The sequence below is a fragment of the Larus michahellis genome, chromosome 1 (genome assembly GCF_964199755.1).
Source record: "Larus michahellis chromosome 1, bLarMic1.1, whole genome shotgun sequence".
NCBI classification, from domain to species: domain Eukaryota; kingdom Metazoa; phylum Chordata; class Aves; order Charadriiformes; family Laridae; genus Larus; species Larus michahellis.
Window position 1 is genome coordinate 100,073,877 of NC_133896.1, and position 144,179 is coordinate 100,218,055.

The following is a 144,179-nucleotide window of genomic DNA, read 5'->3' on the forward strand; positions in this document are numbered from 1 at the left end:
TGCCCTACTGGGAAATTCCATGTCCAGTGCAGGACCACTTGTTTCCTTACTAAGTAAACTAAAAAATATCTAAAGGTTCACTGATTTCATGCATGGAAGCCAGTGTATATATTGGGTCAGAGAAAGTGTATTTTTATAGATGTGTGTAGAGTAGGTCTAGAAGGTCTTCAGAAGAGTTTGCTATCTGGCTCAGTACACGTAGGTGGCTGATATGGCTGACACACACAGCATGCTTTCTTCCCACTATGATTAAAAAAAAAAATTCCAGCTTTGACCAAACAGTTACCAACATCTCTTTTCTTTTTTCTTTTTCCTGACCAAGTCAGCACTTCTGCTTCCTCCTTTGCTGTCCACAAGGAGCAGGCCTTTCTGAAAGTCCTAAAATCACAGAATGGTTTGGGCTGGAAGGGACCTTAAAGATCATCTAGTTCCAACCCCCCTGCCATGGGCAGGGACACCTCCCGCTAGACCACGTTGCTCAAAGCCCCATCCAGCCTGGCCTTGGACACTTCCAGGGATGGGGCCTCCACCACCTCTCTGGGCAACTTGTTCCAGTGTCTCACCACCCTCACAGTAAAGAACTTCTTCCTAACATCTAATCTAAATCTACCCTCTTTCAGCTTAAAACTGTTACCCCTTATCTTATTGCTACACTCCCTGATAGAGTCACTCCCCATCTTTCCTTTAGGCCCTTTTTTATGTACTGGAAGGCCGCTATAAGGTCTCCCCAGAGCCTTCTCTTCTCCAGGATGAAGAATCCCAACTCTCAGCCTGCCTTCATAAGGGAGGTACTCCAGCCCTCTGATCATCTTTGTGGCCCTCCTTTGGACCTGCTTGAGCGGGTCCATGTCTGTCTTATGTTGGGGGCCCCAGACCCGGATGCAGTATTCCAGGTGGAGTCTCATGAAAGCAGAGCAGAGGGGCAGAATTGCCTCCCTCGACCTGCTGGCCATGCTGCTTTTGATACAGCCTAGGACGTGGTTGGCTTTCTGGGCTGCGAGTGCACATTGTTGTCTCATGTCCAGTTTTTCATCCACCTGGTGGTGTGCTGTGTAGCTGCCTGCTCATTAGGTGCTTAGTTGGGGGCTCTTGGGACTTTGCTGTTCCAAGAGGCACTAACTAACTTTTTAACAAAATGTTCATTAATGATGGTTTGGACACCCTCCTGACAGTTAAAATATTGTAGGCTTATCCATGGCCACATTCTTCAGAGACAGATCATAGTTCATTAATTGCTGTGTAATACAACTAATGCAGGACAAGGCTTGCCTAGTTACAGGCACAATAGGGCTATGTGTGCAGAGATATCTTGGCTGGCTTTGCATGAGTTGGTGCTGGCCCTGGAGGCACTGCTGGGGTGTGGGTCTACACACATGAGGCTGGATGGCTTTCACATCCCAGCCAGGCATGAGATATGTGGACGCCTGGGGCTTTCTTGGCTCAGGGGTCTCTTCATGCTGCTCCTAACCAAGTAGTGACACGGCTGTTTCTAGAAACAAGAAATGCTTTGTGCCCACATAAAATGGTTACAGCTTGATGTGTCATTCTTGCTATGTCACTTGGGCTACTGCACTGCCATTGACTATGAACAAAGTCCTTCTTGGCTGTCTCAGTTTCTGAGGCTGGCAAACTTGCCTGCTGCCTGGCTCGTTGGTAGGAGGGTATATGAGTAAGTGGTGTGCATGTATGATGCTGTGGCAGTATGGCCCCAGGGTATCTTGCTCCTTTTTGGGGCACTTGGGACTGCATGGCCACTGCAGCCATCGCAGCCACAGAAATGGTGGAGATACATCTTGTAAATGATAGAAACAAATTCTGTCTGAGACTGAAATAACTGGGTCATGCTTCAGGGTTCTCAAGTCATGATTTGAAACTGATTGGATTTACTGCCAGTCACAAGAATTGATTCTGGCAGGAATAATCAATACTTCCTCTTAATTGTCTTGAACAGTGTCAATACATTCATGCCTGAACAGACACATTCCCTGTGTTAATGCATTAACATGCAAAATGCTTCAGTGCTGGATGAAGATGCTGAGGGACCTAAGAAGGCAAATAAATGTGTGCTTGCTCAACCATGGTTAGAATATGATCTGATTTTAGTTCTGGAGTGAAAAAACACCCTTCTCAGTGGCAGATGGACTTGTCAGTCCAGATAGCTCCAGGCAGAGCAGGAGATGTGCTGTGTGCATGGTTGTGCTACCTAGCACATGGTGGGGGGGAGAAACTGTGGTGGTGCGTTGTGGCCTGGATATGTCTGTGACAGATGGAGCCCTCTTAAACGTGAAGCCTCATGTTACTGTACTCATATCTGTTTAATCCTGCCCTGCCCTGTCCTGTATTGTATGCAAGTTGATCATAGGGTCAGGACTGGAAACTCTTCTGGGCAAGTATCTCCATTAATGCCATGGTGAGCATACCTGAACAGCTATATGGGTTTGTCTGGGCCTTGTCCTGTCCCCAAGAGTGGCAATATAAATGGGCATCTTGGTGGGAGGAAGAGCGAGGCAAATGTGCGTGTTTCTGCTCCCCAGTATTTTGTAAGGGGTTGTCCACAATAACCTGACTTCCTGAAAGTCATCCAGGAATTCCTGTCGCACAGCTATTAAGGGTTTTTATGATCTTATGGTCCATGTGGTTTTACTGTCTTCTCTGCATTCACAGGGAACTCCCCATGAGTCAAGGCTTTAAACAGCAAATAACCTCTATGAACAATGCCATGTTTTCTACTTCCCTTCTCCCTCAAATTGTGATCCCCAAACCTTAGAACTGGGCTGGCTGCGACAGAGGAGGCTCAGCTCCTGGCTTTGATACAGGGTGGCCACTGACTGCGCAAGCAGCTCAGTCGAGCCCACTGTTGCTTTGCAGATGGTGCACAGTGGCTCCCAGATGGGCTTTGGGCAGGATGAAGTGGAATCCTCTGCTCTTAGACATTGCTACTGCTCTGCACTATGGATCTGGGAACTCACTGTGATCAGGGATGTACAAACAGAACATGGTCCCAGCTCCTGGCACACTGTAAACTAAATGAATGCTGATATGAACTCATAGGAATCCAAACAGATACATCTACATTCCTCTGCCCTTACTAGCAAAGATTTGCCAAGTTGCTTATGAAAGCAAAGTAGTTCCCAGAGACTCTGCAAAGCTGCTTTGGCAGATGATATTTTAACAGGCATCTTTGCCAGGAAACTGAAGCAATACCATGATATGGTAAGGGACACTTAGCTCTCTTCCAGTGCCAATGTAGCCATGTTTTATGAACGAATAACCAGCTGACACGTAGCTGTATGAAAACATACACATTTAATAAATGCTTGTGTGATGACAGATACTTGTCATAACCTTAAGCATAACAATATGTAGTTATCTGGACCACAGTAATTGTTAGAAAAACATTTCAATTCCATTTCAAGTGTTCTCCATTTCAATGCTGTGGAAAGCAATAGTGTAGCCAAGATATGAATATTTGAAATAAGTTCTATAGATGAGAAAAATATCAGTTGTAAACTGGAACTTTTGTTATTTTTCCCAGTCTCCCCTTGAAGTAAGAGTTGAACCCCTTAGTACTGAAGATCAGCATTTCTTCAGCTTGTGGAATTTTATCAAGCATCCAGTGAAGACTGGAAATTCTGCATTTAGCTCCTTTTTCAGGGAGAAGATGGGTGAATTAAAAAAAAAAAACAACCCAGAAGTGCAGAGCTATATCTGCTTTTAACAGTTGAGGTTAGTAAGTATGATGAACCAAAAAATTACCTGAAATTTCTTGCACTACTTACTTTGCATTTCTGGGATTTCTAGAATAACCAAAGATTCATATCATAAGGTGTAACTGAATTTCAGTTCCTGCAAAGAAAGGGAGTGTTATGACATTTTGTGTTGTGACTTTTAATCAATTTTTTTTTCTGACAAAAACTTTTCATAGACATTCATATTAAGATAAGCTCTCTGCTGTCATTACCTGAATAAGAGGCAGATGCTGACACCTGTGTATTATGATCTATACGCTGGATGCAACTTCCGATGCAAAACCCCTTTATTTCCCTACTGAAAAGGCAACTTCCTTTATATGGTACTGAGTGCTAGACAATGAGCTCCAAGTGATTGTAATACTCTTCAGACACTTCAATTATGTCCCTTTTACAGGTTTCTTATGTGGAACAGGAATATCTAGCCTGCTTGAATACCCGTCCTCCTCCTTCTGACAACATTTAAAGAGTTTTCTTAGAAGATGAAGTTGTTTCAAACACTCTAAATCTTGAACCAAGAATGTTTGTGTAAATCAAATAGCAGAGATGCTTTATTTGATGCGAATAAAGTTGTGATGGATTCTTGTATTGTGAAAAACTGATGCTCTTCCCATCATCTCCTGGAAGTGCTCTGATTTCACAGCATACACCTCTGGCTGAGGCAGAAGGTATTTAGCATATTAAAGTTGAGTGGTAATTGTGTTTTTAACTTTAAAAAAATGTATGAGGAAGAGCTGATGGGTGTACTCTGGTATGAAGGAATGATGAGCAGCAGCCAAGGAACACAGAGGTCCTTAGGCTTTGCCTGATTTTTCTGGCATAATTGTATATCAGGACTCTCCAGGAGATGTGGGATCTGCCTCCAGGGCAGATGCAACTCATCTATAGGCTGGAGGTAAATTAAGAGGCTTCCCAAAACACTGGGTGAAGTGTGGCTGATAGAAGTAGAAGCAGCTGTGCTGCCATACCCCACCAATGCCAGTGGGATGGCTAGGGAAGGGCCCTGGTGGTGAGCAGTACCCAGGCTTGGCCCCCTCCTGCCTCATGTCACTTAACCCAGCTCTTCCACCTTGTTGTATGCTCAACTTGTGGAATAGACTCTGCTCAAAGAGGTCTGAGCATCTGTAAAGGTCCTATCTGAATTCATATTGATCGTGTTGTCCTCATATGGGTTTATCCCACTGTGTAGAAAGAATAGTTTAATTGAAGAAATTGAAAATAATGGTGTGTTTGCATTTTCAAAGGGGTATCAAATGTGTTGTGGTATTATGGCAACTGGTGTTGCAGATAGTCATTATTGGTGGCAACACTGAATGAGAACCAGCTGGGTTGTTGATCTGTCTCCTCCACAGGGCAGTTGCCTTTTGCACTTGCATGATGAGCTAACAGATCGGGAGTGCTGGAGACTGCTGTTGGCCAGCTCTCTCTAGCATCTTCCTCTTTGAAACAGCCTCTTCTATTATGGCACCAGGGCACATACTGAGGAAATGCAAGGTAAATACACCTCACGTAGCTGTATGCTTGCCCTCCTGATGGCATGATAGGAATTTGAATGCACATTTGCGATCTACGTTGACACCAGAGTTTGGGGCCACAGGGTTGTGCCAGGCTGTGGGGCTTGAGATCAGCATGGCTGTGAGCAGTTGAAAATATTTTACTTGGTATGAGGAGAGATGAATACCAGGATTATATGGCAGGTCCAACTGAGTAAGGACTCCAATTAGTCTTTGAAGTTTTTGAGGGAAATATTTCTCTTTGAGCAAGATCGCTGGTACTTGATATGTCAGACTTGGTTGTTGTGTATTTATCCTCAAAAAAATGTGACATTTGCATGCTGCTGTTCTTTGATTACTGACTTGCTAGCGCTTGTTCCTGGAAGGAGGAGGAGTGGATGTACTTCTGCTCTGTTTCAGTATGCCACACTGAGAAGTAAAGGCAAAGCAAGGCTGTGTTAGGGGATGAGGGAGGGCAGACAACTGTAGTTCTGTCTGGAGTTCAAGTGACAGCTCAGACCCTGGAGGGAGTTTTTATTTGGGTAGGGCAAGCTGGTCTGCCAATCAAAGGGTATCTCAAATGCACTTACACAAAAATGTAAGATAGAACTTTTCTGCCTAGAAATTGTATGTATAGAAGTGTGGGCATATGCACATAGAAATAAAATGCTTTTAGGGGGGGAAAAAAAAATCTTAACTGCTGGATATCACTGTGAAAGACAGGTAAGTGTTTGGTCTTTTTTTTTTTTTATATAAAAGAAAAAAGACCTTAAGTCCACTGATCATAAGGGTAGCAATACCTCCTGAGTTCTTCAGGTCATGGTCTCAGAGCAGGGAGACCAAATTGCTGGTGCTGAAAGATTGAGCTTTGCTAGAAGCTGAAGCTGCTGTGGCCCAGCCAGTGGGCGGGTGAAGCACAACGCTGGGCTGGTTGTTACACAAAGCAGCTCACTGATCCCTGAAAAAAATCATACTGCATATGCAATTGCATCTGCTGAGTTGTAAATTGAAGGCCTGCAGATCACTTTTTTATAAAAGCTTTGAGCATGGCTGGAGGTTTTCCTGATATTCCTTTGTCACTACTTCTCTCTTGCTCTCTCTGAAGGTTTTCAACCCTGAAGGGAAAACTATGGAAGTCGCATATTCATCTCACAGATTAATGTAAGATCTCATGAAAGGCGCAAGATTATATTTTAGATGTCCTTGCAAAGATAGTTTTCAAGTGAGAAATACAGTGGTGGGAAGGGACTCTATATTTTGGAGGAATAAACATCCTTACTCTCCCTTTTCCTGTGATCTGGATCAAAATTTGTAATGGCCTGCAGTAACATACTGAACATTCAATAAGACTTACACTAAAAGCAAACTTGAGCAATGAGGTGGCAATCCCACCACTCTGTGGGATTTCCTTCTATGAAAAAGCAGAAAGGTTGAGTTGATGCTTGTTACATAAAGGAGAAAGGGGAAACAAGCTGTGGAGTGTGTGGGAGCTGCAGTATGACTAAGCATAGGCTCACTGGCAGGGACTCTATAGTATTTGAAATGTAAAAAGGGGGGGCTTCATACTCTTCAGCCTTTACTGAGCAGGCTGTAAAAAAGCTGGATGAAAAGGTCTCAGCAAAATGAGAAGTGGGAGGGTGGATGTGTGCACACTAAAGAAAATAAAAAAGAAACCACCTGATCAGAATGAAAAAGAAACTAATCCACACACACTTTGATTGTGTCTGGAGTCTTCTCCCATTTCCCAGACAATGCTGGCATCATGTGGCCACTTTATTTAGCTTGCCTTGTACTAAAATATTTGTGAAGTCTTTGCTCTTTCTCAGCGTCTTTCTGATTGTAATCCCCAACAAAGCTCACAAACACCGGTAACTCAGGTGCTTCACTTGCCTGGGTGCCCTGGGATGCTATCTCCATTTTATAGGAGATGTAAGGAGTCTTAATCGGTGGTTTGTGATCTCTTACTTTCTGACCAAACATCACTGATCATATTTCTCAAATGATAAAACTGTGTATTCTAACATGCAGAAGAGTTTTTAGTTGTGCTTTGCTTTTGAATCTGAATGAGAGGAGGAAATCACTACCTGTGTGGCAGGCTGTGGTGGGAGTATTTTCCCACTGTGGGGACATGCCTTTAAGGAAGGGGGAGCAATGTTAGGGGAAAGTAGGTTTGCAGGGAGAGAAAAGAAACTCCAAGGCAGCAATTCTTCCTAGAGAGGAAGAGTGGGGGCTACAAGAGGAGAGGCGAAGTGCATCTTGGAAAGAGCTGGAGAGGGAGAGATCTCGCACTGGCCAGGAGATAGCCACACAAAGAATGGGAGTAGGAACAAGGAGGAATGGGAGCTGTAGCAGTGCCTTTCATGGGTACTCTGTGAAGGAGAAGCACCCTGTGGAAAATAGTAATAAAACAGACTTCAGTGACTGCTAGGCTATGGAGAAGAAAACTGCATATTGCATTCTGTATTTAGCTGATTGGTTTAATAAACCAGGCTATAGGAAATAAGGGTAAACTTAAAGCAATGCTGCTGGTGCTCTGGGAGAAGGGAAACCTGGGTAGAGGTAGCATCTGATACTAGTTGAAGTGGGATCCTGTTACACAGATTTAAAGAATTTTTGCAGAAATGCCCCTGAAGCTCAAGTAAATAAAGCCTAGGTAGTGTAGCTTTAATCAATGATACTAATAGCTTATTAACCTCCATCTGAAATAACCTGCCAAAACCAGAATCTGTTCCTCTTTGGGGAGTTCCTCTTTGAAGTTCTGTACATCCAGATAAAATGGAAAACTTGGCAAGAAACATAAAACAGTAAAAAAAAAAAAAAGAGGGTATTCCTCCCAGGTATGTTTCAAATTGTGAAAGAGATGACACAGCATTCTTCAATATTAAGACAGAGCATGTGTATAATTGCACACTTGCATAAACGTAGAGAGGAGCCGTGCGTACTTCAATATATATTTATATATGTATAAACACTTGTGTGTATGAACAGATGCAGGCGTTTCTGCAAAGACCGTCTATGTTTTCAGAAAATATGTCATACAGGTGCAAAAAGGGTCAAAGTATAAAATGTAAAATGAACGACAAAACTGTTATACCTTCTTCAAACCTTGTAAAGCCAAATGAGTCTCAGGTTTCCAGATATCCAGTATTAGCAAGTAGGAAGTCAATTACTAGGAAACACATGCGTCATTCTAAAGTATGCAGTACTAGCTGGATAAATGCAGGCATGCATTTAAATAGATATTGATAATAACTATAGCTCTGATTTTATAGCTCTTATGACCTTTTTATTATGTGTTTAGGTGAAAGGGAACCCTTAATCCAACTCAGTGTCTTGTTCAGATTGGTTGCTCTTGGTTAAAACGTCTAGCTTGGATCATGTCAAAGCTTTGTCAGTAGATAAGGTACAAAATTCCATAATAATAGAAATACTTAAGCATCTGCATTACATAGTAGGAAATAGATATTTCAATGATTTTTCCATCTAGGTGAAAATCCAAAGCAGATCACTAAATTCCTTCTCCATTATCGCTCAGATTCCAAGTGCGGTTTCCTGGGAAAGCTTTCTACCTCTAGAGCAGACCCAGCAAAATCAGACTGATAGAAGTTAGTACTACAGACACATGAATGCAGGCCCTTTGCCTTTCTATGGTAGAGTCTTCCTTACAGCTTCTATCCAAAAAGGAGATACTTTTATTTCTTTGGCTATATATGATTAAATATAAAGATTAACATATGCACGTACCTACTGTGTGAGGTCTCCTATAACATTTGTTCCAAAAGACTGCTTTTTTCACACTGGTTATTAGAGATGTATTGGTAAGAAGGAAGCAAAAGTTCTGTGTGTGCTGTTTTATGTGTTTTTCCAGTGTGGTTTTAAACAGGAGGCTGCCTGCATCACTAAAAGTTGTTGGGCTGGATACACATTGAACTTGCATCGCCTTTACCTAGACAGTTCACTGTTGGAATAGGACTTGATAAAAGCTATTAAATAGATATTTCTTTTCCAGAGTGTTTTGGAAGGGGATGAATGGGTGAAAAAGGAAAATGGGAGAGTAGATAATGTGACTGAGGGGAAGAGAACAGGTTCTTCTGCTTAACTGTGGAGCTAGGGAAAAGGTGAGACTTTTGGTAGGTTACTCTAATTGTAGCTCTGCCTTCTCATTTCTCCTGGCTGGAAGAATAAGAAGTTTTTTCTTTAATACATGTTTTTAGAGGCTTTTGCATAGATTTATGTGGTGAAGGATGGGACCTGTCATTAGTGATGATTTTAATAGTTTTGGGCCATGACGGCAGATAATCTTCCTGATGTCTGAGAACCTTTACCAGAGCCACAGAGAACAAGCATTGACAGATAGATGTGAAGCGCATCTTTACAAGACAAACAGGGCCTACATCGCTTGCTGCTACAGGACAAAGCTTACTTGCGGTATGAAAGAAAGATGACAAACTGTGTTTGTTTTGTTTTTTTTTTTTTTTAACTGTTACTTCATCCTTTCACTCCACTCTGGTTTCTAAATGGAGTTAGTTACAGCAAATAACAGCTAGTTACCACTAAATATGCTGCCAAGGCATACTTTACACTCTCTAGAATATTGTCTAGGAATCTGGTGCATTGCAGAGAGGACTGGGATATAAATTGCAGTATAAGACATTTAAAATGTGAGGAAATATGCATATGCTGGAAATTGAAGATACTTTGTGTTTACTGTGGTCAAGCTCAGACTTATATCTATTTTTAGGGAAGGGAGAAAGCATGTTAAATATCTCTTTTTTTTTTTTTTTTTCAGGGGGAGGAAGGAGAAGAGGTGGCCTCCTTAGACAATTCAGATCTTGGTTTCCTACCTAGTTTATTAAAGATTAAAAGTTTTAGATTGTGTGTCTTCAAGTATTTTTGGTGACAGAACTCATGCATAGGGAAGTTTCAGCCCTGCTTTTGGGGATGATAAATGGAAGTAGAGTACAGACTGAGTAATTAGCTCAAATACCCCAGGGAAAACTTGTGACTTAACTGGAAATAACATCAAATTCCCCTGTTAACACTAAACTGGTCTTTCCTTAAACTTTTAAAGAGGTCAGCACTCTGGTAAGGGTAAGAGAGTGAAGTTGCTCTTGCTACAAAAAAAAAAAAAACCAAACCAAAAAACAACCCCCCAAAAAACCCAACAAAGAAACCCCAAAGAAATCAGGACTGGCAAGAGTGCATTGCTGCAGGAATTTGTGTGCTTGACTTTTTTTGGGAAGAATGGTTAAAGTATTAAAACTTCAAGATCAAAGCATTCTTTCGAAATATCTTTACAGCTATTAAATTCAAGCTGAATATCCCTACTTTCCTCGGTTGTACCAGCTACAACTCATTCTGGGATAGGCAGGGCAGAATGCAGTGCTTAGCTAAGTGTGATGAGAATATAACAGCCCTGATCCAATATAGGAGGATCAACAGGAAGGAGGAGGATTGCACTTGACTCAGGTGGCACTACGCTGGCAGAATGGTATTGTCTGGGAAGGAGACAGGGTATAGTGGGATACTACCTCAGGTCTTGAAGGTGGGGAAGGAAAGGAACATTGAGGAAACTGTGATCTTCAGCAGCCACTTAGACAGGCTCTGCGTTTTACATCTTGTATGGAAGGTAGAGACTAGCAGAGCCATTGTGCCTGTCTGTTCATTGCATGGGTCCAGAGCAAAAAAGTGAACAGGTGTTGGGGCCTGGGCCAGGTGCTTTCTGGTAGTCCTTCTGGCTGCCTTGCTACAGGCACAACTCTGGTCTTACCAGGCAGATCTTGTCAGTGGGACTGGAGACCGAAGGAAAAGCTTGCAGAGCCACTCTGTAGAACGTAAAATATGTACCTACCTGAGAGCAAGAGTGTGGGAACTATGCCTTAGTGGTAAGGCTTGAGGAAAAAGTGCAAACAGGTAATACCACAAAGGGCAAGAGGTGTCCTATGGATCCCAGCAATAAACTGACTTAGTGCTGTTGGAAAGCAATTGGAGGAAGAGTTTAGTATAAAAAAAAACCAAAAAACACAACCTCAAACTGGTTTGGTGGTGGAGGCATACAGAATTCTGTCTGCTTAAGGTATCCTTTCTGCTCTTTCCCCAGACACTAGCTGTGTTCCTATTTCATTCCCACCTGGTAATACATATATTTTTTTTTTACTTTCTTTTTGTGTCCTTGCCATGTTAGATGAGAGACTGTTTTCATGGCAGGTGCTCTTTTGAGAAAGTCACCATGATCTTTGTAGGCAGTGTTCCTTGTTCCCATCACAATTGCTTTGCTGCAGTCTGGCCTGTGAAACTGAATTTGAGTTTGCTGATGCTGTTCCCTTCCCCGAAATATTTATCATAAGGTATATCAAGTCTGTCTTGGGCTTTTTAAACTTGCAAGTTGAAGTGGGTAATTGCATTAAATGAAGGCATGATACATGGAACTCTCTCAGCTTCCCTAAAAAAAAAAAAAATCTGGAAATTTTGCATCTAACATTTTCCTTGGTGTGCTTGAGTTCTCTGTAATTTATAGATTAATCAATTCAACACTTCCAACATTTTTAATGAGAAAACTACCCATAATCTATAGCAATAGCTTCAATATAGTGTATTTTACCCTGGTAATAAAAACATGCTACAAGATTTTAATCTAATATTGTGCAATACTCTTGGGTATTTTTTTAAATTAACATAAGGGCTGACTGCTGGAAGATACTCCATGAAAACAAATTATATTATTAATCAAACCAAAGCACAGAATTCTCCACATAGTGGTTTTAAAATGCCCAAGATGGTCTTTAATTGAAATGTTACAGAGAATACCAGAATGAGAAACTGTGTATTTGGTGCTTAATTAACTTTACAATGTATGTTCAGCAGTTTATATTAGATGGTAGGACCAAAATGCAACTGTGTGATGTAAGATGTTGCCAACACACTGAGTCCCTTTATCTATTGTCTAATAATAAATTTCAATTTAGATTAATAAGCACCTTCTTAATTAAAGTGTCATTCCTTGTTGCATACTGAAATGGCTGATGCTTAATGCCATTTCCATGCCTTGTCTTCCATTAATTCAGTACTAGCCTTTTCCTATGAGGATTATCTGTCACGCAAAGAAACCAGGTCTTAACAATGCTTTTTCTCTCAGCACCTGACATGTAGTTGATCGTTGTGGGGTTATTTTATTCTTTTATCTAAATCCAGGCTATGTTTCAGCCTTCTGTGGCTATGAAAAGGATGCTGGAGATATAAAGAATTTTATATTTTGTACAGAAGAACTAGGCTGGTGGTCCTTTATGTGGTTTCTGTTTGCTCCCTGGGCCAGGCATAGAGACGACTGTCTCCCTGGAGGTAGGCACCTGCATGGGCCTTGTCCACATCATGTTTTTACCCTAGGCCTTGTTCAAAATAACTAGAAGAGGACATCTAGATTTTTGACAACAGATCTGGCTAGTCTTGCAGCAGTGACAGATGGTGGATGACTGGGGAGGAGTACAAGGACAGGACAAACATATGATGGTGCTTTTCTGTTATGCTCTGCCCGAGCCACATTGTTGTGACTCCATTCAAGCCATAGATCTTCATGCTACCAGAAGCTACTTCAATAACTGGTCAGTGCTTGGGCCCTCAGCCACCTGACCCAGGTGAGCGTCAGCGATAACTTGTAATATACAGAGCCACCTGTGCTTTGTATCTTCTACAAATCAATATCCTGCCTCTAACGGGAAGGGTCCTGTGTCTCTCAGTTGGGGCAAAGGTACCAAGTGAGCTGAGTGTGGCCTCTAGTGGCCTGTTAATATCAGATACTGGGAGTCAGGGCTTGCTGGGCTGCTCATCTGTTGGGATAGTCGATGCTCCTTGTTAATTAAGACCTGCAAAACCATGAAAGAAAAGAAAATTACCTGGGAGCTGGGATAACTAGGTTGCTTGCTATCAAGCACCTGCTCAGGTGATCAGAGATCAAGCAGCACTGTGGGCATCTGTATTGCACTAGAAAAGCTGCTGCTATAAGGTGTGTGCAAACTCTTTTAAATGGTGCTATCATTGGACCTCACTGCCAAAGCATTGGTACTTTCATTGAATATACACTAGAAGCTTTCAGTAAACTAGAAGCTCTAATAGATGAGATCTTTCAAACAAGGACAAAGTAAATATTAGATCACAGTAGCTTTAATTTATTAATGTTTACATCTCTCATTTGCAAAGCTCTCTTGTGTAGGGTCTTTGACCCACCCGTGCATCTGAGATGTTCCCCTATAATGGGAGTTGTAGTTTCCCAGCAGCAGGCACCCAGGTTGGGTGTCAGGACGTAGTTTTGAAATCTCCAGCCAATCTCACTTGAGTTATAGCAGGATCTACTGCCCTCCACAAGAGAACTACAGAAGCAAAACCACTCATTCTGAGTGTGTTTGGTATGAAAGTAAGCCCAAGCCCAACACAGCCTGTGTACCCTGAAGGGTGTCCATCCCTGAAGTACAGACTTCAGTGACAAGCAATAACAGTGCTAACAATCAGCTTATCCATTTATCTGCATCTTTCACTTTAATCACAAGCAGTATAAGCACCTAGCAGCTAAGGTGGAGCAAGTGGCTCTTTTTGTCTTGCTTTTAATTTCTGGGGGACGTGTGCGTGGGGAATATTGCTTCTCATCTTTCATAGCATACTTATGTAGATGTGTTTACATCTGTGCTTGCCTGCAACTCTGAGATGCTTATATACCATGATATCATTGAAGAAAGTTATTACTAGTGCTCACTAAGTGCAAAACATTCTTTGCAATAAGAAACTTTCATAATTCTATACTTCTGATCTGTGGTGCTGATTCACAAACATGACTAAACTGTAAAATTGTGCTGGAACAAGAGGGAATGGCTTCAAGCTGCAACAGGGTAGGTTTAGACTGGACATTAGGAAAAAATTCTTCAAGCTGCAACAGGGTAGGTTTAGACTGGACATTAGGAAAAAAATCTTCACAGAAAGAGTGGTCAGACACTGGAATGGGCTGCCCAGGGAGGTGGTGGAGTCACCATCCCTGAATGTGTTTAAGAGTCATTTAGATGTGGTGTTGGGGGATATGGTGTAGGGGAGAACTTTGTAGAGTGGGGTTGATGGTTGGACTCAATGATCCCAAGGGTTTTTTCCAACCTAAATGATTCTATGGTGCAGACCATGCCTTCCATGGCCATCCATTGTGCCCCTGACTTGGAGGTTATTTCCCGCTGAGGCATCTGGCCCTGCTTCAGCAGTGACTCAACCGTTCGTTCTGCTGAACACCACAAATGACAGCCTGGCATAGTGAGGAAAGCTGAAACTGGCACTGATTACATATAAATATGCTGCAGCTAAGCAGCTACTTTGTGAGCATCTGAGTCATGCCTGCAGCTGGCCCAGAAAAGTCTGAGGTAATTGTGAATAAGGCCTGCTGCAACTCATGCTCTTCCTTTCTCCAGCCGGAGCCCTGTGTCATTTCAGTACCTCAGCAGCTGGGGAGAGCCTTCCTTACCCTGGAAAAGAGAGAAACCTGGGAAATAAAACACAGCTTAACTCCCCTTCTGTCTGTCTGGTGTCTGCCATGGAGACTTAGCCTTGAGCATGAGCGAAGCTTCTGGTTTTCTCCTTGCAGTAGTTTTTCTTGTGTAATTATGCTCAACAACACGTGCCTGCAGGAGCATTGTGAGGATCAGTTAGGGCATTTGGGTTTTCAGAAGTGTATAAAGCACACTCCATAACACTCGGTGTTTCTAAAAACTGCCTCTTGAGTATCTGTCTCCCAAGGCTTTTTCCCAGGTCAATTGACTTTTTTTTCTGCATAAAACAAATGCTTGAATTTTTAATCAACTTTTTGTCCTTGTCTAATATGGACATGGATGCTCTCTGTGGTGAGGTTAGTCACCCTTGGAGAAAAGTGACGTGAGAATGCTCTGAGATGGTAGAGAAGATGAAAAAGCATACTTGTTGCTTTTTTGTTCTTCCTTGCTGTTTAAGGGTGCAGGAGAGACTTCATCAGCTGCTTTCTCTTTAGACTGAAGCACCCTCATCCTTGCTTTTAAAGTTGTGCTGGGATGTGTGCTGAAAAAAAGGAGAATGTTTTTGGATTTTGCCTGCACAGTACAGTAGAAACTATTTTAATGTTAACATCTGCAGACCATTATTTTTTTTTGTAATGAGACTGGGAAATGGTGATGTCTCAAATACCTCTAAAAAGCTACAGGTGGAAAGAGCTGGCTTGGGTGAAATTACTCAATTGTATTTTAGCCACAGAAATATTCCCCAGCTGATTCCTAGAGAGCTTAGGATGTTGCCTGGAAAGAGGCAGGTTGTCTTAATATGTAGGAAAAGCAATAGCTTTTGGAACAAAAAAAGTATTCAAATGGCAGACTGAAAAGTGATGGTAACTGGCAAAGAGGGAAAGCTGACTCCCTGTCTGGGCTTCTTGATGGAGCTGTGTTTTCTGGTGAATGGACAATGTGCTCTCACCGCCTTTTGTGTGCAGGCGGATGCTCAGGAGAGGCAGGATGGAGTCAGCTTTGCTGGTGTATGTCCATGATAACGTCTATCAGTCTGGGGCTAGGAACAGGATCTGTGCAAGGGAAAGGATAGGGAAACAGGATAGAAGATATGAAAGCAGACCCTTGTCTGAGCAGTGTTTTCTAGCATATCTGTTCTTCACAGGCATAAACTCAATATCCAATTTATTTTATAGCAAGAAACTAGTACCTTTGAAGTCCTTTAACTGAACGAAGATTTGTTACATTTGCCTTTTGTCTCCTAGCTCTGATCTTTTTTTTTTTGTTTGTTTGTTCTCATCTGGTATTCTGATTTCTGTATTAGTTGATGCTTCAGGGAAAGGCAAAGAAACAAAATGAACACCTTCAAATGTAGTACATCTGTATAAAGTGTGGAGAGCTATGCGTGAGAAACGCTTCCTTGTCTGCAAGGGTGATCTGCCTGTGCAGTGAAGCACAAAATTTATTATCTTATTCCAACCTTTATTGTAGCTTGTGGAGCTGAAAACATTATGAATGTAAATAGAATGATTCAACCTTTCCTAGGTAACATAGTCCTCCTTTAATTTTCAGAGGCAGTGTGTCCCACGGGTTGGTTCTGTGTGGTCCAAGCTGGCGCTTGATCTTTGCCCCCACAACTTGCTCTCACTGTAGCGGTGGGATGAGGGGCCTGCCAAAAGGCTTTGCTTTCTGACCCAATGCAATGTAAAACTTGAATGCTTTTCAGATTTGTGTGCTGGTGTTTTTTAAAAACGAAATCCCCTGTGTGTCATGGCAGAAGCACCCCTGTTTACCAGGGCGGGTCAGGAGCACATGGTGTGACTCTCGGCGTATTTTGGCATATGCCTCACATCCAAGCTAGCCTTTAGCCTGGGCTGGCTCTGCTTGGAGCAGAGAGGAATGAGTGAAACCGGAGAGCTGCAGCCGAACCAGGCCCTGCAGATGGCAGCAGAACAGCACCGAAGGCAGAGCCCGGTCCTCCTGGCGCAGCAGCATCCCCAGCTCTGCCCCAGCTGGAAAGCTTCGGGCATCTTTCACTGAATCCCTCTGCCAGGTTAAAAGGCGAGGGCCGTGAATTCGGATATTCAAACTGTGTGCGAAGGCCCCATGTTGGAGTTTTAACGCTTTGCCTTCAGGCACGGCCAAAAATAACGCTTTGGGAGAAAGTGAACTGTAAAGGTGTGTGTGTGGGGGAAATAGCCTCAAACACAGAGTACATTCTAATAATGTATTATAAGGTGATGTCCTTTCAGTGTGTCCTGTTATTGCCCTATTGTGTGAATGCTGGTGAAGGAACTAAAACTGGGGTGTTGTTTCCCACGAAGGGGGTCTTAACTATGGTTATGACGAATGCTCCTGTTCTCAGCCTGGGCTGAGGGATGCTTTCTGCAAAGCAAAACCAGTTCGGTGATACAGGCTGGAAGAAACCTACTCCCAAAGTAGCTCTAACCTCACAGCGTTTTCTACCTTGAGATGCAAGTTCAGAAACCTTCAGACAGGAAAAAGAGTTGAAGTAACATCACGAGTGGTCCTTTGACTGTTGAGTAGCGGGGGCTGTTGCTGCCGGGGCTAAAGGATGAACTGCAGGAGCTGTAGGGCTCTCAGCATACCTTGTCCTGATCACTGTCCTCCCACACATGCTCTAAGGTGGGAGGCAGGCATCAGCACTGAATTTCCATCACTTCCAGCATACTTGGTGTGTTCTGGGAAAAGCTTTAGCCAGCTGCTGAAGCTAGTTATGTGCCTGTTTTGCACAGTTAGTTTATGTGCCAGGATCTAGCTCTGGGTGTCTGTTATGATTATTTATTATTGTGGGTGAATGTAATCATTATAGCAGGCTGAAGAGGCCATTTACTCTATATAATAAGTGCTGATTTTATTTGTTGGTACATTTCACTGTTAGTAAGAGCCCCCACAGCAATGGATGTGGTGTTCTGATATCAATCAAAATAAGACTGCTATGAGAAAAGGCTATTGCCCGTGCAAAACAACTCCTCTTCAGCAGCATTTTTATTATGTATTTTTAATACACATGCAGGTGGTAGTACATAACCTCTGGAAGATGTGCAATTAAACAGTGTACTTGCACTCTTTTCAGAAATCATGCCAGTATACCAATTTTATGTCTGCAGTCATGTTTCTGCTAGTGGTTTCTCACAATCGCCGTAAAAATTAAACAAAAGGCAGTGTTCTATATAATGTGGTTTATTAGGCAGTATTGAGCAGTAATACACAGATCAATGAACCTGTATGTAGCCAAATACCTCTAAGTCACGGCTGTAGTACTTGCTGGCTTGAAAATGAGCTCAGCATTGAGTTTGCTTTTAACATGAGTGTCAGCAGGACGAGGGCTTTGCTTTATACTTACCAACCCCCCCACCTCACCCCCCCTTAGCCGTTAGAGCACTAAATGGTCAGCTGGGGGGGTTGTTTCCCCCATTTATTTGCCTTAAATAGCAAAAAGCTTCATCTGGCTCCTAATATTTTGCAGTACTGTCAAGACAAAATAGTCAAGTACTTCTAGCCAAATGGGAAATGGTGAATCTCAGAAGTGCCATCATGTTACCCATTTCCTGACCCGACCCAAGCTGGTTTGATACTTAAGGCTGCCACAGTACTAGGGTGTAGGAGTAAAAGGAGTGGATCCCAGTCCAAAACTTCAGCTGCTATATGAGAAACGTAGAGTTTAAACTTCTAGGTTTGACTTGGGTAGAGACCGGAAAAAACTCAGAAGAGTACCTGTTGGTTAAAGGATATTGCAAATGTTGCCTGCAGTCTTGTATGGTTTATCTTGTATGTCTTGATCTGTTTTACTTAAAATACTTACAAATTTGGGGGAGTGACCATCTTCAGTGGTGACACCACTTGTTGGCACAAGAAATATCTGGATTTTAGTCTTACTTCTGATAAAGGATTCCAAAATTTTGTACTTGAGGAAACGGGTCATCAGAAAAGACAGAAGGGAGGTCCCACTTAGCACTGTGTGCTCCTTGGATGCTTCCAGAAGTTTAGATAGTTTTCATATCGGAGCCTCGATGCTCATGGAGACTGCTTGGGTTCTGCCCATGTGGTCAGCTGTCTGTCTGTGTTGCTCATGTACTGCGTTAGCTTGAGTCAAGCTACTTCCCATCCAGAAACCATTTTCTATGTTAGCTAATATGGCACCTTGAAAAGATGCAGGTGATGTCAGGTGTGCCATAGTACACACATGACACGTACACGAAATACCCATGGCCTGGTACACAGTGAAAGAATCCTGGCTTATGTAGGGTTTTGTTTGCGTAGTACCCTGCTATATACATTTGTAGGTTCAGGCACGGGCAACTGGCAAGAACAGTATTGACAATTTCTAACACAGTATGGACCACTAGGAGAGGTTGGCAGTGAGGCAAGAAGCAAGGAATAGGAGCATTGGTGTTATTGCCATCATTGCTTTTAAGACAATGGGACTTGCCTGAGTATTCACCATTTCCAGAAGACCTCATGATAACTCCCTTGTATCGAGTCTCCCTGAACAGGATTTATCTACAGGACCATCACACAACTGTAGACTATGCAGGGTGGAGAAGGACCTCAAGAGATCGTGTAGGCCATCTCTGAGTCAAGACAATCAACTCCGTGAGCCAGAGAAGTGTCTTAGATGAAGACAGCAATGCAATGGGTGCAGAGATAGACAGAAAGGGAATTCAGAATATTTGTTAGTGGTTTGCCACCAAAATGGGAGGACTTCTGGAGGGTGTGTTCTGGAGCCTGTACTACTAAGAAGATAGGGAAGATTGTTGTTAAATCCACTGCTGCTGGATGTTAAATTTCCTGAGCTCAAAAGAATTGGAGCTAGGTTAGAAATGAAAAATAGCTTAAGAAATCAGGAAAATCGCATGTGTAATAGAGAGAAATAGTATAGGATGGCAGGAAAGAAGCAAAATACAACTCAGCAGAACAAGTACTTCACTTGACCAGGAACAATGAATTGCACAGAAGTGGAATGGTGGAGTAACTCAATGGGTGTAACTCAGGGATGGCAATAACTCCAGTCTCTACTACAAAAGGGGATGTAGGGGATGGTAATGTATCACAAGCAGCATACAAGTCAGTAGTGCCATGCCACTAGGAAAAGAGGCAAATATGTTACTAGAGTGTATAGTAGAAGGGATTACAGTTCAACATGCATGTGAAACAGTATTCCTGCTCAACACTGCTGTGTCCTGGTGCTGCCAGGGTGCTTTAAGCTGTTCTGCATGGGGTGCTCCTGGAAAGATGTGTTCTTCGGGGGAGAGCTCAGCAGAGAGCACCAAGGAAGGCTCAGACACCTGGAAAACACAACCTGTGACAGCACAAAGTGAACTGATGGTGTTTAGCTCAGAAAACAGCATTCCTCTGTTGGGGCATGTCTTTAAATCTGCAAGAGGCTGTTGTAGATGAGGGAAATGATCTGTTCTCTGTCTCTGTGGTGGGTAAGATGAGACCTGATGGGCCTGAATTGCTGCAGCAGAAATTTAGGTAAGCGTCAGGAGAAATCTGCAGTGATTAAGATGGAAAGGAAGGGAAGAGGGACTCTGTGCGCTCTCTGAGCAATTGCACTCTCTGCAATTGGAGATCTTCAATAGACTAAACACCTGTCAAGGGTGTCACCAGAAACCCATCATCCTCCTGTTACAGTGTTTCTGTGGGCTGCCTCCATCATTTTTTATTTGAGTGCTATCTCCATCCTTCCTCATTTTTAAACCTTGTGGGATTTCCCACCTCTCCCCCCCCACTTGCAAGTACACCTTCGCACTAGTGCAATCCATCCCTGCTTGCCAGAGTTTCCCCGCACAGCTGCCTAGTGCTGCTTGCTGAATTCCCTCAGCCTGTGAATGCTTCTCCCAGGGGCTCCTTAGTTTCTCTAGTAATGAGGGTGACTTGCAGCCCTCCTCCCTGCAGTTAATCGTATTGAGAATAATCTTGGGGGTGTCTAGACCTCGCTGCGGGCCGATGGGTGTCGGAGGGCCCGTAGAGCCGACGTTTCCCGGCGCGCGTTTGTCGGCCCGTCGCGGGGGCGCCGCCGGGCCGCGGCTGTGAGGGGTGAGGAGGGCGGGGCGGCGGCCAACCGAAACCAACGGTTTCGGCGCGGCGGGAAAACGGGGGAGGCGGCTGCGGCGGTGCGGGGCGCCCGCCAGGGGGCGCTGCCCGACAAGGCAGGCGGCGGTGCCAGCCCGGCGCCGGTGCGAGCGGAGCGGCGGTGGGCCCCGGCCTCCCGCAGAATCGTAGAACCGTCTAGGTTGGAAGGAGTCTTTCAGATCTTAGAGTCCAGCCATCAACCTAACGCTGACAAAAACGCCGCGAAACCATGTCCCTCAGCACCACGTCTACCTGTCTCTTAAATACCTCCAGGGATGGGGATTCCACCACTTCCTTGGGCAGTCTGTTTTCAATGTTTGATCAGTCTGTGAAGAAATTTTTCTTAATATCAATCCTAAACTTCCTCTGGTGCAACTTGAGGCCATTTGCTCTTTTCCTATTGCTTGTTACTCGGGAAAAGAGACAGACAGCAGCCTCACTACAACCTCTCTTCAGGTAGTTGTAGAGAGCCATAAGGTCTCCCCTCAGCCATCCGTTCCCCAGGCTAAACAACCCTGGCTCCTTCAGCCACTCCTCGTAAGGCTTGTGCTCCAGACCCCTCACCAGCTTTGTTTGTCAGAACCCACTCGGGGCAGCAGAGGGAGATTGGGTTGGGGGACATCAAAAGAGGCAGCAGGAGCAGCAGCCTTCCCACTGGTGTTGGTTGGAATCAAGGTGTCGGGCAGTGAGGCCCATGGCTGTGCCTGGGGACGCCTCCACGCTTGGCAAGGCTGTGCTCCCGCCTCTCTGTGGCCAGTCAAGGCTAGCAGCAGTCTTGCCTTGCTTTGATGTTAGAGCAGGGGGACAGAGCGAGCCAGGGCCCTTCAGTCTGGAGAAGAGAAAGCTGGGGTGGGGGAAGATGAGTTTGTGAGAAGCCTCTGGAGAAGGGGAAGGGAGTCGCCTGCTGTCTGCTGTGGCGGTCAGGCAAGAAGCAGTTGCTTAAGCTACAGCAGAGGGTGTGTGGGTGATGTCTGGGGAAATGGTTTTGGTGCCCAAGGAGAGCAAAGTACTGAATGTTTCACAAGGCGGGGGGTGTGGAGACTGTATCAACAGGCCTCTTTAATAGGAGAAGAGTTGCTAATTTGGTCAGGATGTGCCCAGTTACTGCTTACTTTCCAAACCTTGTAAAGGGCATGCACTAAATGATCTCCTGGTGTCCCTTCTAGCCCTATTATTTTTTTTTCCTTCTCTTGAATATCCGAAGTTCCTTATGAACTCTAGTCCCATTTTTCTAATTGTCTGTCTAGGCTTCTGAGGAGCTCATTACATAGCTGTCACTCTAGGTACTTGAGTACCTTTTCATGCCTTTAGGTTTTAGACACTTTCTGTCCTCTTTGGAACGAGACTTAGAGCATCCCTTAGGTGAATTGGAAAACTTGGTTGTTGACAGGGTAAACCTGCCGTGTTTACTTACCACCTCTGCTCCAAATTCTTACTATTGAGCCCTTGAGTAGCTTAGCATGTGACCATCTCAAATGCAATGTGACATGACTAAGTCTGTTGTTTGATATTAAGAGAAGATGTAATCTTTTCTCGTATGAGCCCTTCCAAGTAATGTCACCTACTCAGGGTCTGGGAACAAAACCTCAAGGTTTTTGTGGTTTTGCTTTGTTAGGTTGTTTTGTCTTGGGGAAAAATATTTAGGATGTACTGCATATCTCTTCAAGCAGGATTCTGCAGGGCTGGAAGACCTTTAGATTTGTCTGCAAACTGGTCCCAAACTGCAAACTTATCTGCAAACTGTGTCTTGCCTCTTGTTCCCTGGAAATGAAAGGAAGTATTTTGCTATTAATGCATTTTCAACTATACTTAATATGAATAATAACAATCTCATTAAGGGCTGACAAACCTGTCCTTTTTAGAAAGTTTATTTTAACATGGGATGATTTGAATTTCCATAGATAAATTAAGCGCTAGCCTTGAGTAAGTACAAATTTGTAGATAATTAAAATCAGGATTAGTGAGAAGAGGTGAAGAATGGGGGTCAGATGCAAACCACCATGGGTCAGGCACCATCAGTTTTGCTCTTGCATTTTTCTGCTATTCAGAACAAAGTTTTTGATTCTGCTGGTTAGAACAACGTTTCTAATAGTTTGGTGCAGTGAGCCACTCATTTTTAAGCACAGCCTTATCTCAGCGACAGTGATAAATTCTCTTACTTAACTAAAAGGTTTAAATATATACTTACTGTCCTGCTACTTTTATGGGAACATTCTACAGACACCTAAAATAGGTTCAAGAGGTTAAACTTAGTTTAGAAAATTTATTCTTTGTGTCTTGTTGTAAGGGAATATATATATTCTTCTAAATTTATTTGGGATTTCCTTATAGGTGGTGATTTAAGTATTATTTTTATGTCTGTTTTCTCTCTCCTGCTCATTACCTATCTAATCTTCTGGCACCCATTTTGTATGGGTGATAAAAAGGGTATTCAGCTTAACGTGGTTTGAAATGGAACTGTTATTCTTGGAAGAAAGTAAAATGCTTGAGGAAACATGCAAAATTCATGCACTGTCATTGTTCAAGGAATGAGATGATCATTTATGAGAAGTCCAGGACTTGAAAGTTGTTTCAACCTCTGGCAGATTGCGGTGGTCCCTAGCTTGAGACCTTTCTGTGATAAAGTCAAGGGTAAATGCTAGAAAATGTAAGCTTGCGTACTTCTGGTTCAGGCAATAAAGAGTTTTACTTCTCACTGCTGGGGTGGAACACTGTTCAGGCAAGTTTTTCCCTTTTTAATGTGCCAGTATAGTGCTACTGCCAGCCTAATGGCTTTGAAATTCTGAACAGACCTAATTCTTCTTACGGATATTTTTCTGCTTAAATCAAAAACTACACAACTTGTGTTTCAACAGGAGTTACTTAGTACTGTGCAGAAGTGGTAGGATTTGCACACTGAGATCTGGTGTAGGGACTTTCTTGGTGTTTAAGCAAGGGGCTTTTGGGGCTTAGACATCAGAACTTAGAAGAAACTATGTCTTGTGCTTTGGGAAAAATAACTTCTAAGCATTGCCGAAATTGTGCCTAATGTATCACTCTTATCTGCTGGATCAACAACAGTGTAACCTGGCAGGTAGCCTTATAAGACACAGAAATGAGAAAGCCTAAGGCCAGATATCAAGGTTTCCCAGAAGGTGAAATAGGTGGTCTGATGACAAGAGGTTTATTTGTGTTCTCTGAGTATAAGTGAGGAATGCCTTTGTTCCTTGGTGATTCCTATGGACTAATACAGACTTCAGCTTTTATGGTCAGAGTATGTGTACAACTTCGAGACCTTGGCTCTTGACCAACTTGGAACTCATAAACATCCCCATATAATTATGGTCTACATAATTACAGCATCCATATGCTGCCAGTGACTCTTCTGTTAACAGAAGATCAGTGAACTGAAGAGCGATCTTGGCTGTTTCTCTTTACTTTAGCTGTCTCAGAGGTGCAGGAAGGTGTGTACAGTAAAAGCGTTGACTTGTGCCACTGAAGAGCTCAGGAATGCTGCTGGCATCTGGGTATTGTGTGAGGTTTCTTTGCTCACTTTTAGAAAAAGGACATTCATCTCCTGAGGTACTAAGGCTTCACCCTATAGCTTGAAGGGAGGAGGAGGGCCGTTAGGCTCCAGCAGGGTTCATAAACCCCTGGGAGACTGAAAAAATGAAATCGCTCTCTTTCTTGCCATTTCAATTCCTTTTGAAGAAGCTGAACCTTTCCTTTAATTAACAGTTAAAAAATAATATGAATAAATGGAAGTGCATTTTATCACTCTGGTAACTTACAGTAGGTTGAAGATAATTGGAGTAGAGAGGAAAAAAACCTGCAGAGCTTCTTTCCAACTACTTGCAATTCCTTGACTTTTGTAGTACAAAGTGAAAAGTCTCTCAGACAAGGTATACAGGAGGTAAGCAACAGTTGGCGCTCCACTGAACACTTCCCAGATGTCAGTGGACTGGTTCCCATCTCCTGCAGTATTTCAAGGCCTCGTAGTGGGAATCTTCTCTGCATCTCCTTCAGTTCCCAGTCCATCAGGGTAACATCTACTGTAGTTGCCAAGTTTCTGCCCTGATCTGTCATCATTATTTGTGTGTTCAGAAGGGAAGGACTCTTGAGTATTACGGGGTGGTGGCTGTGCAGACATGAGCTGAATTCCCCTCCTTCTCCAAAAGTCAGGAGCAGAAGCTGGCAAGCAGTGGGCATATACTGGGGGACCTGAAGCTTGTGAGAAGCCCTTGTGAGAGGCGTCTTGTGAGGGTAGAGCAAGACAAGCATTTGAACGTGGGCAGTTGCCATTATTGTAGTGCTGTGTTTGTGAGCGTAACCAGTTTCCTCATCTTGCCTCCCTGAGAATAAGAAGGCTGCAGGGATGTCAGGAAAGAGTGGAAGAACTGCTCTTGCGGGAGTGGTGCTTCAAAGAGGAAAGGCTTTTTAGGAGGTATACCAATTCCCTCTGGTTTGGCAGGTTTTTAAGACTGCCTCCTACTGATGCTTTGTACAGATATTCTGCAGAAGCTGGATTCCTTTTGCATTAGCTGTGCATTTATGCCCTTGTGATGACTTCCATATTTATATCTTTGGTGGAAAGTAACTAATTATGATTAGCTGCTTTGTGTATTTGGAGTTATTGGACATCATGTGTGGATATTAGCCTTTTAAGATGTAGCTGAAAGGAAGCCAGGGCATAAAACCAGTAAAGTAGGACACTTTTCATAGTTTGTCTGGAGTTTCCATGTATTGTGCTGTTTACAGCAGTATGTGCCTACGACTTACGAGAAAATGAGAGTTAGAAACTAAAGATATTTCCCTGTGGTGATATAGTTTGCAATAATTCTAGCACAGCCAAAGTTCCCTGCACATAAAGAAGAGGTTGAGTCCTATGAATTTATTTCTTTTATTATAAAATTGCTACAGCAATTGTTGTAAGTGCTTGGAAAGCAAGATTAGAACATTATTAGAAATTTGTCCCTTGGGGCATGTTTTTTTTAGTATTACCAGTGGGAAAGAGGTGGTTGGGGAGGGAAGCATTTATACTGAAACAGCAAGGTCGGAAAATTATTAATGTTTTTTTTTTTTTAAAGTAATACGCTACCGAATGTATGACCTGGTGCCCCTGCACTGTCACAGGAAATGAATGGCACTCTGCCTATTGAAAGATTTCTTTAAGTGCCCTCTCACCTCCCTTATTTGTGTACTGGCAGTATTTTTTTTGCCTCTAATAATTATTAAGGCATTAGGCATAATAGTCTCCAGCTGCACCTATTCAAACATGGCAAATATGTATGGATATTTCTGGTGAACTGGGATGTATTTTTTTGGCTTTTCAGCATTCTCTCCCCTGGCAGTTTATTGTCACATGGCACCTACAGAGAACTTTCTTCATCTCACTGACAGTCCGTATAAAACAAACTTCTCTTTGTTTTTAGCTGCCACAAAGTGAGTTCCCAGCAGCGCTTCAGCTGTGAAAGTCTCTAATAGGCTGTAGGATTGAAGAGGAAAGCAGGGAAAGATTAGGCTGGGGTGAGGAAAGGAGGAAGAAGGTGGTGAGACCTGTCCTGTGGTCTCTATGGTTCTTTCTTAACTGAGTTTGCTCTTGTAACTGTTTTTGACTGTTAACATGATGTTGAAGATAAGCAAGAGGAAGCTGCAGTCCTGCAGAGCTAGTGTCATTTCCTGCCCATGGACATGGGGATGAGGATCTGCCTTCTGGCCCCAAGCAGCTTCTGTTACGTGCTTAAGTAAAACCTTTTAAGGGTGATGTGCTGGCTTGTGATGGGCAGTGTGATCCTCTGTTCCTTGTTTTCCAGTAAAGCAATGCTTTCCAAGATGAAAACCTTTCCTGCCACACTGTTTTGGTTTAAATCTATTTCCATGTATTCTCTATAGTTTTATTTCATGATGTCTGGAAATTCTATTTAAAAAAAATGTTTGATTACTTTGCTTATTTAGTTTACTGAATCTATAGACCTGGTCTAGGTGCTGCACAGAAAGAGGTATGTTCTCATCAGGTTCTTTCAAATCTTCGATCTGTGAGGAAGTGTTTTGCATGCCCTTTCCTTTGAAAAGGTGACCTTTCTGATACTGAGATGGTAGAACAGGCCAGCACCCGAGAAACCTCAAAACAGATGCAGACTGACTGGGCTGTCTCTGGGCTTTCTTTTTCCTCCCTCTCTTCAGTAAAAATGTTTGCCAGTTTTAATTATGAGCTCTGGATGTGCATCTTGAGATTTGCAGCATCTGGAGCACAGTGCAATGATTTCTGTTCTGTGTGAGGCATGCAAATAAGTAGCAGCTTGAACTTGTTCCCTATTCCTAATGGTATCTGTGTCTATTCTGCATGTACACTGCTTCATCAGCCCACACAAATATGTGCCTCCTTGTCTCAATGTGATGTGACAGACACGTTTTCAGACTCCCTTAGCTCTTAAGGCAGAGGGATGTATTCTCTTAGGGGCAAACTTTACATGGCTTCAATGGCTGACTTCTTGAATTAAATCAATGTTCTAACTGGATGAACCCAAAGAAGTCAAGCAGCAACAAATGATAGGGGAGAGAAGATTGGAGCTGAAATGGTTTGCTTATTGCTAATATCCATGGATGATGATCTTCATAGGACCAAGTTTTCACTCCCTCTTCCCCATCCCGTCCATCACTTCATATATTGCTGTGGATAGCTCTCTAAATGGAACAGCTGTGCCATCTGCCTCCAATATTATTTCAGTCCTCACTGTTTTGGGATAAATTTCATAAAGTGTATTGCACATACAAACATTTAATTGAACAAATGGGAAGCCTCTCCAGTTAAGAAAGCTTTGCAAATGACAAGCAGTGTCCAATTTCCATTCTAATGGTTACTCCGGGGCTTTAAAATATGTGTGTATTCATCTAGCAGGGGTTGATGGTATATTTGAGGCAGATGGCTTGGTTCTGCAGAGAAGAAGTGTAAGTGGCTTTTACTATAAATCTTGGGTTTTTTTGGCAAAGGGTTGACATAATAAAGATGTGAGTATTACTGAGAGTGCTCTTTAATAATTATGCTACCTTATGTTTTCCCTCAAGAATATGGTTAACTGACTAGAAAAATCTATTCTGAATTTTTATGCGTATCTATAACAAACAGTTTAGAAACACCCCTTTCTCCCTCTAGTAAAAAGACTGAAGAGTGGGCAGATTATTAAGCAAAAAGGCAAACACCAGTCCTTAGAGACACATTGCAACTTCTGGAAGGGTGTTGGACTTGAGAAATGCAGCTCAGCTGCACACAATGTCCTTGCCTATCAGAGTACCTTAAGACTAAGTGTAGACCAAAGTCCCCCTGTGGATTCTCAAGTTTTTAAGGCAGTTAGGGAGTGGGCAATTGGAAGAGATTGAAAATGTTTCTCCTAAAGCTGTGTTGGTGACTTTTGCTCAAAGCTTTAATGCCTTATACATCTTAATGCTCATGAAAGCGCAGCTGTGAAGCAGAGTTATTTTTCAGTCATTTGACTGAGAGCCATTAACACAAACACTGGGCAAAGAGGCAAGTGTTAGGGAATGCACCAGAGATGAATGTGCCTATGGGACAAGTAAGCTGGGAAAGTCTTAATTTTGATAGTGATTTTCTGAATTTGCATTCAACCAGTGCATGGAAGTAGGATGTCTAATGTAGGTTTAGCTGTTGTCTATGGCTTTGAGACGCTTAGGATATCTTACTAATGGAATAAAACATGAGTACATATAAACTTGTCAGTGTGCTTTATCTGACAAATTTTGCTGTCAGAAGCAGTAAGGATGGACAGCCCACATCTGCAAACTGAGAATGTCTGCTTGTTTGCCACAAATTTGGTCAAAGCTGCATGCTCATCACACCTTTCTTCTCAAGGTTTACTGAGCTATGCTCCTTCCCTGATGCTTTCTCTCCGCAATATACTTCCTATTTTGTTTCCTCCTACCTCAGGATTTGGATGTACGTATGGATTTTGGATGGACTTTTGTGGATTCTGGTGTTCCTAGGACTCTAAAGATGTTACCTTGATAGCCTTCTGACCTCTCTAATTGGAAACCTGTGAACAGCTGAGCTCTGGAGCTCAGTTTTTAGTTTATCATCAAAATAAAGGTAAGTGGGAACAGAGGACTAAATGTACTGCATGCCTTGGGGACTCACTCTTGACATTAAATACAAGGAGACTTGAATTAAATCCTAAAAGTTGCAGTAACTATTAAAAACCCCACAATAATTCCTTCCCCTCCCCTAAAAAATAAAAAAGAGTAATCTGATATAAAGTCTGGGCTTATGCACTTGATTTTATATGCTTCTGAATACTTGCATATGTCTTAAGTTTTAAAATATGCTTGTCAGAAGTCGTTTATAAGAACAGGCTTGATTATTGAGCCTTCAAATGGCATTTTGTTGTTGTTCCTTGGGACAAGTTTTACTAGAAAAAAGACATGATGGAAACCTTGACAGACTCCTTAACTATGGTAGTGTTGGCAGGCACCAATCTGGTGTTCATATCCCTTCTCAGTAATTCTTACCCTAACTGTAATAAGCAAGTATCGACTTCTGTTGTATTCAGCATTAAGATTCATTGACCTGAGAGGTAAATATTGGTGAGAGCAAAACCAGGGTCAATATAATCCTCAAGGGACTGTTAATCTTCTGTAGACTGAAAAGGAAGTCAATATTGGTATTATTACATGATTCCAGTGTAAAGACTTCTATTATGCACACACAAAGGAAAAGAGAAAAAAGCTACCAAAAATGTAATGTGGCTATTTTGTTGGGCCCTGTGTGTAGCATTTAAGTCATAAAAGTTGATTATTTTTATAAAAATATCCTGAAAGTAATTTTCTCTTGTGATGCTGTCTGGGTTTAGACCAAAAGCAAAGGAAGATGAGATCTGGTGAGAGGGAAATGGCACTACCCAAGTATTGTCTTTTCCAGCCGGTGGGCATAACCCTGTCAAGTGCTAAATATTGTCAGCTTAATGCAGCAGACTGTCGGAGTTGCTGTTGTTGCTCACATCAGAATAACTAAGTGCTTGTTGCTTCCCAGGCTCAAGGGCCATAGTGCTCAAAGCAAGGCAGGATCCTACCTTATATGTAGCTGGTAAACTGGTCTGTGCAGTGTCTTTCAGTCTTCCTGAACAGTTGCCTGAATTTTAATTGAATCCCAGTTTAGAACAACGCATGTTCTTTGTGTCACCTTGATCCCTGCTTGTCCCTCCTGAGACCTCTACTCAATTCTACTCTGATCGCTCTCTATCTCAGCTTGGGTAGAAATCTTAGAAACTAACTTACTTTATGAATATAGCATAGTTCTGAATGCAATGCCTTTTGAAAACAGTGGTGAGCTTTTGGAAAGTGTGATGCACTTATTTTGGATGGGTTCTTCTGATTCATGATTTGTACAGTAAAGCTGCAATATAGCACAAAATAACCGTGGGGTGTCAGTGATGCCAAATAACTGCTTAATGAATGTATGCAAAATATGTAATCTCGCCATTGCCATAGAGAAGTTGGTGGTCTGGAAGGTGCTTCTGGGCTTCAGAAACGAAAGAAAAGCCATTTTGAGAGCCTCATGTAGCATTGTACCTGCTGTATGTGTTTGAAATGGGATTTGCCTTTTGATAAAGCATGCTGCTAGCCCCGCTGCTGTGCTTAGTGAGTTTGGTCACACTCCTTGATGTGCTTTCTAAGGGAATATTGTTAGCTCCTAAACAGCTAGGCGAAGATCGCTTTTCACTAGGAAACAAAATTGGCTGTTCATGATTTGTTATTCCTTTTGTATGGATATAGCAGCTTAAAATTTCACTCGTTCACGTAGGGAGTAGAAATAATGTTGTGAGACTTGGGAACCTGCTCAAACACATTGGATAATAGGTAGGGAACAGTAAAAGCAAACAAGCTTGCAGACAAACCCTAAGGGTGAATTTCCTTCATATAAATTATTCAGTGAATAATTTGCAAACAGCAAATATATGGGGAAAGAATGGGTTTGGTTTGTGAATGACTCACAAAGAAAAAATAGATTTGAAATCACCAGACCATTTACTCACAAAAAATAATTGGACTGACTCTTGTTCTCCCTTAGGATAATCTGTAACTCTAAAAATTCTTGTGTTTTTTAGAGATACATAAAAACTCCACTTTTTACAGTTGGTAACATCTACTTATCTACCCATCAGCCTACACACACACACTCTATGATTGCTATTTGTATAAGAATTTTTACTTCAACTCTTAAAATAAGAATATAATACTTAAAGATGTGGATATCAATATTTTACAGGCGCTGGTATTCAGAAATATGCATACATACAGGACAAAATATTGACATCATTGTATAGAATACATTTTTAAAAGTGCCTGTTGATAACAAAAAAGGGAATAATCCCTTTTCCACTGTTAATTGTCTTTCCACTGTTAATTGAAAAGTCAAATTAGCTTCAAGTTTGGATCTTATTTGGTAATATTTCAGGTTTATCATGGTATAGGAATGGAATTAAATCAATATAAAACTATTTTAATATGGTGGTGCTGTGGTTCTAGCCATTGTAAGCTTTGGCAGCCCCTCCTGCCCCTTTTATCCCACCCCATTCTGTGTCTCTAGCTATCTGATTTTTCAAAAGATAACTTTTACCTAGGAAAACTTGTTTTATTTGCTCTTTAAACATTAAACCAATATTTTTGTGCAGTACCTTGCAAACCTATGCTAGATACATTCCACAAAATGTGAATCAGACTATGAAGAGATAGTTTTCCATGATTGTCTACAAATAAATTTCCTTATCTGAAAGTTCAGCTCTGGACTTCAAGGTAGTTTTCCTGTATGGGAGATTATTTTCAACCCACCCTTCTTATCAGAACTTGGTTAGAGCTCAGAAAGACAAACAAGCCTGTTTTGCCTCTTTAATGCCTTCCCAACCCAGAGAGCTTCCTAGAATGAAACGTTGCATTCGACATTGAGGAGTGCAAAGAGGGTGCTACTCTTTATCTAGATGTATGTTAGAAACAACTATAGATGGTCAGAAAACAAGAAACACTTGAATGTTTTCTGTCTGGAATTACTAGAACTGAAAAATAGAAATTACGTAATTGTGACTAACTTTATTAAACCTCGAGTTTCAACAAGACAGTGTTTTGTGGAAATCTTGGAGAAGGAATGATACTTCTGTAAAATATTCTTGTGTTGAATGTTTTTTTTAAGTGGGAGGGGATTGCTTGTTTTCATCTGTCTCTTTCAAGTAGTTTCCTGACACTCTGTAGTCATGGGATTATGTCCTAAAATGCAAAAAACGTGGGTATGCATTGTTTCTACTGTCTGACATCCCTATTTAACAGCAATAATGATAAACTCTGTTACAATTTTTACAGGATTGGGGCAATTGCTCTTTTCGGAGTTAAAATTACTTGTATTTTAGGCAAGGAAAGCTTGAGCATAATGGTGATCTGCTGAAACATCCACTTTTAGATCAATCCTACATTAAAGGGGTAGACATATTTTAGTGACAAGAAAATATTTAAAAAGGCTTTTGTACAAAAGCTTCCCAGGCAGGAAACTCTAGCCCAAGTGTTTATTGCGAAGTATGCATTTGCATGTGTCTTTCAGCGCTATAAATTGTGAAATGTATGCCCTGTTAATCTGTCATGAGAACATCAGTTTGTCAAAAATTGATCAGCAGCCCATTACGGATTCATGCATTTACTTTTCACTGTGGAATGGTAGCACAGTTTTGTATGACAGATTATTGCACAATCCAGGTTTCTTTCTTCTTAAATACAAATGAGACTGAGATACGAATAACCTGGTAAAAGGGAACAAGTGCTTTTTCTAAAAGCCCAATATTTCAGTGCAAAGTGTTCGTTTGTCCCAGGAGCTTCTTGCTGGAAATGTTGTGGCTGTTAGCGCTAAATGGATGTTCAATTTACAGACTGACAGCAATGGAGCTAAAGAATGTTGCACCAGTATGACAGTGCGAGTCAGACATGTGGCACTGGACTGACAAATTCATGTGCTGAGCTCAGTGTTAATCAGCTTCTACCCTGTGGATTTCTCAAATTTGCTTTTAAAGTACATACTATCCATTTTGTGTAAAGAGCAGATGTGCATTTCCAACATATGGTATAATCAGAAAAGTCCAGAAGATAGTAGAGTAGGCATTGCCCATATTTTATTAGGGCTTGCAGCATATTGATAGCACATACAGCAACTCTTTCTGCTTTTCTGTCTGTTGCTTTGGAATGCCCCATCTCTTTTCTTGCACATTAGTGAGCAATCTGTAGCAGTTTCATTTTGCTTCCATTTGTCAGAGACTCTGTTCCTTTCAGTTTTCACCTTCTCGTGTTCTTTGTGACACTAATTCAGAAGCTGTAGATATCTCTGTGCCTGTCTCTTGTCCCTTGTTTTAACTTTTGAAACAACATAAGTTCTTTTTCTTTTCTTGAGTGAAAGCCAGAAATAGCTTTGTTCTGTTAAGGTCACTTGGAAGGATGGACTTTCCTCACTGTTGAGTTTTCTTTATGGACTGGGGGCAGGCTGAGGGTATTGTCAGTCTCATAAATGCCCTGTTGTGTGAATTCAGTTTACCCGTACTTTGGTGACAGCAGTCAGTACCAAAGTTGGTAAGACATGTTGCCCACATGGTAATGTGTGTTAAATCTAGGTCTGGATCCATTGGTGATATAAAGCCTCCTCTTCTGCCTACAGAAGCTGCAACCTCAGGCCAAAATGTTATCCAAGTCTTTATGTTTTTTAGGTTATCCACATCAGAGGCTGTTTGGGCTTTTGCCCCTTGGTATGCTGTCTTTGTGGCTTCCTCCTGTGCACCATCTGCCCTGGGCATGGAGAAAAGCAGCATAAGTTTGTGTGTCCTGAGACAACATTCACCTGGATACCCCTTCTCCTGATCCAAGATCTTGGAATTGTTCCAGGATCTTGGAATAAGGCTTAAGAAGTCCTCATCCTCCTTGGAGTTGGAGGTTTTAATTGCAGAACTCCCTCATTGTTCAATAAAATGAAATGTCGTGAAGTCAGAAAAAGCTTAATTAAGGTTGAAAAGTAATCCTTATTTCTGTAGCATTTTGATTATACCTTTTATCTGTTCTTCACAGATACTGAGCACTCCAAATACTGTTGGCAAATGATGTAACTTCTAATGCTGTCTGACCAGAAAGCTTCTGAATAATAAGCCAGTAACACATGGAAAGACTGAGTGAAAAGATTAATTCCACAGCCTCACATGTGGGCATTGCCAAATGGTGGGGCTAAATGGAAATCACTGGCAGCTGCAAGCAGAGCTGTTTCTTTGTCATAAAGCTACGGACAGAGTTCCCATAGGAGAGTAGAATTTGGTAGGGCTCAAGATCATCTTGCTGACTTCCACTTGGAAAGTGGATCTGGTTGGGCTTCTCTGCCCCTCTTCTACTTTTTTCCCCACTTGCTTCTGTGTATTAAGCTGAGGGGACCAGAAAATTGAAGTATCATGACTTGTTGCTCTCTTGGTGTGACTGTAGGAGATACAGGAGATAAGACCTTCTGCAATGTCTGTGCACTTCTGTCATGCTCTGTGTGCTTCTGCAGTCAAATCTTGAAAGCAGCTAACTAGTTGTGGCAGACTCATGAACAACTAGAAGAGTAACTTACGGGCAAATGCTGGTAACCAAACTCCTACTCCTGGGGCTTCTGCTCATACAAGGTTGGAAACAGAGGAGTAAGGGCAGAGATTCCAGGCTCTTGTGCCTCCTACCCCCATGCGTGTGCATTGTCTCTGAAACACTGAAAAGGGAATTCTGGGGCCTTGTCCGAAACATGTTTTCCTTCCTGTCCATTACCAAGGTACTGCTATTACATGTGTATCAACTTTCACCTCTTTCTTTTTTGTAAACACCCTTTTATCATAGGACACTTCTTCCTGTCTCATCATGTTATAGATGTGTGGTGGGAACAAACTGGCCTTTTGTTCTCTGCAGATGGAAGGAACATGACACCAATGTACTTCTCTGGTTTGTTACCAAAATTAACATATTTCCTTCTCTGTGTCTGTCCCACAGTGTTAGCGGAGTGATGGGAGTGATTTGCCTTGGGTCTTTAAGTCTGCGGCAGGAGGCATCAGGGAGAACTATATAACTAGATGTTCTGCAGTGGCACAAAGCTGAGAGAAAAGCTTCAAGGGTAATGTTCTGTCCTTAATCTAATAATGTTCCTTGTTCAGTATTAGTAGAAAATGACTCTTTCTGCATTCCTTCATATTGCTACATAATAAACAACAGCATAATAGTGAAAATATGAAGTAATTTAATAAGTTCAGGCTTTGTTACAGATAATGGATAACGATGCACAGGAGTATAGTAAATCTTCAATGACAGTTTTATTTGATTACCAAGCCTGAATGCAATGTTCCACAGCACTGCATTACCGTAACGCTGTGTCATGCTGTAGGAAGTCTGATTACCCTCAGATCTGATTGAGCAGTTCTACTTCTGTGGTCTCCTGTCTTATCAAATCTGACAGTGCCTGGGTGGAAGACTCCTGGAGAAGATTTATGTTTGGTAGGAAGAAGTCCTGGTGACTCAAACACGTAATTTCCCACGTAGGTTCCAAACTGAACCGAAGTGTCTAAGGTAGTGTTAAGTATGTTAAAGTTTGATGGAGTTTCCATTTTCAGATGTGATGTACTGCTGAGACTCTGGGCAAATATTGGGTCTTTAAAACAGATTCCATGGCTTCACTTCATTATTATTTTTTTTTTGCTAAAGTCAGGTTTTCATCAGGTATTATCATGTTGTCCCATGGTTGCATTTTAATGATCAGTGAAATGTTTTCTAATGGAGTATAAAGATGACAGAGAGCTTTGCTGTATTACATGTATTATTTCTTTCTGTTAGAGAATCACAATGATTAGAGGAAATAGGAGGAGATCAGTTTTTATCAGACACTTCCAGGCAGATAGAATATGGTTCTTCCTTCCCCTGTGCCCATTTTTCCATTCAGCCTCTTACCACTGTACTACTTTGGCCGGGTGACTTTGAGCAAAACAAGAAAAGACATTTGGCATTTTTCTAACGAAGCACTGACACTGTCCTTTAATACTGCCCTGAGAGAAGTTATGGTATTTTGCTCTTGCTTGATAGGAGGCAGCCAAATGTTGTGACATTTTGTGATGTGCAGGAGCTGGGAATGAGGTTTTGTCCTTAGGCACTGAATTAGTTAACTGTTACATTTGTTTCGTACCGAATAAAGTTCACTTCTGATTTACTGAACACCCAAGTCTCATGCTTCTAGTTTGTTTTATTCCTCACAGGCACACCCTAGGGTATGGAAGGGATTATGCTTCAGGCAGTTTGCAGTTTTCTTTGTGACAAAGGTGGAGACTGCCAATTTTAACGAAGATTGTGTTGCACTGTGTTACTTTGTCAGGTTTGTGCACAATTTGCTAGTTTCAATTTTACAGGTTTTGGTAAAGTTTTTTTTTTCAATTCCTATATTTCCATGTAACTGGAAGTATAATATTAAGGGGGTTTTGAATTATGTTTTTTTTTTCCTTGTCGTACCTCTTTGACAGAGATACTGGGACAGGAGCTAATTCTCGGTTAATAGATAAATTGCTGATATGTATTAAGCTAAAGACTAGAGAGAGATCTAGCTACATATTGCTCCTGTGCTGGGACACCACAAGGACAAAGAGCTTGCTCTTTACTAGATATAGATTTGAGACTAGAGCTCACTTGGATACACTTCTAATATGACCGTTAAGTCATAAGACTGCAGTAAGCAGCATTGCATCAGCACCAAGACTTTCAAAGTGTGCTGTAAGTGGTCAATATAGGAGCCTTCTCTATATTCCAACCAGTAGCAATAATTTATTTTGACTTTCAAAAGGATTTTGTTATACACATTCATAAAAGACCACTGAGGATTCTTGGGTAAAGAGTGAAAGGAGGAGCCCTTTGAGAGAGGGAACAAAGGCTGATAATAAATAGCTAATTCCCAGTGTGGAGGGAGGTTAATAGTGGGGCAGGCCAGAGAAGAACTTGAAAGGAGTGCTGGTAGAGTGAGGGAGATTAGAGAAGCTGTTTTAAAGAGTCCGTCACCTACTCTTTAATATCTTATTCACCACTGAAGCTAACTTAAACATCTAAGGAAACTTCTTTTGTGTCCCTAATTAAGACTGAACGTTAAAAGCAGCTAAACCTTCTGCAGCTAAACTGAGGTGAAGTAGATGAGCAATGAAATGTCAGGGTCCTATGAAGGCAGGATAGAGACATATTGCGAAGAGGGCACTTGTAAGACAGACCTCCCATCTTCTTTTAATGCTTGCAAAGAGAATGCAAGTTGGCAGGATTTGATTTCATGTTTTATAATCCCAGATAAAGCACCTAAAAAGTTTGGCTGATTTTTTCCTATTTATTTCTCTTTAAAGTAGGTATTTCTGTATTGTTAGGCCTAATAACATCTCTTGACAGAGGCTAGCAGAACTTCAGACAGCCACTGTTCACTGCCATGTCATGATGTGTTTTACTAGCTGGTTTATTTTGATTGTACCGGTGCATGGAGCAGCCAGTAAGGGGACCTGTAATATGCAGTCTGCAGATACAGAACTCAAATGTGGTTGTTGCTCTAAGGAGCTGTAAGCCGACCTGAAAAAAGGAGGAGTGTCACCTTTTTTATCCACTTCTGTGGATTTCTCTAATGTGGCTCTTTTTATACATAATGAGGCTCATTTTTGCAGAATGCCATAATATTTAAATTATGCATGTTGTGTGCGTGGAGAAAGGAGATAACGACTAGAATGAAGTAAGGAATAGAACCCGATTTACTTCTGGTCCCATTACCTTTGAATGATACTTCCTTATTAAGTATTTGGCCCCAGTTCACTTGGCAGACTGAGCCCTCTATACTAAGGCTCTGTGCTGTATATACCTCAATGTCCTTATTTGCAACCAGCTATTACAGTACTAGAGCTGAGTAAATAATGCGTAATCAATGATTTATCCTGCAAATAGCATCTTGTTTTTCTGCTTGTGGAAACTCCATGAGCAACTCTTGATTTCTTCTAGTGGTTATTCATTAAATATTTTGTATTAATAGATTGAACGTAAACCCAGTTCTGTTGGCATTTATGGTCTGTTTGAATTGGGAAGATGAGTTGTGTTTGGGGTAAGCCATCTCTATTTTTTTTGTTTCATGGATGGATGTGCATGAAGCTTAAATAATTTTATATGGTCATCTTGGCACTGAGAACTGTGTTTAAGTGTAACACTTGTTTTTAGCATATAAGCACCTTAAATACTTTGTTTCAAGCATTTCTGCTAGTGTAAACGTATTGGAAAGTAAATGCAAGAGAGGTCCATGTGGTCAAAGCCAGTCTTCTGCATATTTTCAGGCTTAAAGATATATATAAAAAAAATGTTTATAGTATTCAGTCAAATCTTAACTCATCTTTCTTTTACTCAAGGGAGTTGCAGAAGTTATTGCATGTCTGCAAGGTGCCTGGTAATATGCTGCCTCAATTAAAGCATGTTTTGGAATGGCATATTTTTATCTAACCTGTATATTTTGGGTCAGAAACTGTGTCCAGAATAATAGCCAATTAGAGACTGCCCTGATGATGTAATGTTTTTCCTGTAAAGTGCCATTGGTTGCCTGGGGAGAAAGTGGGTGGAGGTGACAAAGCACTGCAGATACTTTTCTCTTGCATACATTTCATCACGGCTTTTAATCAACGCATTCTCTCCCTTTTCTCACAGCATCAAACAGGTTTTGGAAAGAGGTGTTAAGCCAGCAAGACAGACCCATTCTTCATTCTTGAGAGGGTTGCAGCGAGCACAGACATCATAATCTCCTGTGCAAGTGCAGGTAGAATTTCTCTAACACAGCCAGATTTGTCTATAAATAGTCAATAATGTGAGGGGGTAGGTCATGGCCAAATCTTGCTCATTTCACTTCAAGTGATTGAATTTTTCCCACTGAAACAAACTGCACAACTTTCCCAAAGGAGGCAGGATATGGCCCGGAGTGATGGAGGAGCGGTGATATTGCACATGATGAGAATGTCAGCCAGAGAGCCACTAAAGCTATAAGTGTTGATTTTTACAGCTAGATCTAAAGAGTTAAGTCCTCTGTCTGGGAGCTGTGTAATGGACTTCTTTTAATCCTTTTTGTGTTGGGTGTATAAGGTGGATGTGTAACCCACACGAACAGTAGCTAGCACTTGCACTGAGGTAAAGATGGTAGGCTTTTATTAAGTCCATCCTTATGCAAGTGGGTGATGTTCCATGGAGAGAAAACTTACGAGCTATTCAGCTAATACTGTAGTTACAATTAAGGAACAGGCTGAGTTTTACATTAATTTTTAAATTTCCTTATGACTGTAGCTTCAAGTCACCTCTCTTCTGTTATTTTCCCTTATTTTTCTAGTTTGGCTGTGTATAGATAGAATATCTTATGCTAGAATGGCTGAGATGAGACTAAGGCCATTTGATCTGTATTACAGAGAGCTGACATGCATCAGAATACTAAGTTGCATCATCTTTGGTGCCAGTAATCTACACAACCAAACAGCCTGTGACTGCATTAAATTGCTATGATTTTTGACAGAAGAGACCTTGTTTGCATAAATCCCTTGAATACCGATGGGAGTGTGATTACAGCTTTAACAAAGGGAGAGGTTGAATACAAATTTGGGAGGGCCAGAAAGTGCTTAGTATCTCTTATTGTTTTCATCAGAATTCTAAATCTTATTCATGCAGATGACTCTGATCTTTATATCAATGCACAAAAAGAAAAGAACAGGGGAGCAAAAAGACTCTTCTATTTTGACTGAAACACTGATTTTGTTATCGTGTTACCAATGAGGGTCCATTTGGGATATTATTCAAACACAGAGATCAGTGCTGGCCTTTTGTAAGAGCCCTTAAATGTTTGGAATACATTTGCCCTTGGGGGAGATAATCTACTGCAAAAAAGTTAGATTCTGAGCAGGAGAATAGAGAAGGTGGGATTGTGCTTAGCACATTGATGCTTGCTGGCAAAGCAGTTCTGCCTTAAGCTTAATACTACCTGCATTCTTTTGTAGCCCTCTATACTTAGTAGCTGGATTCTGTTTTCTGTGTCAGGTTTTGTTCATAGAACAAATTGGCAATTAGCCACTGTCTGAGGGAACAAAGAGTATTTGTTTGGAATAAATGCAGTGATCAGGTTGTGTCTTGCTATTTGGTTTCTTTTGAGATCAAAAATACCTGGTATGTGTTTTTTGAACCTAATAAGTTAAACAGACTGCCTATTATACTTAAAAATAGATATTCAGTTTCATTTTCTATACCCTGTATTGTCTCTTTTTGCTTCAAGGGTGGTAGTTTTGCACTATGAGTGGACAGTTAAGTTGACTTCTGCATGGACTCATGGGGCACAGAAAAATTATGAGCCCTTTTCCTATCTCGTACCCCATGTAACTTGGCCGGCCTTCCAATTGGAAGCACAGTTCCTCTTCCCTGCTAGTATCCTGAACATCTCCTTTCTGAAAGGAGGCATGGTGTTTGAGGCCTGAGCTGAAAAACCCATCAACATCCCTGAGGCTGGGAGATTTCATCAACGTATACAAACATCCAAAGGGACAGCGTGAAGAAGACAGACCCAGCTCATTTTAGTGGTTCCCAGTGACAGCATAAGAAGGAATAAACACAAACTGAAATACAGGAGGTTCCCTCTGAACATCAGGAAACAATTTTTTATTTTTTTTTACTGTGAGGGTGACGGAGACTGGAAATGAGTCAAAGGTGGAATGCGTAGGGCAATCCTGACTGAATTCAGGACCCTCAGATTCAGGCCTGCAGTGATACAGCCACTGCTTTAATACTACTGTGAATGTATCGGTTCATTGTAATCGGGAATATCAGAGTAGTTCAAGATTGCCTCAGTTTTAAGCTTATATGTAAATGGGTCTCCTGCCAGACCTGAACATAACTGAGAGAAAGGCCATGTGCTGAACTTCACATTGGGAGATATCCATGTGAAACCTGAGGTTTGGGCTAGGTTATACTTAAATATATATATATGGCAAGTTAAGTGAATCTGTGTATTTGTTGTGGCTGAGGATTTGAAAACCAGGCCAAGATGCTCTGATGGAGTCCTGGCTCACGGCAATATTCTGCCTCTGCTGACCAGTGCCTGGAAGTCTATAATCTAGCATCCTGTACAAGTTTAACCTTCCAGAAATGTCAGGTCCCATTGAAATTTGGAAGAATTGGGAGTTTTTTAGGCTTTTTAGAAAACAGTAACCTGAAGTCTTGTCTTACTAAGGAATTTTACTGGCAGGACTGTGTTGGTGTAGTGTTGCTGTAGCTATACTAATATAGTTTTTCCCATATAAATGAAGGATTTAGACACCCCTTTCTAGTTCTACTCATTGCTTAAAGTTGTTTAAGTACTGCTCTGATTCCTAGAAGTGGTCTGAATCCAAAATTACTCTCTATATAGTCAATATTATGGAATACTGAATCATAAATTGTACTGATACAGGTTTTTCCCATGAACTTCTACAAATGGGCCAGGTCTATTTCTGTCTGTCTCTTTCCCTGCCTATCTTCCTTCCCCACCTTTCCAAGCTAGAAGAGCTGCCAAAAATGGACATTTCTCCTTCCAGGAATAAGATCAGAATAATTCACATAATCTTTTTAAGCATTAGCATGGGTCGTTAAATAGCATTGTAGAGAAAATCCACTCTAAATTGTATTATCAGTTTATGCTTTTATCAATACATAATGCCTCAGAAATGAGCACTTCAGGTCATCAGTTTTGACAATTCCAAAGAAACTGTTGTTAAATGAATGTTCCTCATAAATAATGCAGAGTTTCTAGGAATACCTATTAATTTTAGTTAAGGTTTTTGTGCCAAGTGGATGGACCACCATATGTAGCAGCAAGAACAGCTAAGGTACTGCAAAGGAGATACAAGTATTATGTATCTTGTCCAGTTCCTCCAGTGAATATGCTCCTCTGTGCCTTCATATTTTCCTCTGGCATTGTTATTGCCATCAATGCTACCAGGGGATCACATGCTTTTGCATGACTGAAACTATTTGATCTTGAGGCTTATTGTTTCCCATATACCTTGCTAGTCCAGTAACACCCATCCTGTTCTGATATTAGTTAAACCTTAGGTCTGCTGATGCCTAAGCAGTGCAGCTCTCGGTGACTTTCGGGGCATGCCTATGTACTCATGGGCAGAATTTAGCTCTTAATTAGCTCGCTCTGGCTTTTTTCAGCTCCTTACCCAGCAGAACAAATTCAGAGCAAATGAAGCATCTAAAAATTCCAAAGCACTGCTCTCAGTAGCCAAACATAGCCAAATGATAAGCATCAATATTTAACTTGTCAGGGGAGACTGATATTGTCTGTAGGCAGAACGTAATCAGTGATTAATGTATTTTTTCTGTGCAGAGAGATTGGGACTGTCTGAACATATGGAGGTTAATCATGGGAGATGTGCAAATCTGGGCCAGACAAAGTATAGCCTACAATCATCAGCACTGGTTCAGGGAATGGATGGGACAAATGATGTGCTGGATTCTTTCAAATTCAGAACGGTTGATTATTAAATTTAATGACACACACGTTTTGCCTTGTAACTAGGTTTTATTGACCAATACTTTTAATAGGGAATAAGTATATAGTAGATGTGCTACAACTTGAATTTGTCCAGTTTTGTTTTGAAATTGTTTGAATTGTTTGGACTTGTGTAAGCCCCTCTTGGTAGGCATGAAGGCAGATATTTGTGGTGTGTGGGTTTTCTTACTTTTTAAAATGTTTGCCGTAATCAGTGGACCTGAGGAACGTGCTTCAGGCTGAAGCTTGACCATCACATCTCAGCCAAGTGACAAACATGGGTATGGCTTGAAAATCCACAGTGGAGTGAAAACATGGCAGAAGTTTGCCTGCAGGGTCCTTACTACATTGATCTTGGAGATACAATATTACTTTTGCAATTTATTTACTCTGCATATTACCTTTCAGAGGTTGCCCAGGGGCCCATCCTGCCAGCCTACTTCTTGACAGGGCTTTTGGAGGGAGCATCTGTGGATTGAAGACCTGCATCTGGCCTAGGGTTAGCTAATGGGAAACTAGACACTGGTGTGGGTCTTAGCCCTGATAATGCAGGGCTTGAGTGCCTGTCTGACAGGGGTGAGGCCGGTAGTTACCTTCCCAGTTCTGATTCTCTCTGAGGTTAGGATCCCATGAAAGCAATATGTTATTTGCATCTACTTTGGTTTGCTCTCAACTTGCACTGTATTGCAGTGAGACCAGTGGCTTAGGTGTGAAAACTTACTTATGGTGGAGCTCTGTGAAGGAAATACAGTCCTCCTTTTGCAAGCATCTTTTGCAGAAAACAAGGCCTTAAAGCCCTTGGGAAAGGCCTTGTAAACTTTGGCTTTGTCTTCTGTTTTTTGGAGTAGGAAAAAGGAGAGGAAGCAAGCTGTTTGTTGTCCTGGCTGTTGTAGAGGAAGTGCAGCTTATAAACAATGAAACACTGAGCACCCAGGTGAGGTGTTACAACACCTTTTGCTGCCTATCTTGCAGGCAAACAGCATTGTGGTTTTTGTTTTTACTCTAAGGAAGATAGAGGAGGAAAAACCCAAAACCCTAGCAGTGCAAATACAACAGTGGCAGCCTTCACAACTTGCAGCTAGTAGTTACGGCTGCAGGCATTTTAGGTTACAAAAAGGCTGTGTCATTGCTTGCTGGCATGTGGTACAGCTGTCACTTCCCTGCTTGGATAGGGTTGTCTCATCAATCTCAGTGCTGGGACTGCTTGTCCAGGCTGGGAGAAAGGTACTGTAATAATAACAATAATAATAACAATCATAATAAAAGGGCTGTTAGAGGAGTATGATGGAGCCTCCTGTTAAGAATGCATTGTAAGCATATTGACATATGGAAATGTACTTCAGCCCATTTAGCGCTGTTTCCTTGAATACATTTTGATGATATAGGATTGTCATTTTTTGTGTGGGGACAGCAGTCGCTTCATGTTTTGTTCCATAGCTGTGTGCTGTAATTACGAAGTAGGAATGGAATTTCGAGTTGTCCCTCACCTGGGAGGTGAATTTTCTGCTCAGTGCAGCTGAGTGCACACATGCTTGTTTTCACAGCACCAACAAACAACTACATTAAAAAAGCGTTAAGGCTGTGAAATAAGTGTGGAGAGCCAGAGATGAGGAGTAAATCTCCAGCCTGGTGATGTGGGCCTCAGAGGAACATCAGACTACTGAACCACATTCTCCTCTGCTACTCAGTGGAAGTTCAATACTTGGATGTATGTTTCTGTACTCATTTCACTACTTGAATGGTATTTTCCCTGTTACTTAAAGTCATGCGTCAGCCGATGCCGTCAGGCTGGTGCTTCTCTGGATATCTTACACTTATTCATTGAAATAACAGAAAGCAATACCCTTATGAAATGGCAAGTGTGTGTGAGCAGTGGCTTCCGTGCATGAGAATTCAGTCATATAAATTTTTACTTGATATGTATTTACATTTTGTAATTATATGCAACTAATCCACTTAGGTAATTAGCTATTTACAACTATATTATTGTAAGTTAGGAAATGCACATTCTTTACTGACCACAGTTTGGTTGTTCTTTTTCAATAAAGTATATCATGCAAGGAACCTGCAGATGCAGGAACTGGCCTTCAAAACATCTCAGCTGCTTGAAAATGTGGTGATTCTTGTTGAAGGAGTTTAAACTTGAAATAATAGTACCTGTCTAGTTAGTGCAGCTGTTAGAATTCTGTCCAGAGTTGATGCTGTTCATGGCACTTGTGATATTGTGTGTGCAGCTCCTAATGGTGTTTGGAAGATCCTGTTTTGTGAAACTGGATTAAGTATGTGCCTTCTCTTGTGAGGTTACCAGTGCAAATTGCTGTAGTTCTATCATATGGAAATCTTCTAAATCTAGTTTTACAAATAAATTAGGCATGTTTCTACAACTGGTTTTGAGTTTACAGAATTAATTTTGAGGCTTGGGATGGCTTTGCTTTGCATTTTGTAAATGTATGCTTTTCATGTGGTATTCTTGGTTGAGAGCACAATTATTCCTAGAAGTTAATGGAGTTTAAACAGGAACAAATACAGAAAAATTGTCTTGTTTATTTTTCAAATCTTATTCCTAGATAAAAGAAAGTGTATAAAAATTCAGGATATTTGTTCACAATATATTTAGGCTGTCTGAATCTCAAATGTCTTGGTATTCCATAATGAAGTACAAGTTTTGTGGTTTTTTTAATCAGATTTCTTTATCTTGTTTCTTTGATCTCTAAGCACCCTAAATTTGCTTTCCTTTTATATTTATTTCCTTCCTTTTTGTGTATGAACTCTTATCTCTTCCATGAAGCTGAAATGTTTAATAGCTTGTGCCTGAAAAAAATTGGAATAAGTGGGTGTTGCTAGTTCCAGCAGATAATGTTTGATACCCATTTTATTACTGTAAAGAACCAATCAGTTTTGTAATAAGTTCAGCTGTTGAAAATTTGATGCTGTGGTTCGCACAGTAAATAAAGCTGTACTTTAAATGCTTCTATAATGCTTCTGAGTTAGTCTCAGATTCTAGGGGCAGGAATAAAAACTCTAGGGAGATATTCCTGCTTAAGCCTCTCCCTTCTTCAAAGGAAAGCTGGTCCAAACATGACATGGCATTTTTGGAGTCATACTTATTACTAAAGTCTGAGCTTTGTTGCTCTAACTTTTGCCTTGAAATAAAAAAATATCTCCCACTGGTTTACATTGTATGTTCCTGTCTCCCTCTTACTTAATGCCAACCGATTTTATTTTATTTTAATTTTTTTGGCAGTTTCACGTTCAGTCCCTTCAAAATAGAGTTTTCCTATGATCAAATGTGCTCTGTTCTTCCACTTCAGTATCTTCTGTTACTTTCAGCTTCTCTGATGCTTTGGTATTTACACCAGTGACATATTTACACCATGAATAAGGTATAACTAAGTGCTGTGTGCCTTATACCACTAATAACATATGACTAAGCCTTATGTGTTTGTCAGTGTTCGTCTAATTAGAAATTCTACATTGATCATTGGAGTATTTGCATCAACATTGTACTGATTGTGATACCTATTTTAGGAGACTGTAGTTCTCAAAGCAGATTGTATGAATGTAAGGACATTTGTTTCTGTACACGTGCCATATACGTAGTGTGAATAAATTCCCAAGTGCTATAGGGAATGCATAGATCAAAGTAACTTTTGGCCATTGACCCAGGACTCTGATTACTGATTTATTTTTTTCCACCAGCACTAAGACTACTGTTTGAAACAACCTAAGAGTCCCAAGGAACTTTTTTTTCCATCTTCCAACCTGCCTTTTAAATATACTATCTCTTCCAACCACAGAGTACACTTTTGTCTACACTTTTATTCTATTTTATTTTACTACCTAGAGTTGGCAATATTCAGTCCTGTGTTATTGACAAGCCTGTTCGCAGCTGATTGATCAGGGTGAGAAACAGCATTTATTGCTTCCAAATCAAGATCAGATGTGATTCTTCAAAATCAAAACAAAAAAACCCCAAACCAACAACTGATCAAAGAAGAGTTAGAGCCTGATATAGAAAGAGTTGGGGAGGCTTTCTGGTCTGTGTCATACAGAGGATCAGGATAGACCATTACAAAAGTCCCTCTGGCCTTCAATATTGATTTGAAGTTAGACGTACAATTTATGCTGTTTTGAAGCTGAATCGCAGACTAGAGAGGGAACATGGTTCTGATTGTGGTGGAAATGCCGGTAATTGAATTCATGCTATGGGGCATAATACAGAGAACCTGGAACTTTGTTTCTGGTACTTGTAAAAACTGATGGTGGTCGTTTTTCCACCCACCACTGCCTTGGCAGTTCTGCCCTTTGGTACTTTATGGGGTTTTGAGGAATACTGAGGGTTTTTGGTGTCTCTTTTTCCACTCCAGTTCCTCTGCTTCACCTGTGTTGACTCTTTCTTGGAGGTGTTTAGTGACTACTCCAACAAAGAGACTTCTTAGGAGGAACACTTGACACAGACACAGTACAATGTCCCTGTTTAACTGGTCCTTGTGAGTGCATTGGGTACCTTGCAGTTGGAAATTAGTAGATGATGGGGTAGAGAATTCCTCTGGAGGCTGGTAATTAATCAGAATGACAAGGGGTCCCTGGCATTGCCATGTTTATATCCTTCTGGTATAAAATAATGACAAGTAAAGATATTTCTGATTATTCAATAATCTACCTTAAGAAATCAAAATAAGTTGAGTATCTAATTCTTAAGCCAAACTTTGGGATAATTGATGAAACGAAATGTTAATCACAAAGCGGTGCATTTCTGCATATCTGCTTGCTGAGAGAAATAAGTGGCTTAATTTTGGGAGCAGGCCAGCTGCTGTGCTGTGCACAGTCTGCAGGATTTTGGGCTCCTGCATCTCCCACGTGTGAGTGGCAGGCCGTGCATCATGGGCATGTGAGGCCAGCTGACTTCAGGGGAGACCCTGGGTCTGTTTCCTTTCTTCCCATGCCCAGGGCTGTTGATGGACCATAACCAAGGTCTGACTATTGCCCCAGACCCTGGAGGACAGTACCTGCTGGTGAGGGCCATCAGGGCTCCTGGCTCGCCTTGCCCTGGGGAGCAGCAGGCCCTTTGCTGTTCCCTGACACCAGATGACTTGGGTGTCTGAAGATGCTGTTTGTCTTTGTCGGTGCTTTCTTGAGGAATTAGCTCTTGAAACCACCATGTTGTACTTGCCTAATTGTTTATCTCTAAGGTGTTAGCTCTACAGGGGAAATAATACTAGTATTTATGGGAGCTTATGACAGAAAATAGCTCTTTGCTATCTTTCTTGCGAAGCATGATCAAACAATGTCCTGATGGCCTAAGATCTTTAGAAATATGATAACCGTAGTTTTCTGCTGCATGGGTTCTGAAATGTAGGGTGCATCTATTCCTTTTGATAGATGTGCAGCCCTTGAGACAAGTGCTGCAAGACTGGCAAAACAGAAAAGCTGGGATTTCATTACTGAATGCTTCTTTATAAACCTGAAATGTGCTAGTGGTATGGTAAATCTTACTACAAATCTTAGTGCAATATGATGAATTTGTGTACCAGCCAGGCCAACCAGGAACGTATCTGAAACAGTTCTACATGTGGAAACAGATGAAGCATATGTAACGCTTTCCTTTGAAACAGGAGGAGAGAAGGTGGCAGTGCGAAAGCTTGGCTGTAGAGTCAGTGAAGCCAGTGGCTTGGCTTGTGTCATCATGTTGCAGGACTGTTTCAGAGGTGCTGGAAGAAGGCTAAGAATGGCTTGGAATTGCTCAGCCATATGAAAGTGCAGAAAAACTATGATCTTGCAAAATGTTTCAGCTGGTGAAAAGCCTTTTAGTTTTTTTTTTTATAGCATTTTTAAAATTAGGGAGGAATTGCAGGAATTAATTTTATTCATGTTGCCCATGTTAACACAACATCTCAGACTTCAGTGAAATCTCCTGTGTGCATCTCCTGAATGGAGAATAGAAGGAATGGTTACATGAAGCGTGTTGCAGAAAAAAGGGAAATTAAATTGATGGAAGTCAACTGGTATAACCTTTTGCATACCAGGGAAGCATACAAACCATGCAAGTTCTGCAAAGAACTCAGCTTGATTCCTAGATGCATGTTCTTTAGAGTTTGTGGACTCTTTTTCTTTTGTATTGTCTTGTGGAAGAAGGAAGATGCTTGTTCTGGTGGGAGCACAGATTAAGTAGTCAGTCAACAGTATCTAGTGCTGCTGTGTCACATTACAACGGGCTAATCTTGACCATGCTCTTAAATGAGACTCAGCTTCTCCGCTCTGAATTCTGTGGGGTTTTACCCATGCATTTACCCAGTTCATGCTTCTGTCTGAGATGTGGTACAATTTTGACACTAAAAAGCAGAGGGCTGGAGAGGTGCAGTGTTCAGAAGAAAGGGCTGTGAGCAGAGGACTTAAAATTGAGGGTTATGGGGTTATGGAGCATAGCAGCAGTGACCTGAGCTGCCCCTGGTTTGCTTGGGTAGTGTAGGGGAACTTGTGGTTGTTGGTGCTTGAAAAACAAAGGAAGATGGTCTGCCTTGGTTTACATGTTTAAGTCAAATCGGTCATAGACAGGAACAGCAATGAAAGTTATGGGAATGCAGTTGAGTGGCTATACTTGAGGATGATTACCAAAAAAGGTGTAGATGATGTACATCAGATACATCATGGATTTAGAAGTATTCTGATTTTTCTGTGACTGACAAAGGTGACCATGTGGGTTTTACTTTCTCACATAAATTAAAAACAGCTATTTGTTGGCAGAGTGTGTATTCTGACTTCTATTTATCAGATAGAGTTTTTTTGAGGTGCTTTCAAGGTGTTTGTAAAGTCTGATCTTACAAAGGAGAGAGTCTTAGGGTGAAAAACACACTAACTATGGAAAATATTGAGAACTGTGAATTTTGAGGAAAGTAACTGTGATACTGTTTAACTGCCTATACCCCACTTCCTTCCTGCTCCCCACTTTGTCAGAGTACTGGATTATGTTGCCAGCTTCTCTGTAGCAGGGCTTCTTGTAGATATGAATTTTTTTGTCCCTCTCATGCTTACTTCCAAACACCTATCCTTCTGTCCTGATCTATGCAGGACTGGCATATAGGCATATCCAACCTACTGTGGTTTTCCTACTTAGTATTTAAAAGGCCTCAGGCTGCATCTAAGTTGAGATTTTTTTTTCTCCCAGATAAATAATTTAAAGGTACAGATGATTTAATACTCTGTAAATATAAGGTAATCTAATCTAGTAGAGCCACTAAGTCTGCTTCATCAACTACTTAGGAGATCATAAATACATACAGGCGTGGAAATAGACTGAAGTCTCACCTGAGTCTCTGCCTAAATTTTCCCTAGCATAAATATTTAGGCACAGAACTTAAGTGGCCTGAAGTGCTATGTTCATTGGTGGGCCTTTTTCATTAGGGGATGAAAAAATTGTGTGGCCTAATTATTACAGGTGTGTATTAGTTCCAATAGTTCTTAATAAATTTATCACGCTAACTTAAGTCGATAAATGAACTGACATGAAACTGTTATTGAAAGCTAAGTCTGTCTGCATCATTAATTGCGTGGTGTTTCATATCCTTGGGAAAAACATCTTTACTGTAAAGGAATCTGCCTGCGAGGTCAGCTGCCCTTGCAAAGTTATGGTTTATAAATCAGATCTAGGTATTTATGCTCACAGTCAGTTTTGTTCTTCGCTTTTTCTGCATAGTTCATAGTTTGTTTTTTTTCCCCTGAATAACACCATTACGGAACCTTGTCTAAGCCCAATATGAGCAGCTGAAGTATTTACTAGCTGAGAATCCTTGTCTGGTACTAATTAATGTAGATTTTTTGAAATAAAGTGATGAAATGCTTTCGTTTACTGTGTTTATAGAAACAACATGAGTATAAGTAGAAATAAGTGAATTCTGGGAGTAACTTCTTCCAGACATTTATATACATTCCCAGATGTATTGATCTGAGTTAACGTGATTATCTCCAGGCAGTGCGTAAGTACTGCGGATCCCTTCTGTGAAATCTCTAAGCTCTTCCTAGCTGTGTGAGCAGATGAGACTGTTCTTGTCCTTACGCTCAAGTGTCTTGTTCCAGAGATGGGGGCTGCATCATTTTCTGTAGGCTTGCTGAGTGAATTCATGCGCTGCTTGTATTCCTCTAGGATGGTTTTAGCTGGCAGCACAATGTTGCTTGTTTCTTTTTTGACTTGCTGTTGCTGCCTTTTTCACTGTATTTCTGTCTGTGCTCTTTGCCAACGTCTTTTACGGCTTTAGCTGTTGTAGCTCCTTCCTCATTTGGTACAGAGAATGCTGTCTCCCTGTAACCAGCAATGTGTCCTGGTTAAATCTTCAAAAAGTATCTTCATCCTTTTGCTTGCTCTCATGCTAGGGAAGAAATTCTAGCAAATGTCACTAAATCTACCTCCTTGTTCATCTGCCTATTAACGCTCCTTTGCCTTAAGGCCTGCACAAATCTTGTCTGGACTGCTCGTGGTCTAAGACATTTCTCTTCCGTTCCCAGAATAGATGCAGCAGCATGACGGGGAAGAGTACGGGAAGGCTGGGAGCAAGGGGCCAGGGCTAGGGCTGGGAAAGAGATTAAATTGGCTTATTTCCGCCACTGCCCCGAGAGAAGGGCCTGAGGAACCACAGCCGAAGACCACAACAACTCATACTGCTTAGCTGGGGTCTCATTCATTATTTTGATGGCTGTCCTCTCTATATCCCCATGTTCTCATGTTTCCATCTACTTTCTTTGGATTCCTTTTTTTTTTTTTTTTAAACTATTGTTAATGTTGTTGCCGTGAGCTTAAATCTATTTCGACATCAAAAGAGTGATTCTTTGTCTCATATGTGACTGTCTCTGAGGTTGTACACGGGTCCTGTTGAGGGAAGAATAATATATTTTCATGTATAAAAAAGATTTATTACACAGGGCTAAAATTTTATTTTAGAGAGCTTTTATGTATGTCTGATGCATTTCTAAAACATGATCTTCAGGTTCTGTAGCTCTGCAGTCTCACATGAGCTTTCTAGGTGTCTCCAGTATTTTAGGTTCATCGTAGATCTGCAGCTCTCCTTTGTTACAAGGACGCTCTTGAAGCTGTCATTTGTATTTTATTCAGGAATAACATTGCTAAAATTCTTGCTACTTCTCCATTTTGTGATCCATTGTTATTCATTCATTCTTTTCTCTGTTCTAATTTTAAATCTGTATTCCAATTTAGCTGGAGTGTTCAATGTATTCCTTTTTACGTTACTTACAAGTTTTTATGTCTCTTAGTGGCTTGATTTCAGAGAGACATCTAATGGAGCCAGCTGGCTGAGAAATTAGTTTCTCCATTTCACAGGGGAAAAATGAAAAACAATCCACCCTTATTTTAGGAAAATTATTTCTTTATTTCTCCAATACCCAGCTTTGAAACGGAAATGAAGTTCAAAATTTTCTATGGAACTCAGGTTCTGAAAAAATCTTTCAGATGTACCAAGCTAAAAAAAAAAAAGCCAAATTCTGTTGCCCTTTTAATGATTTATATTTGACATTTTGAGATATTCTCAACCACCAACATATTAATGTGTTGGTCCGTTTTAATCTGATTTTTGTTTTCAGTACAGGAGACTCTCGTGCCAGTCTAAGAATATGTTGAGAATTAAATAAAACGTCTGTTGACCATGGCTTTACTGACATACCTTTTGATTTAAATTTAAGTTTGGAATAAGGCTAAAAATGGTTTGAAAAATGCAACAAAAACATTTAACCTACCAATATTTCCTTCAGCCAAATAGATTTAAAAACAATCTTGATATTCTTTCCATGTGAGGAAATAGCCTGTCATTGACTGTATTTTGTCAAGACTATTTCAAAGAATGTGTGTAACCTCACTACTTCTGACGTGTTACTTGAGTACGTAGCATTCATTGTGCACTTTATGACAACATGCATAGTTTAACTTGGATACATTTTATAAGGAATATAATACTACTCTTCATTGTAGTGTCCAGGCACCTTACAAATCAAAGAGTTTATTTGGGAAGAATTGTTATCCTTGTGTGGCTGGTAGCGAATGTGAGAGTCTGAGGCTGGCCCTGTATCGTGTCAGCCACTGCTGCTCTGCACTCAAAAGCATGACGGCACTTGTGCAAATTGTGTAGCCATACAGTGGTGTATGAGAGAGAGTGGTGTTTTGTCCATGTTAATATGCCATGTATTTACCTGATTCTTGGATAGGCTTCTCAAAATGCTTGGGGCCTCCCTGCTGCTGCTGCAGCCTGGCTCCCCACAGGTAGGACTGTGTGCTTCTTCAAACGTGCTTAAGTTAAATAGTGTGTTGTCTCGCAGAATAAGCCTTCAAACTCTGGTTGGTGGTGCAGTGTAGTTGGTGTGGATCCCAGGGTCGAGCATAAAGGGGAGGACTGTCTCTCATAATGGTATTTCTTTAATTAAAAAAAAAAAAATTTTTTTTACGCCACAGAATGACTTTCTCAGCTGTAATCACATAATGTGTCTTCAATACAGCTAGTTTTCTGTGCTGATGTACATCATCGTGGGCTGTGAATTGCTGTGATCTGTTACTGCTACATTTAACACTGCATTCTTTTAAATCAAATGACTTCTGAATGGTTATCTTGATTAAAGCACTTGAATGAATAAATAATGCAGTGGACTTTATAGTGAGGGAAGAAATAGATCAAGTGGAGCTGTAATTCTTGAGAGGGTACGTTTTTCTCACTTTTTGATTTTATGGATTATTTAAAAGAAGTAGCTCTAATCACAATGCTTTTTTGTAATGTTTTCATTTAGTATAGTAGCATTTACTTTGGTCTGTTGCTAATGTACTTAATAGGCAATACTGATACTTTACCTACGATATCTTTCCATAATGTACAGACTAATGAAGACTTGCAAGCATTCATTTCTCTCCACGTTTTCTCCAGAAAATGAGTGTGAAGTTCAGAACATCAACTTTGTAGCCCTTTACACTGGTTTTACACGGAGGAAAAGATAAAAATTAGGGTCTGTAATGCTATACCACCAGTATGTCTCCGTCTTCATCTTCAGTCCTGAGATACTGCTTTGCAGACAAAGCAATAATGTAACAAAAAAGATAGGACAAAATCACAGTATTTCTGAGAATGGCATTTCAAAGGGGGAAGTAGTCATACCAGTTCAGACATATCTGCTAAGATCTGTGGATGGGCACGTTCAGCTAAAGGAAGAAAGCTACAGCTTTTTTGAGTTCTCTCGATGCAGAACTTGGACTAGGCTATTTCTTGTTGTGTGTGATATACTGTGCTATTAAAAATACATGTTCAAATAACAAAAGGAAGACAGGAATACAGGATTTATTGCAGGTTTGGGTTTTTTTTTCCCCAGTCAAGTCATCCTCGATATCTGGTCTTATTTTCCCAACTACTAAGGCAAGGAATCCTCATCCTAATTCTCCCCTGAAATGAGTAATTTAGAGAATGTCTGACTTCTGCAGAGATGTGACAGAATGGATAAAAGAAATGGTGTATGCAAAGACCACAGACACCCCCCCCCCCCCCATAAGTCTGTTCATTTTGCTAGAGAAAAAAGTATTTTTTTTAAGTGATAACGAACTTTGGAGTGCAACACTAAATTAAAACAAAAAAAACAAACCCCCCAACCTGTTCAGCTGCCCCAACCTATACCACTTGTTAATTACTCTACTCTCTAGCAGAAGATAAATAACTCCTAAGGGTAAACAACATTTTTTTTTATTGAATTTTTCCCTGGCAAACAAAATAGCTCACTTGGAATGCAACCAGGTCCTGGAATGAGGATAGCTCTTAACAAGAGAAAATTGTACCTACTACATAGTAAAGTGGTGAGATAACAGAACATCAGACAATTCATACCCAGTCTAACTCACTGACAAGAGCAGGGTGCAACCAAACAAGATGAAAGCACTAGAGGGTGAAACAAGTGAGAAGGGGTTAGCATTGAATTTTATACATATCAGTGTAAACTCTAAAAAAGATATACAAAGGAATGAAAAGAACATCATGCATAGAGGCGTTGGATGATAGGACTGTTCCCCCAGATTCCAACCTTTCTCCTGAAAAAATCGTCAGTCCTTTCAGCGTAGGACACTTATGAATTGGTAATGTTGGGTGGGAGGGGAAACCAAGCCTGATTCACTGTAGCAAGAATGTGGATGGCTTTTCTGTGCTACCATAAAAGAAGAAAACAAATGTAAACTTGAATGAAAAAAACATTTTTTTTAACTTCTGTTATGTCACTCTTGTGATGTAATGTATAACAAATTTTGGATGTCCTCACAGAAACCTGCCTGTGTAGCAGCCTCCTCTCTGTCAGTCCAGTGATCTGGGTACTTGACTAAGATGTAGCAGAAACACAGGTTTAATGCCCCTCTGTTCTGAGGGCTTTATTTCAACTTTGTTTTGTTTCTCAGGACAGTACTTTAGGCACTGACCTAGAGCGTATGCTAAACTGGATTATTCTCTCATTTGCCATAATTGAGTGTTTATAATAAACAGTTCAGTTTGAGTTGATGGGGCCAAAACTATTGTCATTAACCTGGGAGTAGGTTTCACCCTTTGACCCAAGGGGAGATGTGCTCCCTTGAGCTGGAGGAGGGACCTTCAGTCTGCTCTCCTCTGTACTGGATAAATGCCCTAATAGTTGCTGGGGGTGGATGGTAACGAGGACAGTGACTATGGAGTTGGCAAAGCCACAGTGGTGGCCGCATGACTGATTTTGTGATCATCTATTATTAGCCTTTGCTATGTCTGTGAAGATGTCCAAGAGGGGGAAGAAAACATTTATTCAACAGGGCATGAGAACTCTTTCCTTCTCAGGTTTGGTAATGGCCACATCTTGAGTGGATCTAAATTCATGACCTTTTTAGCTCATGCAACATTAGACGGGTAACTCTTGTGTGGGTGGAGCCTGTTCTGGCCCATACCTCTGCTTGGTGGGGGTCTGGGGCAGAAAGGTGTTCTTGTGCTGGATGCTCATAGATGATCTGAAAACCAGTGAAAATCAATGCACCCTTGGCAAATTATGATTTGGGAGCTCATTATCTCTTTGTGAAACTCATTTTCCAGCCTACTGATTAAGCTTATAAAAGCACAGTTTTAATATGCCTCCTGCTCTGTTTTTAATTCCCTGGCTGACAGTAAAGAAAATTCTGACCAACTCTCAGGACAATTTATACTCTTCTTTTATCTTGATGGCATATTGATCCTGCTGAACATTCCTTCTGCAAAATAATGAACATGCATCTTAAATCCAGTTCATAGAGGCTGCGTAGTGAGTTTTTTTTCTTCCTAGGGGCAGTTTGCTGTTTTTGTATTCTGATAGCAAGTACAACCTAGGAGGTACAGGTCAAGGCTCTTCTGTGGAAAAATCTTTCTGATCTCTGTCACTCTTTCTCTCTCCTTGATTAGAGTTTCCTGACACCTAACGGTCTTACTGTTTTGAAGTTTTAATTTCACATTAAATTATAGACAAATGTCCTAGTAACCAAAACAGTGGCTGTATTTACCTAGGAAAAAGCTCATAGAAAATGGTCTTAGAAATCTGTCTGTGGCCTGAATAAACATGGGCAGCTCTGTGCTTATTGCAGTAGCTCTACACTTGCTTACTTTTTTTTTTCCTTGAATAAAAATAGCTCTAAAAAAACCCCCCAGATCCCACAAAAAAAAGACCACCAGAAGAAGCTTCTAGCATAATGTAAACCAAGGTCTAAAACCAAAAAAACCCTCTCACACCAAAGGAGAGAGGGGACCCCATTTGGCTTGGGGAACTTCACTGGTGTATTAAAGTACATTAAACTTAAATCCTACCTTACGCAGAGATCGCTTTCCTCTTTGGAGAAGCCCCGGGGTGTGGGCACACAGACAGTCTGCGGCAGCGCTTAGCCCCTTTGCTTCAGTTCACTTGGGGCTCTTACTGTATGTGAGCAGCAGCTGGGACTATCTGTGTGTAATTTTTCACCATTGTGAACTGGGCCTGAGTCTCTGAAAAGGAAATAAAGGCTTCAGGATTCATCCCTGGAATAATGGCAAATTCAGGCATATTTCTTTGCAATGCAAGCTAAACTACCTGTATTTTTCAAACAAATAATTATTGCCTCGCTTGCCCTACGCTCTGGAGGCTAACAGGCTCCCGATCATATGAATGAGGTAATCTTTCAGCAACTTAACACTAAACTTGAGAACAGATGAAATAAGGAAACCACTTAGAGGAAAATAACCTCTCTGTGATGGCCCTTTCTCAGAAATACAAGATTTGCTGTTCAGCACCAGCAAGTGTGTAGGGAACCAGCTGAATGGGAGAATCTGTCCACTCCTCTAAGTACTTAATGGGACACTTATTTTCTTTTGCTAAAGAAAGGCTGGTGACATCTGCATTTAGTTGAAGAAGCTAATGGCAGAGGGAGACAAGGAAAGGCTATGCTGTAAAGCACGAGGACCAGATTAATGTTCCTTTCAGGTAGAAAATATCCTCTCTTTCTCATCTGAAAATCTGCAGGCCTCAGTGGAAGAAAAATGCTTGAAGTACTGAAAGATTAAGTATGATATAGTTGTTAAAGGAAAGGAATAGGGACTGTGGGTTTGGCTAGGAGGTGGGAATGGGCTCGAAAAGGAGCGTGTAATGTTTAGGATTCATCTAATGCTAATAAAGTGTATATACATTTGGAAATGGTGGTCTTAAAACCAAACTTTGCATCTTGTGTTTGGACAGTGTAACTTTCTATGACTGAAGATAAGATGGCAAATGGTAACAAAGTGATTTTTACTTTTTTAGGTTTGGGGAAAAATAAAAATACTCTGTATAATCTGAGAGGAAGTTTAATTCCAGATTTATTTTCACAGCAGATTGTCAGGTCTGTTATAGTCAACACAAAAACTCCTGCAAAACACGCCGCGATGACCTGAAGCTCATCTATGATACTAGATGTAGATTCTGCCAGGAGGGACCAAAGCATCCAAAACCAAAAAGCAGACAAATTGTCAAATGAAGAATTTTAAAGCAAGAAATGAGCTGTTTGTAATGCTGTCTTAAAGTCCTGGGAGAATATATTTGTGGCCACCGAGCAGGCAGGTTTCCATAAAGCCAGAGAAGCTGAAGGAGTCTTGTTTGTGTGTTTCTTAATCCAATTCACAATTTCTTACCACAGCCATTTCTCATTCAAGTTTACCTCTGCTAATACTGAAACATGTTGGTCCTCTGATGTATGTTGTTGTGTGCTAGTATGACTAACAGGGATTTATATATCCCAGGTCTATGGTCTGTACCCAGATGAAACTGGTGCCAAGGTTATTTACAATCTGTTCAGGTCATGTTTTTGCCTTCGGTAAAACTCTGCATAAAGTGGATTTGGGTTCTGTGTGATGTTTCAGTGCAAGTATAATTTCATGATCATTTTTCTCGCTTGTGCTCCCTGTTCTGCTAGCAGTTTGCATTAGAGAGATTTAAATTACAATTGCTTTGGCAAGATAGAAAGTGAACTAGTCAGTTCTGAGGCTGAATACTGTTCAGTTTTTTAAAACTGGTGCATGGTCTCTCTAGGTGCCAATAACATAAACAGCCATGACAATTTTTAAGCTGTGTGTTTGAGTATATTTGATTATAACTAGGGAGGATTTTCTCATGGAGTATTGATTTTAAATTTTTTTTCCTTGTGGCTATATGCACATATTGACTAGGTATAGTAAGAATGATATAAGTTGTTAATCTATGTTAGCTGGCTTCTGAATGAAATCTGATCTTTCAGAAAAGAAATCTGGGTAGTAGTGTGAATTGCTTATACCAAGGGGCTTAACGTGGGCTTAATACTGAGAAATGGCTTAGCAAAGCAAGTGTGTGGGTTTTTAAATGCAGATAAATACAGGTATCAGAAACACAAAGCAACTGGAGAAGGGGTGGACAGTGTTTGGGGGCTTCCAGAATTCCATTGTAAGAAAACTGAAGGTACTAGTATAGGCTTCGTTGGAAAAAAGGCAGATAAGAGGGGACATAATAGTTGTATATGGATGACTATAATGTCTAGAGAGGAAATCCCTGAGAGCCCTCCCAAATATAAAACAATACATGTGGCAAATATAAATCGACCTCTGTCAGGTTATTTCATGGGAAAGGTTTGGTTGTTTGTGTTTTATGAAATGAGGTTGTTCTTCTAAACATTCTTTTTTCCCTGAAACTTTTTGAAACATTTCATGTTGAGGTACATTCTAGACAAGGCATATGGCTAGGTAAACTACTTGTCTAATCACATATAAGACTTCCTCTGTTCCTAAACAATGGAGTTTGGTTGAATTTTTCCTTTGGAAGGCCATTAGGCTGCAGGATTAATTTCATGGACGCTCTGGCAATCACTGGGCACCTCCAGAACTCATTTGCAAAAAGGCAGAGTCCCTCTTAAAAGAGCAAAGCATTTCACTTTGAACTGAGCATGGGAATTCCATATGACTTATAAAACTGAAAAATATTTTGTTTTGAAAAAACTCCTCTGTGCATAAAAAAAGCTGTCAATCTAGCTGAGCTTTGTGGACTTTCACGTTCATGGTGAAGTTCTGATGCTGGCTTAAATTCAGTAAAAGCAAGTCTAGGATATCTCCAGAGCTCTAGACAAGTGGATAATAGTGATAAAAACATAAGGAAAAATTCTTTTATTTCTGGTTAATAATAAATGATAATCTTACCTATGATTGTTTTTTTTTTAAATTAGAAAAATGCAAATCTGGCAAACTTTGAAGTTATATCATGGACAAATCAACAGTAGATTTTTGTCTTGTGTGGACTGGTTGAAAATCTTTGGACTTGCCCTTTTATTTGAATTTGTTCCCTTCTATTGAGTTTTTCTATCCTCTTACAGCCGCTCTATCCCCTCGCAGGTATTTAGATATCAGCAGCAAATTGTGAGCGAGTGGGGGATTTCCAAATCCTGGAGAAGAGGGAAGGAGAAATGGTTTTGCGTATGCATTGCGTCTTTCTATATAAAAAGAAAAAGCTCCTTAGATGTTAACTGCTAAAACTTGTAATCAGACTGTGTCCAAAACTACTCTAAAATTAGTGTTTAGAAGAATCAGCTTGTCTGATTTCAAATAATACACAAAATAGTGAGACAGGCAGAGTGATTTGTGGGATGGAGACAGATTTTCAATTTGGAAATGAGCAAGATGTCTTTTAGTCATAATGAGGTACTTCTGGAAAGCTCTTTATGGGATATATCAGTAGTACTGTGGTTTTGTATTTGTTCTGGCCAGAACTGTTTGAAATCATACTGAAAGCTTGCAAAACTATTGCATATTATACAAAGTGAAAATAATTTATTTACAAATAAACTTTGTTAAAATTAGAGAATCAAATAGTTGGGGGCACATTCCTTCAAGGAATAATGGTGAAATATTCAGGCTTGTTTTATTTTTCCATGTTAATGAAAGCAGGGATTTCTTTTTATTTTAAATGTAAAGAGTAGATAAATAACCCATTGTAGCGGAATTGTTGAATTTTCTATTATTTATAGAGAACTTGAAACAGAACCTTGGCTCTTATGGGTGCATGTGGCATATCCTTCAGATCACTTATAAGTACAGTGTGATAGGAGTGAAGTGCCTGTTTCTACTAAGTACAGAGATTTGCTGATTGATTGCTTTCTATAAATAAGAGTGGTTAATTACTGATAGAACATGTTGTGGCTGTTTTTTCCCCTACTTATGGAGTTTTAATAGATTGAGGGGGGAACTGCTGCGCTCCCAGGTTGTGAAAGCTGTTTGGAGTTGGGAACATCTAGTTAATTGCTCTTTCCCTGAGAAGCGCATGGTGAGAGAAGGGTATGTCAGCAACAATTTTTATAGGGGTACACAGTGTGACCTGCTGGGATGAAGGCTGGTCTTGCTGGCTGCTGAGGGCGGCGATGCAGGCACTGTGAGCTGTGCTGCCCAGCCACCTTTTAACATGCTTCTGCTCATGCATGTGTGCCAGGTGGAAGTGCATTCGCTTTAGCCAAGCTGCTCCTGCAGCTTGTGGGCAGACCTGAGTCTCCCAAAAGTGCCACCGCTCCTCTGTGCTTACCTGCGGAGGTGGCTAGCTTCTTGAATGAGTCTCAGGTTATAAGGACCTGTCCTGCAGCCTGGTGCTTTGTCTCCTTTATTTACTGGAAAGCACAGTCTGCTGTGATGCTGGGCTAGGATTTCATTGTGTGCATTTCCCTATGGAGGGAAGAAACCTAGATGTTGCAGAAGTTGTACTTGCTGTCAGTGGAAACAGAGAGAAATTGCACACAGTGTCTTCAGATGATTTGATGTTTTTAATAATCTCATCTGAAGACAAAAAGGCAAGGGATAACTTCTGAAATTATAAGGGTCTTAAATAATAAAACAAAATAAATAGAGATTCACAGTTTGGAAATCTATTCAAGGGAAGACTGTGCTTTAAAAACTCTTGTTTGTGAAACTGATACTATGCTGAGATATTTCATTGTGTATTTGTGTGATGAGGTATCAAATCTGTCTAAATGCTTAATATGAAGTAAAAGATTGGAACAATGCATTGCTACATATCTCTTGGTTTATCTTTTTATTAGCTCAAGGCTGGCCTAGTCCAGGCTGTCTTACATTACTCATATTATAAGGTTGGACTTAGAGTATGTGCCTGAATAAAGGACTAGAAATTTGCAGAGGTAAAGAGCCCTTTGGTGCCTGGTGACTTCAAAGTATCATTCTTACAGACTAGCTCTTTTCTAGAGCTATGCTCCTGCTGGGAACAGCAAAAGCTCTGGCTGCCAGAGTAAGGGGTTATCGTTGGGCCAGGTGGGATCTGCCATTCCCTGGTGCAGAGCGCAAGGTTTGTGTTTGCAGGGGCTACCCCCTTTCAGCACTGGGAATAAGGTGAAATGGATCTTCCCCAGCTCTGCTGGAGCTGGGCGCAGTGCTGCTGGGCGTTGAGGCTGCTGATCTCCCATGTGTGGAGGTGACTGACAGCGGCTAGCTCAGGAATTGGCAGGGGAGTATCACACTGCCTCTGGAGAAACTGAGAGCAGGCAGGGGGCACGCAGACCCGTCAGCCCTCTGGGGTCCCTCTAGGAGCTCCTCACCAAGGTCTGTGCCTCTGTAGGATGCTTCAGTGTTAAAAGGGAAATCTGCTTTCTGCTGTCAGTGCCCTGACGTGGTAGGACCATGGGAAGGAGTGGGGAGTCAGTGCATCGTGTTGCTGCCTGTTCTGCCATGGCTGTTCTTCAAGGCCTGCCTGGGTTACCATGAATGTGCACAGTGTGCTCTGCAGCACTTTGATGTTTAAGAGGAGCTGGCCGAAGTGAAGGCATGGCAGAGGCAGGGCTTTTCTGTTCTAAAAACCGCCCTAAGCCCCAACAAATCCAGGCACCTCAAAGCTTTCTCTATGGTGCCAAAGCCTATAAATTACTGTTTTCTCTGGCCAAAGGTGTAATGAAAGCTTCCAGGCATAGATGGTTGCAATAGAAACTGAAGGGAGGGGGCAAAAGGTGGCAGGAGGAAGAAAAAACTAATGCAACAAAAGGGAGTTAAACACCTCCACCTCCCACCCCCCCTCCAAATCCCAGAGACAGGGGAATAGATATTATGAAGCAGGTTTGGTTTCTAGCAGCTTGATCTTTGCCTTTGTGTTCACCTGGCTTTGTGTGCATTGATGTCCTGTTGGTAATTATCATTCTGTTGACACCTGTATTCATGATGACACCCCTATATCACATTTTCATCACAGTGTGAAATGTCACTCTTTTTGCTTTTGTCTTGTTTAGTACTATGAATTTAGCTCAGAATTGAAAAAAAAATAGACATTTCTCACAACACACAACGGGACATTGATAACCTTGCAGCTTAGTTACTGATCCTATCTCAGTGCTTCCATCTCTCTTCATCCTCCCACCCCTCTTTTTAAGCAGACAAGGTTTTCCCTCAACAAGCTGATGACAGAATAATTTCTCCCGGTTGATTGTTTGCCCCACATGGTCCTCTGGAGATCTTCATACAAGTGGAGAGAAGCAGATCAAAAGGCTGCAAGAAAAAAAGAGGCAGAGGATTGAAAAAAGCTACCATAAAGATGCTGCTCAGGTTTCAGTCTGATGATAAACAGACTTGTAAAGTATTCTGAGACCTGTCAAAGTTTCCCATCTAAAATCCAGACCTATTTTAAAAAGAATTTTCATAATGAGCGTCTCTTTTCCCCCATCCACAGGCTCAGAGTATCTTCTGAAAAAGTTCTGCCAGGCAGAGTCGTCGAACACTTGATCACATGCAGGCGCACAGGATAGATGGAGTACAGCTGACTCAACAGCTACAGGGGATTTGGGTAAGTGCCCACCATGTCAGCCAACTAGAACTTACTTAAATATTGGTAAATGTGAAATTATTCGTTACTTTTAAAAGAAAATTTTTACTTTATCACCTGTCAGACAAATTTAACCTCACTGGGAAATCTCAGTGGGAATTTGTTGGGGAAGAGGTATGCAGGGAGTGGCTAATGAAAACATGAAGACAAATTAGTATCCAACTGTGAAAAGAGGTGGGGTTTTATTTTGGTTTTGTTTTGGGTTTTTTTTTTGGTGTTTGTGTGGTGGGTTTTTTTTTTTTTTTTTTTTTTTTTTTTTTTTTTTTGCAACTTAGCTTTTACCTAAAAGTATCCAGGCCAGACTCGCGCTATTAATGTGAGAAGAGGAAGGTTACAAACACCCCTTGCAGTGCTGAGGCTATCAATGTATGTCAAATACACTCTTGCTTTCAGGAGGGAAACAATCGATTGCTTGAAGGAGACAATGTTATCCAACTTATGGTGTCAGTCAGCCTGTTCTCACAATCATTGCATTGATGGAGGAAAATTTTGATAAGCGAGACTTCTTATCTGACTCCACTGCAATCGAATGACATGGGTTTGCTGATTGGAAATTATATTGTCTCTGGTCACAAAGGTGACTGGGAATGATGATTGCACCACTTTTGTTTGGTTTTAAAGTAATAATAATGGCAATATATTCTTGAATGAAGGTTGTGGGGATTTGAAATCAAGTCTGCAGTTAAGCTGATGAACTGATACAGTCCAAATTGACATAGTTACTATAATTGCTTTGTGTACTGTAAGGAGAAACTTCTTAGACTTCATCGTCTAAGAGCAGTAGAAGATAGGAGTGTTGGCCCTGCTTACATGCTCTTGATCAAAGAATGTTTTTATCAATGCATGACGCTTTGTTTTCTTTCAGCTAGGTCTTGAGCAGTACCCTCAGGCTTGTTTTAGAGGTTGGCTCGAAAATAACTTGAAACCTTGTTTTAAGTCCAAAATGGCTATGAGGTGGACTTGAAACATGGTGAAAGAAATATCCATAAGCGAATCTTTTCTATTTCACAATAGAAAAAAATTTTCTTCTTCTTTTTAAATATAAATCTGGGAACAGTGTAAGTGCTCTCTGATTTCACAGCGTTTATGAAATCTGTGGTATTACATACACTTTCTTAGATAAAGATATTAGTAGCGTTATTTACTACAAATTTCCTTAACTTTTAAGGATTGGATAAGACTGTACTGTACTGCAGCAGTATTCTACAACTGGTGTAAACTGTTGCTGCTTTTTCAGAGAAGACTTATTTTACTGGTAACTTTTCAAGCTGCAAACAGATGGCTGTAGTATAATCTACTTGATAGTGACATCAAGCATTATTTACTGAAGATTTATATTTATATTTCTCTCTTCAAAAGCGTAAAAAGAGTGATTAAGTAGAATGATACTCATTTAGATCTCTATCTGCCCACGTGACTGCAGGGCTGAGGGAAGGCAATAGGATTAAGAGCATCTCATCACTAGATCAGTGTGTTTGAATCCAGACCATGGTTAGAGGCAACTGACGGCCATTAGCATGTGATGACTCTTCAGTGGCCTATATCAAATGATTTGATAGTCTCTGTAAATTTGCTAGGTGATGGAATGATCAGTACTCAGACAAGGAAATCTGTAGACTGAATGTGCATGTGATGAGAATGTATTTCAGTCTAGGAACAACCTCTTTGTTCCAGGATTTAGGGACACTCTTTGTACGCTCCCAGTGCAGGGGACTCAATGTGATTGTCGCTTTTGTGTTTCAGTCCAACGTGATTCTGGACTCGATTTAGTCCCTCAGTGATTTTCACTAAAAATGAAAGAGGAACACAATATAAAGCAGCTGCAGTAGAGCAAAATCGCCCCGTTTTTTCTCAGTATTAGATTAGTTAGCAAATGTCTTAAAAACACCCTAGTAGTGTTTATTACAGATACTTCTATATGTAATAGCCAGTCTGTAGGGGGGTGTGGCATGGCTGGTGGTTACCTGATGGTCTTTGTTTTGTAATTGGGCAGTTTTAACTGTTAACCATAGATTTTTTTTTTTCTTGTTAATAATATTTTGTAGCTGCAGTGAGAAGTGGAAAATCCAAAATTATTTTTATTTAAGTTTTATGATGCAAGTCAGATATGCAGTGACTTTAATAGCAAATCTGTCTGTTTTCATTAGGTTTATATTCTTGGCATTTCATGTTGAATTCACCGAAGTGAATTCAAACACAACAAGATTAAAGTAATATAGACCTAAGCCCAAAATATAAAATTATGTGGTTGTTAATGATTAAAAGGAGGTCTTGCTTTGTCAAGAGCCTCTGAATTTGGGCTAAAATGATCTTTTCAGACCACTGCAATAGTCTCCAAATCTTATACTGAATTTGCTTTCTTTTTTCTCAGGTCTTTTGCTGATGTCAAAGTTTTTCTGATGCAGTAGACAATATGAAGAGTGTGAAAGTGAGAGGAGAATTTGTCCAAAATTACCTAATTCAGGTCCAAAGCTTTGACCATAAATCGCTTCAGACCTGTTTTCCTCTCAAATCTGCTCTCACTGACAATGTTCTGCACTTCATACTTGCGTGAATGTCCTGTGGGAAACAGTGGTTAATTCATGCAGGTTGGAAGAACAGAATAGAAATCAGTCTTTCCTGTGAAGCTCAGGAGATGTGATTTTATGCATTTTTACATCTGGAACTTTAAGCTGATTTGTGTTTTCATATTTTATTGAGGTATCTGTGAACTATGGAGTCAAAACCTAATTTCAAACATAAACTTAAAATTTTTAGCTTAACTACCAGATATATACTTACGTACTTTCATTGTATGAGATGATGGGCATGATTTGGAAAACACTAGCATTTCCTTAGGTTGTTTAAAATTAATGTCTGGAAGAGTTTTGGCAATATTTTCTGTGAAATGAAGGAAGAAAATTCTAAATATTCTATTGAAGTCATCTTTGTGGGTCAGCAAAGCAAGTATTCTGGCAATATTTAAAGTAAAATCCAACTATTCCATCACTAAGCATAACTACAGTAAAAATAATATGAAATGGGGTGGGGGTGAGGTAGTGCGTTTGACGAATATTAGTGTTTCACTAGCGGATGTAGGAAAAGCTAGAATAACTCTGATATTTAGCACAGAAAGCAGGTAAACAGTTTACTCCATGACTTCCACAACTGGAAGTGCGTAAGTTTAAATAGATCTAGTAAGTCAAGATCTCTGGCTTGTTCAACAAATGATTGTTCATTTTTTTAAGCTTTAATAATTGCATTTTCTTAATAGTCTGTCTCCTTGGAAGAAGGTATTATGCTACTTTGTATAAATCTCTTGGAAGTATTTCATACAGTCATATTCTTCATTTGATCACCGTTTCTCTCCTTACCTTGTGAATATGCAGTTAACTTTGCTTCTTTTCAGACCAAATTAAAAAAAATCTTAGTGCATCCAAGGGTTTGTTGTAACAATGAAGACAGACACATATACTGAAGTATAATGTTTAAAAGATTATTATGAAAGTTTTGAAGTGTTAAAATGTAGATATCTCCTTTTTTTTTTATAGCATATTGGCAGTATGGTACACTGATTAAATTTCCCTAGTCTTTAGGCAGGCAATAAAACAATCTCAGCTGGAGTTTTGCTCATCCAAGGCTATGAGATGAAGCTCCAGATGGACCAATGCTAGTGCATATCTCTTTAAGCACACCTTTTGCTGATTTTATAGGTTGAAGAGCACTGCATGGCTGTAAGGCTTCTATTATTTACCCAACATACACATTGAATTCTCACTACCAGTAATAAGAGTCATGGAAAGAAAAACACGGAGCTATGTCTTTAGGAACCAGAATTAGGTTTTCAGCCTTTTGGTGTTCAGCAGGATTTAAAATAGTTATTTCATTTAAATTCGTAAGAAAGATATGGATTGCTTCCATATAAATATTTTATGGTCTTGAATTTCAGTTGTCCATGTAGTGTGCTAGTCAAATTTTGAAGTCTTTCAGATTAAAGCCTAGTGATTTTGGTGTGGCTTCCTCTTCTGGAAAATTAATGTCTCCTCAGTCCATTTGGCTGCTTTTTTTTTTTTTTTTTTTATCCTGTGAAAGAGATTATTGTAAAAGGACTGGAAAATAAATCAGAATTTTTTTAAACTTTATACAAAGCTTTTGCTTTGGTTCTATTGTTTTTAAAAACCTATGAAAAAAAATTGTTCCCCGGTCCCATTTTCCTTGGATACTGTAGGCACCTGCTTGGTTCACAAAACTTCTTGTCATTTGAGACTTTAGCTATGATTTAATATTTATCAGGTAAAGTTCCTGTTTGGTTCTGATGGAAGTTAGATTAAGGAGAGGCTCCAAGCTTTGACCCAACATTTAATTACAAAGCTGATATTGTATGGAGCTAATCCAGGGCTTTTGTTTTTAAATCTCAAGAATTGAGTAGAAATATATGAGTAGCAAATAAACACGGGTCCTTTTAGGACCAAATAGTTCATACTGAAGGCAACTCTATGCCTGACTACCTGTGCGTGTTTAATGTGTGTCTTTCTTGTGTAGTCCGCAACTGCGCTTTTTGTTCTGAATAGCTACAAGATAGACAGAGATTTGTTTACCTATTTAAAACTATTTTTCTTTTTTGGGGGGTGGGGGGGTGGAGGATCAGCTGTTTTTGTACATTCTAGGGTGCACTGATATCTGATGTCCTTAGTTTTATTATTTCCTTGTATATGTTAAATTTTTACATTTGTTCTATTTCTGTGCTGTGTGCCCTCAAATACTGTAACTTTGGGAACATACAGTCTGTTCACAGGTTTAGCTCTTTCATCAGCTTTAGTTCTCTGTTTAGGAAACTGATGACCTTCAAGATATATATATCTATATATAGAGATATATATATATCTATATATATAGAGAGATATATATCTCTATATATATCTATATATATATGTGCATCTGTATGTCATGTATATATGTATGTATATGTGTATGAATGTCTGCATATATATATTTTCAGCTCTGCAGGTTTTGCTTGGTGTCAGAAATGGGATGGCACTATGGAATCTGAAATCAGAGAAATCTGTAAGAAAAGAAATGTTGCGTTTCAAAATCTCAGCACCAAAGATTATCCACAAGCAGAGGAAAATTTTATAGTTGAAATGTATCTTAAAGTTCTTTGCATCTCAGGTGCCCATTTTTGTGTAACAATCCCTTTGAATAAAGGGAATTACCACTGTTTGGTAGGCTTGTCTCCAAAACAGATACTGTAGAGACCCAAGTCCTATTCTATCTGCATCAGAAAACCCAGGGAAATAAAGTGGAAGGCAATAATGAAAACGTGATTTGGATAATTCATTACAATTTGATGTACAATTTAAAAGATAAAGTTCCACTGAAGAACTTGAGGTAGAGAGGTATTCTACTGTTTTCCTTCACCAGGTTACTTTTAAATTACTTCAAATGATCCAGTATGTGTCTAATAGCAAAGTGGTTCTGCAAAAATGGCAGCGATACAGTTAACGCACTTCACAACTATTCACGACTTGAGTGCAGATGCAGAAGAAAGTGTGGCAGTAAGATGAATGTAACCCCAAAAGACAAGGAGCTATTTTTTCATGAGTTGACTGAGAAGTACTTGTTGAACTATATAATGACAATTTGAAAACATTTTTATAAGTAAAGTAGTAATGTTTCTATTCCATTACTTGTACCTAATGTACAATGCTAGAGAGAACTTAGGCAGTTACTAGATATGTATGAAAACACTTATAAATTCTCTACCAGCTTTGTTCTGTGCTTATCACATCTGTAATTTTCTTTGAGAGTTTTTCATTATTACTATTAACTGGTTTTTTGAAAGACTTACCCAGGCAGAAGGCATAAAGATCACCATATTATTTTTCAGAATTGACACACCCTCTGAATGAAAAATAGAGAACAAGCAGTAGATTATAGGATGTTCTTATAAAATACAGGATGAATATTTGAAAGAAGTAATAGACTCAAAAGTCAGAACTGCCTCACGAATGAATTTCAAGAAAAACGTAGGGCTGAATCAGTAAATGCTGTTCACAATGGTAAATGTTTGAAGATGTTTTTAGAGAGGATGGGTGAAGAGAAATCAATGTCGGATGATAAGAGAGGAAAGAAGAGGGAATCTAGATAGGTCAAACCACTGCTTCATGAAGCTAAATTCCAAAGCTGATTGCAAAATGGCTTTTGTTTAAATTATAAACATCTTTACTTTGAAACTTTGTGTGGGTTTTCTGACATGGTGAAGTTTATGAAAGTGGTGATAAGGGCTTTGTAAAATGGTAGCAATTAAATTGAGGACTGTGTGTTGTAACTCTTACCTCTTTGTACTCTTCAATGATAGGCATCACAGAACAGTAAGACCTGCAGTTGTGACTCAGTGATGAATATGTAGACAATGCTAGTTCAGCAGAGATTCATCCACTGGCTATTTTGGTGTTCTGGAAGTTTACTCTGATTTTCTTATATTGAAACCTGGATATGTTGGGCTTTTCTTCCTTTTAATTGATTTGTTTAGAAACATATGTGAACCATGGTCTCTGAAATGATGTAATTAACCACGTGTGGTAGGTCTTTAAATCCCTGACTCTGTCTTTGTCTATACCTGGCCTTTAAAGCTCTCTTGTTCTAGTAATGCTTGAGATAGTTGTCATGTGAACTTCTTTTCATGTTAATGGAAGTCCTGCACACAGATTTTTACCTCCACCCCCAAGTCAAGAGAAAGAATAGTTCCCTTGATAAATAGAAAATACCAGACCTTGTTTGGAAGAGATGCCTAGGTGGATAGGTGGAGGCAGAAACATTTGGAAGTAAAATTATTTAATTGACTATGACAGGATTTTTTGCGGTGATTTGTGCATTTCAATGAGACTAAGCACTACACTGTGAATATCATAAACAGTACATGATTGATCATGTAAATATTTGAGATCATAGAATAGTTTGGGTTGGAAGGGACCTTTAAAAGTCATCTAGTCTAAAACCCCGGCAACGAGCAGGAACATCTTAAACTAGATCAGGTTGCTCAGAGCATCATTAAGCCTGACTTTGAATGTTTCCAGGCAATGGGCATCTACCACCTCTAGGCAACGTGTTCCAGTGTCTAACCACCCTCAAAGTAAAGAATTTAGTCCTAATTTCTGATCTGAATCTACTCTCTTCCAGTTTAAAACTGTACCCTTCATCCTATTGCTACACTCCCTGCTAAAGAGTCACTCCCCATCTTTCCTTTAGGCCCCCTTTAAGTACTGGAAGGCTGCCATAAGATCTCCCCAGAGCCTTCTCTTCTCCAGGCTGCATAACTCCAACTCTCTCAGCCTTTCCTCACAGGAGAGGTGCTCCATCCCTCTGATCATTTTTGTGTCCCTCCTCTGGACCTGATCCAACAAGTCCACGTCCTTCTTATGTTGGGCGCCCCAGAGCTGGATGCAGTAGTCCAGGGGGGTTCTCAGGAATGGAGTAGAGGGGCAGAATCACCTCCCTTGACCTGCTGGCCATGCTTCTTTTGATGCAGCACAGGATGTGGTTGGCTTTCTGGGCTGCGAGTGCACATTGCCAGCCCATGTTTGGTTTTTCATCCACCAGTATCCCTAACTCCTTCTTGGCAGCTTTACTCTCAATCTCTTCATCCCCCAGCCTTAATTGATACCAGGGGTTGCCCTGACCCAGGTGGAGGACGCTGCACCTAGCCTTGTTGAACCTCATGAGGTTTACATGGGCCTACTTCTCAAGCTTGTCCAGTCCATCTGGATGGCATCCTGTCCCTCAGGTGTGTCAGCTGCACCACCCATCTTGGTGTTGTTGGCAAACTTGATGAGGGTGCACTCAATCCCACTGTCTATGTCATTGATGAAGACGTTAAATAGTACTCGTCCCAATATGGATCCTTGAGGAACATCACTTGTCACCAGTCTCCATCTGGACATCAAGTTGTTGACCACTGCCCTCTAGATGCGACATCCAACCAATTCCTAATCCCCTGAACAGTCCACCCATCATATCCCTATCTCTCCAATTTAGGGAAGGGTGTTGGGGGGGACTGTGTCAAAGGCCTTAAAGAAGTCCAGATAGACAATATCCTGTCCTGTTTTGAGGTAAAACAGAACCAATTTTCTTTGTAGTAATTTTACTTTTTAGTTTAACCTCTTCTGACTTTCTGAAATTAATGGTACATTCTTCAGACAGTGTCTGCTACCAGAGTGATAAGGCCTTATGTTTATAGTTAATACCAAGGAATGGTATGCAGAGAGGCTCTTATACTTATTGCTATAACAACTAACGTCAGCTAACTTTGTTGTGTGCCACATTGAGATTCGGAAGTGAAAGAGTGTAGGGGGGTTGCACCTGTGGGGAGGAGCAGACAGGACAGGTTACCCTAAACTGACCAACAGGGTATTCCATCCCATCTGCATCATGCTCGCTATAAAAGCTGAGGGATCGAAGGGTTAGCCTCTTTCTTCTATGGCTGGTGTCTGAGAAGGACACTCTCTGTTTGTCTGCCTTTGACCCTGATTCATGAGTTCCTGAATCCAGGTCTGGAGTCCAGTCACCATCTGTCTCTGAGTCCAGTCTGGGACTTTCCTAGTACCTGCTGGTGATGTGGTCATCATATGGTTCTGTATGTATTGCATGTATTTCATTATTTTCTTACTAATATTATGATCTTTAATGAAATATTAATAATAAAATAGAAATAAAAGTAGTTTAGTTTCTTTTTCAACCCATAAATTCACTATTCGTCTCGTTCTCTCCCCTCTCATCTAAAGGGAAATGCTCTTCCTTCTCTGAAGGTAGAGAAGTCAAAGAGAGCATCTGTCATTCATTCAGTGGCTGGTCCAGCCCAAACCACAACTCATCCATATCTTTTCCTTCGTCCACTGACGTAGTCACTCCATCATAGAAGGCTACTAGATTGGTTAGGCAGGACTTGCCCTTGGTGAAGCCATGTTGGCTGTCTCAAATCACCTCCCTGTCCTCCATGTGCCTTAGCTTAGCTTCTTGAAGGACCTGTTCCATCATTTTCCCAGGCACACATTTGAGGGTGACAGGTCGGTAGTTCCCAGGGTCCTCCTTTCTACCCTGTTTAAAAATGGGGGCAACTTTTTCCAGTCACTGGGGACTTCACCTGACTACCATGACTTTTCAAATATCATGGAAAGTGGTGTGGCACAACTACGTCAGCTAATTTCCTCAGGACTCTGGGATGCATCTCATCAGGTCCCATAGACTTATGTAAGTTTAGGTTTCTCAGGTGGTCATGAACCTGGTCTTTTCTTACAATGGGAGGGACACTGCTCTCCCAGTCCCTGCCTTGCAGTCCCTCCACTCAAGAGGTGTGGGATCCTTGAGAGATTAAAAGAGATCCTTGAGAGATTAAGATCCTTGAAGCTGCTCAGCAGAGAAAATTGGAGATGAGGTCTGAAGACCACAGAAGAGAACTCTTGGTACATCAGTGAAGCCTGGTATGGGTTTGTCAATTAAGTTAAGAGTTTCATAGACAGAAAAGATCCCATTTCCCGTGCAGTTTGTGTTGGCATCTTTGGAATCCTGAATGTCTTCTTAACAGCCAAATATGTTTGCTACAAGATTAAAGAAGCACTTCTTTTTTGGAAAGTACCAAATGCCTTAAAGAATTGCATATGAAGTTGAAAAAAAAAAAAAGGCAAATATATTCCACAAGAATTTGTTTCATCCTGAATTATAAATCACCCTATTCCTGGTACCTGCATATTACCTTTGATTTTTTTTTTACTTGGAATTTTCATTTTGTATTCATGTACAGGCAATAAGATTACAATGTTTCTGTTACTATTTTGATAAAACTTTTAGGCTTCTTTAATTGGATGAAATGTTCAGCAGTATCAGTATGGTACAAATCTTTTGGTTAGTATGCCTTATACATTTGGGGGCTGAAGTTTTGGAAATTTCTGTTGAGAAATAAATTATCAGAGGCCTTTTAAGAAAAGACTGGAAAAGCGGGAATGGTTGCCTTCTTGCTAGGGGGAGGCAGATAGGCAAGGTTGGCTTCTCAGTGTGCTTTCTAGCCCTGTAATCTTCCTGAGAAATGAAAAATAATGCATTTTCCTAACATATTTAACTGAAATCAGCAGTACTCAACTAAACCGGTGATGTGGATCTGCATGTTGATCCGTATACAGATGAGTCAATAGTCAGGAAGAAAGGCATTATTGGTTGTGTTAAAATCTGACTTGTTCTGAATACAGCTAGAGAACTAATGCTATAAATACTTAATGTCTTAATTCAGCTTTGTTCCTCAGCAATCATCTCTCCTTCCTCTGAAACACAGCAGTAGGAGTTAAGTTCAATAATTAAAATTTTAGAATTTATTGTAGGTTCTGCTTTTCATCTGAAATAATAGCTACAGCTTTGTCAGTGTCATCTTTCATTAAACTCTTTTCAAACAGTTTTGTTTTTTTTTATTTTGAGCAAAAAATACTGTGGTAGTTAGAAAATTGAAGTCAGATTTAGATCTTGGTAAATTGCCCTTGATTTATACCGTTGTAATGGACATCAGAAACCAGCTCATATACAACAGAACAGTAATAGCCACTTTATTGATGTAACTGTTGTACAAGCAGAGGTAAGGCTTCAGTACACTGGAGAAATGCCAATTTTCCAAAGGAAAAAAATGTTTCTTTCAAAATAAAGTATGAATTTTCATAGTAAACAAACAAGCAAAACACCACCTTACTTCTCCATCTGAGAGTAATGGAGAGGGTGAGGAGATAATGAAAATACAGCGGTTTTGTAGCAACCCAGTTAGGAATTTTATTTTCTTTGTTTTCACAGTTCATCAACATTATCTGCAAGTGCTGTCAACCTCCAAAGGAATCTAATGGAAAAGGAGTTAGAGGGTCAAAGAGTGCTTTAATTTAGAGTTTTGTATCCACCTGAAACTAAAAGGGAGTTTCATTGTTGCTATAGGTCACACTTTGAGGAAGTTGTGCAGAACCTGCTAGCAAAACTGCTTTTTAATATCATAGTAAAACATATACCTTACTTACAAAACATACATGCTTACCAGGAAGCTGGTGCTTTCAATTTTCTATTTTTATTCCATGTACTTCTGAGCAGAATTACACAGGAGTGAATGGTTGGACATTTGGACATGCCTTTGTCTTCTTAGTAGAGTTTGGCTCAGTGTTGTAGTTGGTTTGTTTGGTGATAAAGAGCACTCGAGAGTGTTCTCTATGGGTCTGTCTTTCAACACAAGGCTTGAAATCCCGGGTTTGTGTACTCTGTGGGCATGGTTTGAAAACTAGTGGAAGCCTTTCTGTTAATTTGGGCAGACTTTAGCTCAGACAGCTGTGTAGCCATGAAAGATCCAGTTAAGAGTTGAGGGTTTGTCTCAAATGTTCTCTCCATGTGCTGTTGCCAGCTCTTCCCAGCATTGCAGGACTGCGACTTGCCATGGCAGATATGGCTGCATTTAGGTGTGCTTTATCTACAGAATTTACAAGTGGTCTTTCCTGTCTACTTGGAGACAGGTGATGATCAGTATCTTTGTATCTATAGTTTTAGAGAAGCAAACCTCCTAAATCTTAGAATTGTTCAATTCCTGTCTAGGCAAATGGAGAGCACTGCTGCATTTTAGGTTCACATCAGCAGAGCTATTTTCCTGGATTACAAAATCTTATAAATAAATAAAAAAAAATCAGTAATACTTGTATTCATGGACAGGAATCTCAATATTTTTGGATATTTTTGACAACAGTGTGAATCAGATTTTTTTTTCATTGTGCTAAATACCACAGGTATTACACCTTGGAGTTTTTCTCTCAAGAGGAATAATTACTCAAGGCACTAGAAATTCACATGTTCTGATCTCCCGGCCTGGTTACCAGATACAATTCAAATAGGATGCAGGTTTCTGTGCCAACTCTGTCTGTGCCAACTGAGGTCAATGCAATTGCATGCATGCTTCAAAGAACCGATTTTTGGCAAATAGATATGAACTGATTTTCATTCTAGGACCTTGAGCCTGAGAATCGCTCAGCAAGCCATTTATCTGTATGGTTTTCAAGCACTTGACTAAAATAGAACTGGTGTTCTAAGATGTCTTTCTCAAAGAATTTTTACAATGAAATGTCAAAAAAAGTTGTTGGAGTTTAAATATTTAAGCAATCCTAATCTATAAATATATTTTAAGGATTTTTTCTTTTTTATCGTCTTTGAGTACCACTTTTGCCACAAATTATGATTAAAAGCTGTAGAAGTTTATAGAAATTACCTATTACTCAGAAGTAGAGAAATGGGCCCTGCTGCTTGTGGCCTCTTTCCCATAAGCTTGTGAGCTTTATCCCCAATAGCTTTGCTGGAGACCATCACCTCCCGAGCGGTTAAATGTCTGCAGTAAGCATCTTTAATGCAATGAACAGATGTGTGTAATAACCATCTAATGTTTTGCTAGGCTTTGCAATGGAACAGGTATGGTTACTGCTCCTGCTGACGATTAAAGTGCTTTCAGTGACTGCTCAGTTCAATGGATACAACTGTGACGCAAACCTCCATAGCAGGTTTCCTGGTAAGTGTTTAATAGACTTTTTTTCTAATGGCTTCTTTATTGTCTTGGTTCAAAGCAGCGCTTATTTTTAAATACAGAGCATTAAATCTGTCTGAAGCCTGGGGGTAGGACTCCACATTAAGTAAGTGCTAACTGGCTCGGTGACAATGAAACTCCTCTAATGTTGCACTTTACTTTCTTCTTAATTGTGCAATGAGTCAAATTCAGCCTAGTAGTAATGAATACAACTCCCCTCGGATCAGTGGGGTTTGACCTGCTTTTGCCAGAGCTCTGTCCTGTCCAAGAAATTCACCAGAGGTCATGTTGTTGTAAGTGTTCTCTATAGATTTAAGAGTCTGAAACTTCTAACTGTGTTTTCTTTCATGTTTTATCTGGGTAAGAGAATATAATTATGTCCTTTTAGTGAAATAAAGAAATATATATCTATTTTTTGAGCAAAATGAAGTTGATGGCAAAATTTAGCGCCTCACTTCAATGTTAAGTGCTTGGTTAGGAACAGATGAAGCAATGGAATGTATCTATGTATGATGTACACTCATGACTCTGTGAGGAAAATGGGAATTAAGTCATTCTGGGGACATCAGATGTCCAGAGCTGTTAATACAATGAGAAATAAAAATTAAATTTCAGTCTTACTGACATGTGTATCTGGGTTTACTCAGGTAAAGAATGCTTTTAGTCTCTGTTACATTGCTTACCCTTCCTGCCTCAGATGTTTCTTGGAGAGAATAATAATAATAAAAAGGCTGTGAATACTGGCTCGCTCACATCTTATGTTTCGGAGGTAGCAATTGAATTGAACAGTATAGTGATGAGCTCTCAGTATAGTATTACACTGTAATACCTTTCAGTGTTGTTGCTTTCTGAATAATATACTAGTTTTGATTTTTTTTCAGGAAGGATCAGCTCTTTTATTAAACTTAAGTCAGCAGAAGGCCTACAGTCTATTTATTGTTTTCTCTTACCACCACACTGCTAGGTGCTTTGTTGATGTAAAGACCAACAGTGGGTTTGATCCTTCTTCACTTAGTTGATGTGAATATGAAAAGGAGAGAAATAAGACATGCAAAGATGATCAAATATGTTGTCTCCATCTGTGACAAAATCACTGTTTAACTGAGTATTTCACAAATTACTTCTGTATTCCCCTTCTTAGGTAAAAGTTTTACTGGCTTGCCTTGAAAGTGTGGGTGAATTGTGCCCACCTGCCTTAGATCTACCTTTCATAGTTTTTCAGGTAATTGTTTTTCTGTTTCAGGCCTCTTGAGAGGATTGCAACAGCTAGAGGGAAGTTTAGATTCCTCTTTCTGCGCTTTTAAAATTTTTCTCTGGTCATTTTTTGCACCAGCCCTGTGCCAAGACTTTGTATTTGCAATGTGATACCTGTGAATTGAGTCCAGCTCATATTGTGGATATTTAGGGGCCTCTTGCAGTTCTGCCTCATAAAAAAGGGTCATATCAGATTCCGTGTCTGCCAAATCTCAGGGACTTGGGAGAAAATCTGTTTAGGTTACAAGTAAACAGATTTTTTTTTAAGTAAATGCTAATCACCCTGCACTGCCCGTAGGAGCTGAGAGTAGAGTCTTGCTCTTTCTTGTTTGTGATCTCAGTCAGTAAAGATTCAAAGGTTGGAATATAATTAACAGTCTTAGTGCTGATTTTGAGAGCTAGGAAAGAAAACATAATTCTACCTGTTGTGTATTTGAGATGGAGGTGAAAACCGGAAAACCCTTTTTTCCCCAAATTTGATGGGTATTATTTTCGGTATGCAGAAAGGACCACTATGTAGCGGGCTGGGGCTAGTGGAGCTGAGTGAAACTGCTGGAACTCTGTTTTCTGAAAACCCTAGAAGATGGGTGTGAGAGCCTCTGTGGGGAGAAGGGCCTTGCCTTTGCTACACTTGCTTCCCCAGTGCTAGGCTCAGGCTGTGGCTTTGAGGGTGCTGGCCTCGCTGCATTTGGAGTTCAAATATAAGGGGAGTGGTGAGAGAGAGAGGTCAAAAAGGAGAACACTTCAAAACCAGTATCCTCCAGGCTGACATACTTCTCACAGAGCCTGGTTATGGACATGACTTTCTTCCTGTTCCTTATTTGTTCCATGCAAGAAATCTTCATTGTTGTAAGCTGAAATTGCAAACATGGTGTGAAGATGGACTTTCTTGCTGAGGTCTGTGATGTGCAGATACCAGGAAGCCATTGGGTTTTGAAGTTGTCTACTCTTTTTAAATGCTGTGAAGAACAGAAGTTGTCTTCAGCAAAGATGAGAAATTAAGTCTTCCTAAAGGAACCCTGGAGCTCATCCATTTTTCATTTGTTTGTGCTTTTGTCATTGTTTGCTTAGATGTCTCTTGCATAGGGATGGTGCTGCATAAATAGGATGATAAATAATCAGGCAGGACTTTTGTTTCTGCAGTTAGTGGGTTTGTTTTAGAGTGTAGGGATGCAGTAGTCAGCAAGGATGAAGGAAAGAAACCCCGTATCTGGTAGAGTGAAAATTCTGTGACGTTTTATACCAAAAGCAAGACGTGTCCTAGAGAGTATGTAATAAGGTCAGATCCTGCTGCCCTTCAGAGAGTTGCCTAGAGAAAAAAGCTTTAGTTCTGCATTGCAGTAAAACATAGCTTTTAGGAGGCTTTTGGGGGATGAAGCCATAGCACTCTGGCAGTCTTCAGATGGGAAACACACAGTTTTGATTCAGGGGCTCTTGCTCTAAATGCATCCTGAGAACTTAGAGGCTACAAAAAACATTGCAGCTATTTCACATGCACTATGCATTTTAATTCACTATCAAAGCAGTGATTTGATCAAAGAGGAGGCTTATGCAGAAAAGTTGGTTTTGAACTATAAATGTCTTTGCGTGCCTCTTCTGGTGGAATGACTTTTGTCACCTTTTGTTCTGTGGCAAATTCTTGTCCTCTGCAGGTTTTTTGCTGTTCTGGGTTCTTATCAATATGTGGAAGGGTGGTACCAGAGCGGAAGCAGGCAGTGGAACTGTCAGCATTTGGCTCATGTTGCCATGGGTCCATCCTTGCTTAAGATGGTCTCTGTTACTGTAGTAACTGTGTACCTCTTGAGCTTTACTCTGTTTACTCTGTTTACCCTGTGAATCCTGTTGACTAAGGCAGTTTGTGTGATTTGAGTCAGAAAGAGGCCAAGTGCTTTGCCTGTATGGAAACTCTGTGACAAAGAGGTCATTACATTTAAGGCCCCATCAGCTGGGTGACCTAACATTCAAACCATTGCTCCTCTCTCACTCAGAAAACCAGAAGCTTTTACTGCAGGAATGCAAATATTTTTGTTTAAACTTATACATATATAGAAAAAATATTTATTTTTCTAAATCCCCTAGAAATGAGCTAGATGTTTAGCATTGGGTTTTGGATTAATTTCTGAACAAATAATGTTGTTTTAATTCCAGAATGAACTAATTTGTCAACAATACTTCCTTTAGTAGTATCAGAAAAGATTCAGTCTGGAGATGTCATTTATCCTCCTGTATAGCACAAGGGTTGTTTTTATACTGTATGGTCTCATTTCCGTTAGTGTCAAACAAGAATTTTACAAGCCGTAATGGTACCTTAACAGGTAAAGTAATAGCCTGCTTCTTAAAAGGCTTTAAGTGAGTTATAAAAATAACTGAGCTACTTTATATTGCATCCAGCAAATTTGTTACAATCTGACTCTTTGTGCATTGGTCCAAATAAGTGTAAAGATGCACTTTGCTGCTTGCTTTTTTGTACTGTTCCCTCTCTCTTAGTATACCCATTAAATGGATCATAACAGTCCTCATGTAGTGAATACCAAGGCAAGCTTCTTCTTGATCTTTGTATGTTATGTTAGTGGTATTATGTATGTGTACAAACCAGGATAATTTCATGCCAAATCACTTCAGCTCCTGTCTTGCCTCCATACCTTTCTGCCCAAATTTACTCCCAGTGAGTAACATGTATCACCACATTAGCTCAGGACTGAGTTTAGTCTGTTATTTCCTGCACTTGATTGTTTTGGCTTTAAAGCCACCATTAAAGCTGTCTAAATTAAACTGCTTGTGCTCCCGTACCGTGGGGGAAGAGCTAGTTCATTGTAATGGAGATTTCATTTCCTCTCTGTTGTGACAATGCAACGAAACAATTCATTTCAGCAGGCTTAATGGTACGGTATTGACTGAAGTTGTTCTGCAATTTTTAATAGCGCTTTATCTTTAAGCAGATGTAATAAATGAGTTGTTATATAAAGGAATAATGTCTGTGTTTAACACGATGCAGTATGGCTTTGTGTAAAGCACTAGGGGAAAATACTAAAATAGCCACCCCAATCATCTACAGGCGGAGAAAAGCTTATAGAAAAGCTATGTTATAGCTGTAAAGCAAAACAAATCATTGCTTGTGCCTATATCCTAACCTGATGCTTTTCCATTCACATACATAAAAATTCTTCAGAAATTTCGAATGAAAGGTCAAATTCATACAAGAAGGTTTTTTGCTATTGTTCAAAAATTGATCAGTTGTAACAATAGCTGTTTTCTAGGTCTTTTATATTGTCATAATGTACACAATGAAAGATTGCAAGACACTTTGTAGTATCGATCATTGTCTTTCAAGAGCCAACTGATTTTTCATTAAAGCTAAAGTTGATGGTTCTTAAAAGAACCCCAACTTTAAAGATATCATAATAAATTGCTCTGATATGCTGTTGATTATACTTCAAAGTCTGCACAGCCTGAGACTGCAGTCTCATACATAGTGGACTCCAGACAACCTCAGACAAACATACTCAACTTCCATGCCAGAGTGTGCTGGAAGGCAGAGCTCGGCCTCCTGAGTTTCTCAAAATTGCTGGAAATTTCTGTTCCAGACAGGGGCTGTTTAGTCAGACTCCAACTATTTAACCACTTGCTGTTTTCCACACTGTTGCAGTGCTTCAGTTTATGAATGTGCTACTGAATGATTTGCTGGGGAATTTTTGAATAATGGTTTTGTTGTGTGGTAGACTACGTTACCATATTAATTCCTGTTTTCTCTTTAGTGAAGTTGTAGAGTCAAATCCGTTATTTGGAATAATTCAATTCTGACCTTTATATTCCAATATTTTGCTGTGACTAGGGTCTAAAAATTGATTTGATCAGAATTTACAACACTAGACTAACTGCTACAATAATTATATGGAGATTAGTTGAAATACATCATCTTACATTGTCTTTCTCTGTTTATTTATTTTATTCTTTTTTTGCAGCTGAACGAGATATCAATGTTTTCTGTGGAGTACAGACAATCACTATGAAGATAAATTTTTGCACAGTTCTTTTCTCTGGTTATTCTGAGACAGATCTGGCACTGAATGGGAAACATGGGGATGCCCACTGCAGGGGTTTCATCAATAACAACACCTTTCCAGCAGTGGTAATTTTCATCATCAATCTGAGTACTTTGGAATCCTGTGGAAACACTTTAGTGGTAAGATAAGCTCAAAGTGAAATTGTAGCATGGCTGTTTATGCTTAGGATCAAGTGAATGGCCTTGACAGCATTGTATCTTTTACAGATAATATTTACATTGTCTTGCCCAGCTAGCAATATATTGCATACATCAAAGAAAACCAGAGAAAGTTGGTAATTTATAATCTTGATTACTAATGAGAAAATGTGGTGGGACACACATTTGTCCTTTGAGGAAGTATATTTTTCATTTTAATATTTTTTTCTAGTGGAAAAATGAGATTTTTCCGAGCCATTTTTAAAACTCATGCTGAACATGCCTTAAATTTTGCTGAAGCTTTTCAAATACCCACTTGGAAAATGAAAGTAAAATATTTTAAGATTGGGTTAGGTAGATGAAAGTCTAGGTACCTACTTCTGTGCTCTCCTATGGGAAGGGCTTGCTGACTGATTGACTGATCTTATGTGTTCCGCAATAAGTCAATGGCTCATAGAATCATAGAATGGTTTGGGTTAGAAGGGACCTTAAAGATCATCTAGTTCCAAACCCCCTACCATGGGCCTGAATGTCTCAGGGTGATAGTCTGGCTAGAAGGCTTAACCCACAGTAAATGCCTCTCCTAGCAGTGCCTTGTGGTCTTGTACCTCCTTGGAGTTCTCAGCTCGATATGGAACTGCCTGGCAACAATCTAAAGTTTTCAAGCAAATTTTGAATGTTTGACACACACACAAAAAAGGCTATCTATCTAACCTATGCACTCAATTCATGACAAAAAAGTCAAGATGTGGGACTGAAGTTTAGATTTGTATGTTCAGCTCTGATCTCTTAGTGCACAGTCACTCTGCTATGGTGTTTTGCCTGGTGGTGTGACTTCAGTGTCTACATTTTATGTTGCTGTTTCATGCATGGATAATGGCATCTTTGTACAGCTAATGACTGAATCAAACCCTTAGCTGTGGGTGAGATTTTGGAACCAGAATCTGATCTAGGAGCTGACTTTGAAGTCTGTTTGGTACCAGTATAATTTCATTTTCTTCGATGAAGCTATCTCCCTCTGAAGGGGTGGGGGCGGGGTGGGGAAGTCAGGTCTCAAACCTTCTAAACCGAGGGAGAGGGGAGTTGTGCAGTTTATGTGTTTATCACACTGTACAAGCAGTGATGACTTGTATGAAAGTATCTATGAATAACTTACAAAAACAAGTGTAAAAATGTATTATTTTTAAGGCTTGTATTCTGTCTGGAATTCAGACTTGCACTTGATGATACCTGTCAGTTTTTATAACAAGCCCTCTGTTTTCTGTTGCTAATAATTTGGTGAAAATGGGCTGAAAAGTTCAATGTGCTCTGTCACCTCTTTGCCTCAGGCTGAGTTTTGTTTTAAAATTTAAACAAAAAACAGTTCAGCAAGTTCAAGGTTCTTTTTCCCCCACTTTCTCTGAAAAGCTATAGCACCTCCATGACTTGCAGTAGAAGAATTTGCCAGGAAGCAACTATTTTCTTTTCCTGTGGAGTCGGACACATTGTAAACTCCCTGAACTTTCTATTTGATTATAATTCTAAGAACTTGATGTCTAAAAAAAACCAACCCAAAACCAACAACCAAAAAACCCCCAAAAATAAAAAACAAAAAAGCCCAACAGTCTGCTAAGTCCAAATAATTGGAGCTCCCCATGAAGCCCCCCACAAGGCTGTACAGGATACAAAGACAAAGCAGCAGCTGCTAAAAATATAACCAAAAAATTCTCCTCATCCCCTCTCAGTTTATGCATGCTGTGCTGCAAACAAAGAGAATAAAGGAGCAGGGAGCATCTCTTATCATGTACCCCACACTGGAGTAGAACAATCCTATGCATTTCTTGGCTGTGTTTCACAGCAAAGACCTTCAAACTCATTTTCAATAAAAGTTAAAGACAACAGTTCAGGCAGAACTCGGGTAAAACCCAGGTCCTCCTCCCATTTCTGAGGAATGTAAACAGATCTGTAGTTGGCTATACTAACCTTAGTGCTCTAGGCTGTGTTTTTTAGGCAAGGAATAGATCCTAGGAAATTTTATTATCATCATTTTCCTGCCATTTAGCAAATGATTAGGTAGACTATTGGCCAGGTCTTTGGCCACATCTGTCTTCTAGCTGTTTTTTCTGTAGCCAGAGGAATACCTGCTGTGTATGCTGTGCTACTTAGTGCAAAATTTTACAGCTCATGTGCACCTCAGGATGATTCTTCCATAATGAAATGTCGTCTTAAGAAACTGTGTACTCTAAAGCTATAGAAAGCATCCGTTTTGCTAATACAGTTATACAAGAACTGCTACGGTGGAAGCCAAATGCCATATTAATTGTCCTTATTGTGTATGTTTCTATGGAGAAAGTAATTTGTGACGCTAACCTGCCGTTTTCAAAGAACCCCCTTATTCAGATCAGTAGCTACAGATGGAGTGGGGTAGACTGCTATCAGGAGGAAAGGGTGGCCTTCAGTTTTCCGGAGAGCTGCATGTTGTTGCTGGCTCTGCACACTCTTTGAACCTGAGCAACACAGGATAGCACATGTCCAGGAACTGAATTAAGGTTGTGTTGGTATTAAGGTTGTATTACTTTTCAGCTCTTGCACTTCTGACAGTGTTTCTTTGCACAAAGTTTGTAATTTAGATTTAGAGATGTATAATGTAGACAAAACCACAAACTCGGAGTTCAGCTATTTGACTTGTATCTGCTTATAAAGTACATTGATTTTGATGTGTCAAAAACGAAGCTCAAGAGTGACAGAGTTTTGTTCCTGTGAAGGAAATTTATTATGTGTTGACTTTATTACTGCATATGGAAGCTCATTTTAAGCTGATTATTTTTTTTAACTGTAATAGAAAAGTTCCTTCATCTTTTCCCATTAAGTCGTGTGAATTCACTGGAAATGCTCAGAAAAGAAGTACCTACCAAAAAAAGAATAAAATGCTTCCAGGACTCATCAGTTCTTTTCAAATGTTGCTTAAGTCTGTGTTTTATGAACAGGGATTGATTCTTTTGAAGGATTCCAGAAAGATATCTCTGGGTAAATTACGGGTTAAAGCATCACTGCCCTTAGGTGTCTTTTGTTCCACAGTTAATTTTCTGATAATAGTTGTTTTCTGTCTCTCTCAATAGGTATCCTCAGCTCGAGGTATCAATGCTTATGGAAATACCTCAGCGGTACAGATAGGTAATGTTTCAGGCTATATCGATACACCAGACCCGCCAACGATTATCAGCTATTTGCCTGGGCTTCTGTACAAATTTAGCTGTAGTTATCCACTGGAGTACTTGGTTAACAACACCCAGCTTGCTTCGTAAGTGTAGTTTTCATTTCTATGTGTTTCATTCCCTTGTTTATGTAAGCCCACATGTATGTGTATATATGCATATACACCTAAATATATGCAAACCATAGCAGTATTGTCAACATACCGATTTTTAGCTGTGCAAGAGTTAAAGGGAAAGGAAAAAGCACTGAAACAAGAGATGATGCAAAGGAAAAGAAAATTCTGTAGCATCATTGTATGAGATAACGTAGTTTATGAAGAGAGCCTTAGAATAATGTAAAACTTCCCTTAAAATTCAGATGTTCTGGTGGCAAAATGGTAGCAGCAAAAAAATGGAAATTCTTTATAAAATAGGTCGTAAGCATGTGAATATATAGTGCAAGAGAAAATATTTCAATGAGTAAACCTTGTACATCAAGAAAAGTGGGTTCCTTTTTGTCACTTTGTCTTTCTGCTAATTATTTTTCTGATTCATGTTTTCAACAGTATCCATTACTTTCTGCATAGTTAAGGTTCTGTCAGTGTTTCCACTATAAATTCCTATTTCTGAAGTTTATAACCTAAATGCATAAATTAACTCCTTGTAACATGACTCGATTTTTTTAATCATAAAAAACACAGAAGTATGTAAACATAAAAATAAGATAACTTTCTTCATGATGGTTTTTGGTTTCTGCTTCTGTTGTAGGTCATCAGCTGCTATTTCTGTAAGAGAGAACAATGGTACCTTTATCAGCACTTTGAATTTGTTGCTTTACAATGTGAGTATAAAACACAGTAGTATGACCTGGACTAAATTAATCTCTGCACTATGTGGGTGCAAACTGGATTAGCAGAGCAAAGTACAGACTCCGTTATTTGCTATTCCCTCCCCACTCTTCCCATGAAGAACCAGGCCTTTCATCCAGGCATCTTTCATCTCCGAGTTCCCTTGTCCTTTTTATTTGCATGTACCTGTTGTCTTGTGTTTACAGGGTTGGTCTTTGAGGACACACACAGTCTTTTTGTCCAGTGTTGATACAGTTCCTCAGTTTACAGTTCTGGCTTTCAGGTTGTAGTGCCATGTGAATGTTGTGTTTGCATTTATTGTGCGTGTGTATATTTCTGTGTGTGTATTTATATAGGTACGTTGTACTGATCCAGGGAATACTCAGTTGAATTCTGTAAAAATATTTTAGACCTGTTCCCTTAGCAGTAAACTGTATCACTTTTGCTGGGGTATTTTTATATTCAAGCCTCATCGGAATGTTTTGATCATCAGCAATTGTAGTGAGGGATGTGGGATTTGTTCCAAATATATAGCCCACTGTACTTTGTTGCCTCATGGTGTGAACAACTTTCAAGATTTCAAGGGTTAATTTTAATAGCTTTCTACTCACACTTCTTCCATATGTTTTAGATAATCTAACTTGAATATGCATTATTTTATAAGCTTTTACTATATAAATGCGGATGGTGACATTAAAAAGTGAAAAATCCAGACCTCTACTTAACAACATTAATCCCTGAAATGATATTTTCATGTTGATTAAAATTTTTATTCATACATTTTAAATACCTGATTTAAATATCAATTTTTCAATCTATCAAGCAATGTTTTTGTAAATTATGAATCTGATTTTTTTGCATTATTATTCATGCCATCATGATGGTGAGTTATAATTCATGGAACTGATTTAAAAGTCAATGCTTTATGCTTTGAACATAATGAGCTATAAATATTGTAACAGGACATTTTCCAAAGGCACGCTTAGGAAAAAATCACGTTTGTTTGACAGAGCAGAGCTCCAAGTAACAAGCTTTAATCTGTTAAAATGAAGATTATAGAATCATAGAATTGCCTAGGTTGGAAGGGACCTTTCAGATCATCTAGTCCAACCATCAACCTAACTCTGAAAAAAAACCATTACTAAACCATATCTCTAAGCACTATGTCTACCCATCTTTTGAATACCTCCAGGAATGGTGCCTCAACCACTTGCCTGGGCAGCCTGTTCCAATGCTTAATAAGCCTTTCAGTGTAAAAATTTGTCCTAATATCCAGTCTAAACCTCCCCTGGCACAACTTGAGGCCATTTCCTCTTGTCCTATCGCCTGTTACTTGGGCGAAGAGACCGAATTATACTTCTCTCATTTTTAAATAAACCTGTGACCAAAATGATGGGGCAGGGTGAGGGTAGCCAAAGTTCTCAGTCAAGACAAGCATTAACCACCACACATTTGCTACCTTTCAGTGCCCAGTTCTGCACACAGTCAGGTATAAATGCTATTAATGCTTGTACTGAGCACACTTTTTCCTCAAATACCGCATGCCAAGCTGGGCTTTCATCCTCCTCACCCCACTGAGTTTACAAGTTGATCATGATAAGTGATGTCTTATCCTTCTGATTTCAGTTGTATCACTCCAGTGAGTAACACTAGCATGAATAATACTGTGAAGGCTGGCAGATTCAAGTGATGGATATGCTCTTCAGGTTCACATCCTAAGGCTGGCTGTATACACGGGCAGCTTGTGCATTGCCTGGTACAATGCAGCATGTGCATTGCCCATGATCTTGTGAGCTCTGATCCTGTGGGCTCACTTGGTCTCTGTTCAGGAGTCCTGGTTTTGGGAGGGGCCTTGAGGCTCCTGTTCACCCTTGGCATTGGCGAGGGGTTCTGTACAGATGTGGCTCTTGACTGCGAGCAGCCAGCCATACTTTCAGACTTTAGCTGTAGTGTTATTTCCTAACATTGACTCTTTATCTGCTGGGCGTACTTCCATCTTCCCTCACTAAGTGATATTTACATTTACTTTGTGGTGTTAGCATGTGTTAGCGTTAGGAAAGACAAGAGGAGGAGCCATTATGATAGACTCAGCTTTAGTAGTAGAATGCGTCTACTAGAAAGCTTTTACAGAGCTTAAGTGGCTATGTGCTTTTAGGCCTTCCTGCAAATATCTGTCTAAATGAATAAAAAAAAATACTCTTTTCGAAAAAAAGCATAACTATGGAATGTAATAGTGATGGACTTGATGTAGACTTTTTAATCGTTGCAAAATGTGACAGAGCTATGTATTAGAGAAATGTATAATTAATTTTAAAGAAGACAAACTTACCTGATCTCACTTGAATCTCACTTACCTGATCTCACTTCAAGGACTTGCTCTATGTATGTCACACAGCTGGTCTGTCTGTGCATGTGTACCTCCTGAGGCCTCTGATGCTGCAGAGTTTGAATATTGGGCATGCTGTGAATTTTGGCATTGTTCCCTCTGAAAAAATACTCTGTTTATGTGCTTAATCCTTCTTGTTGCTGTCAGCTGCTGCTCTTAGTCTTGCTTGCCACATTGAACCCAGTCAAAATTCTGTTTAACAAAATTTTTCTTATGTATTGTGTGTTTCGACCTCTCACAAGAGGTCTCAATATGCTGAGTCCCTGTGCTTTCTGGATTAGCAACTGATTTGACATAAATGACATTACCAGTAAGTGTGTTTTGATATGCTGAATTAATGTCTGTCAGATCTGTTTCATGGCATTGCTACAGTGACATTAATGGTTCTGCCTTTGAACAAGAAACCAATAAAACAGCTATATCTATGTAGTACTATGTGGGGAATTCTCAACTTTTATGTTCTATGCTGCTTTGTTGAAACAGCATTTTTGAAATACTAGAATTTAAATGAAAATTTTTGTTACTTAGAGCCTTCAACAAGCCAACTTCCGTAGAAACTACATTTTGGATAATAGAATGTGTCTGTTCTCCCAGATTACTGTTTAAGATATATAAAACCTGGTGGCATTGCTGTGTCTGCTAAATCAGATAATAACCTTAAAAACCTTTCCTAGGAAAGGGTGCACTGTGACAACCCTAGTTAAGCTCCTCCTTTAGAAAACCACGGTAGCTGCTATGTTTGCTTGTAGGCGATTGGAGAGATATTGAGGTGTCAATGAATGATACCTTTTCTTTAATCACCAGTCCAACCACTTCATAAAATCATAAACAGATTCCCCAAAATAATTGCATAGGATAAGGCCAGTCAAGTGTTGTTGATCTTTACAGACAAACTTGTAGGCAAATGCTCTGGCACTGCCTTTTGCTTCTTCCCTTATGGAGGACAAAGTAAATGACTGTCCTACATAGAAAGGTCAAAAATATTAGATCAGGAGTTCAGTCTGTGGATACAGATGAATTGTTACAGTGGGCTTTCTGGTACACTGAGGCAATGTTGTGGTTTTTTTTTTTTTTTTTTTTTTCCTCCAGGATTCATCCTACAGCCAGCAGCTTCTTATTCCAAGTACAGGTTTACCTTTGAAAACCAAAATATATGCAGCTGTAAGAGCAACCAACCTTGATGGCAGGTACCATAAAGGATGTTATTTCTTGTCTTGCTTGCTATTCAGCTCTTGGTGTTGCAAATTTTTCTGATTTAGAAGCAACTGTCTTTTCTTATAGCCTTTTGTATGTTAAAATAATAGTTGTTGTTTGATAATCATTGCCCTCAGCTGGAGTGTATCAGGTCCTTGATGGGGAATGCATATCTTGCTGCTGTCCTCATTATGAAAGTTCTCCTGAATTATACTTTAAATCCTATATTGCTCTTATTTAAGAAAGAGCCTCTGTAAGATCAAGTGAGAAACTCCACAGCTTTTAAAAGTGGAATGGTTTTGATATCTAGTCCTATGTGGCCATGACGTCTGAGACGAGATACACAACGTGTGTTGGTATGGTGGTTGACCTGCAGGAAACAAAATGATTTTTTTAAAAATACAATTCTGCTGCTATGGTGTGCCATTTAGTTTAAGTTGTGGGAAGAAACAGGTGATATACTGGGAATGCAGGATGACTTGTACATGACCTGTTAGATGTAGTAACTCAGCTTTAATGTAACAGCCTGCATTATCAGTTTGTACACTTGCCTGTACTGGTTTTAATCTCACATGGAGTTATCTCACTGACTCTCCACCCCTACTCTTACGCTGCCAGTTCCCCTCATCTATCACTTTGCTCCCTGTGCAGGTGGAATGTTTTGATGGACTACTGTTACACCACACCATCTGGTAATCCTAGTGATGATCTTCGATACGATCTTTTTTTCAGGTAGGTTCTGTGCAAACCCAGTGCTTTTTGGGTCCTTCCTTTAAAAAGCAGTTATAAATCTCTCCGGTAGTGGTGTTCTAAACTGTCCAGAAACTCTAAGCAGTATTAGCAGGGAGTGCTGAGGGCTGTGCTTACAAATAGCATGTCAGGACTTATCTTGTTTGTGAACATAAACATAGAAGCAAGTGCAAAGTCATAAGAATTATGAAGGTAGAGAAGCATATATCTAAAATGTCTCTACTAGAGATACCATAAACACACAAACTGAATGGCTAAACTGGCCTTTGTTTTACCAAAGGTACCCTTCTGGTGAATGACAGTTATGTAAAACATCATAGACTCCAGTTCAGAAAAGCAGTTATGCAAATGATTAAGGATAAATAGATGCTCCTGCTGCTACTCCCAGTAATAACATTTGAATTGGAACTTTGAAAAATACCTTGGCAGTATCTCAGATTAAATTTTATCAGAGATGGTTGCTGGAGAGATACTGTCTTCATTTGGAGTTACTTGTCTATATCAGTTAGCGTACCTGATTTACTTTTTTCTTCAGGTCTTAAGTTTCTTTGGGCACAGGAATTAAATGATACCTTGGTTATCACTGTGATGTTGCAAAACAAAACATAATGGTTTTATAGGAAGGCATTTCAGCACAGGACTGTGCAGCCTAACAGGCAGATTGTGGCTGCCCGTGGCGGACATTAGGGCACTGTGCTCATTTCCGAGGAGGTAATGCACTGAACTTGCTGCTTAAGTTATCTTGTTCTCAGCTAAGAGCTTCAAAATTCTAATTATACAGCTGCTCATCCTAGTTTTAATCTTTTCTACAAAAACTAGCTGTGACAAGGACCCACAGACAACTATAATTGAAAATGGCAAGAGCCAAATGGGCCGGTTTTCCTTTGAGGTGTTTCGCTTTGTGAAGCACAAGAACCAGAAGATGTCTACAGTCTTCCTTCACTGTGTGACAAAGCTGTGCAGAGCAGATGACTGTCCCTTTCTCGTGCCAGTAAGTTTCTGTGGATGGAGATTGCTCTTTATTATCTGGATATAAAAAAGGCATGCTGGAGTTATTCTGCATCCAAATGCTATGGAGGTTTGGATGGTACAGAATGAAGGTGACTTGTAGAGTCTGAAGTAAGAATATTTTTTGTTTCTGAAGGAAAGTGAAACAACTGATGAAGAATAGGGCAATGAATATTATCATTTCAAGATAGAATAATACTAAATCTGCAAAACACAGTTTGTTGAACATGTGAGAAACAACCTCTTTGCCTTTTGGTCCTTAATTCGTTTTTAGAAGTAACAGCTCTGAGAGTTTCAGAGATTATATTCTTAGCATAGCATCTAAGAAACCAAGGTATCCACAGTCACAGTGGATGACTATAAATATCTTAGAATTGAATTTATGGAAAACTTAAAGCTATAGTAAGTTCAGTTATACTGACAAGGAAAATTTGAAAGAATTTCTGATACTGAAAAAATCTAACTTACTACATCCCCTATAGTTTATTACCACCTCCCTTATAGTTTGCAAACTGCTGTTTTGAATTTCATGAAGGTGTATCAATTAAAAAAATATTTCATTTTAGGAGCATCAGGAGCAGCAAATATATTTTGGAAAAGGAAACATTTAAATAAACATATAAGTGCAGAATATTCTGTGTTGATGTCTTCAGAATGCAGTATCATTTCCTGTTGAATGACTTTCCATTTAGAATTTTAAAATGCTTTCAGTTCAGTATACGTCTGACATCTTGTACATTATTTTATACTTTTATGTACACTTCTAAATAATTCATTGTTTCTACTGAGAATTTGTGTTGTGAGGTTTTTGAATTTCTTTCACAAGAAGTTGAAATTAAAGAGATGCTCTGGGTTGAAGTAGTCTTGAGTACCCAAGATTAAAGTAGATCATAAGTTAAAGATGTTAAAGGTGGATTCCAGATAAGAGTGCTGGGGATTGTTTTAATGTGGGTTGTTACTATTTAGAACTCCATGAAAAATGTGTGAACTTTAACTTGACAAGCTTGCTAGAATAGGGATTGTAGCATGTTGTGTATCCCTAGTCAAGCAAAACACATTTGTTGGGGAAAACTATCTGTAAACAAAGCTTTGGGAAATTAACTACTGAAAATTTAATGCACTATAAGATGGATCTTGTACACAACAGCGATGTAGTTCTGTAAACGAAGTGAGGCAAAATACAATGGGAAGCCAGGCATTTATAAGATATACTTCTAGGGAATATTGCAGCTGTTTTTATTGCAAAGTAATTTAATGCATACTAAGGAATAAAATCAAAGTTGTAGTATTGCTTATAAAAGAGTTTACGTTAAAACAGGAAGAGCAGAAGGGCAATAATTCCATTCCACTCTGAAACTGTGATTGTTTTGATTAACTGCTCAGATTTGCAGTAACAGAGAAAGAAGAGATGTTGGTGGGAGGACAACTTGGAGCCCTCAGAGCACCTCTGGCAATGCTGTAATCTCTGCTGGTCCCATCATTACAAGGAGTGGTAGGAACAAGCAAACTTTTTCTATGGACTGCTGGAATTTCAGAAACCTGGGGAAATGTTTTGCAGTTTAATCTAAATTTGCAATGACTTAAAGCGTGGATTCTCCATGAGTTTGATGGGTATTTTTTTTTTTTTCCCCCTACTGTTAGAGCCTTTGGTAGAAAGTTTGAGCTAATATTTCTGTTTGGCTCACATGCTTCCTCCCTACCCTAGTAAAATCACTGTGGGATACTGTTATGCATATAAGGCTATTATAAAAGCCCACACTCAGTGGGTTGACTTCTTTTTTTTTGTCAAATTTCACTGAAGATAATGGAATTTAAGGTACTGTGTTCAGTGTTGCAATTTAATTTGGACAGCTAATGAATATTCACTGTCACTTTCTATTCACCATTTCTTACAGCTTCACCTGTGGGTTTCTATCTGTTGCATAAAATTAATACATGCTATGTTTAGCCTTCAGCTATAAGAAAGAAATAGGACAAACACATTGTAAATGCTAAATAGTGGACCAAAATCTACTCTTTTAAATCCAGGGTGAAATTCCATGATTTCCATTTCTATTGCCAAAGGTTTTTTTTATAAAAACAAAATAAAACAGCTCTAAATGTAACTTGCAGTCTCTGAAAAGAATTTGTGACTGCTGTTGACAAAATAATAAAAATAAAATATCTGAAAAATGATTAAGAAATTCTGTTTGCAGTTAAGCAACTAATTGCAGCAGTCTTAGATTTAGGAAGCTGAGAGCAGGACTGATTCCTGTCTGGGAAAAATAATTGAAACACTTGAGAATAAAATCCTTTACGTGCAAAGTGGTTGTGCCCACATATACAAAGAAAACAACTGACCCTCCAGAACTGGGACCCATGTAGCAAGAGACCATTTTTAGAACAAATACTCAGTTATAAGCAATGTTTCTACAATGAAAATGGGTATTTTTGTTCTGCATCGTATGTAGTCCCAATTGAGTTGCTGCTATCTGATTAGTCAAGAAAAAGTGAAAAAGACTAACTTCAAAGTAACATGCCTGAGTTCTTATGGGGAATGAATGACAGATTTGTTCAGGCAAACGTGTATGCTAGAGAAATGCTGCCTGAGGCAAGGAATGGAAACTAGATAAATCTTGTTATATAAGCAACCCTTATTAGGTAATAAAGCTTATGATTCAAATGCTGTGAATGCTATTTTAACAATTAAAAAAAATACTCATCAATTACCTTTAAATACTGCATAACTTGAAGCAAAGATAGATCTGCCCATGGGTGTTTAATGACCCCAAAGAAAGGATAAATGATTTTATAATTTCTTGACAACTGTTGAGTTTTGTGTTTGGTTTTTTTTTTAAATGAAAACATCAATAAGGCTGAAAAAGGAAAATAGTATCTTTTTAGGTGTCTTCTACTTGAGGTATGTGGCTAAAGCTTTTTATATTAGACGTATTTCTGCACCTCCGTAGTATGCTGTTGGAGCACCCCACTCCTGCTGACAGAAGGATGAGTTGATGGGAAGTACTCTGAAAAACGTGGGATTTCAGGTCTGAACTCTGCCACAAATTTCTGGAGTGGCACGGGGCAAGTCAATCTGACTTGTACTTCACTTTTCCTTCTGGAGCAGAAAGGGAATTAGTATTTCCTCCCACTGGCCTTTCCTGTTGTGAAAATAAGTGCATTAAAAATGTGAGGTTCATGAATAATATGAAAGAAAAGGGGGAAGGTCATGAGTGAACATGAACAGAACTATCTGGTTTTGGATGAGGAATGCCGGGATGCAGTGCTGGTTTACTCTGGTGTGATGCTGTGTGGAGGCGCTTATACTATTTTCAAGGCCAACCCTGGTCCAGATTTAGATACATTTGTACAGAGCCCATCATACCTACTGCACCTGACCCACCCTAGTAGGTACTCCAGTATTAGGTCTGCAGTTGCATGGATGTGCAACCCCTCACTCCCCTCATTTAGGTCGGTGGTACATCTAGCTCGCCACTGTTCCTGTGCACATTGGTGTCTGCAGAGGCGCCTGGAGTTAGCCAGGTCTCGCTGTTAGTCTAGTCACCAGTTGTTCTGGTAACAGAACTGTTTATGCAGTTACCTTGATAGGAACTAAATAGTACTACCGCAAATGAGTAATGGTCCTTCTATGTATTTCTAACATTTTGTTCTTTTTCAGAGAAACTTTATTCTTGTTTGTTAATCTAAAATAAGTCATTACAGGAGACAAAGACAGCAGAAAGTGTTTTAGTCTCTGTGTACAGGAACAAAGCAGGCACCTACTTCTGAAGGTGAAATTGTGTAGCTTTTGATGGATGACTCACTTAAACTTAGAAGACAGCTGCTCAAAACAAATGTATACGTGAGCTGTGCTTACAAGTTGCACAAAAAAGCAAAAACAGTGACAAGAAACGTAGTTCTGAGATGGACAATTGTAAGCAAGTAAAAATTGAAGAAAAAATGCAAATGTTTCCTTGAATATAATGCCACTGTGTAACTTTCAAGAGAAAAGTGAGCATGGGGAGAGGGCATTTTTGTAATCATTTATGGACACTGTTGTGCTTTTCCTTGGAAAAACTCAGGTTAATTTTCTTTTTCCTATAGAGATCTTCTTGTAATATGATTAACATTGAAGGGAATAGTGTATAATACTGTGCTTATGGTTGTATTTTCATTGAGGGACAGAATAGAACTGGCCACATTTTCAATTAAGAAATCAAGGTGTGTGGTTCTTTTGTTGTGTGGTGTATTGTTTTGTTTGGTCCCCCCCCCCCCCCCCCAAAATACTAATTAACTTCATATTGGTGTGCTCGCATTAAAAATGAAACAATATCATGTAATTAATGTTGTTGTCCTTATTCTGCCAGAGATGTTAGAAGCTGCTAGTCAATGTTGCAAGTATAGCTGATGTGCTTTGAAAATAAAGCTAGGACTATTGGCTTTTGTGTTGCAAGGAGAGGGGAAGGTAGGCAGAGGTATTTGTAAACTATAATGCATCCTGCTTTTTTTTATACAGATGAGACGCCAACAAACAATTCACAGCTTGGTAAGTTAATCAGACTTTGAAGAAACATACAAGAGGGTTTGAGTGAGACAGAACTGAGATAGCCATTTTGATTGAGCTCTATGTGCTGAGCTGGAGCGTTTTGTTTTTTTTTCTTTTTGGCGGCTTTTTGTCACTTAAATGAGTCAATACTGACATCCTATAAAGCAAGCAATTGGTGAATCTGGAATGCTCAGTTTAATTTGTGTACCCAGCCCCACCAAGATAGCAACTTCTAATTCCAATGATGGAATTGAAATTAAAATCTGCTGCTATGACACATGAGGGTGAGGCAACATTGCAACTACCAGATGCAAAATCATACTTAAGCAGTAAAATCTGTTCATGTTATGCAGGAGTATAGCAGCAAAATGGTTGTTATGGTGCAGTCCAGCTCAGTTCACAGCTCAAAGTCAGAAGAGCTCTGCTTCAGCTCCTGTTCTCCTGGCATTTAACCATGCAAAAAGCCTATGGAGAAGCTGGGATAGAACTTGTGGTCTACTAGGGCCATGAAGGAAATAGGCTGCAGGGAGATCAGGTGTCTTAAGTTTTAGAGTGCTTCACCTTTGGGCACTTGCAGGACTTGTTTCAGCCTGTCTGTTACTGTTCTCTGCTGGTAACAAGGAGTAGCTAGCTAATGGCTAAGAAAGGATGGTCAAGGTAACCACAAGTGGTCCATTGGGCTATTCCACCTCTTACTTGTTCATAAAAGAATCGAGTGGCACGAGCAACCTATCTTGTCCTCTGAACTCTAATACTATTTGTTGCCTTCTTTTCTTGATTTTTAGACCACATAAAAAGCAGCTAGCTTTCTTTCCTGGCATGGAAACAAAGTTCACCCTGTAATGAATTGCTCCCTGGTGTGTTCCTAACAATTGATATTATTAAAATAATAATAATGATAAAAAGCAAATTCTCCATTTGCTGCACACAGCTTGCTGTGTTAATAACTGCTACCTTTTCTTCCCATCCAAGGAAAGCAGCAGCCCCCTCTTTCCATCCCAGAACAGCCTTTTCTGTGCCTGTTGCTATCCCAGTGGAGAGCGTAGAGGTAGAGCAAGGTGGGATTACTACTGTAGTGGAGAGAAGACAAGTTGGGTCAGAAGGCAGCACAGTGTTGAGTAGGGGAGGGCAACCTGATCAACAGAGCTGACTTTTTTTTGGCTTTGGTGAAGCGGGAGGGATTGATGGTGTTGAGGGCAGGTGGCTCCTTCTGGAAGGAGCAGTCTGGTTTGCCACATAGAAGTTGTGTTGTCATTTCATCTCACTTTCCAGCACTGGTGATGGCAAACACATATCGATGCTTTGGGTAGCACCTACCACTCAAATATTTTTTTATTATTTTTTTTCCCTTCCTGCTGGAAAAGATGGTAAAGGCTGGATGTGTGTATTCCAGTATCCAGGTCCATGAACAGCTTGTTGAGCTACACTAAATAAGTAAATGTGTTACCACTTCTACCTGAGAATTCATAAACACGTTAAGAAGCCTTCTGTGAAGTGGTACAGATAAGCTTAGAGTAGTTCAGATATCTGGTGCCAGATATGGCTGCTAAGGATTTATATACGCTTTGAATTGAGATGTGGATAATGATATCAGGGAAGAAATCCTTTCGGTAAGTTGATTAGCTGACAAATCCTTATTACCTCTGCCTTGGTATTTCCTGGATGATTACAGTCTTGCCTTAAATAGCACAGGTCAAGGTTGGTCACTAGCATATGAGGGATTATGCCTTAGAAGTATCCTTGCCGTCTTTATCCCCCAGCATGATAGATACTGAAAGAACTATTTTCAAAGTATACTTAGATAAGCTAGACGGGTGTTCATTCTGAAGTACAGTTTTAGTCCATTCATTGTGATTATTCTGTATATAGGATGTTGTAATGGAAAGACAGATGTGTTTGGCACTGCTGAGAGATTGTAACCAGGTCTTACCTCTGCATTTTTGTTCTTCTTGCAGCTCACCCAAATGGACCTCCTTTCCAGCTGAACTCAGTCACCAGCGCACTGATTTCAGGCGTTGTCTTCCTAGGAATCACAAGCATTTTCTTTTTTATATGTTCCCTAACTCTTCTGCACAGAAAGTGGCCCAGCAGTTCCGTCTTGAGTGGCATCCGAAACCCAGTTTTCAACTGAAAGTGATGATTTACTTGCACTTTTTATTTGGGGTTGCCTTTCCTGTCCATGAAATATGATTCCATTAAAAATAATATTGAGGCAACACTCCAGCTGTATCCAGCTTCTCTTCCAGCTATTCTGTATTTGTCGATTTGCTAGATGTTGTGTAGGTAAGCAGCAGTGATATTGGTAACAATCCTAGAGAATTATGAGAATCTCAATTGTGTTTGTGATCAGACTGTATGACATTATGCCCATGGGTGTGCTGACAATAGAGCTTGGGTCTCCAGCTTCCTGGTAAGGTCTCAAAGCTGAAGATGCTGAAGGTGAGAACCTTTCCAAGTATGCCATTCTTATACAAAACCTGACACATTCAGAAACATTCATCAGTTCATAAACACCTTCTAAGATAAGGATCCCTTCTATTTTTGTTATGGTATTTTTCACAAATTTGAAAAAAACAATCGTGTCTCAGGAGGAACTTGTTTTCATCTGTCTTGGCTAAAAATAACCCCAGAGAGTCTTAGAATAAGTTGCTTTTGCTTATTATTAATTTAGAAATTTTTCTTAGATATATCTTCCATTGAATTGTCGTGATATCCTGTGAAGTACATAATTTCGCTGGGTATCTTTAAATCAAATAGTTTAGGGCAAACTGCAGTTGGTCCCAGGGAACAATGCTGCAGTTCTTGGGGTGGAAAAAAAACTTTTTCCAGCAAGATCCTTGAGTAAGAATTAGTGAGAGCTTTAAATGTAACTAATGTTTGGCGCAAAGTTAATTCTGCACAGAATAGCCACATCTGCAGTCTTTAGTCGCATTCTAACCCTGGGAACTGCTCCAAGGGGAAAGGTATTCTGTTCCCCCTTGGTTCCTTGAACAAGTAATGCCCAAACTTCCCTCATACAAAATTATTTTCGGAGCACAATTTGGCAGTTGAGTAAGACTCTCATTAATATTCTAATTTGTAAGGGCCAGTTTTGCCCCATGAGTTTTGCAGTTCTCAGATGAGGCTTTCCTTTCTACATGAAGAGTTGTAAATCAATGCTTATTTCTTTAGCAGACTTTCTATGTGGATTAGTCATCTTCACTGCATGGATGAGGGGAAGAGGGCAACTAGAAGGATAACAGGCCACAAGCAGTACTGTACTGTTGACTAGTTAGTCTGTTAAACATCAAACTCATCTGAAGTGAGAGTGAGTGACCGTGTGCCCTCAAACAGGAGCACAGGGCAGTGGCATAGCTGTGTAGAATAGGCAAAAATGCCGGTAGTAGAGAGGTCACTGTAGACACAACATATATTAAGCTGGACTGGATAGACAATTGGGATTTTGGTCACACATACAGCAATTAAATTTCATGTTTCATGTACTGTACATGCTGGCCTAGAAACACCTCATTGATATTTATCATTATCCTGTGTTAACCGTGTCTGTGTTTTCATTGATGTGACACAACTGGCTAATGATCAGGGCTTTTTGGCTCTCAAGACTAAAGACAAATACAGACTTGTTCTCAGTTTTCTCTGATTCTGCAAATGCTGTATAAAGTCCTGTTGTTCACAAAGTCCACTGTGCTGTAGTGTGGTGTCCCTAACAACCAATACTGTGCCTGTTTTCCTCCAGTCTTAATACCTCAAAAACATTTTTGCACTTCAGGGGTTAGGTCTGATGGCATGTAAAACATGATTGTTTAATAAAATTATTTGAAACATTTCAGAATGGATGCTTTGTCTGAACTGTTTTCCTCCACCTGTCAAATTGTTACAGTTTTGTAAGTGCTTTCAGTGACCTCATTCTACAAAGATGAAAACTGGACATGATTTTTTTTAAGTCATTTTGGTAAGAGCTTTCAATATATAGGATAAATTAATGTTAAGTGTAGCTTTACTGGCCTTTACAGGAGGGCAATAAACTCTGGAGATTTATATCACAGTCTGGGGATAAATAAATTCAGATAATCTATTTTAATTTACTCATAAGGACAACCACAAAAATTCCATTAATGTAATTACTACTTCATAACCAGCAGCTTTAGCTGAAAGTTTTCAGTGGTGGAGATAGCCATTACCATCCTTAGTAAGTTGTTCCAACAGTTAATTGCTATCTTTAGTACTTTTTAAAGACTATGTCTAATGTGAATGTGCCCAGCTTAACTTGCCAGCTATTAGAAACTATCGTGCCTTTTGTCTGCGAGGCTGAGGGAGACCCTTTTTCTAATACAAATCTCACATAATTTGGTTAAGACCACAGGGGGGAAAAGTGTTGCACACTTTTTTGCAACAAATGGTGTTGCAAAAAAAAAAAACACAAAAAAAAGCAAAAGCTGCTGATATAATATCATACTTGTCCTATTACAATTTCTCTGTATTTCTGGAAAGACAGTTTGTTGTTTTTACAGAGAGAAAAGTAAGTTACAGTGATTAACAAAGACTCATTGACCAAACTCTTTGAGGCTTGGGTTAGCTTAGTATAAACATGGAGTTGTTATCCAATAACGTAATATGCCAAATGTTTTTATTATGTTAGTTAAAATTTCTGTATTAGTTTGTTTTTGTGGAGAACCAGATAAGATGATGTTCTTTGTGTAACTTTTCCTCGTGTGAAAATTATTATGTACCAAAGGGTGATCCCACACCGGTTAAGTTAGAGAACAGAATTCCCACAGTCATTTGTAGGAGTCATTACTGAGCTTGCTGTGGATTGAATACATTTGTCTCCATCATTCATTAAATAAGATGAATACCCGTTCCTCCTTGGTAAGGCGACATGGAGAGTCACAGGTGGAAAATGATGTCTAGAACCAGGCTTATTCATTTGCAGATCTGACGTTGGGTATGCTTTATGAATGGTTTTCAGCGGAGGTGAAAACTTGAGCCAGGCTGCCCAAATATTTCCAGCAGGGAGAGGACTGACTGCATTTGTAAAAACATCCCTATCCCAGTTTGTTTGAAGGAACTATAGATGTATCTAGGAACATGTGGAGGCCATAACTCGTGACCTCATAAATTTCAAGAAGGTAGGAGTTAGGTAGAAGTTGTGTGAGTGTGCATGAAGGTTACACCCTGCTTTTTGATGGCCAGGATGTTAGGTGAGAGGGAAGGGGGAACAGATTGGAAACATAAATTACATACGGTGGGCAGGTATCGAGATAACAAGTTTTAATGGAATTAAGAAGACGCTTTGTACTTTGGATGAAGGAACTCTGGCCAGATACATAATGAGGGTCTCACAGGTGTTAAGTGAAACTGAATTACTAAAAGAATAGTGGCTCTGCTAATAAAGTTTCTTCTATTAAGGTTGCCCATTACATGTGTTTCAATGCTCTTTTTGGATGGAGGTCAGATTTCTGCAGGTAAGCACAATGTACTGAAATGTTCTCAGGTCTGTGACCCAGATTGGGGGGCAGTCAGGAAAGAAACTGAGCGAGACTTTAAGCTTAGGTCTAAATCCAGTAGCATTTAATAAATCTATAAAGAGGTGAAAACACTTCCTGGGTTCCTGTCTTTGGAAGAAATAAATGATATATCCGACTGGAGCTATGCGCACCAGTGCTTGAGATAAATTCAGATGATATTTGAGGAACAGGCCTTGGCAAAGGAACCTGGAAGTAAATCACATTTCCCACTTCATTCGTCAGGCAGTATTTCTTACTCTTGTTATCTCTTGGGCTCCACAAATATGCCAGAAGAAGCAGCCTTGTCCTGTTAAACTACTCACCTCTTCATCTGGAGAAGACACAGGTGGGAGTATTGTGATAAACTAGGAAATGGTCCAAGTGTGGCAAATTGGTCCTTCCTCAGGTTACCTCTAGGTTTTATTTCAGTGCAACTTGGCCCTTTCACATGCCTTTCAGGAAGAAAGAGGTAGGATGGAGGTGGAAGAGAGAGCAGAGAGTAGCTCTGCACAGTCATCAGTGGCTGGACTGGTGGTTTTGATACACTGGTGGTTTCAGGATTCTGTCACAGCTCTTTGCCATAATGTCGTTTTTGAAAACTTTTTACACCTTTTCTGTTATTCACTAGTTAATTAACTCTTTCCCAGTCTTTAAAAGAATATGTTTGTACAATGAGGAAGCACATCCTTGAGACAGTGAAATCAAAAATGTAAGGCAGAAAAGCTGTTCATTTAAGTGACTTATCTTGTGAAGAAGGTAAACTAATTACTGTTGGCAAACTGACGAAGGTTGCTGGCCAGCCAGGTTTCAAATGCTGATACTACATTTGTAACCTCTGCTTTTGTGCACTTCATGGTGTAGTGTGAAAAGTACTTTGTGCTAAAGCAGAATCCACACCAGTCCTTGTAACCAAGAAATACCATTTAGCAATCGCTCAAATGTTTTGCAAGTTCACTTGCAGCCCCCTGCTAAAAAGGGAAATCTCCAGTGCTTCGAACACTTAAGATGGGGATTGTTACAGACCTCCAGGATCCTAACCTGAGCAGGCTTCCTTTCTCTGTTTACATCCTGAACTGGCTTGATTATGTTTAGAGTCCAGGTCTCTGAGGTGCATTTATCAAACTTGCTTGTTTTGCTCAAACAAAATAAAAAAGAGCTTGCTTCAGCATGGTTTCAACCATGAATGGATTGGGAGAGCCTTGTGTGCCTGCCGGCAGTGCACTGTATTTCCCATCAAGAGGAAAGAGAGGTTGAATGATGTCCATTACAGGTACTGTTCGGAGTCGGTGAGGCAATATCTGCTCTTAGGACAGTTTTCCCCTCAGCGCTTTGATCCCTTGTCTCTTGAGTCAAGCTGAGGTCTGTCTCCGTTCAATTTTATTATTCTTAGCAGGTGGTAACACCTGTCTGCTCAGCAGCTGTTTTGAGGGACAGGCATAGTTTTAGTGGTTTTTTTTTTAAAATGTTTTTTAGAATACAGATTTTTTTTTTTTTACTTTATGAAGGGGAGTTATTGAATTGGATTGATCACTGTGATTACAGGTCATTTTATATAGCAGATACTCCTGATTTATTTTTTCCTCTCTAGATTATAGTGAATAAAAATAATGATCCTGTTAATGCAAATGTTAATTGCAAATGAATGCAAAGGCAGAAGTTCAGCGTGGGATCTGTACTGGACGATTCATTTGGAGCATACGAGCGTGCACGTTCACCAGGTGTGTATTCTGCACGGGCTTGCATTGATTCTGGAGCCCCTGACTTGCCAGCAGGCGAGGACTGGCCCTGTGCTCACAGTTGCGCTCTCGCTTGCAGAGTCACACCCTGCTTCTGGATGTCAGGGGCCGCACAGCTGAGCCAATGCCATGTGATGGAGTAATGCCTGCGAGGCTTCCCTCCCTCTGTCCCCCCCAAATGCCGACCGGTCGGTTACACGTTGTCATGGCACCACTCTAGTATGGATGGAGCCACGAAACGGGTGGCCAGGACACCTGCTCCCAGTCAGCCCCACCATTGTTTCCTGGTGCCTCCTGGGCTGTGGGTCCGACTCTGGTAGTGCTCTGCATGTGCTTTGTAACTTGGCACAGCAAGAGCATAGCCTTGGCAAGGCTTTTGCTCTTCGTTTACGTTGCTGCACACCGATATTGCTGAGTAGCTTGTTCTACTATGTGTGAACTCCCACACAGACTTGCTCTGGTGGGAACACTGATTAAAGACACAAACAGAAGTGTATGAGTTAGTGGGAAATCGCCAAGTAACCCTCTCTCTGGATAATTGTGTTTGCTTCCACAAAGGCAGAGCAGCGAGAGGGGGAGAGCAGCAGCCCCTGCAGAATGAGCTGTCAAGATGTCAGGTTGCAAGGAAGAGACACAGCTTTATTCCCTGTCTGCAGGCACCCGGGCTTCAAAGGCTAGTGAATGTATTATGTGGCAGGAATTGATAACGTTTTATGATATCCATGGGGCAACTATGTGTCTGTTCTTGGCCTGGTGCACCCCGGGGCAGTTAATGCGTAACGTAGGCTCTGCAGTATAAACTAGGAAGGACTGTGTCGCCCTAGGGAAATCTGCTTTGATACCGAGCCTGCAACAAGATCACGAGTGGACAGAGCGAAAACTTAAGCACTCTCGTACTTTCCTCTTGTACGGGTCGCTGCTGCAGCAGGAATGGGCTTTTTCCTTCGGTGACACTTTGGTGTTCTCAGCACAGTCAGCTGGGAAAAGCTTTTATCAGTGCTTGCAGAGGACTGCCCTGGTATACTGCTCAGATAAGAACCCCTCTCTGGGAGCCTTTATTAAATTAATTGCACTTAATAAAGGTGTTTCTTGTCTGTCAGGCAAAATGTGTGGGTGTGGCTTGTGCCTTGGCTCTTAAATTAGTTGAACTCAGATGTGTTTTGAACTTGGTCCTTCTTCAGTCACTACTCTAATTTTCATCCTTTAGAGAGGAATTGACATGAGCTCATGATGGTCCTTTCTCTTTTCTTAGCATTTTTCAGATCTGCAAGTTCTTTAAGCGTATTAATTCTCTTCAGGCTGAACAAACTACATTCCCTCAGACCTTCCCCACAGGGCAAGTTCTCCAGCCTCTGACGATCTTGGTGGCCCTCCACCAGAGTTTTCCCAGTTTATCGATATCTTTCTTCTGGGGGTGGGGGGGGGGGGCACAAAAAAGGACACAGTATCTAGATGTGGTTCAAAAGTGGTGAGTAGTGGGGGATAACTAATTGCTTCCCTTGATCTAATGACCATGCTCCTGTTCATACAGCCCAGGTGACTGTTGACCTGCCTTGCTGCCAGGGCCCACTGCTGGCTCCTGTGCAGCCCTGATCTGACCAAGATCTCCAAGTCCTTTTGAGCAGAGCTGCTCCTCAACCAGTCTGTCCCCAGACTATATAATTGCAGGGGTTATTCCCACCCAGGTACAGGACTTTGCAGTTGTGCTTGCTGAATTTCATGAGGTTCCTGTCAGCCCATTCCTCCAGCCTGCCACGGTCCCTCTGAATGGCAGCCCTGCTCTTGAGTATATCAACTGATCCCACTAATTTGCTGTCATCTGCATACTTGAGAAGAGTGTGCTCTGTCACCTTCTCCAGGTTGTTGATAAAGGTATTCAACAGAACAGGTCCCAAGCAGACTCCTGCAGTACTCCATTTGTTGCTAGTATCCACGTAGGCAATGACCTATTAGTCACTACTCTCTGAACTCAATCATCCAAGAAAATTTTTACCACCTAGCTGTTCACCATCCAGACCATAATGTTCTAACTGGGGTAGAAGAATACTGTGGAGACCATGTGGAGACCTTGCTGAAGTTGAGGTGAATGATGCATGCTGTGCACTCAATCATTCATTCAAAATTCATTTTATCAGGTTGGTCAGACACAATTTTACCCTTGGTAAATCCATGCTTGCTTTTCCCAATCACTGCCGCCTCTGTGTGCCCAGAAATGTGTTCCAAGAGCAGTTGCTGCATCATTGCTCCAAATGTTGAAGAGCACTTGGGATTCAACCCAGGAGGCTGAGTGTTGCCACCTGCAAGTAGCTATGAAGCTCGTGGTTGAAGTCTGTTTCCCATTCCCCAGGCATCACATCATCCTGCAGTGGCTACCATTCCTCCGTGTGTTTAACTGAAAGAGATTGTTGCTGTCACTTCAAGGTTCATGTTCTACTGATCAAGTATTATAGGGACAATGATGATGCTACAGAGTGAAGGTTTTCTCATTTGTTTATTTTTTAATCAGGAAATTACATCAGAAACCCAATCCTGACAGAAGGCTAATGTTGCAAAGGTAAAGCACTAAGAAGCTAAGTTCAAGCATGGTGTGTTTCCTTGGAAAGGCTCTTATTTTCCATGGAGCCTCATTTTGCAAGGCACAGGATAAAGAGTGAACTAGGGAAGTTTCAAGCAATGCATGAAAAGAACATTACTGACTAATGGAGCCCCACGTCTTTTACCAAAGAAGTTAGCTTCTACTGAAAGAGGCAGGGAAGTGAGTTAAAAGATGATGGTCACATGATTAAATCCGTTGATTCTGGTCTGCCAGCTTAGAAGACAGTGCTTCTGGGTCAGCCTCTTGCTGGACATGCCTGGGTTGAACTGCCAGACTGAATTGAGGTCATGCTCTGTGCCTTAATTCTTAACCTTTTCCCTGAATCCCGTCTACTCAAGCCAAAGCCTTAATCCTTGAGCATCATTGCTGGTATTGCTTTCCACCACAGTGGGTGTCTGATGTTATTCTGACCTTGTCTGCTTCTTTAAGACTCCTTGGTGCCTCTGTATTGTCCCATGACTACGATTCTTGATGCTCCCTGGGTGGGTGGGCACCTGCCTTCTCTTGTTCCTGACCTCAACCTGCCTTCAACGCAACTCTTCTGCTTCTGTCCAGCCAGCCTGGCCTAACCTGACCATGTGGGAGCTGTGTCTACCCCAGCTGTGTTTCTGGTTCTGAGTGCCAGTGCCCTCCTTCCTGGGGCAGTGGTGATTAAGCCAAACTTCTCCTAGGTGGCTGTTGCTTTCTCAATTTCTCTTTACCTGGGATAGGGCACATGGGAGCTCTGGTTACAGTAATGAAAGTATACTCTGACTAACAGTCTAGAAAATGAGTTCTTGTTTTGGTAAATGTCAAACTTACTGTTCCTCCGGGTAAGTCTTAAGCAAATAAATCTTGATGCTCGATATATTGAATGTGCTCTGCTGCTGTCATCATACTGGAGAGAAGAAATACTGGCATTAAGAGGAAGCAAAGAATGTTAAGTAACAGCAAAACCTTATGCTAATATTTTTTGCACTTACCTCATAATTAAAAATAAACTGAAATCTATGTGCTTCAGTAGCTTTTTTGGTCTGTTCTGTTTTGGACTGGAGTTGTGCAAAAACGTCACTGATGATAGACTCTGATTTACCTGGGTGTGAATCCAGCATGAGGGCCGCTATGGTTAATAAGATAGAGCAAGCAAGATACTTGTGTTCTCAGAGGGCATCCCTCTTATGTACTTCCTAAGCTGTTTGTTCATATGATTTGTACAGGTTTGCTCTGATGCTGCCGAGGCTATTTGCTATTCTCATTGTTTTATGAGTTTTGCAGTGGAAGAAATCTGGTGAGAGACTTATATCCCGCTTCTTGTTTCTGTTTCTATGATTGACTGGGTTAATTCCACTTATAGGTGTGTTGAGGCTGCCAGTAGTCTCTTTTAAGGTGGGTATGGAGATCACTTGTCTCTGCCTGCCTGCAGACAAAGAGCCTGAACTTTGCTGCTGTTTGTGTTGTCTGGAAACAGCGTCCCCCTGTGAGAAATACCTCTGCAATGATTACCAGGCAAAGACTATACAACAGAATAGCTAATGGTATCTGTATCTGTTGATTCAGTGTGGTAAAAGCAGTCCAGCCTCTCACAGAGCTGCCTCACAAACAGTTCCCATTTGAATTGCTGTAAGAAACATTGAAATGGGTATATTTTATAGAGAAACGTAAACTTTGTGGTGTAAGCTGCATGCTTCTCTTTCTTCATTCATTTCATTAAGTACATGGTTCTCTTTCCTTTGACATTTTAGTTTTCTACCTCAGAAGCTCTCTGAAACCTCTTTCCTTCTCTGATATTCACCTTTCAATACCTTCGTCAGCATTGCTGGAACAAAGTCCTTCAACCTCTAACTTCTGCTATAACTCACCAGTGTCTATTACAGCCAGTGCTTCTGCTTCTCTGCTATTTTTAAAGCTGCTAGGGACAGTAGGAAAGTTATCTATGGAGGAAAATAATAAATAGCAATCAGAATTTTTTTTTCTCTGTTGATTTTTGCAAGATATTCTTGACTAAATATTTGCTAAGGTGTAGCGATGAAAGCTAGGATTAGCAAAGTAGCCTTTTTGGATAGGTTTTTCTTTGAAAAAAATCTGTGTATCCTTCCAGCTTGGCTGAGACATCTCTTCTGTCTTCCTAGACTTTACAGCATGCTTTATCTGCATTTTATTGTAATTGGGTGACTTGACTGGTCAGGGTTTCTTCCAGTGAAATATAAATGTGGGGTGATAGAGTACAGAGAGCATGTGGACTGTGAAGGTTGTGTGGAGAGCTTAGAAAACAAGTTGTTTGTTTCCATTTTATTCATTCAGTCATTTGAAGAGTTATGCTCCTTTAAAAGCAAGGAGGTGGAGAGATGTTCCTGTGGGATAAAGCATGCCACTCAATGTCAAGTGTCTGCTCGTTTTGATGTGGCAGAAGCTGTTCAGATGTGGTGGTGGTGGTGTTCAGGTTTGGCTGATATCCCAACAGGAAGGCTGGGGAGATGAGTTAGCTGGGACTCGTGCATCTCCTCGACAGCAGGATCTGGGATCTGGTTGCGTGCTGAGTCCCACTGACTTGTGACAAGCCTGTGCAATCCTCGACTGAAGGATTATTTACTGATATTGTAGCATCTGCCTTGAGTAAGTGACTGTGAGAATAGCTGAGGTGCAAAGTTGTAGTTTTTGAACTACACTGTGGTAACTGTCCTCCTTCCCCTGCTTCCAAGGTTGGGTAAGACACCTGATGTGGAGTAGCCACCAAAAGATAGCTAAAAGATAAATCCATGCCCAACTTAGTGCGTAACATCCTCCTGGAGCATTGGGAGGACAAATGCCTGCAGAGTGCACGTCTTCTGCTATGCTGGAACAACACTCGTGTCTTTTAGAGCATCTTCCTCGCAGCGGATCCCAAAGGGAGGGAATGTGTAGCATTTTGGGTTGGATAATGACAGAAAAGCAGGAAGGAGGCAGAATTAAGATGAACAAGCAAGAATGAAAAGAGGTTTTGCAGGTGAAAGCTGAAAATGTTTCAAGCCCAGATAATTTTCCTGAATCCAGACTGCAGGTGTCTTAAGGATCTATTGCAGCACCTTCCCCATATGGACACATCAGCTGGGTGGATTATAGCCCCAGACAACAATGCTTTGAAGTTTGTTTATTTTACTGACTAGGGAGTAAGGCGTAACGCCAGTAAGCTAGCAAATATTATGATTGATACACAGCTACGATCAGATTTTAACAGTCGTGCTATTTTGTTTCTGAAGCAGCACGTTTCCAAGTCAATACAAGCCAGCATGAGGGACTTACGAGCTGCTGCTGTTAGTTTATGGTAACGTTAGCAGATTTACTGAGGCATCACGTAATGGGAATAATTCAGGTTAGCATACTTAATGCCGTGGTGTCAGCAATGTCAGTGTAAGCTCAGAAACTGCTCATGTTAGCGCTGGTGATAGCACGGTCTGTATGAGGCAGTTTCTCGGAGTAGAGTTGGGGAAAATATTTCTTTCGCAGTGGTCACACTTCATATCTAGCAGTAGGGAGAAGGCACAGAGTGATATTAAAGATCAACATTAAAAAATAAAAATGTATGGCATAGCAAGCACTTAGATATCTGTACATAAAAAGATGACCTGAAATTCTTGACCTTATTTCTGTTAAAAGGCAATACTGTTAATACGAAGCTGCTGTCCTGCGGTTTCCAATGACAGCTCAATACCTCTTTCCTGTTGGGACTGGCTCATCCCATGAATGGTGGGAGAAATCAGAGCCCTGCAGCTCATATTATCCATCTTGGTATTTTATAGCATGTCTGTCAATCATCAGAGTATTGAACAAGGCCATTTCGCTTCACTCAGATGAGTTCCGAGAAAATGACTTTGTGCTGCAGAGTAATATCATGTTTTGCTTTTATAATGCTGTACATTGTACTGCAATATGATGAGATTCTTTTTTCTTATAATATGGTACCATTATTTGCTTTATCCATGGACAAAGGCCAAGCAGATGCCCTTTGTTGCCCGCGTAATAAACTCCTTGGTGGTGGCAAGAAGGAATAAGTTGCTTTTTCAGGGGTACTGTCTGAGCAGTTAAAAAGACAGCAGCAAGTGCAAGTAGATGTGTTTCCTTTCATATTAAATACTCTTACTCTCTGCAGAAAAGAGGCAAACCAATTTAGGAAGCAATTTGCAGTTTTGAAGTGAACAGCACCTTTTTAACGAAAAACCCTTATCTTTCTGTACCTAGAAAGTCTTCATGCTCAAGCCTGTCCTTCCAAAAGTAGCCCTGGCGTAAGCTGTTTTCAAGGTGGGGATCCCCCTGGCTTGGAGGAAAGGTCGGAAAGCCACTGCTGGAGTTAGAGCTGTTGAAAGCAACTCCCAAATACCAACAAGTGACAAGAAAAGAAAAAAAAAAATCACTTTTGCTTCGGTGATCTGGTCGGTGATCCTCAGGGTTTGGCTGCCCTCTGCTTGCAGGCGGGTATGGGCAATAAATAAATCGTAGATAGCAGTGAATGCTTGTATGGTCCTGAGGGTGTTACAAGGCAGCGAGGCCCAAACTTCTGCACTGACATCTGAAGGGATGCATTTGAAGGCTGTAACTTCAGATTTCATAATGTGCCTATCAGTCCAGGCAAGCACGGGTTCCTCGACAGATCTCACTCAATGAATGCAGATTGATGGCTAATTAGATATTTCATTTGGATTTTTTACCATCTGCTACCCATCATCTGCCAGATACGTGCTTTGTATCTTTATTAATAACAAGCCATGACTTGTTGACATGCTTGTGTGCAGGACAGCCTGTGGTCTGTCTGGGCCGGTTTTGTGCCCTCAGTGGCAGATCCGGGAGCTGCTGCTCTTGCTGCTGCCCTTGTGCCACAGGGTCCGGGCGCTACCCTGCATCCCTCTTTCGGAGCTCAGGCTTGACCATGGTTTTTCAGGTCAGGTTGCCTGAGGGCAAGTGGGATGTAGCATTGCCGTTGGGTTAGTGTTGGTTTGGAGTTGCTGCAGTGCCATAGATTAAAAACAAAACTGCTGGAAGTCTAGTGATTCCAGTAGCTCCTTGACTGTTCTGTTTCAGATTGAATTCCTGTAACTGTGTCTTGCCTCTGCTGGTTTTCTCTGCTTTATGTTCTTGTGGCTCATTACCTGTGAAGTTACCAAAAGAAGCAAAGAAAGTTCATTCATTCTCAGAAGGCACCTCCGTATCCATTAGAAATTTCAGTTGACTGACATGAAATTTAAGCAGTTTTGCTTTGTGCTGGCCTGATTTTTCAAATGATTTACTGAGCACCCAAGCTCCCTTAACTTTAGAGGAAGCTGGGGAACTAGACCACTAATCGCCTTGTACTCAGATTGAAGGGTGGTCACTGATGGTGACCTCCAGGTGACAAAACACAGACCCCTAGTGACATTTTAGACATGTTGGAATGTTCTGCCTGGTCTCCGGCTTCCACTCCATGAAGACCAGTGTCTCCTGTAGGTCGCGTGGCAGATGTCTTGCTTACACTAGTTTCCTACTATAAGTCTGTGCTGAAGTGCCTGAGCTGCTCACTAGCTCTTTGTTCATATGATTTTGGTTCGGTGGCTGAAGGGCAGCACGAGCAGATACTGGGAATACTGGGCTTCAGCTCAGTGAAGGGTACTGCTGCCATATAAATATTCGTCCCTGCAAGGTCATGAAGACAGGCAGCATAGGAAGGGCTACGTATAGTACTGTCAGAGGACACAGAAAGCGCTCATTATTTACCCTGGAACAGAGAATGGGAGGTAATTCAGTGCCAAGCACTGATGACATGAAAAAGCGTGAAGAGCATTCCTGCAGTCATCTTGTTCTCTCCTCTCGTATTTATGTATTCATTTCAGGGCCAATTAGAATGCCTTTGGCCTCTTTAACCTGCAAGTCTGTAGCGTGTTGTGGAACGCCCCCAGGAGCAAGGAGATACTTAAAGCAGAATGGCAATGAATTTTCGGCTGATAAAGTGTTACTGAAAGTGCCCTGACACAGAGAGTCAACTCACAGAAATTTCTACCGTGCTGCCAGGTATAGCTGTAGCAAAGAAGCTCGCTAGAGTCACCACTGGACTACACAGAGCAAGTAACTGCTAAACACTGAGTTCCTTAAAATATAAACAGAAAGCCTCGGGCTTCTGGTTGGGTTCGGTTTCTTACGTTAGTCTGCCCTACCTAGAAAGGCAGTGGATGACACACATGCGAGCTTATTGCATTTCACATTTTTCTCATATTCTTGGTGTCCTCTGCAAGGCCGGAAACAGTACGGTGCAGAAACCTGTTAATATCATCAGATGTCCTCTGCAAAGCAGGGAGCAACCTTTCTCTCCACGGGAGAGGAGATAGGAATATTGTTTTATTTGTAAGATGGTGGGAGGTGAAGGGTTGGAGAACAAAAAGCCTCAGTGTGATAGCACAGACTGAATCCATGCTTAAGAATAAAAGCGAGGGTATTGTACAAGGAAAAAGAAAAACATCTTAGGGATAGGTGACTCAAGCCAACAAACCTCCCTAAACATTAAATGATGTATGAGAAACTCAGGAGTTATCTGAAGAAAAATATCTTCCCAGTTACACTCCTTCTACTTCTTATAACAATTATCTATCAGCAGATACCACAAAGTCAGTACCGCTTTCGTGAGGAGCCATTGATGTTTTAGGAAATTGCTTCTCTCTGTTTTTTGCCTTTGCTGGAGAGTTGCCTTTTATTAGCCAAGACCTAGCAGTGATTGATTCTTGGAAGGAAGGAGTGACATTTGAATAGTTGGAGCTGCAGTGACCTACTTCTCGTAATAGCTTGATAAGAAGCTCCACAATGGGTTGTGCTTCTAAACAGCCGTATCTTTCAAAAACATTTGCTTTGTGGGAATTTTAATCTCATCTCTGCCCCTTTGCAGCTAACTAAACGTGTGAAAATGTAAAGATTTCCCAATGAGTGAGTTTGCAAAACTGCGTTTGAATTGAGTTAAATGGTGCAGAAAGTGGGTCCTGACTGATATGTCAAAACGTGAGAAATGCTGTAATGTCACAGCAAGTTAACTCTCATTAGGAACAGAGTGTAGAGGTGGTGATGGTGTGTGTCTGGGGCTTGACATGCTGTTTTTGCTCGGACTGCTTGTTTACCTCCATCTTCTGCCTCTGGTTTGGACAATTTCCTTAGCTGCCAGCACCGCTCCTCCTGCCCCGTCTTCCCTGCTCCTCCCTGTGTTTCCTTCCATCCTCACACCCTTCTCCACACTCCCTGGTTTTCTTCCTTTTCCTTCTCTGTTAATTGTTATGCCATCCCTGCTTCTTCAAACCCAGGGTAAAGAGGACTCTATATACCTTTACCGATAACTTTAAAGCATGTCTTAATTTTGAGATGAAAACTGTGTTCTAGCATTTGCTCCCATTAAATACACAACATAGAGAATTCATGTATTAAATAATTTAAGGGGGAATTAGAAGAGGAAAAGCTAAGTATATAAAACCTTAATTTTCCCAACTCCATGATTTTCTTTTTAGTCAAAGAATGCTCAATAGGCCTTCCTGGAGTTAAATTTTTAGGAGTTTAATATTGAGGCTGTTTATGTCAATAACTTACTGCTATGTAACAAATTTTGCAAAAGGTTCAAGACAATGATCTTTTGGCTGCTTTTCAAATCAATAGGAATAAATGAGGCATTTCAACAGTTATTTTTCCATTGAAATAAAGCTACATTTCACTCAGGAATAATTTCATGGAAATAGGCTGCTACAATTAGAAATAACTTAGATTAGTGATGACCCATTTCACAAAACCTTTCCCCAAACCAGAACAGACAAAAATCCCTCTCCCCAGTAAAAATACTCCCACAAAAAAAAAACATCTTTCTGTTTGTGCTTGTTCATTTGAACAGAGAAAAAAATCAATTTGGTGTTAAAGCTTTTCTGTTTAGAAAAAAATCCGCCCTCAACAGAATCAAGTTAACTAATGGAAAAGCTATTTTTCTGCCAAGGGGCTGCATCATTAAACTGGGAATTAGACAAATGAGATCCTAATGCGTTTTAATAAAAACAATATATTTCTCCCCTCATTCTAAAACCCTGTGGTCTTGCATATTTTTTTTGTACTTTGGCTACTGGCTGTGTGGAGCTCAGTTATAATTGCTCACCTTAACTTCTTCTGACACTTATACCTAGAGCAGACGGCGTTACAAGAATGTAGATGTGTTCTGAGTGCAGGAAATATTTCGTAGTTATTCTAGAACTGTGTTCAGGAGAGATGAAGATAATTTTGAATGGTTCTTCAACCACTGAAAGTATGAATCTGTTATGCATTTTGTGCCTATTACGCATATCTTGCTATTCTGCACTGTTCCATTAAAAACACGCATTTTGAAAAGTAATGGCAATATGTAGAATAGCATTTCTTTATGTAACAGTTCTGCTCCTTGAGCATACTGAGCCATATTTATTTCCTTTTGTGAGTAAAACTGAGCGTTATGACGTTTATTTCTTTTACTTGCAGCTAGCATTGCAGAAAAAAAACATTGAATGCTGAGCCAGATTCTTGTCTCACCCCCGCGCTATTGGTTTGAGCCATTTCACTAAATCCAGTGGTCAGGATCTTTCCTGGCGATGCATTAACCCTGGACAGCTTGCTTGACTTTGGGCCCTGAGCTGGGTTTGGATGCCTACCAGCGGGAGGCTGTGAAAGGCAGGGAACTCTCCCATCTTGTGAATAAGTCATATTTAATTTGTGAATCATGTTCAGACATGAGTTCTTCCTACACAATTTTTACAAAAGTAATTTCTCAGTTTTCCTGCCTGCATGAGAGAGGTGCTAAGCCACTCTTCCTAGCTGTGCGAATCCATGTGCACCATCCCTTTCACCTGTTTGAAACTTCCTCCTGTTTGTCTTCTGTTGCTTAAGCAAATCAATTGTTTGATATCCCTGCTGGATTTTTGGCTTCCCTGTTTAATGTGGTGGTGGTTTTTTTTCCTGATACACACATCTCTTGTAAACTCCTTGGGATTTGCTTCCTTCTGTAACTTCAGTAGTGTTTTATGGAGGAGGAAATTGGAAAGCCTTCAAGTAGAAAACAAGTCCACATACTGACAGAGTAATGTGGGTATTAAACACTGTACAAGAAATGCTAGTGAATTTTTTAATTCCTCTGTGTGGAATTGGCTTTCCAGTGGGAGGAAGGATTTAAAAAGCTGTTGCTGGGTGTGAAGTGAGCAAACGTTGTTTGTGGGAAGCTTTGCCACTGCTGTTTCCCATTTCTTGTTTATGAATTTCACCTTCAGAGTGCTTTACGCACGGTAGATCAAACACACTGAAGCTCCTTGTCCTGTACCTTTCCCTGCCATGTCCACTACAGGCAGTCCTCCAGTAGAAACTGCAGCCACGAACTCCTGGCTGTCAGCACATTTCTCCGAGCGATGGTGGGGGTATGGATGTGGCCTGCTGCTCCTTTCCTTGGCAGGCTTGCTCTTTTCTGGTAGTTGCTCTGAAGTTGTGGTGGTTTCAGCTGGGATGGAGTTGACTTTCCTACTAGGCAGCTGGTATAGTGCTGTGTTTTGGATTTGGGATGAGAATGGTGTTGGTAGCACACTGGTGGTTGTGGTTGTCACTAAGCTTTCAAGGTCTTTTGTGCTTCTCACACCGCCCCACCAACGAGTTGCTGGGAGGGCACAAGAAGTTGGGAGGGGACACAGCCAGGACAGCTGACTCCATCTGACCCAAAGGATATTCCATACCATGTGACATCATGCTCAGCATAGAAATCTGGGGGAAGAAGGCAGCAGTGGGAGGTGTTCTGAGTTATGGCGTTTTGTCTTCTCAAGTAAGCGTTATGCGTGGTGGAGCCCTGCTTTCCTGGAGATGTCTGAACACGTGCCTGCTGAAGGGAAGTGGCGAATGAATTCCTTGTTTTGCTTTGCTTGTGTGCGCGGCTTTTGCTTTACTTATTAAGCTGTCTTTATCTCAACCCATGAGCTTTCCCACTTTTACTCTTTTGATTCTTTTCCCCATCCCACCAGGGGCGGGGAATGAGCGAGCAGCTGTGTGGTGCTTAGTTGCTGGCTGGAGTTAAACCACAAGAGAGGGAAAGCACTGAGATGGTGCAAAATCCTTGCTCCTCTCCAGCCAAGAGGGCTCTGCTAAAGAAGCTGCGTGTGGTGGAGTGTGCTCCTCATTACAAATATGGCCAGAGTTTGAGCTATGAAGGTAAGCAAAGCGTCCCACTGGGAAGCATATTGAGTGTATCGGTTGGTCGTGTTGGCAGGCTTGGTCGTGTGAAGTCAGGTGGTGCTGGTATTTCCCTTAATTCATTGTCCTGGTTTGAGGACAGCCCAAACCATGACAGATGCAAATCCCAAAGATCAAATGTGCACTCAAACCACTACCTGTCAGTGGTGGTGATTGAGACTTTGAGCATAGCCTTCAGCTGTGTCTGGGCTGTGAGTGCAGGCATATGCAAAGGTGAATTTTAAACCTTTTTCACCTCTCTTTGCTCTGCTCATGGGGGTGGTGAAGGTCAAAACCAATCTCGGACTTAAGGTTGGGTTGCCACAGGGCTGCTCACCCTTTTCTTACTCATCCAGACTACAAGTGTTGCAGATTTGATTCCATCACTGGTAAAATAGGTGAGGCTTTGTGACCACTATGTACCACTGTCTCACTCACTGGGTATTGGTGGTGGGCAGGTGGACTCCTCCGACATGATTTGTAATTTCTGTGTTTTTTAAGAATTTTTGCTACTCTTTTCCTCAGAGCTGCTGACCCGTATAAAATATATCAACGTGCTTTGCACAGTGAACTGTTCAACTTCTGTCTCCTTACACAGAGTCAGAGGTGAAGCTCTTGACTTCCTTTGTCTGTCATGCTTCATCTGTCACAATGGGAACAAAAAAAATGTTTCATGGTCTCGATTCAAACGAAATATAAGCATGGAAATTGCCTGCTAATTACCATCAATGTCAAGTAATTTTCTCCTATGCAGTAGTTATATTTGTTTATTATGCATACTTACTGCAGTCTGCTGGCCAGTGCTCATGATCAATACCCATACAGTAAGACGACGCAGAAAATTCAGGGTCTGACTAGCAAAGCCCAGTCAGAAGTACTATAGTTTAGTTCAGCCTGAGAAATATAACATGATAGTATTGTCAGTTTTGTTGTCCTAGGTTCTGAGATACAAAACTGTCTTGAGTCTCTGAGGGCCTTTAATTTTTGAAATAGTGTAAGAATATAAAATCGGTATAGTTCTTGGGATAGTGTGGTAATTCCTGTTTCGCTCACTGTCTTCTGGTGCAGCTCTGGACATGAGGCTCCCTGTTCACTCCTAGTCTTCACCTATGGACAGTTTTGCCAGGTCTGTGTCATTATATGTCCATTGATTCTTGGTAGCGTAAAAGAAGTCTCATTTTCTGAAGTTGTATGATTAAGTGACTTCTTGGTCTTTGTTTAGAAAGTTTCTGATATTTTCCAGTGGTGGAGAGGATTTTGAAAACATGATCCCTAAGGGCTCAAAGGCTGAAAGAATGAATGTCACAGGTATTATTTTCAAATTTTATGCATTCTCATATCTGATGTGGCTTCTCATGGCTTGAAGAAGGTATTATAGCCTTAAAGTGCCTGATCTAGTTCCCCTTATGATGAAAAGAGAGTTCTCTTGCTGCCCTAGCAAAAAAGACAGGTTGGCACTGAGGCACCTGAATCTGCATTTTTGGTGCAAAATCGGTGTCTGCTGCTGTTGTGGAACCACACGATCCTGCACTGGTGTGGAAGGCTTTCCCTCCATGCTCTGCCTGTCGCTTTGCACAAGCCGTACTGGCTTTGGGAAACAGTGTCTTCCCATAGGTGAGCCCTAGGACTGAGACAAGGTGCCTTCTGTTTTACTTAAGACTCACGCTGTATAGATACGGTGAGATATATCTGTTTAATTGTTAGCTTGGTGAATCTTGATTATATTTTTCTCATCTCAGTAATTCAACAATTTCCCTCCCCAGTGCCCCACAAATATTGTCCGCGAAAGTGTCCCAGACCATGTGAAATTCTGACCTTTGGTCACAGAATTGATGAGCAGCTTTTGTGGCAACTGAGTGGTGCTAGCAGAAGTGATTCAGGGCCCCACCTGGCTCTTTGGGAGAGGGCTTGTTTCGGAGGTCAGATGTGGGCTTTGCTTTTTGTTTACCCATGTGTGCAATGGGGTCAACATTAGCTCCCCATAGTTCAACGTGTGGCTAACACTCTTTTCCATGAGGTGGGTCTTCAGAAGGTTTCATGTGCAAAGCAGTTCACAGCCTGAATTGGTTTAATCTACGACATTCAGAGAAACTTCCCTGAAGTCCCTTGAAACTTAAAGAGTCTGAGCCTTTCCTGAAGGTAAGTCCCTATAGCTACTGAGAGCTGGCTAAACTTGCCCTTGAGGTGGTAGAAAGAGGGACAGTCTGGAAGCCATTTAGGCACTGGGGTACAGCAAATAAGTTCTGCTTGGGGACTACTCACTCGGACACAGTTGCACAACGAAGCATCTAAGCAGTTTCCAGAGCACGGCGTTGTACCACAGCTTTGGAGCCCAGGCAAAGCCACCCCTGAGCACTGCGCGGCTGCTGAAGTAGTAGATATGCCCTCCGGTTCCTTTGGAATCCCAACTTTCAGCTTTATAAATCCCTTGGCGATCCTTGGAAGAAAATGCCTGTGTCAGAGCAAATTATTATTACTACTGACATGATAATAAAAGGTGAAATCAGACATTGCTTAGAAAATTGCATTCCTGCTATAAAATGCCACTGTCGGGGCTGCACATTACAGAGTACCTGCATTTGCTCATTTATAGTAGTACGTCGTCTTCAGCTCTGCAGCTGGATTTCAGCCTCCCCCCCCCAATAATTGGCAAATGACGGGATGTGATTACATGGCCATTTACAGTACTTATTAGCATTTCATTTATAACATTATCATATAAAACTGACTTAATTGCCCTCTGGGTGTAAACATTTAAATTTTATAAATGGCAGCTCCATTCACTTCTCTGCCACTGAGGAATACAGTATATTACTTCTCAGAAAAGAAAACACAAATTTGTCACGGGTGACTACATCCACTGTATGTGAAGAAGAAAGAGCTTAAAAGATGCTATGGCTCCTTGGGAGTATAGACAAGGATAACAACATAATTTGCATTCAGATATTTGCATATATGGTACAGTAATTTGGCATGACTCCTTTGGTTTTTATCTCATAGGAGGGAAGGATTGTCATTTTTCTGTTTAGTATCCTAAAAGTTACAAAGCCTAGGGCTGAAAAAAGTCTTTGTAAGAGCATCCATAGCCTCGTCACTGTAGAATTTTTCCCGATAGAGTATTGGTGCTTTGCCAAATCTGCATTTAAATATACCAATTGATAGCTTGGCATTCATTTCTGTTGGAGAGTATTCCAGAAGCTAAGCAATGGTCTGTCTGGGGATTCTTTTTTTTCTTGGTGTTTAGTCCTGAATTTCGTTCCAGTTCTCCCTCTCTTCTTACCTGGTCTGCCGCCTATGTGCTTATTCAGCCAAGCTGGATGTATTTTTAGCCATGCTATCCACATTTAAATCTCCTTGTATGGAACACCTGAATCACTTCAGGGAGCTGTTGCGTTCTACCTCATGGTGTTTTTTAAATTCCCACTGCTGATCTCTTCCATAACGCTCTGCCCCTGCCTTCAAACATTATTGGCCATTTTCTTCTGAATTCCCTTTGGATAGCAGCTTGCTCAAACCACCAAGCAACGTGCCAGGTGCTGCCGTGCTGGGGCTGTGGGTCTGAACCAGAAGGCACTGCAGCCAGAGGAAAGCCTCCATTGGTTTTGGAGCAGGACCATAATGAAGAAACAGGGAATAAGATAATGGTTCATAACTTAAAACACTGAAATGTAAGCCTGCATCACAGTGCAAAGACGGAGAAGTTAAAGGTTAAGGGACTTTCACAGCCATAACCAAGAGGCAACAGCAATGAACTAATAATCCTAAAAAAAAAAAATAAAAAAAAAATACCAGAGTAATTTTTGCAGCCAGAGGAGGCTGAAGGCATTTTGGCAGGGTGGGCAGAGCTCAGCTTGGCAGCGGTGGGCTGGGAGCAGTGCAGCAGGTGGTGCTCCCCATGGGCTCTGGGGTGAGGGGAGGGCTGGGGAGGGCTGTGGGGCAGGATGGGGAGATGGAGGGCTTCCTAGAGGGCTGGGAGGGTTCAGTCACAGACTGACAGTGTGACAACAGTTTGCTTTGTTGGAGTTTGGTGGGGGCAAGGGGAGAAGAGGTCCGCGGGGCTGGTGGGATCTCAGCAGCTTTGGTAGGGTTGTGACTGGGGGTCAATGTAGGTTCTCTCTGCTCTGGAAGCCAGCCTCCACTCCCACCCTGAGTATGGGGAGGAAAAGGCTGTGTCTGGAAAGGCAGATGGTCAGGGCTGGGCTAGAGGCAGCAGCAGACCTGAAAAACAAGGTGTTTTTCTCCTGTGGTGTTGGGGTCAAGAGTCACCCTGTGAGCCTCTCTTTCAGCAAAAGGCTGTGCAGGCAAGCGATGGGAAGAGACTGCCTGCAGTAGAGGAGCCGTGCCTGTCCTGCCTTTTCCCTCCCCGCCATGCTGCTCTCTCAAGCAGTTGTGTGCTGTGCCAGCTTGTCTATCCATGCTCAGCATCCCGTGGAAGAGTGGGCGGCTTCTTCCTCAAGGCTGTGGGCTTCTATTCTGGCCCCACCTCTCCATCTGGACCACCCCTCTGCTCTTCCCATATAGTCGTGTGCCATTTCTTCTCCTGTTTGTGCCTCGCTTGCTTCCAGCACCTTCCTGTTTGCGCACGGTACCACTGGCTTCCTCCCTCCTTAGACTGCCAGCCCTTGAGCTCTTTTGCCCTCAACTGCTGCCCCATCTCCTTTTGCCCTTCCAAGTTACCTTCCCAGCAGTCGAGCGCTCGCTTCCTATGCTATAGTCAGGATGGGGAAGGTTCGAAGTGAGGTAACTTAAAACCTGCCCAGGGTAGGTTTTATTTTTTTTGGGGGGTATCACTGCAGTCATGTAAGTTAGGGGCACTGTCAGAAGCTGCTCAGTCCTCTGCTTTCCCCCAGCCCCCTGGGCTGGACTGAGGGCAGGAGTGCCCTGACTCTGCAGTCCTTCTCCTAAAGTCCCTTTCAGCTGACAGTCTGGCTCTTCCTTGTCCCACCACCCAGTGCTGGGGCGCAGGAATGAAGCTGAAAAAGTTCCTCGGAGCCCGCAGTGCACGGGAAGGGGTCTCTGCTTCAGCAGATCCTGCTGGGATGCCCTGTCATCCTCACCAAGAAGCCATCTACGGTACCTGAAACAGAGACTGCCCCCCCTGCCTGAGGTGAGACAACACACAAATGGTACCAGCCGTTGTTTTTCTCCTCTCCCGCAGTGTATTCAGTCTCATCCGGGCTTCCTGCAGAAACCAGATAAGTTTTTACTCTTTTATCAAAGACCAGCAATGCATATTTCCTGAGCTATCTGGCTAATAACCTTTGCATCAGCAAGATTGTTAGTTCAGATTTCCTTCTCCTTTCAGCTTTCTTCAAAATAGCTCGATTCATTTCAGTGTCTCTCTTACTGACCTTGCAGGTCAACTCTTTCAAATGCCCATGAGGAGAGAGAGCATCTTTAGGAATAAACCAAAAATGCCGTTATACTTGAACATGTGCAGTCAGGATCTGAAGCACTTTTTTTTTTTATTGTTTTACATAAATGAATGAAGGAATGTAAAAAAATTTGTTGAGATTAGGAAGGAAAGCGTAAGGAAAGAAAAAGATCAAAAGGAAGAAAGGTGAAAAGAAAGAGGAAGGAGAGAAGGGGACACCCGCCCTTCCTCAAGCAAGCGATAAAAGCAATTACAGTGGCCACGTTTTCGTAGCCCATTCCTAAGGATGCACTGCCACCTGCCAGCCTTTAAGCAAAATGCATCGGACGAAAAAGTGGATTCTATTCCTAATTGTACCGTTCTTTAACTGCCTGAATCGCCAGGCGGCCTATATATCCATTTTAAAAATAAATCTGCAGTCAAGGTTTTACATATGTATTTATAGCCTTGCATTGCACGTTATGCAAAGCGGCAGAATACATTTGCCAGGTGAAGGACCCTGACCCCAGCCGGGGGCGGCCGCGGTTGGGAAGCAGGATTGGGCTGCAGCGGGAAGCGGGGAGCGGGGGCTCCCCGGAGCCCCTCCTCAGCCTGCAGAAGGGACCGTGCTCTCTGCTAAGGGTTATGAACAATTTAGAGGGAAAGGCACGAGTAACGGAGGTGTTGAGAGGGGTCGATTTATGCTACTGGAAGAGACTAAAACTGCTGCATATCAAGGGAGCATATTAACTGCTGCTGTTAAATGGGAACAGGAGGAGTGGGCTGCTGAAACTTGAAGGTGACAAATAAAGGAAGAAAAAGAAATATTGATTTAAGGTGGGTGCCCAGGAGTAATGGGATGAAATTTCAAAGGGAAACATGAGTGTTGTGTATTAGGAAATGCTTCCTCATACTGAGATCTATCAAGCTGTGAATAATATCCCAGGGGAAGCTTCTTCACCCCAGGCAATTTTAAACTAGACTAGAATAAACGGTATGAAATTATTATAGAGTGAAATCTTACAGTGGTAAGGGGATGAAATAGATAATCTAATAGGTTTTTATTTCTTTGCAGATTTTTTTTTTACTCTCCGCTGTCTTTCATTATGCAGCATGCATAAGCTGTTCCACTTTGCATATCAAGCAGTATACTACTATTATTATGTATACAAGTGTCTGCTAAGCATTATGTCTGCTGTACAACCCCTGATAAAGGATATGTGGAGTACAGCTTTGTCTCGAACTTGTTGCAAGTGGCAATGTAAATGGCATTTTGGATATCTCAGCCTCTAAGTCCTGTTTCAGACACAGATTTTCTTTAGCAGTGTGTAGGGTCAATGTGAAGAACCTCGCATATGCTTTGTTCAGTACATTTCTTAGGAAAAAAAAAAAACTTCTGTCATTTGAGGCAGTACATCACCTTGAAACCTCACTGAGTCAAAAGCAATTTAGTAAGCACAATCCAGTTACCTCCTCCTAAAGTGTCATTGTCTTTTCTTGGTAGGGTTGTGTGGGATGCAAGAATTCAGAAATGCCTCTGGAAATTAAGCAAGCCTTATGTCTCCCTGTTAAACTTTGAATGCTCTTCTCTGGGCTGGGATTGAGATCAAAATAACTGTGTCGTGTTCATGACTGACTGAATACCTGTCATGCTTACTGTAGGGGGGTCAGACTAGATGACATTTAAAGGTCCCTTCCAACCCAACACATTCTATGCTTATTCTTAACAGAGACCTTGTGATAAATGGCAAACAATTACAGAAATGATTACTCGCTTGAGAGTTTGATTGTCTTTTTGCATACAAAGGTGAAAACTAGTGAAAATGATGGAAGCACACAGGTGAAAAAACATGCTGAGCGCAGAATCAAATCCTGATTTTTATCACCTGGTTAACTGAGTTCACTCCAAAACATTGGCTAAAAAGTCTTCTTTTTTTTTTTTTTTTGGTATGTATATGTCCTGAAGTACAATTTAAAAATAACCTTTCTAACTTTTGACAAAAGTGATCCAAGTTCACATAGCAGCCATTTAATAATGACTCCCATATAGGCATATAGGCAACACATTAGCTGAGCATGGCCTTATTGAGGCTCATGCATCGTTACACTCTCAGTACAACTTTCCTCTTTTCTTGTGAAATTGACTGTTTTTCTTCTCACTGGGAACCATTTCAAAACAAGTTGCACTTACAGCTACAAAAAGAAGTCTTAATTTAGGAAGGCAGTTACTGTATACTTGAAACTAGGCACGTAGCAAGCCCTACTTACTTCAAATGAGTATTAAGAACATGTGCAAGTTTCTAAAAAGCAGCGCTTGTCTGTCATTGAACTTTGGGAACTGAGTTGGTGGATTTATTCTTTGGAAACGTGAAGTTTCTTCTGCACTGAATATAAAAAGAAAAACAGTTGCTGTTAGCTACACAGTGATGCCCAGGGCTGCATCACTCTGAAGACCAAAGTTGGCTGACTGCACGTGATAGTGACTGCACTAAGAAGTGCTTTATTTCTGGTAATACCAGCAAAATATTCGGTGCCTTAGCTCTCAGTCCGCTGGCTGGACCAGAGGGTGAGTTAGGGTGGGCATGGGATGGTCTTTTCCACCAGAAGCTCTCCTGCGTTCGGCTTTTCCAAAGCACAGCATGGAGACCTCAAGCACCTCGTTGAGTCCCCACTACAGACAGGTTGTCAGCTGTGAAAGTCAGAAGAGCACCAGTCTGGAGGGTTCAGTGTGTGGAAGCTCATGCTTCACCTTGCAGTTCAGTGACCAATCCGGAGGACAACTTAAGGGTACAACAATGAAAGTGTGGTCTTCTGAACCGGTGGGTCACAAAGCACAGCGTCGTGGCAGAGCACATGGAGATTTAAGCTGGGCCTGAGCAGCAATTCCTTGCAATCTGCTTTACAATCTGTTTTGAGAATGGAGCAGCTGGGAAACGAGGCGGTCCCTGTTGCAAACCCAGTTCCCATTAGCTTTCCCTCAGGACAGAGGGTCGGGATGAGGAGTGGTTTAGCAGGGGAGGGTGAAGCTAGTGCCTTGTGGAGAAGGGACAAAGGTGCTGCAAAGTGGGTGGGGAGAAGGAGCTGGGTGAAAAGCAAAGCAGCTGCAGGGGTTGGATGATATACTAGAAGAAAGAACAAATCATATGGACTGATTTGTCTTCATTATTTTGCCTTCTGGGCAGAGTGTGCTATGGATCGGGACACCAGGATAATGAATGCTTGATAAACATAGAGTATTTGGTAGGACTTTCTTCTTGGCTATGCCAGTGTCACCTTATGCAGTGAGATTGGTTTATTTGTAGTCTCTGCAGGACAGGAACAAAAATGAATATCCACCTCATTAATCCCTTTTAAAGTAATACGTGAATGGGCCAAACAAACTTGCACAGTTCTCTTTCTTAATAAATAAGGAAATCGTTATGAAAAGTTTATCAGCTTTACATTGGTTAATCATGTCCATTGTTTCATTCCTATTACATAGTCTGCAAGAATAAATTAAACTAATTGAGCCTTTATGAAAGTCCTTTTTAACAATGTTATTGTTTAGAATTTCCCCACCAGCTCTGTAAAGCTCTTTACATTTCCTGGTTCTCAGACTGATCTTCCAGCATCTATTGTGTTTGCCTAAATGTAGAGATGAAAAGGAAAACCTAGTTCTCTTAGATATGCCCTCTGGGACTAATTACACTCATTTGACTAGACTAGCAGTTAGATCTGAATTATAGTCATGAATAAGTTAGATCTTAATTAAAGTCATGTTTGGGTGCAAAAGGCAATGTCATACATGCAAAGAAGCTGCTTTGTAATATGCAGAAATTAGTGTTAATAATAATTTGTGTATGAGATCTGGATTTCAATTTATTCTTCATATTGCTCTCTCTGGCGGTTTACCCATGTAATAGTACATCCTGCTCCTGTTTCCGTGTTTGAGTACTCTCAAAGTAATAAAAGGTAAATTATTGCTAAACCAAAAAATAAAATGACCCGTTCAACTCACATCAATATTTAAGGAGCTTTGTAATTGTTAAGGCCTTATCAGGTGTTTGACAGTGTCTCACTTCTATTTGGAATATGTTGAAAAATTAACAATATTATAGTGTGATATAATTACTTTCTTCTAAAGACTATCATAGTTTCCCAGGAGGACAGCCTAGTCTCACGTTTTTTCCTGTTCTGTTCTGTGCTGATGTCTCCCCTAAACTTACCAATAACCAATATGTGTGTGTATATATATATACACATACATATATATGTATATATATAAGAAGTTCTTTACAAGGAGGGTGGTGAGACACTGGCACAGGTTGCTCAGAGAGGTGGTGGAGGCCCCATTCCTGGAGACATTCAAGGCCAGGCTGGATGAGGCTCTGAGCAACTTGATCTAGTTGAAGGCGTCCCTGCTTACTGCAGGGGGGTTGGACTAGGTGACCTTTAAAGGTCCCTTCCAACCCAACACATTGTATGATTCCATGTAGATACATGAATAATAATACAGCACACTTTAAACACATGGTTGGATTTGGGTAACCATCAGCCCTTGCTTTGCTTTGGGCGATGGTATAAAGCTTCTTAGGGAAATATCTACTCCACGTAGGAGATAAAGACGACTCTAAAGCACAGAGAGCTGGTGTAAGGCAAGTTGACTACACAGGACTCAAAGGTCAACATGGAAATACCATCTAGACCACAGGATGTCGACGTGGAGAAACCAAACAACTCCAGAACAACTGTGGCTGTGGTTGGTAAGTGACTATTTCTTTGTGGTCTGTTTGTCTTGCTGCACGGTGATCTAAGTTGTGAAAAGCAGTGTCACTCCTGTTTAGCACAAGCAGGTAGCCTGAGCCACAACGTGGAAGCTTGCCAGACTTCCTTCTTATAACACATTTTCTGCCAAATGCTGCTTCTGAAAACATTTGGTGACAAAGGATCTTCTACGTTTTCCATGACCATTTTGTCATTCCTTTTTATTTCTGAACAAAAGGTTCTGAGAAAGTCAAAGTACTTTCTTTTGATATTCTCTAAGGAACATGTTGTTTCTTGAAAGATACTATCTTTTCCTAATCCCAAGCAACTTATTTTTTGACACTTTGATCCATTAATTTAAAAAACATAAGGAGGAGATGAAGAGACAGAAAACTTAAAATAGAAATGAGCCTTTTTAACATCATCCTGAATGAACTCTTTTAGCCTTAAGCTAAGATTATTTTTTGCCTCAACAATTCTCCTCTTTGCACTAGATATGCAATATCTGTTGAGAACAATCCAGGCAGGAGTACGTGGTCACGGAGGAGGACAGAGACGCAACATAGATTTTTATTTTTCTTTTTTTAACCCATTTCACTGCTCAGGTCAGTGATTGAGTCTGACTTTCCACTGAATAGCACTGAAGATCCTGGGCTTGGCCCTCACAAATGCAGTGTCCAGAGGGTGTGGATCTCAGGAGATCATCTTGGAAGGTGGATCTGGTGCACAGAGTTGCACTTCGGCGGAACTCAGCTCATGGTGTGTATTTAACTCGTCAAGACATCACATTGTTGCCAGTGCTGTGCTCCTGGACACTGCAGCTGTGTGGGCAAAAAATGGCTCTGTACCGCTCACTGTGCTTTCAGTGGTCATTTCAAACCACTCAGTGGCCAAAGCACTCAGTCAAGGATGCATAAGACAACCTGTTTTTAGGAGGAGTCGTTTGCAATTACAGTATGTAATGAATGACATACAAACAGGGCAAATCGTGATGGGTTTAAATTGCAGCAAGGGAAATTCAGTCTAAACATTGAGACAAGCTTTCTGACAGCTAAGTGCTGGAGTTGTCTATCCATAGATCTTATTAAATTTTGTTTCCTAAAGGTTTTAAGAACAGATAAGTCAAATAAGGTATTTGTTGAGAAGTTACTAGAAGCGTAACTTCTAGTTGGCTAGAAGAGAGATCAGAGAACTTCCTGGGGTCCTGATGCTCAATTAAATCATTCAAGGAAATTACCCACAAGAGACCAAGGGTAGCTCTTTACGTGGGTTTGGATTTAAGATGTAATATATTTTAGGAAAGCAGTAGGTAACAGTATGGAAAGTAATCAGACAAGTGCTTTCCTTCTGTTACCACGTTCGCTTCTGGTCCTTTCACTGCTGAAAAGACATCAAAGAGTTATAAGGAAATGCAGCAGAAATTGTTTCAGGCGCAGAGATATTCTCAAATCCTGTTAAAAATTTTAGGAGTTGATCAAACAGATTGTAAAGAAAAATAGAAGTGTATAAACTAAGGAAGTATTTAAAGGGATAATTTGGACCTTTCTTTTTGCCCTTTATTGTTATTTCAGAAATGAAGATAACTTGGTACAGTGCAGGAGGAAATTGTGAAAATTTATACGAAAATATGGTGTGTTTTTTTTTTTTTTTTTTTTTTTTTTTCCCCACTGCCTCTTTTTAACCTGTGAGACTCACTGCTTCTGGACACTATTACCGGGGTACTGAATTTGACTGGAGAGGATTCCACTCAGGTGAACGTCTGTAGTTGTGCTAGCTGGAATAAAGTGAAATATTAAAGATCTGAGCCCTCCTGCTTCAAGACATTAACCAATCTTAAGTGCCTTGCTTTTGGAAGAAACATCCGCTGTGGGAACATTACTGTGTGACTCTCTATGAGGATTTGAAGAACCTGTGTCTGGTACCTGTCAAAGACAAGATATTGGGCATAATAGACCTATTGCTTGATTCAGTCCACCAATTAATTTCTTCTGTAGGAATTATTATCCAGTAAAACGCAAAGCAGAGAAAAGTCCTGCTGCTTTTCTTTTATCTTAGACATTGCTTCTTTTCTGCTAGGAGAAAAGTAATAATTGCAACTGGGGAACTTGAATTACAAATACAGGCAACATTCTTGTAAGTGAATGACTTAGTGTCTAAGAACTACTTAAATGTATAAAATCTCCATAATTTAGAAATTAATTATGGGGTATAGATGCTCTAATATGCAAAAGGAGTCCTGAGCGTTTGCATGGATGCACGGCACTGTTAGGGCTGTGCAGCTGACCCTCTTCCTTGTCTCTGCATGTGATGATGTTTACATGAGTTACTCAAATTTTTTTCTTTTTGTGCTTATTTGTGGATTCTCACACAGTCACTGTCAGTAATGTATTTACTCTTATTTAGCTGGATATATCTGCATCTGGTTCAAGGTGCTTTGTTCCTGTTGGCAAAGGCAGAAGCACTGTAATTCCCACTCATGTGAATAAACCCAAAATATAACTCAGGGGCTGGTATAATTAGAACACATTTATGCTTGTTTTCCAGCCTTGGTCTGCTGAACAGCAATTACTTTGAAAGATAGGTCCTATGCCTGATTTTCAGATTTTTTTTTTATATTTTTCTTTTCCAGTGTTCCTTTTCTTCAGCTATGGGCTTGCAGCAGAAAGATGGAGGGACCTAAGAGGTTTGCGACGCTTTGTGGATTTCTCAGTGAAATTAAAAAGAATACAATGTACGTGATACAATAATTTTCAAGTATACAAAGATAGCTACAAAGAGTAAAGACCTTGGATGGAAAAAATTCTTTATGAAAGAAAACTGGAAATAATGGGCATATATTTCACCAAGGAAAATCAAAATTGGATATTAGAAAAACTCATATTTAGGACAAAATAACACTTCTTGAGGAAGACATGGGGTTCTGTCACTGGAAGTCTTTAAAACACTTAGACTAACTGTTTGGGAAATGCTTATGAGTATTTGATCCTGCTCAGTGCGGAGCAATGGACAAGACGGCCTCTCAAAGCCTCCTCCAGTCTTCGTTAGTTGATGCACAGCTTTGTTGCATTGCGTTTCAGCCATATACGCACAGTACTCTTAAAATGCGGTTACACAGCTACGACAGCGATGGAAGCATTTAAGTACATGCCACCAAGATACAGTTTCTCCTGTGGAAATGCCAGCCCCTACCAAACGCTGTCAAACAGCAGAGCCTGCAGCAGAGCAGGAGGTGACTCTTAACTAATTATAACAGTGATGACTACAGGGTTCACACACAAACAAGCGTACCACATGCCATCTGCTTCATTGATGAAGGTATAAATGCTTCACGCTGGTACAGAGCTTTCATCTGAGGATCTCAAAGTATTTTACAATGTGGAAATAGAAAGTGACATTATGCTAATTGCACAGCTAGAGGAGCAGGTTTACCACCTTCATTAATTGCACGGTGATATTGCAGCCTGGCACCTTCCTGAAGAGGTGTTCCTTATTTAGGGCTTGTCCATGCATGAGGGTTGTTTTGCTTAATGCTTCCGGGGATACTTGGGGGTAAAATTGTTCTGTTGTGTCACCGACTGTACACATATGTGTGTGTATATACGTGTATTTATTTTACTAGCAGCAAATCTTTACACAGTGGATGTGATGGAGATAGATACTTGTGTGAATAGTTCTGCGTAAAGCACCACCATTACCACACTAGTGTTTTTTTCACTCATTTTTGCATTGAAGCAAACGACTGGCAATGCTAGGAATGGAGAAACAGGCCTTCTCCTTTGCAGCATGATTACTACCTGTATAGATGTAGTATACTTGGGAATACACACGTGTGCATCTCCTTCCCATCCCAAATATTTATCTAAATAATTTCCTCACCATTTCACTGCACATTTAGGACCCTAATATGGAGAGAAGTAACCCTTTTACTGGGCATTGAATGAACATGTAGCAGAGACGACATGACCGAATATGTGTCGGCGATGAACTCAGATCCACTCCACTTCCTTTTTCAATATCTGTCTAAGCCAAAGTGCACATAAGATATCAGAAAGCTGCATGGAGGCCACATAAATCTGTATTTGGACCCTAATAGCGTCCTCCAAAACTTCCTTTCAGCAAGTCATTTCTCTTCCTGCTCTCATTTTTTAAATCCACTCTGCAGGTGAGATAAGAGGATTCTTTTTGCCCTGAAATTATGGCAGTTAGAAGTAATCTTTGCTGTCTCTGTACATATAGGGCTTTTTTGTTATTTTTTTTGTCTTTATTTTTTTTTCCCCAAGGAAAGCAAGTATTTTGTGCTCACGGAAAACCAGGAGATTAGCTGCACCAAGAACACGAAGTGAAGTTAACCCCAGGCAAAGCGCAGCTGAACAGCAGCAATACAAACTTGCCCTCGGCTCCGGTGCCAAACGTCTCAAATGATAAACCTTCGGGGGCCATTAAGAGGAAACCAAGTGTTCTTTTTAAAGTTTCCTTTTTTATTAAAAACAGAAAGTATAGCTGAACATCTGATAGTAAATAATTTCCTCCCCACCCTTCTGCAGATAAAGGAAGGATGTGAAGGGCAGCAGGTACTTGCTCTCAGAAGAAACAATTTTGAGATGGTTTGAGGCAGCAGCTGCACTTGTGATCGGGCAGGTCAGTGACATTAATATTGTTTCAATGCATATTTAAAGACTCTCTGACTCAGGACATGCACATTCTTATTCTAGCTGGCTTCTTTTATGTGACTGGAGAGGCCCACACCTTTCTCCACAGACTAAGTTGCTACCTCCCCTGTTTTTGACGATGGATAGGATTTGGAAGATGCTCGGACAAATTATTTTGTGGTGGGTTTTAACGTGGAAACACGGATTCAGTTGTCTTGAAGCTAGGCACAAACTTCAGTTATGTTCACCAAGTACATGAATCTGAATAGAACAAAGAGAGTATCTTAGGAGACAGATGCTTTTTAAAGAAGGGCATAATGGTGGCAGCGTGTACTCTTCTTCGTTTCGGTCGTGTAGGCAGAGACACTTGGGGACACAGCAAAGAGACGGTCAAATCACATCTGCCTGGTTTAGATCAGAGGCTACAGGGTAGTCTGGGAGCAGCGTCCCTGTTGCAGCTGTTCTGTTTGTACAGATGCCAGAGAAATATGAGTGGTAATTACGCTGTTCACCAGGACACCTTTGTTATAGCCCGTGCGCTGCATTGAGCAGAGAGAAGCTGCTGAGACATCTCCAGCAAGTGTCAATTACTAAGCTATGTGGGCAGGGCCATATAGCTATTTTCTCAGGCCATCTGTGATGCCCAAGCCTTTGTCTTATTAAACAAGTCTTTGTCTTATTAAACTGTTGTGACTTGATAAAAATTTGGAAAAGAACTGAAGTTTTCTAATTCAAGAGGCTTATTTTTTCCTTCCGCAGGAGAATGGTATTTTGACTGCGGTGGGAGGATTTGGGTTTGTCTTGAGCTTGTAGGGTGGCAGGGGTGGGTAAAGGTCTACCTCTCGGGCTAATCAGAAGTGCTGGCAACTCTCTAATGACCATCTTTCTTCAGGTGCTTGGGGATGTACTGGGGGGATGTTATGTGCTTGTTCAAAAGAAATGGGAACTTCTCTTTGAAGTTTGTCTCCAAACTGTGCCTCTGTCAACGGTTTTCCAGGGTCACTGTCGCCTGCTGGGGCAGGGACAATGCAATCCTCTACGCTAGGGATTTCGAACTTGAGGGAGGACTGTTGAGGCTGGCATGTTGTTCCAAGAGGCCGCATTGCATGTTGATCATAAGTCTGAGAAAAAGTAAAGTGGACATTTTGGTTGCCTTCCAGGGCTCATAGGGAGGTAGGATTTTTGACTTGGCCTGGCAGTTGTCTTGCTGATGATGAAAATGAGGGGTGGCCAGCATAAGAGTTAGGGAGGGTGAAAGGGTTGTCCTCTGCTTTAGGACAGAGCTGAGGGAGAACAGGTGGTCACAGAATCACTTGAGAGAAAACTGGAGACGAGGATGGGAGAACTTGAAGAATGATGAAGGGGAGGTGAGAGACATCTTCAAGGGTATGCAGTAACAGCTTAAGGGAAGAGAATCAGTTTCTTACTTTCAGTTGTTTGACCCCGTGGAGAATTTTACTTATTGTTTATTTGTAGGGCTGTTGATAGAGAGAATTCTGTAAACTAGAGGACTCTGACCCCTAGAAAGAAAGGAGACAATCGTTGCAGTCATTCACATTTCAAGCAATGCAGGAGCTGTGCTTCTGATGCCCACGCAGGGGAAGCTGGCAGTCAGAAGCACCGGGAGACTGTGTTCCCCTATTCCTCTGGAGCAGGTCATGAGATTGCATTGCAAAATAGCCATGAAAATGTTAAAGTACGTGCTATGTTGTGGGAATGAGCAAGTGGGAAATGATGATACATGAGAAGCATCGATCAAACATCAGCATGTGCTGTGATTACCAAGGGCTCAGGCAGATCTCTTTACTCTTAAGGAAGTTTCTCTGCCTCCCTAAGAATCACATGAGACGCTTTCCCGTTAGGCAAAAATAATACTGCAGGAACTTGTGAAGTGTTCATTAAGTACAGTAAGCACAGGAACTTTGTAAGCGACTGAGTGTCACTTTGATGGATAGACTACAGTAGGTTATACTCAATAAATCCCCATGATCTCTATGTGCATTGTCATTCAAAATGAATTATTACTCCTAGCTAAAGAGCTACTGAAAGTCTAAAAGGTCTGCACGTTGTGCACTGTCATGTCCCGGGTTACTGGGCCATGTAACTGATACCACACGAGTCAGTGTAGAGATGGGGAATTAACAAGCTTATTGGGCCCTCACAGGGATGGAGCTGGGCTGGATGCACTGAAAGTGGTCTCCCTGTACATGGGCTCCAGAGAGAGCTAGATGGCTGGGAGTGGTGTCTGAGCTCTAGGGCTTCCTAAGGTCTCCTCAAACACTGGTTTCTAGACCAACGTACAGTCATTTTAACATGTGCAAAGGGAAGAGCAAGAAATAGAGAGAAATTACATTGTTTGAAAAAATGAAGGATTAAAGCAGAGCCCAATTCAAATTTGTGAAATTCACTGGGCTTTCACCGTATTATAGCTTAGGCACAATTAAAAAGGACTTTGAAGAACTAGGGGATTCTTTAGCAGATGTGAAAGGGTAGGAGGATAACAAGGCAAACGTGCTGTCTGCATTCATTTGTAAGTGGAACTGCATTTCGTTAGCTTGGTGATGTCTGAGAACAAAGCTAACTTTATTCAGCAGTTGACCAAGATATTGAGAGTCCTGGATGATCTCATTTAAACTTTGTCATTAGATTCCATACCTCATCTACGCATACCTCATGTGCCCGTGGGCATGACTAAGATACAAATGGGCTTACTCATTTTCTAATTGCTTTCATTGGACCATGGATGGAAACCAAGCAGGACAGACGTGGGTGCAATATTCCAGGGCCAGAAAGAGACATTTGTTGAACATGTCACTGTATAATATCACAGCATATAAAAGCCTACAGTATTGAAAAATCTAGCCACCTAATTTCCTGGAATCAGTACTAATTAAAAAGCAAATTGGAGTGGGGAGCAGCTGAAGGATATCCAACTATTTCTATGATCATTACTGCTTGCAGTAAAGGACAGATGAGTAAATGTTGTGTTTGAATTGGCAAACATTTATTGTACAGCTTCAAGGCTGCTGAGAAAATGAAATTCAACTTTTTCTTCTTTAAACAAAGATGCATTTATTATTCTTCCTGCTATTTAGTACACAATAGCCTTAATAGATACAATACAATAATAAGGCTACTGGATCAGGTCCAAAATAAGCTTTTTACCAGGCGCTATAACGTGAATATCTGAGTGTGACATTTTTAGTTCACTGGATTGCCCTCCTTGCTCCATTTTCCGATGTCTATAGGCAGTGGCCCTGCAAAGTGCCCACGTTTAGATTGGCATCAGCACAAAGTGGGGCAGGAGGGCTCTTGGCGGAGGGGAGGCTGTGTTCTTTTCTCCAACGCTGCGTGTGGTACAAGGGGTTTGGGGAGGAGTGGAGTGGAAGTCCCGGGGTTGGAAGCAACATGCAGATATTGTAGAACATGCCTACTCTGAAACCTGTCCTTTTTCTGGCATATCACCACCTGCTTTGCTTGATGCTAAAACTGTGTAGAAAAGTATTATCCACCTCCTAATACTTGTGTGTGTGCTGGGGTGAATGGAGATGGAAAGCATGCACTAGAATAGCTGTATGACCTGGATCTGTGACTATGGCTCTGCAGAACTGCCTATGTTGTCTTCCTTAATCTGCTTCACGTTATTTTTAGGTTGTGACTGTGAAAAAGCTGGCAGTTTGCAGGAGTCAATTTTCAAGAAAAGCCAGTGACAGAGTAAGAATTTCTGCCAATCTTATTAACTTGCACTGAAAGCCTACAGTTTCTCAGGTGGCAAAAGCATGATATTGAGGGGAAAAAAAAATGGCAGCCATCAAAGCATGCTCTTAACAGAAATATTATGCTACCTTTTGTGACTCCTTGTTTCATGCAGAAATATCCAGGTTTAGAAGGCATGACTTGGGCATAGTCCTATATGTTACACTGCCAATCTAACCTGCCTTCCCTGGTTGCTTGTCCCAGTTACTGACTTTGTGAAAAGTATTTTTCTTTTGGTGGGTCTCTTGGCTTGGTTCTTCCGCTGGTACTGCTGCTTCTTGCTCCTTATTGCTGAAGAGGTGGAGAACTGGAATGGTGGATCACTGTGTTTGGGCTCCTTCCTGAAGAAGGACCTTCTTTCTAGCTTTAACATGCAGATGGAAGAAATTGGAGGAGGAATGTGAGCCCTGGTAGCTTTCCAGAAAGAGCGTGAGGGAGGGGTCTATATTTCTTTTCTGAAAAACTCTTCTATTCATAGCCCTCTTGAGAAAAAAGGAGGAAAGAACAGAAAGGTGTTGGCCCTACAACCATGGCAAAGTTGTCCCAGGAAAAGCAAGTTTCCCATAGTTTCAAAGGTACTTTCTCACCTTCTTGCCTTACCAGGAGTTTTGTGTAAGGTGTGCTGTGAACTGTAAGCAAAGTATAGTGCTTCTGTGCCCCGAAACATGCCCTATAGGTACTTGCTACATGATTGGTATGCAGTACCTGTTGAGGATCAGAAAAAAGGAGCATATATATGAGAAGTAGTAGTTCTTCAGTACGATGTGATAGTATGGGGTCAGGTTTTGCCTTATCTTTCCGGCAAATCTTTACTGGATTCGATATGGGTTGACAAGCATTTTTGGTGTTGGGAATTGGCCTTGGGAATTGTGCCATAGTGATTTTGGCATACTGGACATGCTGGTCTTGGAAAAGCTCACTCGATAACTCAGGACTTGCTTCTCAAGTTACTATGGCTCCTGCGAGAATTTGCCTGCAGTGTGCACAGGCTCCGTGCTCAAAACGTAAAAAATTGGGTGCCGTTTTACTTGATTCCAATTGTTTCCGATGCTGTGGAAATGAGATGCTTAGAAATAAATAAGCTGGCCATTAATGCTGTTTTTTTTTCTTTGGTTTTAATGGCTTGTACTAATTAACTGGGTCTTGTCTAGTTTCACTTGAGTGGGAGTGACACGGGCACAAAGATCACAAGATGGCATTTACGTTACTCTGTTTCGTTAAACAGAAAAAGATTCTGTTTAGCAAGAGACACCTCTGAGGAAAACAATGCCAGAGGAAAGAAACTATTTCAGAACAGGGCTTCAATACAGTAGTCTAATTAAGATGGTTATCTGCTAGTAAACAAACACAGCCGACTTCTGTACAGTGGACAGGGGACTTTAAGGAGAAAATGTATCAATTGATTCTGGAAGAAGAGCTGCAGATCAACAATGCACCAGATAAACACATGCCTTCTCTGTCTCTTTCTTTCACATTGAGCAGATCTGATTGTGTTGGGGAAACTTTTTTTTTCTCATTTGTGGTTTTCTTTCTTTTTTTTTTTTTTTTTCTATCAGGCTTTTCTGTGAAAGACTTTGCAGCGATGGATTGGCAACATGGGTCAGCCAATTCAGCTCTTCAGTGAATCACTTTGTTTAATTCCTTACTCTTTGATTCTGTCAGCTTTGAAAACACACTGTTGGTGCCGCCTTGTTTGAAATTTGTCTGCAAATCCCTGCTGTATGAGTTAAGGCTTGTGCAGATGGTGGCAGTGCTGATCAAAATGACACTAAAGAGTTGTTTTCTCTTTTCTAAAGCCAAGCAAGAGCATTTTAAACAAGAAGCGGGCAGCTATTATGATTTTGGTGGCATTTATCGCTGCTCTGTAAGAAGGTATAAAAGCCCTTTGGCTGGCTCTTCCACTTGTCTAATTTGAAAAATAAGAAGTAAAACCTCCCCAGAAACTGGTGGCTATAACTGTAGCTTGCTTCAAAATCTCCTAGAAAAAATAACTTTATGAAGGGACAGATGTTTTAGTTTGAAGTTTAGTGTGAAGCTCTTTTTGGACCAGAGACTCTCAGGAGCCTGAGGACTGACGAGGCTTCACTGAGCAGTGCCAGAGTCTGAACGAGCAGTGCCCAGGCAATCCTGAGGAGGGACTGGAGGAGGATGTTGCAGAGGGCATCTATGAAACCAGCTTGGTGCTGTGCACTGGGAAACTGTCCCTGGTGGCTTCATTTCTCCTGGGTAAGTACGTTGCCTGTTCTATTGGAAAGGAACAAAACATCCCACCTATCTTTTCCCTATTTTGGGAATAAACTATAGATATTTCTGTATCATTCACGTAGAGGTATCCAAGCTAGCTCCAAACAAGGTGAGATAGACTACAAAGAAACAGGTCGGTAGGGCAAAAAACAATAAACCTTTGTTTAGTCAGGTCTTTCTTTACCCATACTTTGTGTTATTGCCTTGTAAGTTATGGAATAAGTCATACGGGAAGCTGCGGCAAATACCTCTGGTTTGCGAACACAGGTAAGGCGGGGAACTGGGTTATGCTTGAGTCATGAAGAGGGTAATATCAACCATGCCTGCTTTCTACTACTCTGGTTTCCACAAGTTTCTCGCAATTGATACCTCAAACCTGAAGCTGATTCAATGAGATGTGTTGGACAAAGTTGAATTTTCTCACACGGCATTTCTCTGTGAGAGTGAGTCTCAATGGTTTGGCCCAAACATCCAGCCAAGGTGTGGGGAATGCCATGTTGTTTAATTGACCACTCGCAGGCCATAAATAATAGGTAGTCAAGGAGGTAGCTCAATTGACTAGCCCACAGACAGAATCCATATGTTGAAATATGTTTGCATTAATTTTTTGCCAAAGAGCCTTGAATAATGAGCAGATTAGTAAAAATCAAAGTCCTTTGTGGATAATTTATGAACAGGAACAAAACGAGGTAAGTTATGAACTGCAAATAGTTCTCCTAGCTGTACTCATTGGCCTGTGGAATTCAATCAATGCCTAATATTTTACAGCTTTTTAGAAAAAGGTAATTTAAATGAATTCAGTGCATCCAGCAGAGTGGACACAGTCAAAGAGACCAAATGGTTAAGGAAATGCCACGCAATAGCTAGACAAAGGGATACAGTTGGTGTATGTAAAGTGCTCTTTGATTATGCCTTTTTGTGTATATGGTATCTGTTTTCTGCAGAGGCTTTTGGATGATGTCCAACAAGCATACAGGAATGCCACAGGGACAAACACTGCCCATAATTTGGACTAGAGTGGCAGATAAGACTCTATGAGCAAGAGGCACAGACACAAACTTGACCATATTTGGCAGGGAAACCCAAAGTGTCAAAAGTTTAAAGACAGCTGTTTAAAAACCTGTCTGAGAATTGGCAGTGGGGAGGGAATACTAAGCCCGCTAAAAAGGGCTTAAAAGATGTGATTTTGAGGACACTTGTTAAACAGGTATTTTTCCCCAAAGCAGCCATCCTGGTGGAGAAAGGCAATTCACAAAACTATGTCCCTTGGTACGAACAAGAGGAGAGGAATTACTGTTCCGATTTTCCTCCAGAGCCGCGTCTAGCAGCTTTTTGTCCTCCCTGCTGCTTCAGCTCAGGCTGCACGTGCCTCCGGTCCGTGTGCCAAGCGACCTGCCGGCCTCACGTTGACTCTCCCTCCGCTTGTCACGAGCGCTGACCCCTAGCACTTGCATTAACGAAACTTGTCCTGCAGCTAGGATTGTTAGGTTGCTTTAAGCATGAAGTGGCCCAAAAACATTGCAGAGCACAGGGTGATTGGTAAGCATGTTACAGACACGGGGAACATCCACTCTGAGTTCCTAAGGGCCGGCAGTTTTTAAAAGGCTGACAAACCAGCTCTTGTTAAGGACTCTTTCAGCATTTTCTCAGCAGAGATGAAGTTGTGTCTAAAGTACTGCAATCTACTACGTGAACGCAATGAGAATTTTGCTAATGCTACTTGAAACACGTGTGTGAATCTCTTCCTTTGCTTTCTAGGCTTTGCCATGCAGAGCTTTTGTTGAAGTTTCTTCTCTTCTCGCTCCATGGCTTGACAGTCTCAGTTCTCCTTCCCAAATCAAGCTGCTCCATACATGAGACCTTTTCCTGCTGGACGGCGCTGGGCATGGCACGGATGTCAGGCAGGCCCTTTGTGCAGGTGGTGCAGCATTGCTTCCAGATCGAGCGTGCAGATTTTATTGCAAACAATATCTTCAGGCATTTTAGTGTTTCGGTGCTTGATAACAATTTCAAATCAGGCTGAACACCTCCTAGCCCTTTTTCTTTTTCCATCAAATGGCAACCATTCAGTGCTTCAGGCCTTGAAACCTCCTTCTTCGTTTTGGAGTATGGGGGCCTGAAAAGGCCATTTTCCTTTAGCCAACAGGCATGCAATCCCAGCCTTCCAGCCCACCTCATGGGCAGAGCTGGGCCATGAGTTCACTCTCTAGCGGCACATGTGGGTGAAGTAGACCAGTCTGATGGTACTGGGTGAGAGTATGGTCAGTTTAACTTGGTTGCCTGGCATCAGCAAGAGGCCAGAACTGTGCGCTGGTCACAGGTTTGTATCACCATTTCAACTAGAGGAGGGATGGAATGAAAGAACTCCTTCTGAGAAAAAAATCAGAGGCTTCCTCAAATGCAGTTTAAGCAATAACATGCAACTCCACGGCTGCTAAGCCTCATTGGAAATTTTGAGAAAAGACCGTTTTAGAAGGAGTTAAGCATTCACTTTCTTCTTTAGGAAAAAGCATATTGTAAATGTTGTTTCTCTTTCATGTTCCCTCGGAGCTTTAGCTCTTACCCATTGCCAGAAGTTGAGCTTCCCACTCTAACACTTTATTGCTAGTGAAGTGCCACCATATTACAATGATTTGTCTCATCACTCATGACAGCGAAGAAGAGCTCAGTTAATCTTTTGTGACACGGTAGCCTCTGCATGTGGAAGACCAAAGTCCTGCTCCAAAGCAAACCCCCCAGAACTGGTACACTCAGTGCTCCAGGAGAGCAGTTCTGTCTGGAAGGGTCCAAAATAATCTGTAATGTTTTGCAGACTCATGTATGTATCTCTGAAAAAATTCGCATTCTTCCTCAAGCACCCAAGAGAGTAACACATACATAAAAGGAAGAGAAAATGCTAAAACTATACAAGACCTCCTTTTAATATTTCACTAACCATACCATACACTTTCAAGTCTGCTATGCTCCAGGCTATATCGCTCTGACACTGTGATGAAAAGCAGCTTCTTTGATTCATCCTCGGCCGCTATTTTCAATGATACCTGAGTAACATTAATTCACAGTAGACCAAATCAGTATGAATCCAGGAGCAAGTCCTCCTGGATGGCTTCAGTGTCTGCTTTCTTAAGGGAAGCCTCCTGAAAATATAGACATCTAACTTACCCCTTAATTCAGTGCCAGTTGCTCTGACAGCCCTTGTCAGAGCTCAGCTGCTTTGGGAACAGGCACTACAAGTTTGAAAGCTGTTGAGATACATTGGCCTCCTTCACTGATCTTCTACTGACTCCTCACACCAGGAGCAGACATGCATTTATTGTCCATCTCAGTCTCAAAGAAAAACATACAGACTGCAGCACAACACTGCCCATCTGTGTGCCCTTTTTCATCGCACTACATCGCCCTCTTTGGAAAGGAGAAACAGTCAGCTGTGACAGACAATGGCATTTACACATGTTGACTTGCTAAAGTAAATATATATATAGTAATTTGAGGAAGACCAAAGGTGATATGCTTCATGTGGCTGAATTGCAATGTAAAAGGCAGGCTGAAAAAGAAACACAGGGATGCGTGCAAGAAGAAAAAAAAAGTGGTATTTTCAAGATGCAGCCCTCAAATTGGTATTCTTCACCTTTGAATGCCAGTGCCTGGAGCAGTGTGAATTGCACTGGGTGCCTGAAAAAGCAGTTTTGTCTGGAGTGTGGTGAGGGAAAACATGCAGGAGCTGCTGTGTGTGTCATTCTCAGCTGTGTGCCTGAAATGACCTCGGATTTTAATCAAATGCTTGTCTTCTAGTCACTTGCTGCACACATGAAATCAGCCAAAAGGGATTTTACTGTGGTGTTCAACAGGGGCTAAAATCAGGCTCACAGAGCCTCATCTGATCTATCCTATAGTGGTGGTCTGGTTCAGAGAGGTCCTGCTGTGGAAGCTGGATCCCAGTTTTGGGCCTCCCCTGGTTTGAGATGGAGGCAGAAGGGGGTCAGGATTTGGCTGGGCTCTCTGCAGTGGGTGGAGAGAACTGCCTGTGTAGCAGATCAAATCCAGAGGAAAGGTGTGATAGTCCGCTGGCTTCTGGGATGTCATGGGCTAACGATAATTTTGTGGACTTCAGTGGAAATCCTCTGATGCTCCCAAAGCCTGGAAAAAGGGAGGAGAGACAGGAGAGATACAGGTTTAAAAATAAGGGACGGGACTATCTCCTCCAGACCTTGCTGGAAACTACAGTCTCAATGCGAATGATGCTGGTGGATCAAATTAGAAACAAAGACTCAAAAAACGGAACACTTCCCTCCAAAAGGCTCACATTTTTACAAAAGAAGGGAGAGAAAGAAATGACTGGTATCTGGAGGGAAGGGCAAGGACAAGGTTCCACGGATCACAGAGGCTTTAAGATCTTACTATAGCCATCACAGCTCCACTCAGGGAGGAGTGAGGGAGATATGTTTATGAAGAGCTCTTCGGATGTGCTAGCCGGTAATTTTTGTTTTATTTCCCCTCCTTCTTCATCCTTGAATTCTCCATGAAAATTTCAGAATCAGTCTGGTTGAAACAGTGTATGAGAGGATAGCCGGATCCGTTTTCAGCTACACAAAGACAGAGCAGCGTGCACGTGTGCAAGAGGGAGCGTGTGTGTACATCTGGGGAAACGAGGAAAAAAACCCCACCTAATGTCTGCAAGGGGAGAGGTAGATATAACTATTTGATTCCGTGCATTTCACGTGATAGCTATTGGTCTTTGTTTCGAATTTCTCATCAGTCAGAGGTGTTTGGGGCTGGCTAGTGGTTTGCTTGTGTGTTTTTAGGGCAACAGGCACCTGACCTTGTAACAGAAGCTCTAGTCATAACCCTAAAAATAACAATATGTGAGTGAGGCTAAAGGCCTACCTATGCTCTAGGAAATGAGAAGAGATAATAGTAGACCCACAAGCATTTTGCTGAGCGTGAACAAGGCACCTGAGTCTTCCCTCATTTGCCCGTTTCATGGTTCCTTTGTGGATGAATAGCTAAGTTACTCCCCGTATTTTTTCCCCTAAGAGCATTGGCTTGCCAAGCTGGCCTAGGAGATTAATGGTAGCACCAGCGAAAAGGTCTGTCATTCCCATTCCTGAGGTACCATTCTCAGTGCAAAGTTTGATGCTAGGATCAGCGCTGCCATGAGCCGTCCTCAGGTCACTGCAGTGTCCTGCCCAGCTCCTTTTCCCAATGTAGGTAACAGAGCAGCTGTAGTTTGAGATATTTGCTCCATTTAATGTCTCCCTTTCCATGTTCTTGCACCCTTGAGAAGTGATGGTTTGACCCTCAGCATATATTTTAGGGATCAAGAGTGCCTATCGTTTCAAAAAGTTGACAAACACTGACTTCAGTCCAGAATTGCAAGGTTTTCATTTCTCAGCTTGCTTAATACTCTGGTTTAGCTCTAAAAACTTTGGAATAAATGCGTCGTAAGTAACTCATTTTTTAAGGCCAAAATATAATAAAATTACTGGCAGATTGCCAGAACACAGTGCTTCATCAGGTGTCTTGGGAATGGTTGCTTGAGATGTGGACTCTTAGGAGCGTTCCTCATACATTAGATGGGAAAAACAATGGGGAAAGTTAAAATGGGATAGTTGTAACAAATTTTCATGGAAACAGGGAAGAAACAAACAACTCTAGATGGGAATGGCAGCCTCTGAGAAGAATAGTAATCAAGAACAAAGGATAAACACAGGAACCCCTTAAATTTCCCTGCAGCCGAAGCAGTTTTTTTCACCATTTTCCTTTTGATAAAGTCTTTTCTTGTAAAGAACTGAAGAAAAGAAAAGCAGCTTTTTCTGTAAATTCTGCTGCAACAGACCAGAGGCAGGACTGCAGGCAAAGATAAATTTCTGCTATTAAAGCAGTATGAACTCTGAAGAAGCTGGGATAGACGTAAGCAAGAGACAGAAGGCTGAAAGAGAGAGTCAGGGGTAGGACTGGCCTGAAACGCAAACTCAGAGTGCAGATGGAAATGCAGGGCTGTGCTTTCATAGCAAGTAGATGTCAACTTAGATCCCAACAGAACGGCTGAATAGATCACGTGCCTAGAATAAAGCATCTCCAAATTTCTAGTCAAGCCAAATACATTTGAGTTCTTAGGCATCTAATGGGTCTCAAATGACAGCTCTCGGACACGTCCTCTGTTATCGCTTCTTCCTTTCCCTCACCCCTTCCAATACAATAGCTGGTTTTGCTTCTAAAATCTAGCATATAAAAATGCCTATTTTCTTCCTCTTTTTCATGCTTCTAAGAAAAGGCTGCATCGTTACGAGAGGAGGAAGCTTTGCTGTTGCTCTGTACTGCTGCAGACTGCTATGAGCAAAAGCCTTTTGTCTGGGTGCCTCAGGGGAACAGCCAGCTCGGTGTGAGCTGAGGGACTTTCCTCTGCATCAGTTTCACCTACCTTTCCTTTTTTTTTTCCCCAAGTGACAGCTACATTATTCTAAATCAAACACTGACGAGAAAGCACATATCATAGTTAAAAAAGAAAAAAATCTGTAAATGATCTAAATGTTCGCTTCTTATAATGTGCTCCATTAACACGCTTTATTGTAGATAGCTCAAAATATTTTTTGAGTCAGTAAATGAAAAGAGGTCTTAGTCTGATAAATGCATCGCGTTATTTCTGTGCTATAACAGACTGACATGTTACATACAAGAGAAAGATTGACAGCTTCATAGTGAAAGCAAATTGTCTGCAACTATCAGGCTGAGTTAATGGAAGCGGAAAAAAAGGGGGGGGAGTTTCTATTAAGCATGATATGATCATTAAACTAATGAGAGGAGCATTATTTCACCATTAGCTTAAAGACTAGGGATTTATAGTAAACTAACGTTAGAGTTGCACTGAGTTATGTTTCCATTTCCTGGTGAGGTAGGAAAAAACCACCCCAAACTGTAGGAATTGGGTATATTTTGTGCATGCTCGTGTGTTTGTACGGGTGCACGTCAGTTTACAGGTGTAATATATATACCCTACACCTGGGAAGGGGTTTGAATTTCCTTGCTGTTCTGAGTAGTGCAAATATGACTGAAGGTAGCATTCGGCTGACTTTTAACATTTAAACTTCACAGAGTGGATGTCTTCATCTGAGGTCACCGCACTCTTCCCTCCATAGTGGGGGGGAGGGGAGGGGAGGGAAAGGGGATTTAGGACATGGCCTGTTTGATTGAATTTACTCATGAATATTAAGTTGAAATGGGCAGCCTCTACAAGTGCCCATTTTCTCCATTGGTTATAGATAGTGTCCATGCTGGTTGCCTTATATTTGAACATAAACACATTTAGTCAGATGAATGCTATACTAAGGTTGGAATTCAGTTCATACAGGATTACCCTTAAACGTCTGTGTCTGGGTGCAAGACAGGCGTTTAAGCTCCCATTGTAGCTCATGAAGAATCCAGTCAATAAATCTAACAAACTGTTCTAGGCAACCGTATGTTTAGTGTCCGCACCAGCAGAGTGGAGGCTGGGTATGGGTAGGCTTTCTCAGCATAAAAACGTCAGTGGAATTGTCTAAATGGAAGGTTAATAACAACAAAAAAATGTGTTTAAGATGTGATACCTGCTTGAGATATTGAGACTAAACCAACAACTTTGGGGGATCAGAAGAGGAAGAAAGAAATTATTGTCTTTTTAGTTAAAAATGAAGGTTCAAATATCAAAAACGTGATAATCAAGATGGGCAAGGTTAGCCATTTACACCAAAATATTAGTGATCGTTTTCCCTGCTGTGCCATCCCAGCTTCTGACAATCAATGGTTTAAGGACTCTTGGAAGCAGAGCCTGCATTAGAAATACCATGTGAATAGATACTTAAGGACTTATCCTTTGTGAATTTGGCTAATCTCTGTGAATCCGTTTAACCACCCCAGTATCCTACTGCTTTGAGTTCCACCATATAATAATGCAAATAAAAGCAATAATCCACAAAATTAACAAATTCCTTTGTTTTAAACTGGTTGCTTGTCAATCTTGGGAAAACTTGGGTGCTGTGGGGCATGATTGCTCCTCATATACCTTTTTGGACACGAGTCTACTATTTTTTTTTCTTGCCTTCTGTCCTAGTCCCTCTAAAAAAGGTGCCTTTTCCATCCTGAAAAGATTCTCTGTGGGTTCCTTTCCAGCCAAACCCATTTCATGTCTTAGATCATCTCTGTCATCCTCCTCTCTATACAGTTTTTAGTTCCTCTCAGTCTTTTGACATTGGTCTGAATGTGGCTACATGCTGTGTGTGAGATGAACATGTTGTGGCTTAGGGTAGAGCAACAGCAAAATGCTTTTTCCTCTCAAGTCCTTTCACAAAGAGTGCTGATATTTGGTTTTCCTCATGACCCTCTCAGACTACTCTGCTGGTGTTTTCTGAAAAGTATCCATGATGACTTTCCTTTCGCTAGGAGCCTAGTGCAAACCCGTTTATTATCTACATATAGTTAAGGTAGCACTTTTTCCCCTGTACATTACTTCGCTTTTAAGAACCCTGAGCTTCACCTGCCACTTTATTTCTGGGTCACTCGCAGTATTGTGAGATTCTTCGCGACTCTTCACCAACAGTTTTAAGTTTTACTACCAAGAATTACTTCTTACTGGCCAATACCAACATTGTCACACTTCCTACTTTCTGGATTGTTTCTGGATGTATCGAGTGACATACAACCCACCTTGTGGATGGTGTGGGGACTTGATAGTGGGTAGCAGGAGGTAACTTCAGGATTCCTCACCTGCTTTACTAAGAGCTATAGCAAATATGACAAAAGATTCGAATAAAA

General features: G+C 40.9%; 1 protein-coding gene across 1 annotated transcript; it reads left to right on the plus strand.

Annotated features, from left to right (window-relative positions):
- Positions 1-34,879: 34,879 nt before the first annotated feature.
- On the plus strand, positions 34,880-98,242 carry ZPLD1 (zona pellucida like domain containing 1). The gene is made up of 12 exons (XM_074572833.1): positions 34,880-34,972; positions 62,588-62,701; positions 75,165-75,278; positions 80,510-80,730; positions 83,847-84,028; positions 84,690-84,762; positions 88,245-88,342; positions 89,001-89,081; positions 89,919-90,090; positions 91,491-91,599; positions 94,603-94,632; positions 96,588-98,242. Exons 3-12 carry the CDS (start codon positions 75,173-75,175, stop codon positions 96,761-96,763), a joined length of 1,248 nt encoding a protein of 415 aa, XP_074428934.1. The 5' UTR covers positions 34,880-34,972; positions 62,588-62,701; positions 75,165-75,172; the 3' UTR covers positions 96,764-98,242.
- Positions 98,243-144,179: the final 45,937 nt, after the last annotated feature.

Coding starts and splice junctions, on each gene's coding strand:
- ZPLD1 (XM_074572833.1), top strand. CDS start 75,173: ATGGAACAGGTATGGTTACTGCTCCTGCTGACGATTAAAGTGCTTTCA. Junction 91,600..94,602: donor TCCCATCATTACAAGGAGTG/GTAGGAACAAGC, acceptor TTTTTTATACAG/ATGAGACGCCAACAAACAAT. Junction 94,633..96,587: donor AACAAACAATTCACAGCTTG/GTAAGTTAATCA, acceptor TTCTTCTTGCAG/CTCACCCAAATGGACCTCCT.